General features: G+C 36.8%; 3 protein-coding genes across 13 annotated transcripts; 1 reads left to right on the top strand and 2 right to left on the bottom strand.

Moving 5' to 3' along the window:
* Positions 1-19963: 19963 nt before the first annotated feature.
* Positions 19964-23201, bottom strand: LOC108997000. Of its 9 annotated transcripts, none has more exons than XR_001997125.1 (6): positions 22764-23007; positions 22231-22312; positions 22077-22141; positions 20526-20768; positions 20378-20443; positions 19964-20280 (listed from the first exon to the last, which is right to left on the bottom strand). XR_001997125.1 is itself a non-coding variant. In XM_018973074.1 (4 exons), exons 1-4 carry the CDS (start codon positions 22827-22829, stop codon positions 20583-20585), a joined length of 399 nt encoding a protein of 132 aa, XP_018828619.1. In that variant the 5' UTR covers positions 22830-23007; the 3' UTR covers positions 19964-20582. The 9 variants fall into 9 exon arrangements, 1 of the variants encoding a protein (XP_018828619.1); XR_001997124.1 differs by having other exon boundaries at positions 19964-20298; XR_004798051.1 differs by having other exon boundaries at positions 19964-20443; positions 22531-23201.
* Positions 23202-26953: 3752 nt separating this feature from the next.
* Positions 26954-92472, top strand: LOC108997030 (sodium/hydrogen exchanger 8). Of its 3 annotated transcripts, none has more exons than XM_018973115.2 (23): positions 26954-27321; positions 30680-30730; positions 30871-30962; positions 35871-35948; positions 36015-36172; positions 47516-47617; positions 47688-47805; positions 49779-49831; positions 49908-49973; positions 50708-50752; positions 54932-54984; positions 73489-73673; positions 77004-77051; positions 77207-77314; positions 79830-80064; positions 80485-80787; positions 81746-81843; positions 82015-82146; positions 82254-82472; positions 82558-82764; positions 84035-84296; positions 84951-85252; positions 91938-92472. In XM_018973115.2, exons 1-23 carry the CDS (start codon positions 27114-27116, stop codon positions 92226-92228), a joined length of 3414 nt encoding a protein of 1137 aa, XP_018828660.1. In that variant the 5' UTR covers positions 26954-27113; the 3' UTR covers positions 92229-92472. The 3 variants fall into 3 exon arrangements, with proteins under 3 accessions (XP_018828660.1, XP_018828665.1, XP_018828679.1); XM_018973120.2 differs by having other exon boundaries at positions 79833-80064; XM_018973134.2 differs by lacking the exons at positions 35871-35948; positions 36015-36172; positions 47516-47617; positions 47688-47805.
* On the bottom strand, positions 85309-90830 carry LOC108997059. Its single transcript, XM_035684112.1, has 2 exons — positions 87187-90830; positions 85309-86862 (listed from the first exon to the last, which is right to left on the bottom strand). The coding sequence occupies exon 1, from the start codon at positions 90746-90748 to the stop codon at positions 89675-89677; it is 1074 nt and encodes a 357-aa protein (XP_035540005.1). The 5' UTR covers positions 90749-90830; the 3' UTR covers positions 85309-86862; positions 87187-89674.
* Positions 92473-129277: the final 36805 nt, after the last annotated feature.

Raw genomic sequence — 129277 nt, forward strand, 5'->3', positions numbered from 1 at the left:
AATCTGTCATGAGCATAGTTGCACGATGCTTAAGCCTCAGAGTTGGCTTAGAGCCATGTGTCTTGTATGGATGGGAATGAGGATTTAATGTGGGCTAAGATGCATGAAGGTAGTGACGGATGCATCGTTAGGATTGAGATGTGTGATTCCATCGGTCAGAATCATGCATCGAATGTGGTTGTAAGAAGAGTAAGACGAGTGTCTTAGTGTCTTAATCCTAAGGTGAATAATGGGTTCACTTTAGTGGATGGGCACTCGAGACGAGACTTTGAGTTGGAAGTTGTGGTGACCGTAAGTGGTCCCCGAAGGGTTTAACATAGTGAAGGGCACGTAAGTGCACGGGATAGAAGGAGAGTATTCTAAGTATAGCGTAGTTCTATTTATAGCTTAAGTTACTTATGCATTAGATAGAGAATGATGCTAAGGTTATGTGTATGCATGTAGGTTGCCATCTGACAAGTACATGAATGGACTGAATGACATGCAAGTAGCATGGAGTCCAGGTAAGTGTTACGTTCATACTCTTCTAGAGTCTTCAAAGATACAAGAAACGCTTTTCCTTTAAGATGCTCACGAAAAGACTAAAGACGTTTTAAGAAAGAAAATGCTAAATGTTCAAAAGTATAAGTATGTACGGCCCTTCCTTGGCAGCCCCTTTTTACGCATCCAAAGTATTAATTGTACGCATGTTAATGGATGACTATACGCTGTATCTATTGTATGTATTTTCTAAGAAAAATCCATAAACTGATGAAGATGCATGAAAGGCATGAAAGCGGATGCTTTTGTGAATCCTACGAACCGACGCTCTCATGTGCGCCATGAGGTAACGCTCATGGATGCCATGATTGACGACGTTCAAGGTGACGCTTATGGGATGCCACGAAAGCTAACGCTTAAGCCCATGTATGTTCTTAAACGAAGTTTTCCACGAACGAACTGTTAAAAAGAGGATAGAACTGAAATGAACTGAAAGACGAAAAGACCATTTTCGGGCTTACGCCCCAAACGATATTTTCTCACGAAAAGAAATGTTTTCTCATAAAAAGAAAGGACTGTTAAATGAAAGAATGAACTGAATGAAAGTTTCAACTCTTTCGAGCTGACATGAACAAATGAATGAAAAGCAAGAAAGAAAGAAATGAAAGTATGAATGTATGAAGACACGTAACGGCCACATGACGTGAATGAAAGGTACAAATGAATGGGCACCGATGAATGGGCAGATTGCAATGCCGGGTAAGTAGTGCTGGAAGTGCACCCAGTGCTACCCCCTATGAAAAGGGATTTCCAACCCATGGCCACGGGCGGAATCCAGGTCCAAAGGAAGACAGCTAACCCCAAACACACGGGGCGTAATTGTGTGTACTGGCCTATGAAAGCGATAAGAAAGAATGGATGTATGCACGCATGCACGAACGCACGAATGCACATGTATGCACAAGAGCACAAGAGCACGGACTCTTTAAGAAATGAAGGCACTGACGGGGGAAACGTTTTATGACAAGAAAGTCCTTTTAAAAGTAAAACCCCGTACAGCAGCTCTTGAAGAAATGAAGGCACTGACGGGGGACACGTTTTAAATAAAGGAAAGCCTTTTGAAAGAAAAGCCCCGTCCAGAGGCGTTTTCAAATGAACGCACACAAGACACGTAGGCACGCACGTAATAGTATGTACGAATGATAAATGCATGAATGAAAACCTATGTTATTATATTTTAAATGTATGAAGTAATACTTACGAGTCTTCGACTCATTTTAGTTTTTATGCATGTCCCTCCCCCCACAGGAACTGCATGATCGGGACGGACACGGCTCATGGGGAAGAGCACGGAAGTCTAGGCACGAGTTTTAAACGTACGAGAGGTCTTTTTATTATAAGATTTATGTTTCCCGCTGTAACCCTCTTTTATTATCAAATCACATTTTATTAATAAACGTGGAGTGTCGCACCCTAGGGATGCAAGTGAAAAGTTTTAAATAGGACGGTAATTCCCGTTGTCCTTTTTATAAAAAATATTTTGGAAAAAGTCCCACCACAAGGACGGGCGTTACATCTTATCTCTATGCAAGCTGATTGTTTAACTTACTGAAGTTTCAAAGAATCTCACTGTGGTAGTCCCACTGCCATTCCTCTAGAATGGTAAAAGCTGTGTCTGGACCGATCTCTGATGAACAAGATGGTGATAACTTCACCCCTTAGCTTTAGATGATTGAGAACGAGTCTAACCCCGACCAAAAGATGGAGTTAATAGTGATGTTCTTAAAGATGGTCATGTTCACTATAGAGCGTATTAGAGAGATGTTTTGATCTACCTTTTTATGGAACCTTATTGAAGTTGTCTATAATAAGTTAATTCTATCTCTCACTTTATGTCTAAACTCATGCCCTACTGTTTGGACCTCTTTTAGTAAGGCAGCATTTATTTATGGTTACTTGAATTATTGGGATGTTTAGTTCATTCTGGCATTAAATTTTATAAATCACAATTTTTCATTGCAATTATTGCATATTACTAGTTGCATAATAGGATGCATTGCATATTATATGTCATGAATATGAGTATGTAACCATGTGTTGTATGTCCTGATAATTCAAATCTTCGTTAAATCCCAAACGAAAGTTGTGAGCATCACAACTATGCTCATATGCACGGGGAAGAGAGAGACTGACCAAGGAGGAGTTTTATGGTGGATGGTTGTTGTGCTTATGGCTTGGTGGTTGTACATTCGACTCACGCATTACGGTGTTATGATCGAGATCAAGGTTGTGGCAACCCTAGGGCACAAGAAGGAGGTGTCTTTATATGATGCACAGAGGCTCTAGTGTATTTATATGAAGTCGGGTTTAAGTATTTTACGAAATCAGGCTTGTGTCATGTTCATGGATCGTAAATTTTTTCTAGGCTTTGCCAAGGCCGATGGGCTAATTTATAGGCCCATTGTGGTGTTTTAAGCATAGTTTTAAATTTCGTACCGTACCGGCCGGTATGGTCGAAATTTTTCGTACCGGCCGTCCGGCCGGTACAGGTACTATATATATTTCGTACCGGCCGATATTTCGGCCAGTATTTTTTTTTTTTTTCATTTTTTCAAACTACAAGCTTATTTTTTAACTCAAAATTCAGACTAAACTATTTATAATTTATATATATATGTATTTATATATAATTTATTTATATATCAAGTATTCCGAAATGTTATCCTGAAATGCTATCCCGAAACGGTACCGGTACCGGTACCGAAATATTTCGTTTCAGTGCCTTGACCGGTACAGTATTCAAAACATTGGTTTTAAGGGTATAATTGAACTACTGAGCTTGCTTGGATCAAGGCACTTAGGGATGTTCTGATAATAAGATGAGATAAAAATTATGTTAATAGTAATGAAATAGTTTGGGTTAAAATTTTTATTGGATTTTGAAAAAGTATAGAAAAAATTTGTATAAAAATATTATGAAATTAAAATATTGTTACAATAATATTTTTTAGTATTATTTTTGTTTTGAAATATGAAAAAGTTGTATTATTTGTTATGTTTTGTTTAATTCCTCATAATTTCATTCTCAAATATCACTTAAATATATAACACTTTCAATTTCAAAACTTTCATCTAATCATTATCTAATTATTACACAAATACAAAAATCAATACAACTTTCACAAACTTCAAAACAAAAATAATATTAAAAACTTACATCCAAACAATGTTTTAACTTAATATATTTAGTACTTTCACAAAATTCAATACAATTTTTATTTTAAAATATATTTCTATTCAATATTTTCTTTTTCCTTCTTAAAATCTACTAAACTAATTCACTCAGACCATTTCACTGCTATTCATAAAAGTTTGAAATATTTTAAGCATTCAAACATACCCCAAATCTCCAAATACGATAATTACGTTAAATAAATAGCAAAAATAAACTCTTTTACAAAGTTTGGGGGTGTTAGACCTAGGGTTTATGACTTTAAGATGTAGTTTGACAAGGGTAGAGTCATGGAAGAGTTGTGCTTTGAGTGGGAGTGGATAGTCTGAATGTGACTTGGATTTGGACTATGCAAGTGGGGTCATCTGGGGCTCTAATGGGTTGGGTTTCTTAGACTTCTTGAGGGACTTGGCAAGGAGAAACCTTCGGCTTTCTATCGGGCTACCCAATATTCCTCTTTAAGGGTCTATTTGAATTTAAAGATAAGTTGGGATAGTTTGTAAATAGTAGTAAGATTTTTAGTTGAAATTAGATGAGATGAAATAAAATTAATTTGAGATGGTTTCATCTCACCTCTAAGGGTGATGGTTTCATCTCACCTCTAAGGGTGTAAACTCAAACCGGAAAACTGGAAAACCGGTCCGGACCGGACCGAACCGAACCGATTTTATTGATTTTGAACCGGTCTGGTCCAGAACCGATTTTTAAAATATAAAAATCGGCCGGTTCCGGTTCGGTTCCAGTTCTGAAATTTTTTAGCCCGGACCGGACCGGTTGATTAAAAAAAATAAAAAATAATATTTTTATATATAAGTTTTATACAAAATATTTCATATATATTAAATATTAATATATATAAGTTTTATATATAATATATAATTATAAATTTTTATTTGAAATTTTATATATAATATATATATATATTCATATATGAAATAATTTCTTATTATAATTTATAAATTATTACATAAAATGTTAATACTAAATCAATAAAAGTTTATAACTAATACTAATATATAACTCATAACTATACCAATAGTCTAATATTAATACTATTATATAGTCTAATATATTAATAAAAGTATAAAACAATTTTTTTTAAATCAAAAATTTTTTTTTTATAAACAAATTTTTAATGACAAATTGTGAAACTTACATTTTAAAAAAATCGGAAAACCGGACCGGATCGGAAACCGGTAAAACCGGAAGTACCAGTTTAGGAGGGTAACCAGTGCGTAATCGGTTTTGAAAAATACAAAACCGGTACATACCGGTTCAGTCCTTGATTTTATCTAAAACCGGACCGAACTGGACCGGTTACACCCCTACTCACCTCTGAATCCAAACGGATTCTAAATCTAAAGAGAAGTGCTATAGTCACAAATGAATTATACAAAAGTAATCTTATAAACTGACGTAACTTCATATGATTCATCAGATCTACTTTGCAATAAAGTAACTTTATAATAAAAGTAATTTTATAATCTGACGAACCACGTCAAACCACATCAATTTATAGGATTATTTTTGTGTAATTCCTTTGTAACCAGAGTATTTCTCAAATCTAGATTCATAATTCAAGATCCAATCCTATGTACCCATGAATAAATCCTCATAGCCTATGATCATGACCCCAAGGTATTCATATTGATCATTCCTCTAAAATAATGTCAGTTTACATAATCTCACTCTATTTACTTTTCTTCAACTATTACAAGCACTAATCCCGTCATATCTTAAATCCTCAATAATAGACATGAGTTTAAAATCTAAATTCCACCTCTTACCCTAATGACCTTCCATAAATAAAAACCCTTAAATAAAAAAATGGTGGTGCTAGCAGGCCACCCAATGATTACTATTGGGCATATCGCTACTATAAATTTTTTTATACATTTTTTAACATCCATAATCATTAATAAATAAATAAATATATATAAAAATTCACTAATAGTCATTTACTTAACTATTAAGCAATAAAAATTAAAATTAAAATTAAAATACTCGAATAGTAACTTTAAACGGTAATATTGAAGGGACTAGGTAGCATTTTCCTTTTAAAAAAAAAAAAAAAAAACTTAGCTTAATTTTATAAAATAGTACTTTACAAAATTTGAGGTGCTACTTTTTTCCTGCTCAACTTATATTATATCCTAAATTCTATCGTGGCTCACGTCTCATTTTCTATATGAGACAAACAACAATATTTTAGTCCCACCACTCAAAATTAGAAAGGAAAATGATTTACCTACAACACTTTATACAACACATTGTACAACAATGTGTTGTATAAGGTGTTGTAAGTGTATCAGCACTCAATTAGAAAACCCCAATTAAACCTTGCCTCAGTGTGTGACTGAGAAACCCCATGATGCTTTTTGTACCTATATGCGTATTCTTTTTACTTGTAGAATACTAAAAAAATCTATTTATTACTATTTTATCATCATTCATTTAACATTAATTAATATGGTATCAAATAATTGACTCACAAGTAGAACATAATAAATAATCTCAAATAATTTAATATCAAGTTATGAAATGATTGGAAGATGATATAATAAAATAGATGATGAGTAGCATTGATCAGTACACCATTACCATGTCATACTTAGGATTAAGTGCTAATTTGGGTAGTGTAGCATTTACAAAATATCTTAGAACACCTTACTACCCAAATACAACCTAAATCTTAATACTGCTTTTCGTGAGTTAAGTCACATTGACAAAAGATGTATTTTCATCAACTTATTTGCTCCGCTCTTCTTTTCTTTTACATATATATATATATATATATATATATATATATATATATGTGTGTGTGTGTGTGTGTATCGCATCTATCTAGCTTTTACAACCCATAGAATGACGGTACAGTTTGGATAGTAAGTCTCGTTTGGTTACACAATCCAGATGAAAAGAAATAAAATGAGATATTTTGTTAAAATTTGAATAAAATATTATTATAATATAACCTTTTAATAATATTTTTGCTTTAGAATTTAAAAAAGTTGAATTGTTTGTTATATTTTGTGTGAAAATATACGAAATTTGTAATGATTATATGAGATGAGATGAGATAGTTTGGTTTTGTGTAACCAAACCAGCCATAAGTTGACTTAGTTGAGATGAGATGAGTTGAGATAAAAGTTAAAATTGAATAAAATATTGTTAGAATATTATTATTATTTTGAGATTTGAAAAAGTTGAATTGTTTATTATATTTTGTGTGAAAATTTAAAAAAATTATAGTAATTAGATGAGATGAGTTATAATGATTAATGGCTCGCTTTGAATAATAGAGCTTTTTGACTCTAAAGCTTTTTTTTATTTTTTTTTATAAACAATTAATGCTTAACTGTTTTATTCCTCAGAAAAATTACATCATTGCATCATACCAAATGACCTGGAAAAAATTTTTTGGGAAAGAGTCCCACCAAGTCACTAGATCATCTACATGCCATGAATGTCTTGCCAAACAATGGGCAACTGCATTGGCCATTCGGCCTCCATGTTGAATTGTAACTTTGGAAAATCTTAAGACCATCTTCCTTATCACCTGGATCAAATTTTCCGAAATAGACATAGAATCTTACTCTTTGTTAAGCTCTTGGACTACCAACAGAGAGTTACACTCCACTTGAAGTTCACTAATTCCCAAAGGAAAACAGATTTGGAGACCCCTCAACATAGCCAACAATTCAATTTCCATAGGATCACTAACCTCACGTTCTAGTTTACTGGCAGTGAAGATCACTCTTCCACCCTCATCTCGAAGAACCATGCCTGCACCTGATCTATAATGATTATGGAATATAGCTCCATTTATGTTCATTTTCAGTACACCCGAAGGTGGAGGCTTCCAACCACATTGAGGTTTAAATCCCTTTTGCTGCTCCTCTATTGTAGAAATGAACTCACTGTAACCTGCTAACGCATGATCTAAGGCTTGTTCTTGAGTTAAACTCTTATTCTCATAAAGCATTTGATTTCTTCTATACCACATCCCCCAAGCACATAAAAATAGCTTCTCAATTTCACCTATTTTATTCCTTCTGATCAGTTGAGCCAAAATCTGCAAAAAGTCTACTTGAACTTGATACTCTTGCAAGAAACTAAATTGTGCTAGCAATAAACCTTTGAAGCTTGAACAATTTAGGAGAGCATGATTAATGTCCTTCTCCTCCACCTTACACCATCTGCATTTAGCATCAACCACCACCTTCTTTGCTTGTAGATTTTTCAAAGTTGGTAAACCATTCTTGCACACCCTCCAAGCAAAGATCTTTACTCTATTAGGTACTTTCGTCCTCCATATTTTCCTCCACCATCTCCTCTACTCCTCCTCATATGAGATCTCACCAAGCTGCCTCTCCTTACCAAAGGACATGAACAATCTGTAGGCACTCTTGATAAGAAACTGTCCATTAGGCTCATACTCCCAAACCATGCTATCAGGTCTATTGTTAGAAGGTAGCATCATATTTAGTACCTCATAAGCATCTCTTTGAGGTAAAAGTCTTCTTACCTTCTCCATATCCCACCATCTTGTATGTGCATCAATTAGGTCAGCAACTATCCAGTTCAATTGAGATTGAGTAATAGAAGCTAAAACTGGAATTAATCTATGATTAGGCAACCAATAATCTAACCATATGTTAATGGTCTTTCCATCTCCTACCTTCCATCTGCACCATTTTAACAGCAAACTCTTAACCTTCCAAATACCCTTCCACACATAAAAAGGTGCTGCTCCTAGCTTGGATTCTTTAAAATTAGAAGAGGAAAATTACTTAGCTTTGAAAATCCAAGTCCTCCTCTTTGAGAATTTTCCATCATTGCTTTGCTAAGAATGCCATATTGAAGGTTTTCAAGTCTATAAAACCTATACCTCCATTGGTCTTCGATCCACACAATTTCCTCCAACTAACCCACCTTATCTTATTCTCCTCTTTCTTTTATCACCACCAGAATTTTGCAATCAAACTCTCCAATTCAATGCATAGAGAAGCAGGAAGTTTGAAGCAACTCATTTTATAGGTGGGAATAGACATGGCTACAGGCTTGATGAGCACCTCTTTACCTCCTTGTGATAGAAGTTTTTCCTTCCACTCTTGAATTTTTGTCACACCTTAGTTTTAAGTTGAGAAAAAGTTTGGTATATCCCTCAGCCCACCATGGGAGGAAGTTCGAGATACTTATCATAACTTTGACATTGCAATACTTCCCACAGCTGCATGATCTCTACTTGTTGACTAGGTATGACATTTGTGCTGAACACCATGAAAGTTTTTTCCTTATTCACCTTCTGTCTAGAGGCCTTTTCATAAACATCTAACAGATGCATTATATTCAAGTTGGTTTGTAAAATAGCCTGCAAAACAAGACACTGTCATATGCAAACATTAGGTGATTAACTTTTGGAGCACTTTTACACACACGAATTCCCTCCGCTGCCCCATTTATATCAGCCTGTTGTAGAAGAGAAATAAGTCTTTTAGTACATAAAAGAAATAAGCAAGAAGAAATAGGATCTTCTTACCTTAAACATCTAGTAAGATAGATTGGATCTTTAGGCTCCCTATTTACCAGTATTGCACACTAAAAATATCATTAAAATGCTGCTATGCAGCTATTAAAAATATCATTAAAATGTATTTATGTTTTTTCCAAACTTTACATCAGCGTGAAGAGATTTTCTACGAACTACAGCTACGGTAACCCCGTGCGTACTGCATTGATAGCTTTGGATTAGTTTGATGTACTGAATCTTGTGGGAAAGTTTTTTTTTTTTTTTTATTCGAGGAGGGAGGTTTCAAATTAGGAAAATATTCTAGTTACAAAAAGATTATATAAAAATAATTTTATAAACTGACATGATTTGATGTGGTTCATCAAATTATAAAATTATTTTTATTAAAAAATAGATCTAACGAATTAGATAAAATCACGTCAATTTATAAAATTATTTTTATGTAATTTTTTTATAGATGTAGCAATCCTTTTCAAATTATACATTTCTATTTTCAAAGTTGAAAATTATGCCGACCAGTGTTATCAATAGGTCCGAAATCCGATTGAAAGGATTAAAAAAATCAATCATAATATATAATTAATTAATTAATTTAACTTAAAGACAAATTTTATACTTTGACCATTTGGAGTAAGCGGCCTGTTTACTACATCTTTGAAAGTCATCAACTACCCCATGATTATAATATATATTAATTTTTTGGCCGTTCACACTTCACATCTTTTTATTAGCCACAGATCTTTTCCATTCACATATATAATATCTTGAACTCCATCCGCGTACTCAATGTTAATACAACAAATTTGCTCACATCCTGCAGCTTACAGCAAACGTGACATGGAATTGACGTTTTCTAACGTTTTAATTTTATATTTCTATGAACTTGACTTTAAGAGTCCATTTGAACGTTAAATTGAATTAAATTGAGTTGAGTTGAAATGATAAAATATTATTAAAATATTATTTTAAAATATTATTATTATTTTAAAATTTAAAAAAATTGACTTGTTTATTATATTTTATATTGAATTTGATAAAATTGTAATGATGAATTAAGATAAATTGAGTTTGGTTTAGCTTCCAAACGTATCCTAAATCTATCTCAATTCATCATTATAAGTTTTTCAAATTTTAATACAAATATATTAAATAATTTAACTTTTTTAAATATTAAAATAATAATAATATTAAAAAATAATATTTTATTAACTCAACTCAATTCAATTTAATATTTAAACGTAGTTTAAATATATGTAATAATACAAGTATGACATAAGTATTTGGTGTAGATATTGACTACCAATGTACCCATTTAGACAAAAAAAAAATGGAAAATTTATTCGCACACCCACATACGCTTAATTACTTGTTATATACGACTCCGCCATGTTTGATTGCACAATTTTTTTTTTTAAAATTTGTCAAATTTTTTTAAGCAAATCAAATATTTTTAAATCTCAAAAAAAATTTCTATTTAAGTTTTTTTCGGATCATTATCTAAACATAAAAATAATATAATCTTTATAAATATCAAAAAAAAATTACCCTTAAAAAATTATATTCAACAACTTTCAACTATACGAACCCCAAAAAAAAAAAAAAAAAAAAAAAAACCTATTCAAATTTTTCTCTCTATTTTTCCGAAACTCACTCTAAAAAAAAATGCTCAAAATTTTTCATAACCAAACATGAGCATAATTAATGAAATTAATCATATAAGTCTAGACCTATAATTATAGACCTAGATAATTATGTGGCTAAATAAGATACTCAACCATACAATAATTTATTATTCGCAAAGGCGCTAGGCATGTGCAAGAGTCTAAGAGGTCATTCAAGGCGCAGGGCTTACTTTGAGTTCAAATAGCAACTCAAAGTTTTGATATCTAGAATCTCATTCAATCAAAGTTCTCAAATCGAAAGAAATAGTCCTTTCGTGTGCTTTCAGTGCGTAAATGTTAGTTCAAAATACGAAAGCACACCTCCCTCGCTTCTAAAAGAATTTGATTCCTTAGACATAGATGATTAGGTGGTCAAATCAGGCCTTCAAGCATATAATCATCTACGAATTAATTCGATTATTTGGACACAGATGACTATGAGGTTGAATCATTAATACCAAGCATAACAAATGAGAATATTTAATTTCATATAATAATATCATTTTTGTGTGATTAAATATTATAGATATTTTATTGAGATGAAAGTAGAATAGTTAAGGTTTCTATAAATATCGAATGGAATGATTATTTATAGATATTAGTGAATAAATTAGAAACTTTTCGTATGAATATGAAACATGCATTAGAGGTACTATTGTACAATGAGAACTTTTTTTGTTGTTGGATCAAGTACATAATTACTTCTTCAGTTCTACACCTTCTCCTTTTGTTCATATGATTTTGAATAAAGATTATATAAAAATACGTATGAAAAAATAGTAGTTCTATCCAATACAACACCTAGAGGGAGGTGAATAGGTGCAATTCGATTTTTCTGGTCTAATAAAATATATTGATAAGTAAGCAATCAAAAGATGAAACAAATCATATAAATAATCAACACAGAGATTTGGTCACGAAATGGAAACTCATTGGAAGAGCTTTTTCAAATTCTAAAACCACTTTGGGTGTAAGGCACAATTTAAAATCTACTATAGAAAAAGTTTGTTACAACCAATATAGAGACACTCACAAAATCTTTATAGTTCCTAAACTTGGCTTGCAACACCACGAGTGACCCACTCGATCTCTACACGCATGTAGTGTCGGAACTCTAACCTTTCTATAGCATCCCAAGAGAACCTCTCGATCTCTGCAGCAACGGAAGCTCCGGAAACATTCCGGCCAATGAACATGTCCACTCCAATGGACTTAACGATGTTTTATCTTGCATGTGATATGGTGGAGGAATAATCTCCAAGAGATATTCAACTTTGAATGTGAGGAGAAAGCTCTCTCAAGTGCTCTTGGAAAGAGGTTATGTTTTTGCTCTAATTTCTCCACAACAAAGAAATACCAAAAGGTTTCCTTTTATACAAACAAGGAAAGAGGCATTCAAACCTAAGAGAATTAGGTTTCCAGAATATTGGCTCGAGCGAAGTGTCAAGCGAACTTAAATTCGCTCGAACGAAGTGTTGAGTCGGGTCAAGCGAACTCTCTGACTTGAATATAGCTTGAGCGAAGTGTTGAACCATGTCAAGCGAACTCTCTGACTTGAAGTTCACTCAAGCGAAGTGTCGAGTCAGATCAAGCGAACTCTCTGACTTGAATGTAGCTCGAGCGAAGTATTGAACTATGTCAAGCGAACTCTCTGACTTGAAGTTCGCTCGAGCAAAGTGTCGAGCTGAGTCAAGCGAACTCTCGGACTTCAATGTAGCTTGAGCGAAGTGTCAAGCCATGTCAAGCGAAGTCTCTAACTTGAGTTGGCCCTCCCTTTTTTCACTTCGACACACTTCACACTTGTTACAATACAATTTTATACAGGTTTTCACAAGAATATGCCAATCACCTAATTTTTCCTTCAACAACTTAAATATCATTTGAAAATAAAATAAAATTTGTAATATCTCTATAAATATTTTAAAATATAAAAACAAAATACGGGTGGAAGCCGCCACCTTCAGCCAGACCTAAGCTGCCTAGGTTGGTTGGCCAAACTAGCGAGGCAAAATTTGGGTTACCCCAATCAGAGGGAAACCCAAGTGAGTCTAGGTTCAACCTGCATTATGGATGGAATTTATTCAAATTAACTTTTTTATTTTTTTTTATTTTTAAAAATAAGAAAAAAAAACTAGTTGGATATGTGGCGGGCTCCCAAGATGACATGTGTACCATGAATGAACATAGATGGAATTTATGATGGGGGGACTAATTCCAAATTTATTATATCACAGTCTTATTAATCCTAGAAAAAAAAAATCATAAGAAGATGTTGTCCAAAATTTCCTTTTATTTATGTATTAGGTATAACAATAAAAATACAAGTTATATGTGTGTGTGTATATATATATACACACGTACCTCCAATACTTAAAAAAAAAGGGGGCTCACATTATCAACTCTTCTATGGAGCATTTTTAATAGATATCAAAAGAAAATCACCCTTCTTTCAAAGACTAGAGGAATATATAGTTGGAGCCATTTACCTCTATCCTAAAGTTTCTTACCAACTTGTCATTAAGTAATGATAGAATATTGAATAGTAGTGAATAATAATGAAAAATAGATGATAAGTAATAATAAAATAGTGAATAGTAGTGAGGTATTCTGAGTACCCAACTAGGCCGAGTGGAACTTGATGCCAAACTATGTTGGAGGAACTTTGAGAGTATTTTTAGTTGAATCAATCAGCTTGTTTAATTGGAATTAATATTGTCGGACATGCACTTGATGGATTCTTCGAATATGGTTCTTGAAACTATGTTATGTGAGTATATAATTAATTATCTCATCCATCATATTATTTGTTTATGTTCTTATAAGTGTTCTTTATTCCTTGTAGACAAGTTATTTTGAAACTAAGGCTACAGTACTTAGAGTGTTGTGAGAGGAGAAATGGAAAATAACAGAGTAAAGAATTTGAAAAAAATACTGCTTTGTATTATTTTACGTGAACACTCAGCATTTTACATAACTAATACTGAGGAATGCAACGTCTATTTAAGCATGAAAACGAAACAACAAATTACATGGAAAATGCATAATAGAAGGTATAAAATCTTGAGAGATTGCATAAAATCCGAGATATCCAAGATATGATGTGCTTAACATCAGTTCTGATTTCAAACACCATTGAGAGTCAACTGAATTTAGTTGAGTCCGAGATATGCTCATCCTCATTTGTTGGTGTTTCCATCTTGTTGAACTACCATTTTGGATTGAATTTGTTGCAATTGAGACTCCTTCACCCTTCAATGTCTCTCCATCAATATAACATGATTTGCGGGATTTATCACTCCATTCAATCCCACAAATCATGCCGAGCTGCTGGGTTGTGCTAATACCCTCCCTCAAACTGTGCCAGGGTTGGAGGCAGAGTTTGTTTCGAAAGTTACTGAGTGTGGCCTTTGACATTGGTTTGGTGAAGAGATCTTCTACTTGATTCGTTGTGGAGATGTGTTTAGTGATGAGAAGTCCAAGTGCAACTCGTTACAAAGTGGTAATCCAACTCGATGTGTTTGCTACGAGCATGAAACACTGGATTTATTGTCATATGGAGAGCACTTATGTTGTCGCAGTAGAGAGTCGGAGTAGAAGCTAATGAAATGCGAAGGTCTTTGAGGATGAATGTCATCCACGTGAGTTCAGCTGCTGTGTTTGCCATAGCTCGATACTCCGCTTCGGTGCTGGATCAAGAGATGGTGTGTTGGTTTTTTGCACACCAGGAGATGAGATTTCTTCCAAGAAACATGCAGTATCCTGTGATGGATCGCCTTGTAGTGGGACACCTCACCCAATCTGCATCTGAAAAAGCACAAAGATCAAGTGTTGTATTAGAAGTAAAGTATAAACCTATGTCAATTGTGCCTCTGACATATCTTAAGATACGGCAAACCATTTGTAAATGCACAATAGTGGGAGCATGCATGAATTGTGATACATAATTAACACTATATGAAAGGTTTGGTCGTGTGAGAGTTAGGTACTGTAAAGCACCAACAAGTCCTCTAAAGTAACTTGAATCTTCCAGCAAAGTATCGTTAGATGAGATTTTTGTTTTGGCTTCAAGAGGTGTGCTCATAGGCTTGCAATCGACCATGTTGGCACATTCAAGGATGGTAAGTGCATAATGTGTTTGGGACAGGTGAAGTCCATCTGATGTCAAAGAGATCTCGATGCCAAGGAAATGATGGACTGGTCCCAAGTCCTTCCTTGCAAATTCAGAGCTCAAGAGTTGAATAAATGTTGAAACTAGAGCTGTAGAGGAACTTGTTAAGAGCATGTCATCTAAATAAAGAAGAAGAACTAGCGTGCCAAGGTTAGAATGATAAATGAATAAAGATGGGTCTGCTAAGCTACAAAAAAATCCATATTTGAGAAGGAGATGACTAAACCGATCAAACCAAGCACAAGGTGCTTGTTTGAGTCCATAGAGGGCCTTTTCAAGCTTGCAAACATGTTTTGGATATTGGGGGTCAGCCATTCCTGGAGGTTATTCCATGTATATGTCTTCCAAAATTAAACCATGAAGGAAATCATTTTTTACGTCGAGTTGACGTATGGGCCATTTTTTAACAAGAGCTATAGTGAGGACCATTCGGATGGTTCTAGGTTTGATGACCGAAGAGAAGATCTCGGTGTAGTCCAACCCGTCAACTTGATGATACCACTTTTCCATAACTCGAGCTTTGAGACTATCTAATAAACCATTGGGTTTGAGTTTTGGCTTGAACACCCATTTAGAACCAATAGCATGCATGTCCGAGGTGCGTGGAACAAGTTTCCAAGTCTGATTTTTGTGTAGTGCATCAAGTTTTTCATCCATTGTTGCTTTCTACCCAGAGTGAGCTAGTGCAGATCATATGTTATGAGATTCTCGAGGAATGGTGGCTGAGAGTGTGGAGGAGGTCTAGGCATATTTTGGATTTGGTTTAATTATTCCTTTCTATGATCGAGTGACCATAGAACGTAAGGATGCTTGTGGTGTTTGTATTTGTTGAGTTTGGTGTTGTAAGTATGTTTGATTGTGTTCGGTCTCCAAATGAGGAATGGGTGTGGGTTGGTTATTCATCTCAGATTGCAATGGAAGTAATGTTTGGACAGAGTGTTGCGATTGCTGCACTTCTTGCTCAATTCCAGACCCGAGTTGCTGGTTTCTAGTCATTTCGGTAGAGGAATCTGTAGAAGATTGTGAGACTGAAGGAAGCTTTGGCACTGCAGTTAATGGACTCAAGCACGATGGTGTTGATGTTTGATATTCGATTCCTGCAGCAAGAGTAGAGTTAGTATTGGGCAACAATGAGTCAAAGATGCTTATGACATGTGATGTAGGAGGTGCAATACTTTTGTTCCGAGTGCTTTTATAAGGGAAAAATAATTCATCAAAAACCACATGGTAGGAAACAAAAAGCTTCCTGCTAGAGGATGAAAGCACATGTATCCTTTATGTTTATCACTCTATCCTACAAAGATGCAAAGAACATTTTTTTGATCAAATTTGTGTTGCCGTGTATCCCATGTGTAAGGAAAACATTTGGAACCAAAGACAGTGAAGTGTAATCGGGATGAGTGCCATGCAGTGTAAAATATGGAGTTTCATATTTAAGAGCAGATGAAGGCAAACGATTTATGAGGTAGACAATAGTGGTAAAGGCTTCTACCCATAAAAATAGAGGAGCACCACTATGGAATAGTATGGTCATTCCTAGTTCTCGTATTATCCTATGTTGTCTTTCAACCATACCTGTTTGCTCTGGGGTATATGGGCATGATACCTGATGAATGATTCCAGTGGAAAGAAAGTGAGAGGATAACTTGGAGTTTATGAATTCTCCTCCTCCATCCGAGTGAAAAACCTTATTTTTTTGTTAAATTGTCGATGAACGTACTGTTCAAAGGCTAAATAAGCATTCCCAAAATCATATTTATGTTGCAAGGGAATGATCCAAGTATATTTAGAAAAATCATCTACTAAACATGCTTAATATCTGAATTTTCCAATTGATAAAATAGGAGCAGGTCCCCACAAATCACAATGAATTTTTTCAAAAATACTAGAACTTGAATATTTGGAACAAGAAAATGGTAATTTACTAAGCTTCCCTAGTTGGCAACTATCACAAATGTGTACAGGTTTTACAGTGCCAATAACATCAATTAACCCTTTATTCTTTAAAAGTTGTAAAGCAGAAGGCTGGGGATGTCATAAGCGTTGATGCCAAATATCCGTGGAGCCGGATTTGAATCGATGAGAAAAATAGAGCTCTGGTGAATTAGGAAGAACATAGAGATCACCCTTGCGCGTCCCTGTGATCACAGGCTGTCCAGTTTATCGTTCCTTAACGCAAAAATCAACATTAGTGAGTTCACAATTAACAGGAAACTGATTTGTTAGTTGACTTACCGAAAGTAAGTTTTTTTTCAAGTGAAGAACTAGTAAGACATCATTAAGAGGAATGCTTTTATTTTTCTGCTTAATGCTTGAATCTCCAATACCAAGAATTGGTAGAGAGGATCCATCTCCAATAAGAACTGAATCTGCACCCGAGTAGTTTCTAATATTAGTCAACATACCTGGCTTACCTGTCATGTGGTTTGAGGCTCCTGTGTTTGAGGTCTATTCTGTTTCTGAGAATGTGTTATACAAGGTGAGTGCTATCAGGGCTTGTGGTATGTCTTCATGTTGAGTTGGGTTTTTTGGCACCCACTAACATATTTTTGCAATGTGTCCCACAGTTCCATAATATTGCCATTTTTCTTCACAATAAGAGTTTCTTTCGACAGGTGTCATATGTCGTTCACCAGGTGGTGGAGGGCATCTTTGTTGAGTGCTCGACGTGGGGTTGGAGTAGCCCGGTTTTGGTCCTTTGGTTGTTGTACCTGAAATCCTCTTCCTGTTGAAATAAATTTATGTTTGTTACCTTGATACCCTGAGGAGGATTGCTGAAATTGACGTTCCCCAATCGTTTTGTCATCTTCTTTTCGAAGATATGTCACCTATTGTCTGATTGTGAAGTCACGTTCTTGTGAATCTTCTGCATAGACATTCTTCAGTGCTTCCTAGACCGCATTTGCAGTGTCTAGGCCCACGACGAGGCCGAGTGTTTCTTCAGAGAGGGTACCGATTATCTACCCTCGAAGAAGACGATCAGCTTTTCGCCATGCAATGTATGCTTTAGTTATTCTTGGTGCAGAGGTGTCTGCATTTGTGATATTATTAGAATCTGGTATGGTGTATTTAGGTGGAGCAGGATCTTCATTGGTAAGGTGGCCAAGCAATTCTTGGCTTTCTGCAAGGGCCAAGGCTTGTTCACGCCACAATGGATAATTGGTGGGACTGAGTTTGAGAGTAATAAAATTCCCAACATTGAGGGATAGTGAAGTCATGGTTGCAGAAGGGAGCTACTGGGGTGTGATACCAAGAGGAGAAATGGAAAATAATAGAGTAAAGAGTTTGAAAAAAATACTGCTTTGTATTATTTTATGTGAACACTCGGCATTTTACATAACTAATATTGAGGAATACAACGTTTATTTAAGCATGAAAACGCATAACAGAAGTTATAAAATCTTGAGAGATTGCATAAAATCCAAAATATTCAAGATATGACGTGCTCAGCATTAGTTATGATTTCAAACAAGAGTCAACTGAATTTAGTTGAGTCCGAGATATGCTCATCCTCATTTGTTGGAGTTTCCTTATCTTGTTGAACTACCATTTTTTATTGAATTTGTTGCCATTGAGACTCCTACACCCTTCAATGTCTCTCCATCAATATAACATGATTTGCGGGATTTATCACTCCATTCAATCCCACAAATCATGTCAAGCTGCTGGGTTGTGCTAATACTAAGTTGTATGAATTGGACTCGTTACTCTGGTTTTTAAATCTAGAATTTCACTACTGAATTAAGTTATCCTAGTTTTTGGCTCTAGAATTTTATTATTGAAAGATTGCATGCCTCTATTTACCTTCCAAAAGAAAGAATTAATTTCAATATATTATTTGAGTCAGCTTGATAATTTTACGGTTATTTTGGACATAGCCATGACTAATAAGAAAAATGAAATGTATAATATTTGTTCTAATTCCATCATGAATGGCCTGTATATAGCATAATTTCATCTCTTATACACTGCAAAATATTGTTGAATGATATCAATGTATTGTTACCATTAAAGAGGAAATTAACTCTTTCTCATAATTGATCTGCATATTTTTGGCACTTTTTTTTCTTTTTAATTTGGGGGAGGGGCTTTCGAAGTCCAAACCTCCATTTTGGAAGCTGAGGGTTATGCCAACCAGGCCACAGGCCTTTGGCATATTTTTGGCACTTGAAGGTTGGTCTGTCATATTAATCGTCATTAAAGGATACAAAGGATGATCAAGATTAATGATGAATTAATGTACTCTACAAAAAGTATACTTAATGCGTTAGTGTGTGTGTGTATATGTATATACTAGTAGTGGCTCAACGTGCAAGGCACATTTGCCCGTTTGGAATGAAAAATAAAAAAATTCAGAACATAAAAGTCCTAGAAGCAAATAATAGTACAAATTGATTAAAGTACATATTTATGTTGCAAGGGAATGATCCAAGTATATTTAGAAAAATCATCTACTATTTAAAACATAATACAACATAAATGTATTGGTAGTGAAGCTGCAATAGGTTAGACCATAGCAAATTACTTCATTTAAGTAAACTGTGCAGTTAGATTTCCATGCATATTATGCAACAGTCATCAATTCATCTCCAAGTATGTTTTTACTACAAAAAATAGAAAAAATTCAAAATGAACATAATTGTTTGAATAACAAATAGAGCTCCTCCAAATAGGAAAAGTTCAAAATGAGCACGTCTCCACTTTTTCTTTTGTTGACCATAAAATTGTGAAAGCCAATCCAAATTATTAGATTTAGTATTCACAATGTCACAGAAGGTTTAAACTTTAGGAAGTCCCCTTCTAATGGCTGAACTCCCCAGCAACTTAAAGAATCTGTTAGTATTTTCTTGAACAAATATCCACCCTTGAACATTAGACCATCAAGAACCTTGAAAAGGGTGTCGATCTTATGATCACGTTTAAATTTAATAAAAACTCCGTACAAAGTTTGAATATCTATGTAAGAGAAATTGAGACTTCGAAAAGATGAGTTAAAAAATAAAAGTTTTTACATATTACTCAAGTTCACTTGTGCTTGTCAATCTCAGTGTTGTGATGGAATTTTCCTTGAGCTAACTGTGATTACAAAGACTTCATTGTTGAGGCCTTTCATTTGCTCCGATGTCTCCCATCTTGTGCCCCATTAAAACCCATTTTCTATAAGTTGAATGTTAAGCAGAGTGAACTTTTGATTTCATGAATGCACCTGCAACATCTCATAGAACTCCCACAAAATATTCACACTTTAGTTAGCAGTGACTTTTTTTATAAATGATTCACACTTTAGAGTTAGATACACAAACCTTCTGCTGCAAATATGCAGATTCTAAGTGATGTTATTCTACAAGCTTGGACTCTAACTCTTTGACCTTAAGGAGAAAAATTCAAATTTAGCAATAATAATAAAAAATAAACAGCATAATTATCTACTATAATCAAGTGGAAAGCAACCTTTTTCTAGAGATTCCTGCGAACTTCTTCCCTCCCATTCAATCTCTCAGATAATTCTCAAAGTTGCTTCTCAGACATGTTGTGGATGGATGCCTTCAACTCAATCTGGCCTTCAAGTTCGTTGATCTTCTCATGTAGATTTTTATGACTCTGATCTCTGCCTTTTTCCTTGCTCTCAAGGTTTTGTAAGTTCTCTTCTACCTTCCTCAAAGATTCATCTTTGGATTTGGATTCATGTCTTGCCTTTTCAAGTATTATGCAATAGAAAAAAGTAAGTAAATAAATCCAAGTTTAAATATAACTTAATCATTATTGCTATAAGTTAAGAAAGTGTGAATGGTATAGAAGAAATGCAGGTATTCACCTAGCTAGAGTTATTAGCCCCATGGAAGCTGCTGTTCGGGGAGCTTTAAACAATAAATTATTGTAGAAGATACAAAAAACAGAAGCAACAAAGAAACATTAATTCATCTAGCAACAAACTCAACTACACCACCACCAATATTGATATGGAATATCCGAGGTCTACAGTTGGTTGGTAAGATGAAACCTCAAATTATTGCATTGATGGAGCCTTTTGCATCGTTGGATACAGCTCAGGTTTAGATGAATATTTTACATATGGATCATTTTATGTCAAATGAAGATGAGGGTGGGAAAATCTGGATATTGTGGCAGGATAATATTTGTGTGGATGTGATTTTATGAAGTGAAAAATTCTTGTTACAACGTAAAAGTTGTGGCATTTGGTATCTACAAGAATACTGGGATGAACTACAAAATTTGCTTCTAGATATTTATTACACAGTATCTCATATATATAGGGAAGGGAATGCGCTTGCAGATTGGTTAGTAAGAAAGGGTGCAAGGGGAGGTGATTCGGAATGGTCTCAGATGTCAGAAATTCCTTCTTATCTGCGGGGTTTATTGAGGATTGATAAATGAGGTCTTCCCATGATTAGATGCAGAGGTTCAGGAAGATATGGCGGAAGATAACGTTTCTGTGGTCTGGTTTGGTTTAAAGTTTGTGCTTTTATATATATGGGTACTAACTTTTTGTGCAAGTGCTCGGTCTTTTTGCTCTCCTTGTTGGGTATGGGCTCTGGGATCTTTCTAGGATGGTGCAGAAGATTTCTTGAAGCTATGGTGATCGAAAATGTTTCTGGTGGTCGGTTTTAAATTTTAATTGGATTATTAAAGTTAAGTTTTATTTTTATGTGTTAACAGTTTTTTTGCAGGGCTATTTTGTTTTGATTTTTATTTGGGTATGGTATTTGGGTTAGAATCTGATTGTTGTTTGGGATTTATTAGGACTCTGAGTTTTTAAACTTGGAGTCATTGAATGTAACCACGGTTTTCCTTCACCACATATGAGGGCTATAAATAAAATTGGGGAGGGGCTCCTCGTGGACAAGGGGCTCTAACTCTTTAATAAAATAAAAAAATAAAAAATAAAAAACTACACCACCACCACCACCACTATCGCCACCAGAAACAAAAACAGAGGAATACAATATAAATAATCCATTTTACACTAAATCTAAAACATACCAGGAAGCAGATGAGAGGCCAGAGATATACGAGACCCAATCCAACCCAGCTATGAAAAATCAAAACTGAAAATCAAACAACGGGGAAAAAAATCAAAATTAAACAACCAGTACATATTACATTCACTATTGTGGGAATCGGCATGTAACTTTACACTGAACAAAGAAATTCTCACTGGGCAGAGGCTTCAGCCATGGCTGCCACCTGTTGTGGTCGTCATCAGGGCCTCCAACACCCTATTCAAGAAAAACCAAGAATTAAAACCGAACTCAAAAACAGAAAATCATAGAAGAATCCCGACCAAAAATTGACTGGAACAAATTAACACATAAAAAAAAGGCAATCCTAGATTAAAAAATAAAGAAAAAAGAAACAAAGCTAGCCTAGCTATAATTCTACGGTGGCTAAGCTAGGCTTTTCTAGCCATGGACAGTGGAGAAAGAGAGAGAACTACCGAAACTACAGTTTATAAAGCACGGTGGAGGAGATCGAGAAGAGAAACATCAGATTTGACAGGCTCGGTGTGGCTTGGTACGGTGGAGTTGTTACTATAACACGGAGGGGATGCGATTGGTGGTGGCACTGGAAATCGCAGAGGCTATGGTCGAGATGTTGGAAATAGAGGGAGAGAGAGGTGTTGGGGTTGGGTCTCACAGCTTTGGTGGTTTGGGTTTCAGCAACACGCACCATTTTGAAAGCACCACCCGTAGAATCGGTGGAGGCAGCAAAGACGCATACATGCATACATATCATTAGCAAGAAACACGAGAGGGGATCTGGACCTGAAGTAAAAACGAAAAATTTAGAGAAACTCTAGCAGAAACCCATCTATCATGACATACAAACCAAAAAGAAACCCATATATTTTTTTTACAAACAAAGAAATCAGATCATTTAAAGGAAAATAAAAAATAAAAAATCAAATCTTGGATCATCTACCACGACATGAAAAAAAAAAAAAAAAGCTGCAATCCTCAAACCTAGATCAAAACATGAAAAAAAAACTACAATCCTCAAACCAGTTTCAACGACATGAAAAAAAAAGTCAATGTTGCAGATACGATTCATGAAAACGAAGAGAAAAAGAGAAGATGAAGAGACAAAGAATGAAATGAGTTTGGTTTTGGAGAGAGAAGATGAGAGAGAATATACAAAAAAATGAAGGAGAAGACAGAAAGATAAAAAAAGAAAAGACTAAATTCAGCCGACCCCACAAAAAAAGATAAGGCTGACCATCGGCCGACCCTCTTACGCACCTGCATCAAAATTCCAAAATGTCCTCATTTAAATGGATACAAAAGAACAAAATAGAAGGATAGAAAATACATAACACGCTAAACACGGACTACACACGGATGAACAAAAATCTACTGTAGCGGCTTGATAGCCGCTTATTAAATTGATATATATATATATATATAGTAGCATTGCATGGGTCGATATATATCCACATCACCTAGCGCTCACTGTTTGGTTCACAGCTAAAACTAGTGCTTAATTAGTATCTAATCTTATTCACTTCCTTTAACTTTTCATCTCATAGTGTCAATATTGTGTTAGGCTCTGTTTGGATGTTGAGCTGAGTTGAAATGAGTTGAGTTTTTTATGAATAGTAGTGAATTGAGATGTTGGAGTGATTTTTGTGGGACTCACCTAAGATGAGTTTAGATGTGTATAGATGTTAAAATGTATTTATAGATAGTTGAAAAAGGTTGTGGGTCCCGCGTATAAAGAGATATTGAGTTGAAAAAAGTTGTGGATTCTACGTATAAAAAGGTTTTGAGTTGAGTAATTTGAGAGTTGGATATTTGACTGTTAGACTCAGTTTAAAATTAAATTGAACTGAGATCATTTCAATTTAGTCCAAGTTTCAAACAATAGAATGCTTTTTTCATTGGAATTCTTTCCAACCTCTATCTTTATTGGATTCTAGTTTGACAATTACAACCATTTGTCTAAAGATGACTTTGAGATTTTGATAGCGGACCTGAAAAACAACCTACAAACGCTTTATGTCCAATTATTTTGGATAGTGTTTGCATTTTTAGCATGCCCTTTTGTTGCGTAGTTGCTTTGGCCATCTTTAGGATATGTTTGGGTAATGAGGTAATTTTAGATGATTTATAAATAATAGTAAAAAAATAATAAAATAATAAAAAATAATAGTTAAAAATAGGTTAAAATTAATGATAAAATAATAAATAGTAGTCTAAACACAGGCTAGAGTATGGTGGCCCTCCCCAGTTTTTTTTTTCTTTTTCATTTAGCTTTTGGTTTTTGAATATTTAATTTTTTTAAAATTTTTAAATTTCATTTTGGCAAGCTTATTTTTTGTTATTATCTTTGAGTGATTTGGTTATCATTCATGCCGCATCGAACACATTATTATTTAATTGGATAAGTTCATTTTTTTTTTGAGTAACTCATTTCCATTCAATCAAATCAAAGGGATACAAGGAGAAAGATCCTCCAACGTTATAATGTGATCATAAGTGGAAAGAACATCTTTTGCTAACAAGTGAGCCATAGAGTTGTCATTTCTCCTTACATGAAAAACCTCCCACTTAGTAAAATTTTCTAAAAGTTGTTTTGCTTCATATACAAACATACTTGCACTATTACAACCTTATTTATCCCTTCTAAGATTGTTGATGATTTGTAGGGAATTTCATTCAATAATTACTTGTGTTAGACCAAGCTCCAATCTAAACTATACTGTTTTAAGAGCTCCAAAAGCCTCAGCTAGTAGTGGATTAGGGAAGAGATGTTTCTTAGTCCTCGTGGTTGCAATGATTTTACCTGTACTGTCCCTAACTGCCACTCCCACTCCGATGATATCTTTAGCCTTGTCAACTGCACTGTCCCAGTTCATCTTGAGCCAAGTTGATGGAGGAGCTTGCCAAACCTCAGCTGAACTACATACATTACTAGTACCACACCCTGATTGGATGCCTCCTCATTCAGCACATCCAAGATGCTTCTTACCTCTTGCACAATAACATTCGGGTGAGCAAAAACACATTTGAAAACTAGGTTGTTCCCTCTCCACCATATCTTTTTGGCCACCATCGTAAACTCTTGAATGATCTTGCTTTTCATGGACATGTATGGGAGATGGCATTTCTGTAACCTTCTTAAGCATTGACTCCACACATCCCTGGCTGACTCACACCCCCATATAGCATGAATTGAGTCTTCTTCCTCCAAATTGCATATAGGGCAGAGGGGGTGTCCTACTACTCTTTTCTTGAAGAGATTAGATTGGGTTGGAAGGGCCTTTAAGCAGGATCTCCAAAAGAAAACTTATCTACAGGCTGCACTTTTAACTGCCATAGGTGCTGCCAAAAAGCTTTGAGGGAAGAACTACTTGAGGCTTGATTAGAAATAGGAAGACGTCTTTCAAGTTCCTTTTGGTAGGCACTTCTAATTGAGAATTCACCATCTTTTGTACCTTGCCAAACAAGTCTATCTCTGCTATTGAGGCTGCTTATGAGAGTTTTAATTATGGACTCAGCTTCACTATGATTGAAAATCTGCTGCACCAGTGCATATTTCCACTGCTTAGTGATAAGATCAATTAGAGTTGAAACTGTTGCATTATTCTCCAGCACACTAACAGTGCTATGGACCTTGCTAGGATTAGGGGATGATATCCATTTATCCTTCCAAACCAAAACATGATGACCATTTCCTATCCTCCAATAGGATCCTGCCTCTACTAATGGCCTAGCTGCTAAGAAACTTCTCCAGATGTAAGATGGTTTCAAGCCTAATTTTGCCTCTTGAAAGGTGGAACTTGGATAATACTTAGGCCTTAATCACCTAAGTAGCAAGGGAATCAGAGTGTTGGATTAGTCTCCAACATTGTTTGGTCAACATTGCTTTGTTGAAAACTTCAAGGTCCCTAAAGCCCATGCCCCATTTGGATTTAGCCTTTCTCATATTTTTCCATGATATCCAATGGATCATGTGTTCACTGCCTTGCTGCCCCCACCAGAAGTTGTTGATGATACTGTTGATGTCTCTAAGTAGGGAGTTAGGAAGTTTAAAAACAGACATTGTGTAGGTAGGAAGAGCTTGGATAACAACTTTGATAAATATCTCATTCCTTGCTTGAGACAATATTTTGACTCTATGATTACTTATTTTTGATCTAATGTTATCCAATATTCCTTTAAAAGTCGTGGCTTTATTCCTTCCCACCACTGAGGGCAGTCCCAAGTATTTCTCATATGACATGCCATTCCTCACCCCAGTAATAGATAAGATGTATTGCTGTGTGGCCCTTGCTGTATTCTTGCTGAGTATGATAGAATTTTTCTCCAAATTAAATCTTTGACCCGAGGTTGTGATTCATAGGCTCTTGTACGACAATGAAAATCAAGTAGAAAATAAGTACGATTTTGATTCGTTTGTTCGTTCGCAAAATAGGTGGGTTGCGTATCCGTATAAATTTCAAACTCCACTCTACCGTTCTTTTAAAGAGGGAAAGAACAACCAAATACCCTAGAAGTAATTTCGCACCATTCAATGGTTCAGGTGCTTTACGCCGTGCGTGCTTTCTTAACCCAAAATCCCGACATGACTTATTTACGAGCACACCTCAAGCATTTATTTATTTATTTTTAAAATCGATTCAGAAAATTAAATGAACGAGAAATAATCTGCATAAATCTTAAATATTAAAAATAGATTCTATTTAAAAAAAAAATCTATTCTTTATTAAAGAATCTATTTTTTTTTATAAAATACTTAAAATTTATTACTTCAAGATGTAAGAACATATTCTTGGAGAAATGGACATGCAAGCACACGTAAACCAATAAATAATTGTTAAATTCAGTAGGATGTGACCCATTTTGGTTGAATTCGAAACAATAAGTCAGAGCATACCTCCCGTCTCTCTCTCTCTCTCTCTCTCTCTCTCTCTGTGTTTTTGGTACCACATCCCTCGTGTATAAATTTGATGGAAGACTAGCTGCTGATGCTGTGGTCTAAACCGTCTGTCTGAGCTGTTGTCGTTAAGCGCGGAATTGAATGGCTGGCTTAACCGAAGCACCGCTTCCGTACAGAATCATGGAACAGGATGCTTCCTCTTCATCTTCTCATTCGAGCCCGACGGACGCTGTGTCTTTCTTTGGGCTGTCTTTGGTGCTCGGAATCGCTTGTAGGCACCTCCTGCGTGGGACCAGAGTCCCTTATACAGTGGCCTTGCTCATCCTCGGCATTGGCCTCGGATCCATTGGTATTTGCTTTATTTCTATTTCGAATTTGTTACTCTCTCTCTCTCTCAAAGTGTTATTTTTTTGACCATCGGTTTTAGCTCTGTCTTATCATGGACTCGTCTAAGTATCTTCGATGTTTATTTATAAAAAAAAAAGTATCTTCGAAGTTTCAATAATTGATAGGCTGTTTACAAAGCATAATTCATTGACGTATTATTGACACAAAGCTTTTTAGTTTCTCTTTGTGGGATTATTTACCTATTTATGCTCTCTAGACTCTTTGGTTGAAATTTAAAAGTATTTAGGTCCCGTTTGGATGTTGAAATGAGTTGAAATGAGTTGAAATGAGTGGAGTTCTTTATGAATAGTAGTAAGTTGAGATTGTGGAGTGAGTTTTGTGGAGGCATACTTAAGATGAATTTAAATGTATTTGGATATTAAGATGAGTTTAAATGTATTTATAGGAAGTTGAAAAAGGTTGTAAGTTGCACGTGTAAAGATGTGTTAAGTTGAAAAAGATTGTAGGTCCCACGTGTAAAGAGGTTTTGAGTTAAGATGAGTTTAGTGATTTGAGAGTTGAATTTTTGGATGTTACACTCAGCTTAAAATTAGACTATTCAGTCCAAGTTCCAAATGGAGCCTTAGTTATGTCATTTGGAGACAACACCCAAAGGAGGTTCATGGCCAAGGGTAAAGATGTTACTTGTGTAATCTTGTTCAATCCCTAACTTTGGTGACATCCGGGTATGCAAATGGTATATAATATATACACCTAAACATTAGAAGAAAAAACAAGAGAAATCCTGATATCGAAGATACTGATCGCAAATACAAGGGACCACCACAGGAAGGCCCAGCCATATATGGGCTCATACTCCAAAAGAATTAGTCCATTACAATTGGAGTTCCTTGAAATTGTTAGGGTGAACACAAAAAACACAGAGGAATATTTTCTACCATTTTTTGTGCAAATTAAATTGACACTCTAGTAAAAATAAACTCACAAAAAGAATAAAGAAAATCAAGCAACCCACAAGCAAGAGACCCAAGATTCTTACGTGGAAAACTCTCAAATGTGAAGGGAAAAACTACGGGACCTAGTCTAGTTAAACTTCCACTATCAACAATAATAGGTTTAAAAATTGTCTTCTCTAGAGCAATCTCTAGAGGCTAACAGTACATCAAGAATATCTGTATTCTTGGTTTAACGCATAATCATCTCCATACAAAATGCATATAAACCAGGGCAACAAAAAAGATCTCACCAAATGGGTATTTTCAGTAAACACTCAAAGAGGAATTTCAACGATAAGCACCAATCAAAACAAAGCTCTCACTACCAAGAATAAAATACTGAAATCTCATCAAAATCAAACCACAGATAATCCCTCAAAGCTCTGATGGAAGTGTGAGAAAAAGACAAATTCTCACTCATTGTACATACGACGCCGCAACTCCCTCTCTTTCTTTTCTCCTTTTATTTTCACTCTCTAACACACATGGCACATCACTTATAAAACACAAAACCCTACCTTTAGAAAATTACCCAATTGTCACTAAGCCTTGGTTTGGATTGGAAACTCATATCATCTCATCTTTACAACTTTTTCAAATTCTCACACAAAATATAATAAACGATTTAACTTTTTCAAATCCCAAAATTATAATAATATTAAAAAATAATATTCTAACAATATTTTATTCAACTCATTTAAAACCATCTCAACTCATCTCTGAATCCAAACGGGGCCTAAGTGGCTCACATGGGTTTCCTTCACTTGGCGGGACCTACCCAATAGTAATCATTATAGAAGACTATAAATTTTGTCTTCCAAGTAATGTGGAATGCCATTCACCACCATCTCTAATACTAAAATTGGGAACATGGATTCATGGGAAAAGAAAAGTAAATGTACTTCTCTAAAAAAGTGAAAAATATGCAAGGAGATTAAATTTTTGTTAGTCATTGAGAATATATTTGCTTCTATGATCATCTTGTATACGTATTTTAAGTCTGTACTTTTTTAAATTCATATCTATAAGTACTTATCCTGAAAAAGAAAAAAAGATTTGCATCTAAGTAAGAGAAGTCATGATCATAATAATATCCCATTTCCAAATTCTTTAAACTCCCACAACCATTGGTTGTAGAAATATAAAGAGTCCTGTTGGAATTCAAAATACTATATTCTATTTGCATCCACATCAAATCATGGGCATCACTTTGCCCATTGTTCCATGAGTTGATGAAAATGGTGCTCCTTTCCTAATTTGGTTGATAGTTTGGTACATCTGTGAAGAACTGTGAAAGAAGTAGAGACCACCTAGGAAAACTAAGAAAAGACACCATGTGTATAGCAAATTTGCTCAATTTAACAGTAATGCTATGCCATTAACTTTGTCCTGTTTGTAACAATAGATTTATTGTAGGTAGTATCCTTCCTTCAAGTGATGAAGTAATGGTTACAATGTACTCTATTCTGGCGATCATGATGATGAATATGATTGCATAATAATTCATTTTGTTTCGAATGCTGATGCCACTAGGAGAAATATGAGCTATTTAATCTTGGGTATTTGGAGATTTAATCATGTTGTATGTGGAATTTACTTATGAGTAGGTGTTTTCAAGTATTATGGTTGATATGGAATTTGTAAGCACCATTTATGGTATAGAATTGCTAGAAATTTCATAATGTGAAAATTTTTATTTATTGTGTTTTGGACCATGAACTTGAGGGGTCCTTTTGACTTTGGTGAACTATAAATAAAGCTTGTGGAGATGGTTACCAAATAATTAAAGAATAATTTCCAGTAAACATTGGCATTGAATAGAAGATGAAATTCGACTGTTATTGCATTTTTTTGTAAGCAAGAATAAGTTTAATTTGAATTAGGACTGACCTAATTCTCAGAACAGTGCTGAAGGCACAACTGAAAATTAAATTACTGAAGAAATTCATTGCAGCTATGAAATAGGAAAAAGAAGAAACAAGGATGCCTCCAAAAACATCCAAAAACAAGCATACAGCTATCCAATAATGTTATAAATCTCCTGCTATTTTTCAAGCTAATAAATCTTCTTTTTGTGCCCAACATAGATGCCTTTAATCACTTTCATATCACTTCACATTTTGCTTCTATACTATGGTGGTAGATAGTTTGGTGGGTCTTGAAGTAAATATTGTGATAGGTTGAGCTTGAAAAATCATTTTGGTACCTGAATGTTTCAAACACCTGGCAGATTTATGCTTATTTTGATTTTTTTTGCCTTGAGGTTTCATCTGTAAACTCTGCTCATTTGGTTGATTCCTTAGATGTGTTTGGATTTATATTTTGTTTGAAATTAATGGTAACTTGAGGTTGATTGATGTACAGAATATGGTACTCACCATCGATTAGGAAAGATTGGCGATGGCATTCGACTTTGTAAGTTAATTATATACTTACTACACTACAACACCTAAGATAGGCTTGGCCTGCTACAGTCAGTTTTTGACTCAAGGCGTTTCTCTCTTATTTTTTTCATATATTAGCTACTACAAAGTTTAGATGTTTTTAATATGCAGGGGCAAATATTGATCCTGACCTTCTGTTGGCTGTTTTTCTTCCTGCACTTCTTTTTGAGAGCTCATTTTCCATGGAAGTGCACCAGATAAAGGTTTCAGTTCTCTAACTCTCAGGACGTTTTTGTTAATGGAATTGTTCTTTAACACATTTGATTAGTAGACTTTCGGAATCCCTTTTTTTCACTGTTCCACCCACCCACAAACACTGTAACACCCTGCTCCCCACAGTTAATAATAAAGTCACTTTTAAAAATCATGAGAGTCGGAGTGCTACTACTAACCTTGACTTAAAGATTTAATTTTCTTAAAGAAGTACCAGATACAAAGATTACTTATAATAAATAAAGTCTTTTTGTATTAAAATACTAAAATCATAAATCAGAGTTCACAGAAGCATTTATAAAAAATTTCTCAAACTTTGTATTATAAAAATCATAACATAAAATCTTTGACATGATCTAGGCCACGTCACGCCTCCCTGGACTAAGTCTCGTCCTGTAGCTATACTTTTATAAATATTCTGACCTGGGGTGGTTTAAAAATATAAAAACAAACTAAAATGAGTCGATGACTCAATAAAAAACCCATCATAACGTAAACATACTCAATGTAAGGTTTTTCATAAAATATTTCATGCTGAGAACTTAAACTACGTATGCTTATGACATGCATGACTTATCTTCGCTTATCTAACTTATCTTATTTATCATACTGGCCCACACACTGAATCCTATGTGCGAGATTGTGCACTGGCCTCACATCTCGGGGCCGCAAGGGGAGCCACTAATAGTATTCTAGCATACTATGGTGGACCACGCTTAGCTCCATGGCTTGTACATCCACCCATAAATGGCATTAGTACCATGCATCTGAATGACTATTTTATCAAACTGTTATTATTTTACACTTGATCTTATGAAAACTTATTTGTCTTATGTAATGTGAGATACATAATATATACATAACTATAATATGTAGAAGAAAACATGGTCCATGAAGTGCTTGCAAATATTATGACATGTGTGGTAATAAATACTGGCTTTCAAAGAACTGGCTTTAATAATAATATATATAACTAGCTGACTATGCTAATCCTAATTTATGATCAAGCTACTTATCTCGTCGTACTGCTTCCGAAATTTCACGTCATAACTGGTTACCTATACAAGGTGCTATGCATTACTAAATTTCTAGAAATACATGTTATAATACTCTATTTACTTAAATAGATACTATGAAAATAATTTAATAATTATTATGTTTTATTAATAAATACGTGTAAAGTGACCCAAAATGGCTATAAATAAGAGATATAGACTAAGGAGTAGTATGGTAATTGACCGTCCCATGTTTCTTAAACTTACAAAAAGCTACATGATAATTTACTTGTAAAAGGAGGTAAGGGCCATAATGTAATTTAGTTAAAAAGGAATCTATGCATTGATGAAGGCTACTGGTTCTTTTTCATTTTCAGAGGAATCATTTGAAACCCATATGGTTTCGGTGCCGAGAGAGTGAAGAAAGTGTGAGAGAGAGAGAGAGAGGATGAGACCGTGTGACAGGCTAGGCGCTGGGTTTGGTCGCTGCACTTACGGAGGTTTATGGTTTTTCTAAAAAACACATGGAAGGGAAGATATTTATAGAGATATTTGGGAGAGGGTGCTGACGAGTTCGAGTTGGACTCGGTCGCGAATATTCAATAAGAGAGTTTGAATTTAAAAATATGATCTAATAGTTCATTTAATGTAAGATTGATAGTGATTGAGACTGCGTTGGGTGCTTCAATCAGTGATGATTTTAAATTGAAATAAATTTATAATGGTCGATCTTTAAATTAAAAAAGGAGTCTAACTCGTTCAATAAATAATAAATAGGATTTAACCTAGTTATTGAGCCTATTTAAAACTCCTAATCAACCTCAATAATTTATCGCTCGTGGGCTTATCCAATATGGCCCATTAAATATAATTTAGGCCCAATAAAAATTTTCAATATTCTGTCTTTAGAATTATTGGGCCTGGTTGTTACAAACACTTCCTCCCCACATATTGTGTAACACCCCCTTCTCGTAGGGCTTGGAACTGGGTGTGGGGGCAGTGGCTTGATTTGTTTGTCGGTGGCGGTATGAGGAGCATAAAGTGAAGAAGTTGGACATGGGGCTGGTTTCGTTGGTCTGAGTTATAAGTGAGAAAACAGGCAGAGGGAGAGAGCTTGGGTGCATGATAAAGAGGGGGCTTATGCATGGAATATGTATAAAAGGGAAGAGAAGGGCATCCAGCAAGAGGAGTTTGGGTGGGAGAAAGTGGTATGAGGGAGAAGTACTCTAGGTGCAGTGCATGGAGAGGAGTTTAGAGAGAGAAAAATGTAGTCGTCATGTTGCAATAGGGGTGTAGTGGGTGTGAGGGTCTGGGCATTATCCCATTACCTGAGGGTTGTCGGTTTGGGCTTGTCAATGGGCTAACTCTATAGGCCCATGGGCATATCGAGTGTTTATCCATCCAAAAGTCTCAATTGGGCTCCATATAAAATTTATACGCTAGTGACAATATTATAATACCATTAATAGGGCTGTAAATAAACAATACTACTTGACAAGCTGCTCGAGATCAGCTCAATCAAACTCGAGTTCAGCTCGATTCATTTTTTAAATTAGCCATTTGTGAACACAAAATTATGATCTATTATTAAAAGAAACAACTTGTATAAAGCTGGGTTCGACTTGTATAAGCTTGTATAAACTCGAACAACTTCATATTTATTATTTGTTTATAGTATAATTTTAACTTTATGACGAGAATATCTTAATTATTAAAAGGACGAGGAAATCATGTTGTTACTTGTATACTGTGTGCAAAGATACTCTTTGGTGTACTAAACTTACCATCTAATAGGCCTAGGTCCAAAAGCTTTTGGGATGCTTAAAAGTTCTTTTAAAGTTTTGCACAATATACGTAGTAGAAACTCTCTGAAATCCTTCTTTTTATTCAGACCGTTGGCTGAATTATGGTAAGCATCAATTGCATGATTTCCACCATGTATCTGCTTCTGTTTAAGTGGCTTAAAAGGTCTACTTTGCAAGGGCCACATTAAGCCACTCTATAACTCCCTGGGCAGGTCTGGTCTTGGGCCCAAAAGCAAGATTATGACGTAAAAACTGCCGAGTATGTGTATTCTTGTGGGCTTTGTAACCAGCCATGTGTTTCTGGAGTTTTACTTGCTGTGACTCCAAGGTATGCCTCATACTAAGGAAATGTGAGTCATTGAAAGATGGTCCTTGGAGAAGCATTTGGAGGTCTAAGATGCCTTTAAAGGTGGCATTCTTCATATGGACGTGTTGCTGAGATTCAAAGAAAAAGGTATCGGTGAATCATATGGGTATTGCTAGAATATGGTTTGGACATTTAGATTTATGCTAAAATGGAGCTTTAGGTTTTTTATCGCAGTCAGGATTTAGGTTGGAGAAAAAGTAAAATAGATGATGGTTTTTCGTTTGCTGGTATTGTGGAGAATTAAAACAAGAAGTTTTTTTTTTTTTTTTGCATAGAAAGAAAGGAAAAAAGGGGAAAACAGAATCAGGGGATAGGAATTGCCTTGATAAATAAAAAAAAATTTAAAATAAGAAGAATGCAGAGGCAATGGCAAACAACTGTAAAATGAGCCTAATCATCAAAGAGAAAGGCCAAGAATCTGAAGAAGGCCAGACTTATGATCAGACAAACACAAGGTACCCCAAACATGTAAGATTCGTAAGGTAAACATTCTTCGACACTCATAGATGACCCTCATCATTTCTGAAAGCTTATCTCTGCAGCTCGTTCCAGATAAACCCATTATCAGATGATTCAATGATTACCAATCAATTTATTCTTTGATTATCAGCTTTAGTACACCACCAAATCCAAAAGTTGGAGTTGGCTATTGATAATGGGTTCTTTGAGCTTGAAGCTAAGGTTTTGGAATTAATGGCAGTTGATGGGGCATTGGTGCTGTGCATGGTTGAGAGAAGCCGTGGCTGAATCTGGGATATTTCTTTAGGTCAAATCATTGTGGAATGTCTGGTGGGGGAGGAGGTGGAAGCTTTGGTCCTGTCAGGAGGCATACAAACACACTCTCTCCCGGAAACCATCTCTCCTTAATAAATACAACAAAAAGTCCAAATTCACATGGTCATATGGCATTTCCAGGTCCAATTTCCTTAGAATCCCTAGTTTGATTCAACTATCATGACATTCAGTGATTATCAGAACTGAATCTAATATCTGTTGCCCCTTGATGAAAGCATTTTGAGAGCTGGAAATAGTATTTGCTAATACTATCTTCAATTGATTGGCTAAGACTTTGGAGATAATTTTATAGATGCTTCTACCGAGGCTGCAAAGACTTTTGCTCTTTTTATTCTTCTTATTAGTTGGGTGTTTCCTTTGTGTACTCCATCTGTACTTGGGTTGTGCCCCTTTTGCTTTTAATAAAATGCATTAATTGTGAAAAAATACACCATCAAATTGATCACATGATTTCTGCATCAGCAAAAGACAATGAAATGAGAGAACACAAGCACTTAAAATCTCTGGCAGTTGTAGAAGAAATATAGTGATCAAATCATTAAATATCAGATGCTAATTTCTAACTACTGTGGAATGACCAAGTTTTTGCTTCTACAATGATTAACTGTCAGAAGCTAATTTGAAACTGCTATACACACAACAAAAGCAACTTCAAGAGAGATAATGGCGATCGCTTCCTCATGTTCATGGAATCGTAGCAAGAATAGTCAATCAAATGACTTCATCGTGTCTTGTTCATATCATCATCCTGCAAAATGATATTTTCACCTTAACGAAATAGATATCTTCATAGAATTTTAAGTACCCTATTTAGCTCATTGATATGTATGATTGTTAATGACCTACTCTGTTGGAGCAATTGTAGCTTCAGGCAAGTCATCAGTATTTTTTCAGAATTTAGTTGAACTAGCTGTTTCCCACTCTTTTTATGCGCAGAGGTGTCTTGCACAAATGATATTCCTTGCTGGTCCAGGTGTTTTGATTTCGACCTTCTGTCTTGGTTCTGCTTTGAAGGTATCCTTACCTTGCTGCTTAGACTACTTGTTTGTATCACATAATCACGCCTGTGATATCCTGCAGTTCACTTTCCCGTACAACTGGAGTTGGAAAACATCATTGTTGCTTGGGGGACTTCTGAGTGCCACGGATCCTGTAGCTGTTGTTGCTTTATTAAAAGATCTTGGTGCCAGTAAAAAACTAAGTACAATAATTGAAGGAGAATCCTTGATGAATGATGGGTATTCATTTTCGATGATCTACTACTTTTTTCTTTGTTTCTGGTATTGCCATTTAAATTATATGTTTAGCTTTTGAAATCGACCAGTTCTTGTGTATGTATGTTCCCTCCATCCTAAATTGAGTCTATCTTTTCTTTTTTGGGATGTCCCAAATGAATGCCCCCAATCAAAGAGTCAAACCATTTTCACCTATATTTTAGATTTGCAAGCCCCTTTTTTGATAACGATGAGGACTGAGGAGATAATGATGAGGACTGAGGAGGCATCTCCATGATTTCCCTTCACCTCAGTATCTCAAACCTTACGTCAATCTGGGTGGCATTGTGGCAAGGAGGTTCTTGAAGGCAGCTTGTCAGAGGGAACTGGTACAATTTCAGCATTTGGAGTTGGAATAGGTAGTGAAAAGGCTGATCAGACAAGTGCACGTGGGCTTGGGGGTGGGCTTGGAGCAGGTTCACTCTCAATCTATGGTTTAAGAGTCTGCAGGATTTGCCGGTCCGCAAGATTGATGGGCTTTACTAAAACCAAGTCAAGTGGGCCCAAACCCAAGGCTATGGAGAGGGGTAAAGCAAAAGTTGCGCTGGACTTGCGTTGCAGATCAAGTGTCGAAGAATTTGGTCCCTGTACAAGTTGTAGAGGGTGGCATGATGGACTCAACCTCTGGTGGTGGAGTCTTTGAGCATTTTCTGCAAGGTCCAGTGTTGGTTCCGAGCTTGTGGAGTGGATGTGGAATTGGTGCGGCAGGCAATGCAAGGGGGTGGGGGAGCTTGGGACGACATTGTCCCTCTGTGTTCATTACCCCAAAATTCATCCTCTAATTGGGTATGAAATCTTCGATTTTTCCTCTTTCTCGATCCCTATCTTGTAGGTACAACATTTGAATCAATAGAGAAAAAGAACTAAAGCTGTAATTGAGCCAAGCCGAGTCGAGTCGAGCCGAGCCGGTCTTTGGCTTGCCAAGCTCGGCTCGACTCAAAATACTCGAGCTCGAGATTTTTTTTTATTCTTTGTTCGAGCTCGACTCAATAAGCTAAATTCTCAACTCGAGCTTGAGCTCGTCCCACAAACGAGTTTGAGTTGAGTTGAGTTGAGCCGAGCTCGAGCTCGAATTGTTTATTTTTTAATTTTTTGAATAAGATTTAATAATTAATAAATTAAACAAAGAAAAAAATAAAAGATCTAATATTGAATTTATACAACTAAAAAGTAGAACCTCTATTGAATTATAAAATTTTAAAAAATTTATAGATAATTAATATCTAACTAGTTGATATTTATCTAAAATAACAATATATTATATGCCTACATATATTATTAATACATACACTTAAAATGATAGCATATATCTATTTCATATTTGGTTCTTACATACTAGTATATGAAATTATTAAATTTTATCAACTAATTATTATACAAATTATAAAATATACCTATGAAATATATCCACTATATAGACATAAGTAATTAAATTACATATTATATATTTAATTATAAAAGTGGTATGCTTATATTATTAGCTAATACATATATATATGTATATATACATAAGTGTATGTATATATTTTTTAATATATGAATGAGTTTTAATTGAGTCGAGCTAACGAGTTGACTCGAACATAAACGAGCGGGCCTTAATGAGTTTTAGCCGAATCGAGTCGAGTTTTGTCGGGTATGTGTCGTTTACAAATCGAGTGGGTATCTGTTTTTACGAACGAGTTTTTTTTTCACGAGTCGAGTTCGATTCGAGTTTAATCGAGTGAATACCGAGCTGGCTATCTAACAGACTGATTCATTTACAGCCCTAAAAAGAACTTGCCATTTGTTGGTTATTAGGGGTAGCCTTGACAAAATATCAAGTTGACTCATTTGTCTTTATGTTGATGGTTACATGTGTCAAGATTAGGGTTGAGAGAAAATAAAGGGTAGACCAAAATCATGTCCTACCCAGTATATATATACTATGGAGTACATTTTACATTTTTACCCTCATTGGGTATTATGCATGCCCTTTAACCCTCCCTCTCAAGCTGGAGCATATATGTCATATAAACCCAACTTGGAACAAGTAAGTTTCAACTGAATATGACATAAAGACTTAGTAAATAAATCTACAAGTTGTTCTACATACTTCACAAAAGGTGTAGAAATATCACCACTAAGCATCTTATCAAGAATGAAATGACAATTAATCTCTATATTCAATGAAACACCAGATTGGAGATGTTTTGCAGCTTGATTATCACAAAACAACTGGAGAGGAGTAAGTGCTGGGAAACCAATCTCTTGAAGAAAGTGTTGTAACCATGTCATCTCACTAGTACCTTGAGCTATTGCCTTGTCTTCTGCTTCTGCACTAGAATCAGCTACTACTGTTTGTTTCTTACTTTTCCATGTAACCATATTACCTCCCCAGAAGGTACAATATCTAGTAGTAGATATTTTATTTGAAGAAGATCCTTCCCAATCAACATCTAAAAAGGTTTCCACTCGAAGATGTCCATTTGCCCCGTTTAGGAATCTAAGACCAGGAGCTTGCTTAAGATAGCGAAGAATATGGGTTACACCATTCCAATGTGAGACTTGTGGAGCTTCCAAGAATTGACTCAATGCATTAGAAATCTCAAGTATGGTGATAGTAAGATAACTCAACTTTCCAACAAGTCAATGATATGTACTTGGATGTTCAAACAACTCTTTTTCATCCTTAAAAAGCTTATGATTTGGATTTATGGGAGTATCAATTGGTTGAGCACCCAATACACCCTTTTCTTCTAACAAGTCAAGTACATACTTTCTTTGAGATAGATTGATGCCCTTCTTAGACCTTCCAACTTCAATCTCGAGAAAGTATCCAAGTTTTCTTATATCTCTAATGTGAACTAATCCTGCAAAAACTTACAACCTATCAATCCCCCCTCGGTTGCTTCTAGTAATTACAATATCGTCCACATATTCTACCAACAAAATGTAAACTACATATATGTTTAGGTGAAACATTGAATGGCTAGTTTGACATCTAAGCAGACCAAAGTCTAATGCATTATCAGAAAATTTCCCAAACTTTCTCAAACCATGCTCTTGGAGATTGCTTCAAGCTGTATAATGCCTTCTTTAACTTGCACATGGTACCCTGATACTCCCCCTGAGCAACAAACTCAGGTGGTTGCTCCATGTAAACGTCCTCAACTATATCACCACGTAGAATGGAATTTTTAACATCTAACTGAAATAGTGGCCCATCAAGATTAGCTGCAAGAGATATTAATACCCGTACAGAAGAGATTTTGGCAATTGGGGAGAAGGTCTCTTCATAATCAACACCATTGGTTTGTGTATATTCTTTAGCAACCAAACATGCCTTTAAATGTTCCACCATTAAGATTGGAACTTCACTATGGACACCCATTTACATCCAATATTCTGTTTACTAGGAGGCAATGATCAAGATCTCATATCCCACTATGGTGAAGGGTAGTCATTTCAGCTTCCATAACTTTCCTCCAACCCGAATGAGATATTGCACCCTTAACTGTCTTGGAAACAATAGTACCAATTCGAGATCAAGGATCATATTGCCTAGTATTATGAAGAAGCACTCACTAAACAGTTTGCGTGGGGGCCCAAACTTGATGGATTCGCGCTTGAGACAATTCATCAACCAAGTATTGCTTGGTTGGAGAGCCCGTTTGAAGAGGTTGATGTTCATCACGCGGCGAGAAGGATGGCTAGAGATAGAGCACCGAGTCCATATGGTTTAACCATGGAGTTCTTTCAATCTTGTTGGGAGGTATGGTCAAGGAGGAGCTTTTCTCGTTTGGAAATTTGAAAAAAGCCTCAATTGGATATTTATTGCATTCATCCCCATGAAAGTTGAGGTTTTGGATTGTAGGATTATCACCCTATTAGTCTAGTGAATAGGTTGTATAAGATCGTTTTAGTAGTCCTTGGTAATAGGATGATTGTGGTTATCGAGAAGATCAATTTGAAGTCACAAAATGCGTTTGCTAGAGGCAGATAAATTTTAGACTTGGTGCTCATCACTAATTAATGCATGGATATCATAATTAAGTCAGGGGTTCCAGGTATATTGTGTTAGTTAGATATGGGGAAGGCCTATGATCATTGGGATGTAAGGTATCTTCACTAGCCATAAAGTATCTTGGCCTTCCGTTGGGAATCTATTTCAAGGCCAAGACTATTTTGTATGATGTGTTGGAGAAGATTGAGCGTAAGTTGGTCGGGTGGAAGAGGAAGTATCTTTCAAAATGAGGTTGGACCACCTTAGTTAAGGGGCCTTTGTCAAACCTCCCCCAATATTTCTTATCGTTATTCACTCTTCCCGCTTGTGTGGCATCTCGTATCGAGAAGCTCCACCGTGACTTTTTGTTGAGCAAACTAGGTGGGGAGATCAAGTTCCATCTATTGGTGCATTTGGAGGAGGCAGGCTGGAGGTTCATACTGTAGGAGGCGGGCTGGGGGTTCGTAATCTAAAGGCATTCAACAAGGTTCTCCTAGGTAATTGATCGTGGCACTATAACCACGAGTAGAGGTGTAAATGAGCTGGGTTTGAGTTAGTGGGTGGTCGTCATGTTTGTTTTATTTTTATTCTTATACGAGTCGAGCTCAAGCTTAACATCGACTTAGATTTTTGGTTTTCGAACAACTCAGTTATTATTCGAGTGAGTTTAGCTTGTTCACGAGCTACTTCATTTGAGCAAAATAGATTATTTATATTGTATTTATATAAACTATTACAAACAAACTTTAAGTTTTTGTTAGTATCTTTATAAAATTTATACATACATATATGTATAGTTATAGTCATAAGGATTCAAGTAATATGTATAATATTTAAAACACAATTTCCTTTTATCTCTTTATATATTTAAGATATTCGCAATATAAACAATACTAGTAAAAATAATAAATATTATGTTATTGAAGTTTATACGAGTTTTATAGCGTAATAATTAATCATAAATATATTGTCTGTTTTCTCTCTCCTATTAAAATTTTCTCTTCGTACACATTGCGATTTTCCTTGTTGAAACTGATGATCTTGCTAGTGCAAGTTTAAGTTGGTTATGATGGGATTCTTTAGAGAGGTGGGGATTGAATCGAAATTATTCACTCTTAGCAATGAAGGTGGGTTATTTTATATAATAGAAAGGGGGTGGAGCAGGAAGCAGGAACTACTGGTGGAACATAGAATTGTGCAGTGGTTGGTCAAGGCGTTGGAGGTCTGCTTCAGTGGGGAGAAGGATTTTTACAGCTCCATCAGAGAGGGTTATTGCAGTTATCTTGCACAGAGATGCTCCAATAGCAGAGGTTGTTTTGTGAGGGTGGCAGAATATAGGGAGGGTGGAAGGAGAAACTTCATCATCATTCCGGAAGGGGAGGGGGGGGAGAGGGTGGAAAAGGTTGAAGGAGGCGTTGGGGGAGATGTTGCAGGTGAAGAGAGCAAGGGGTGCTCCTACTGTTGGTACTCAGGTAAGGCACTTGCACCGTATGGGGAGCGAGAAGGGGACTGGAACTCTGACAGACGCATGCCTCGAGCTCCATTAGGTGTACGCTTTGCAGATGGTTTTGCATAAGGAACTTGGGGAGTTAAGGGTAATGGACGGGTGTAATAAGGATAAAGGCAATCACAAGGAGATGAAGAATGAGGGGCCGGGCTTGTCATTGAATTCTCATTAGCCCGGCGTGAAGGGATTGGCCCACTAGAGTAATAAAAACGTGGGTTCTATTTGGAGGAGGGTTGGGTCGAAAGGGAAGATTATGGGCTCACAGCCCTTAGGCCTTTCTCCTGAAGGGTTGGACGGAACTGAGGATGGGCCTCAGCACAGGGTCCAGTTGGCGCGGGAAAGCCCTAAGGCTTCACCCGTCGTTGCGTTTGGTGAGCTGCTAGCAGAGATCGCGGCGTGTCTGCCGCCATCGCAGGAGGAGCCGTCGAGGGGTAAAAAAAAAGTGCCGATGATGATGGTGGCACTCTCCAACAACGATCCGCAGGTTTGGGGGTGCTCGGAATGAAGGCTTGGGTGCCGCGATGGTTGCTGCGACTCGTGGGGGAGGGTTTTCTTCGTTGTTTGAGCAACAGATAGTGCCGATAAAAGAAGGGGAGGGGAGGGGGACATCGGCGAACCACTCTGAGGGTTTTCTTATGGACTCTGAGGTGGACGTGAGGGACGAGGAGCTTTTGGATTCTGAGATGGGTTTGTCCTAATATGATTCTGTTGAAGGGGTGATTTCAGATGAAGAAAATGCACTGGCTTTGAGTGATCGTTTAGGTATGACAGAAACCTCGGTGGTGGAGGAGATCCGAGATTTTCCGGGGGTTAGCAAGGATCCGATCCCTTTGAATTTTCTGTTCCCATACTAGTCGTGAGTCTTGGACTGGGTTTTTGATAAGGTTATATAAATACAGAAAATTGTGGGAGTGGAATATGAAGGATACGAAGATCAATATATGGACTTGCTAACGGCCATCAAAGCGAGGCACCAACAACATCGGAAGAATGCTTTGAAAAAACAGCGGGAGCTTAAAAGGTTGACATGGTCATTGAACACTGAGGGTAGCTCCAGTAGGGGCAAGTCGAAAGGGAAGGGGCTGGCCTTTTCTCAATGAAGCCCAAAATTGTGTCGTGGAATGTCCACAGGTTCAACAAGGCTAATAAATGTCTTCGGATAAGAAACTTGCTTCGTGAGTGGAAGGCGGACATTGTGTGTTTACAAGAGACTAAGTTGAAGTTGATCAATAGGGGAATTGTGAGAATGTGCAATCTTTTGGTGATGTAGGGGCAAACAAGAATGGTAAGTTGAAGGAGATTCAGGAAATTGAGAGGATTCAAGAGGCTAGACCCCTTAACCAAGATGAAGTAGCTCGAAAGTCTTTGTTGGGTGAGGAGCTTGAGAGAATTATCTTGCTAGAAGAGATTTCTTGGCGTAAAAAATTAAGAGCCTTGTGGCTCAGGGAAGGAGACCGAAGCACCAAGTTCTTTCATTGTGTTGCAAATTCTCATAGGAGGAACAATAACATTGAGATGCTGAAGATTGATGGTGTGGAGTGTAGAGAAAAACAAGTTATTCAGAATCACATATTTGGTTTCTAGGAGCAACTCCTAACTGAACCGATGTGTTGGCGGCCGTCCCTTGATGGTTTGGTATTTCACGCCATTGGAACGAGTGATGTATCTCTGTTGGAGAGGGCTTTTGAGGAAGAGGAGGTGGCGGAAGTGGTGCGGAAAATGGCCAAGGACACGGCGTCGGGGCCGGAGCCGGGGCCGGATGGCTTCTCCATGGGCTTTTTCCAAGATTGTTGGGATGTTGTAGAGGAAGATATCATGAAGGTGTTTCAAGATCTCTTTGTGGCTGGAAAATTTGAAAAAAGCTTAAATTCTACTTTCCTTGCATTGATCCCTACGAAGGTGGGGGCAAACAAGATAACGGAGTATCGCCCCATTAGCTTAGTGGGAGCGGTGTATAAGATCATTTCCAAAGTGTTAGCCAACCGACTTAGTGAGGTGGTTGGGAAGATTATCACCAAACCCCAAAATGCCTTTGTTAAAGGTAGGCAAATACTTGATGCGGTTCTTATTGCCAATGAATGTTTGGATAGTAGAATTAAGGCAGGCTCCGCAAGGATTATATGCAAGTTAGATATGGAAAATGCGTACGATCATGTTAACTAGGATTTCTTTCTCTATCTGCTTGGGAGATGTGGGTTTGGAGAGAGGTGGCGGTCATGGATCCGGTGGTGTATCTCAACGGCCAAATTCTCTGTGTTGATTAATGGTAGCCCGACTGGTTTCTTTCATAGTTCGCAAGGCTCAAGACAAGGCGATTCGTTGTCGCCTCTACTGTTTGTTATTGTGATGGAGGGATTGGGTAGGATGATTTCGGCTTTGACCCATCATGGCTTCGTGGAAGGATTTTCGGTTGGAATCCCGAATAGGGACATCATTAACATATATCATTTATTGTTTGCAGATGACACGCTTGTATTTTGTGATCCAGATCGAAATCAGGTGTGGGCTTTAAAGGCATTGCTACTGTGTTTTGAAGTGGTGTCTGGTTTAGAAGTGAATTTTGATAAGTCCGAATTGGTGCAATTAGTGTGGTGTCTAATGCACGGCAATTAGCTCATGCGTTGGGTTGTAAGGTTGCCTCTCTACCTTTGAAGTACTTGGGTCTTCTGTTGGGGGTTGGTGAAAGGACGCCTGCTTTATGGGAGCCAGTGATTGAGAAAATAGAGAAGAGATTAGCGTGCTGGAAGAGATTGTAACTGTCGAAAGGTGGTAGGCTTACTTTGATTAAGAGTACACTCTCTAACTTACCTACTTACTTTCTATCTCTTTTTCCTATACCTGCAAGTGTGGCAGGCCGGATTGAGAAACTCCAATGTGACTTCCTGTGGGGCGGTTTGGGAGAAGAGTTTAAATTTATCTAGTTAAGTAGAAAACGGTACGTCGCCTAATATCCAACGGTGGTCTGGGTATTAGAAATGTGAGGACTTTCAATCGGGCATTACTTGGCAAATGGTTGTGGAGATACAATAAGGAATCGGAAGCCTAATGGAGAGGGGTGATTGGGTGCAAATATGGCAATATATGGGGGGAATGGTGCACTAAAGAAGTTAGAGGAGATGATGGAGTGGGTTTATGGAAACGTATTAGAAGAGGATGGATGGTCATTCTTCGTCATAATCGTCTTCTAATGGGCAATGGATCCAGGATTAAATTCTGGAAAGATATTTGATGTGGAGATACTGCTCTACAAGATGCATTTCCCTCCTTATTCCAAATTGCTAGTGTCAAAGAGACTTCAATAGCGGTGGTTATGGGAATATTGGGGAAGCAACTTCATTGGAATATCAGTTTTAGTAGGGCTGTGCAAGATTGAGAGATGAATAATTTTACTAATTTTTATAGTCTTCTGTACTCCGTGAAACCAAGCAATTTACAAGAAGATGGATTGTGGTGGGTACTCGCCGAGAAAAGTGTTTTTTCAGTTTGCATATTTTATAAGGCGCTTACCCAAAATCCCATCATTCGGTTCCCTTAGAGGAGGATATGTAGACACACAGCGCCTCCCAAAGTAGCTTTCTTCGTGTGGACAACATCATCGGGCAATATTCTCACAACTGATAATTTGAGGAAGCGGAGAATTATTATAGCAGAATGGTGTTGTATGTGTAGGGGAGGGGGCGAGTCGGTGGATCATCTCTTGTTACACTGTGACATAGCACGGGTTTTATGGGATGGGGTGTTGGGTAGAGTAGAGTTGGGTTGGGTTATGCCAAAGACTAGGGTGGTAGCCTTGGCTAGTTGGCCAAGTATTGGAGGGGTACATAAGATTTCAGCAGAAGATGATTTCTATGTGTATCATGTGGTATCTATGGCAGGATCGTAATGCGCGGTCATTTGAGGATAATGAGAGATTGCTAGAGGAACTTATAGCTTTATTTTATACCACATTATATACTTGGTCCTATTCTGTTGATTTCAATGGCATGGCCCTTCATGATTTTCTTGTTTCCCTTGCACCCTCCTAGTCAGGGTTGTTTTTTGTATATACTGGGCTAGGCCTATTCTTGGAGTAATATACCTTGTTTACTTATAAAAAAAAATAATTAATCATAATTTTGTGTTAACGAATAGCTAATTTAATAAATGAATTGAGCTGAATTCGAGTTTGACCAAGCCGATCTCAACCATGAGAGGGAGGCCTGTTTCAAATATGGAGGTGGGTAGTAGGCCGTGTTCCAATGAAATTTGGAAGTGGCACATGGAGTGGGGTTGTGGAAAAAAAAAATCAGTAGAGGCATTTCTAGACACCAGATTGGTGGTGGGTTATGGGTCTAATATTGGTTTTCGGCACAATATATGGTGTGGCGATAGGGTCCTTAAGGATCATATTTTGTAGTCTACCAGATTGTATGTGAGCATGAGGCTTCTGTGGTTGAATTAATGGAAATTTCTAATGGTTCGCAACAGTGGAATGCTAGCTTTATAAGGGTGGCCCGTGATTGGGAAGTTGGTACTTCACAGAATTCCTTAATTTGCTTTATTCATTCGGAATAAGTAATGAAGAGGTGGCCAAGATGTTCTGGATTCCCTATAGGAAAGGGAAATTCTCTGTGTACGTCCTTTCTATGAGGCCATCACTACTTAGGATAGAAATATTTATCCTTAGAGAAGCCTATGAAGGAACAAGGTGCCTCCTAAGACTGCATTGTTTGGATGAACTACTTCCTTAGGAAAGATATTGACCATGTATAATCTAAGGAAACATTAAATCAACGTTATTGATTAGTGCTGCATGTGCCAAAATAGTGGAGAAACTATGGATCATTAACTCCTTCGATGTGAGGTTGCCAGGGCCATATGGAATGATTTTTCGGTAGAGTTGCAATAGCATGACCAATGCTTGGTAAGTGGTTGATCCTCTTGCTAGTTGCACTACCCGACGCCAAGGATTCAGAATGCAAGGAACCAATGATTTGGAATGTCGAGGGCATCGTGTGGGTTGAGAGCCCCACATTGTGCGTGTTAGGTTGAAATGGTCCAAGTGGTTAAATTTTGGGCATCGTGATACTGTTATGTGTTATTGAGTTGTGATATTTATAACCATGAGCATTGTTGATGTCAATTTCGGTTTGCCCATTGCCTTGCTTACCACTTGCAAACAGACTTGACCCTTGGCTATTCAGAGGGAAGCCTTCGATGCCAAAGTTAGTTCCTTTGCCACCTTCTATGGGGGAGGTATATAGAAAAAGGAAAAGGAGATAGTTAGACAGATGATCTTGCCTTTCGGCTTTCCTCCTGCTTGCTATATATTGTTTAGAGTGTAGTGGTTGCCTTTCCTTTCCTTCCCTTGGGAGATCTGACATCTGTCCATGCTTTGAAGCGGAGATCACTGCATTTACTATGATGTCCTCTCCTGAACCCTATGGCGTTCGGGTTCCGACACAAGCATGTCCCTTGAGGGGGCACTTCAACCCATTTAATGTGGTAACCCTCCCTGCATCGCACAAGGGAGGGGTGGGTGATTCCGACTTGCCCTATGCCAATTGAATCCATAGACGTTCTTGGTGGCGCAAGTCTCCTTGTCCACACCCCGCAAGTTCGCCTTAGTGCGGTTTGTTGGGCCATCCTCATACGGGCTGCTCAAGTCCTGCAATTAGGCCCATGGGCCTCCAGCCTGCTTGGTATTGCCCATTTTCCCCTAATAAGAATCATTGATGTTGATGGTATTATTATTGCTTTTTTGCATATTTATAATCACTTTGATTTATTGCATCCTTTGCATATTTGGCCACTGAATATGCTTAGTTTCCTCGTCCAGGACAGCGATTGTGGTTTATCAGTTATTCTATCAAATGGTCCTTGGAAAGAGCTTTAGCTGGACCGCAATAATCAAATTTCTGACCAAAGTCTCACTTGGGGCGTATGTATTACTTATTTTTGTTGCAATCCTAACAAAATTATTCCGGTTATATGACCCTTTCCTTGTCCAGTGTAGGCATTGGTCTTGCTTTTGGAATAATCTCCATTTTGTGGCTTGGGGTTATTTTTAATGACACGGTGATCGAGATTACACTAACACTTGCTGTGAGCTACGTTGCTTACTTCATTGTAGGTTCCTTTCCGAGCTTGGGCAGGCCACCTCCTTTTCTGAGTTCATGTATATTCATTATGTTTGAATCTGTTATTGATGTGTATTAATGGTAATTAATATCTTTGAGAAATTTTCCAAAAAAAAAAAAAAAAGAACCATCTTGCTAAACATGGCGGCCTACTTAATTGCTTTGCTGCCTTTTGAATTCATGATATCCAACACCATCATACAATGATAAATACTTTAGATGGTTCGTTTATTGAAACTTCACTAGACAAAGAAGGTTGGTTGACTACTTCTCTGTGTATCTGTTACGGAACATAGGGTTCTACTTTCTTTGAAGTTTGCTTTTTTGCCATATATATATATATATATTTGATGTGGCATACATTTAGGGAAGTTTGAAAAAACCCCATGCAATAATTACAGTTCACATGGTTTCTTGATTCAGTTTCAAATGCAAAGAAGGTTGGTTGGAGTGCTTGGAGTCTTGCTCTAGAATCATTTTGCTAAATTCAGCATGCTCAGATTAATTGTTCTCTAAGTTATTCATAACCTAATATGTTTATACCTCATATTGCTAGCAGTAATTATTGCATTAAACATAAACAAAAATATTGAACTTCTTTTTTTAGAAGAAGATGGTACTCCAATTTTATTAATAAGCCCTCATTCTTGACAGAGGAATACCGTGGTTATAGACTGACACCTTGGGGAATCATACAATTAAAAAAACAGCCCAGGCCAAGGTGTGAAATAAAGACCACTAAACAAAAATAACTTTGAACACTTAGGATATATATATACTATAAGCCTACCAAAGAAAAAAAAAAAACTGCTGAAGTTTTCACACTACAATCCTTTATTAATAGTGGAAGTCCATCCTCTTCATGTGCCATCCATAAGCCCCCTCCAAGACCTACTCCCTGCGTGACATTTTGAACCCAGTCCAAAACTTTCATCTCCAATGTAGTGAAGGAATACCTGCTCTCTTAGTGGCCTGCAAGCCCTTGCCTCCGGGATGGACTGGTAGTCATGGTACTGTCTAATAGTCCCATTAGTGCCACTTTTAGCCAACCAATCAGCTACTTGGTTGGCTTCAAAATATGTGTGGTTCATAGTCATGATAAGGTTCTGACAAGTCAGCACAGGCTATCCCATTAATCCCTTGTCTATCAATTTGCCCCACCACCTCCATTGAATCAATTTACCACCAGTTGGGAGTCAGACTCCACTTGCATTACACTGACATGGACAAAATTCTTGGTTAAAGATTTGGATTTGGCAAATAAGGGGTGGTGTCATGTGGTTGAAATTCTGACATGGCATGACACGCTTGGTTCAAAATTCTGAGTCCACAATGCTTGGTGGTTATGACTTTGTGGCCTTAATGATCACTTGGGAAGACAAAGGAGGGGCAAGTGAGTAATTATGTAACAAATTTGAGGGCCAAAATTGTCTTTTTGTTTGTAGTCACCTCTCACCTGCACATGTAAATGGATTTTCAGCCAACTTCGCTATCAGGTGAAAGTTTGCGGCGGAAAAATGCACTCAACACTCCCTCCAATTTATTTTTACTGAATAAACTTTTCAATCTGTGAGTTCTTAAATCTTTCCTTCTCGGTTCAGTCCTGGCACTGTTTGGTTTTCGATCGGTCTCCCTTGAATTGTTACTCAGAATTAGCTTCAAGCTTTCTTGTAGTGGTAGTCTGGTTTTGGAACACTTCTGGTGAACAAAGCACTTTCATAGTGTTTGCTTGTTCAATGATGATGTTATAACTTTCAACATACAGAATAATTGAATGCTATTAGTGATTAAATCTTTCAAGTTTTTGAAATTTGAATATATCTCTTAGTTGATCCCTTTTTGAGAGTTCATGTCTTGATTAAGATTTTTTTTAATTGCAACTGCAGATTCTGATATTAATAATCTAGAACTATTTTAAGGGATTCAGAAACTGACTGCCTTTTTTTAATTAATTTTTGATAGGGTCAAGAGGCGGTTGATGTTTCTGGTGTTTTGACAGTGATGACTCTAGGAATGTAAGTCAACTTGTCACAGAAATTTTTATCGCCAATTGGAAAATAGATATCTGTTGACATTACATTTTGTTGACAGGTTCTATGCTGCAGTTGCAAAGACTGCTTTCAAGGGTGATGGCCAACAAAGCTTGCATCACTTTTGGTATGCCTTATGGTTCTGATATGTTTTATTGAAGTATATGTAGATGCATTTGTATGTTTCTAAATAATTAATAAAAAATTAAGAGAGAGAATAAATGGAATACTGGATTTATAGTCAGGGACCAGAAATTATCCTGTAAACTACATTTAAAGTAAAATACCATAGTTGGAAAGTTTGTTTTATTGCCTCAGAGATTTCTTGGAGTATTTCAAAATATTGACAGGTTATTCTCACTTCTAAATTATTGAAACCTGATATATGGTGTTGGGGAGACATACAAGGTGGAGAGAGAAAAGGAAAGTTCATGATTGTAGAGCTAAAAGAATTAGAAGTCTTAAAAACTCAGGCAGGCGCCCCTACACAAACAGTTATAACTTGTGTTTTTTCTTTTGTTATAAGTAGCAAATCATTATGCCTCTAAATCCATCTTGTCCCTAAACCATGATCTATGTGCTCCACTTTAAGTAATGTATATGGTTTCTTCTTGTTCTTTTCAGTAAGTCATAATATTATTTTTTTAATGGAATAAATTGTTAAAGTCATTTTAATGTCCAAGACCCCAAATAAAGAAATATGTCTTCAAACTAATCTGTAAATGCTAGCCATAGACACCATGCCACTAGAATATGTCTTAAAACGGTTGCATCTGTTTCTTGATAGGTATTTGGAATGTTTGATTCATCAGTGAACTGGCACAGTTATCACCTTGACCATGTTCTTCATTTCCTTTTCAGGGAAATGGTTGCTTATATTGCCAATACGTTAATTTTTATCTTAAGGTAAGAGCCCCATTAACCACTCGAAATTTCTTTTTTATAATCTATGTTTTTGTGGGTGGTAAAAGAATAGATATGTGGTGGCATTTTGGTTGAGCAAATGTTGACAAGGTATGTGTTTTTGTCATGCTTGCGTATATGCATCTACTGCACTTGATAAAAGATATTTGTAGATTCTATAGGAACATACGAAATGAAGTCCAGCATGATAGACTTCTTACGTTCTTCAAAATTGCAAATTTAAATGCTTTTTTCTTCCTGAGAACGACAGTTTTCATAGCTGAAAATTATTGGAGTGTGTTTGTGCATGTCTATGTGGGACGTGTCTCTGTGTGAGTGCACAAGCCATCTTGTTAAGAGAGCAAGTGTCTCATGTTACAAATTCTAGTTTAGTCATATCATAGTGGAACACCTCAGAAGTAATAAAAGGTTCCTCATCAACAACATATTATCTGCATATTGATTAATAGAAAACTTGGGGTGGCTCATTGGGGTTAAACCATGGGTCTTAAATTCTTATTACAGCCCTTTGAAATAGTCCAAACAGCAACCCCTTTAAGGTCACAGCGCTGCAGAGTTTTCTGCAAGGGCTAAACTCTTGCCCTTAACCACATATGTTACAATTACGCCACATATAAAATGCATTACTCATAAATTCTATGATAATGTGTATGATGTGATCAAGGAAACCAATTTGTTTCATTTTTGCACTGCATGTATAAGTTTTTCAATAATTGACTTCAACTGCTTTGTTCTTTTATTCTAATCAGTTTTTTGAGTAGAGATTCTCTCCAATTACTTGGTCAAATTGGATGGTTTAATTTTTGGAGGCAGATATACACAGACACATCATGTTGACCACGAAACATTTAATGCCATTCCATCTAGGATTTTTGGGCTGTATAGACTATCCCACTGTAGCATTTAATGTTGTGTCTATCTTTCTTTGAATTGGACTGCACAATTTGGTTAGGCGATTTAGAAAGGATCTCAATTGAGTCATACCAATTTAGAAAACAAATTTTGATATTAACATACATAAAAACACGTGATCAAATTTTTACTCAAAATTGCTGTCAAACAAGTTTAATCTCCTACAAACTGCAGATTTACTCTGGTTTACCAACTGATCTTCTAACGGATCTTCTAGGATAGGGTCTACCTGAACTGTGTGGAAGCTTCTAAAAAAATCCTACTTAGTCTTGATATCCAGAGAGAACAAATTTTGAGAAAAATTTCAGCTTTCCTTTGCTCTACCCTCTGCTCTGGATTTTTCTCTTGGTTTGGATCTCAGCGGCACATTCTCAGTAGAATAAATACTCCAATAGTCCTATGGTCCCATGTATAGAAAGTTCAATTGATAGTAACTTTGTAAAACTTGTATTTGCTGTGGTCCACTTCAATATATCGGATGTATCAACATATTAAATAAGTGTATTCAATTCCTCAATTACGTCAGAGAACGTGACGCCCCCAGCACCCAGTTACTAGGAGATAGGGTAACCGAGGTGTTGGAGATGCGACCCGGATTTGTATGTCCTGACGTTCTATTAAGTTTTATAATTGAACTAGCATGTTAAGAACTCCGCAGTGGAGTTTTTGTTGAATAATGGTGTACCAGAGAATTAAACTACGTCCAAATAAAGAAAGTTGAAAACACCCAATTAAATATTACAATCTCGTCCAAAAAGTTGGGCCACACCAGCGCACTCATAACAAACTTAAAGTAAACATTGTTTTCTGATTTTTTTTGAAATAAAAACAGACATAACTAAGACTAAACTCAACCCCAATCTTAGGGTTGGTAATCTCGTTGGTCGGTTGGATAGATGGTCTGGTCCTCTTCTCCTTCTACAGGCTCTACTTTCTATGCAAAAGTAAAGTATCTGTGATTCCAATGAATGAAACTGCAAGTGGAACTACCACGTGAGATATAATCTCAATAGTACTCTAGGATTGAATGAAGGATTGCATACAGACTTGTACTTCCGAAGTTTTCATAAAACAGAGTGGTTATCCAATTGTCGAAAACAGATATCAAAGGTAACATGCATATAATAGCAAACAATTTAAAACAGTAATAAAAACAGGTAATCTTTAACACTCATGACATCAATCATTATCCAATTGTTTGTATTCATGGTTGAGTTTATAGAACCCCGCTTGCACTTTAGGGCCCTGGATGATCCTTAGTCCAGTTGCAAGGTTTGCCATGTCCACATTTATTCACTGCAGAAGTGGCCAGAGGAGTTCCATTTGGATTCTTCCCTTCCCAGTCAAAGGGTCATGTCTCTTCTCATAATATTCATTCATGACAGTGAATTATAACATAACATAACATTTTGACAGTTCATGCAACGGGTCCATTTAAGAAAAACATCATGGCATGAAAATATACTATATTCAATCGGCTGTATAACATTTAATTTCAAGAGTATCATAAAAACAAATTCCAATCCCGAGTGACAACTTAAATTTCAAGAGTATCGTAGAAGATCGCCTATCTTTATTGTGAGCCTCAGCTTTTCTTCGTTTTTTATGGGGTTTTCAATTAACAAATTAGTATAAAATATGAACTTAAATTTTTACTTATAAACCCCCAATGATTCATTATTTACCGAGTTTGTCCTAGTTCCCTTTTCTAATTTCAGTTTTGACCCTTCAACTTTTATTGTTTTCAATATAACCCCTAAACTTTATACAATTTGCATCTTGATCCCATTTCTATTATTTTTCTCATGCTTCATTTGCTTCTTAATTCTTTCATCTTTTTATGCTTATTGACAATTTTTATTGTTAAAATACCCTAGTGTCCGAATGCTCCTTACTTTAAAATTTCATTTCTACAATTTATCAATTTGTGGTTTTTCTCTGAACACACATGTTTTGTAATGTTGAAGCTTCGAAGACCTAAAGTTAGAGGATATCTAAGTGTGTTGATGTTCTGAGGCCTGGAAAGGGTGTTTGACTTGAGGGGAAGTGTTGAGAAAATGATGGAAAAATCTGGGATTTCCAGACTAAGGACGTTTGGCCAGACTTGAGAGGGAGAAGTACAGAAATTTGATAGAGTTGAGTGTAGAGAGAGGGTGAGTGGATTAACATGAGATTACAAAAATTCAAGAAGCCCTTTTATGCATGAGTTGCGCTGACTCCACATCTTCATAGTAGTCTGCCAGCTACGATGTGGCAGTCAGCTGCCACATGGCAGCTGCCCAATTTTTTAAATACTTCTATGTGTTCTAATTATGCTATTTTCATTATTATTTTTATTTTAAGAAAATTGTATGTGGTGATTAAAAAAAATTTGTAAGTCCTCGGTTTTCTCCTTTGTTTTCGTTTGTGCACGTGTGGGCTTGGGTTACGTATTTATTCTCTGTGATAATATAGAAGAAAAAGAGTAGAATATTAAATGAAAAGGATATGAAAAGAAATGCATTTTTGGACCAATAGAACCACATATAAGAAAGAAATGGAATTTATTCTAATTTGGATTTTAGCTATTTATTAACTTAGAAAAAGGAGAAAAATCAATAAAGGAATGCAAAAGGAAAAACGATGAGGAACTTTATATGGTGCCAACAAAAGAGCTTAAGCTAAAATCCATTAGGACCTTAGACAATATTTCTAAGACAAAAACCCACTATTTAAAACATATAGAAGGAAAGAAACACATACGAAGAAGATCTGCATTTTGAAAGAACTGCATTTTGAGGCAGTAGTCCGCCAATAAGAAAGAAATTTAACTTAAGGAAAATGAAACCAAAACCATTTTATTCTGATCTGGCTATTACCCAAAGATTAAAGAAAGAGAAAATCAATGGGGCAATGGAAAAGAAACAAATGGTGAGGGTTGTACGTGTCTAATAACAGCTCAAACTAAACTCCAGTTAGGGCCCATAGATCTCATTATTTCTGAGACAAAAACCCACCTTTTTTAGAAAAACAGAGCACACCATCAAAGTTTCTTGAGAAAGTGGTTGGGAAAGGTTGGAAAATGAAGGAATACCAGTACTATGAGCTCTGTTTCTTCTGACTTGTTAACTGGAGTGTATATTTCTTCTGTGAAATGATAATATTCTTTTATTTTATTTTTATTTTCCAAGTGTACACATAACATTTAGATCGACATTACTACATATAATGTGTTTCATGAATCTAACTCATTTTCTACTGCTTGTGCAGTGGTGTTATTATAGCTGAAGGCATTCTTGATGGAGATAATAATTTCAAAAATGGTAACCCTCATCTTTCCTTATCTGTGCTACAATATGTTCTGTAGATATGGTTACTTATAAAAAAAAATGTTCTGTAGATATGGTGAAAGCACACGTTGAAAAGTATCTTGTACACAAAAATGGAGATTTTTGCGATTACATGGGGTGAAATATGGTTGAGTTGAAAGCCTGAAAAGAGTGGCAAGATAACAATTGGGCAGTGAAATAGGAGTTTAATTTTAAGAGTAGTACAAAAAATCTTGATGTTTGACTTTGGGGGGGTGCCGGGGGGTGGGGTCGGGGGGCATATGTTCAAAACTGACTGAGGGAATGTATTACTTACTAAAAAAAAGTAAATGGTGTTATTAACAAATCAACTGATGTTTTGCTTATCGGGATTTCCATCATTTGCAAAGCAATCGGGGTGATCATTAAAATAGAGACATCAAATTTGTGGTGATCTTTAGTCTTTGCAATGATGGGCATGCTTGATGTTCAATTTAAGAATTATATGAGATTTTTTAATAGAAAGAATCATATCAGAGTTAATTGATCAAGTTGTATTTCTTTATTTTTATCGTTGTTTGTATTACTAGTTTGTTGTTCAAGTACTTAGGTTCTTTATTCATTTGTTGTATGCTATATAAATTAATCCTTTCCAGTTGGTTTTCTTCTCCCTCTTATGGAAAACTCGTTGGCGAAAAAGAAAAGAAATTTCTAAAAGGAGGTGCCAAACATTGAAACAAATCTCTATCAAAATTAGAGTTTAGGGATGAGGAATAAAAGCCCTAGCAAACAGATGGTTGACACTACGACACTCTAGAATAGCTGATGGTGGCAGAATTCTGACTTTGTTTTGTGGTTTCCCTGGAAATTAAGAACAAAATATGGCTAGTTACACTTATTCACCTATGGTTTCAATCTAATTTCCCGGCAGTTGGCTTTAAAACTGTACTTTACCCTCTTGAGATCAAAGCTCATTTGTATCCTTGAATCCCAATCCTTAACTACTGCCAGGGTGCTTGTGGTGCCCCGTTCCTTATGAAGGTTTAGGCAAGGACCCGTGGTGCCAAGGGTGTCAATTTGGATTGAATACCTCCTTTGTGAGGATTTCCTTTAATAATATAGGCACTGCCGTGCATATTACAAGGTTATAATCAAGCCATTTACAGCAACAAAATCTGTCTAAATAAGGAAGCTATGACTAAATACAGAATCTGTCTAAATAAGGAAGCTAGGACTAATTACAAAATCTGTACAGCTATAAATACATTTCATATAGGTACACCTAAAGAAGGGAAGTCGTATGTTGTCTGGCCAGCACATATCCTGCTGACATCCCCTCTCAAATTGATGCTGGTCGATTAAGAAGATTTAGAGACACGATCTTGTTTCTTACTCTTCCAAGAGATCAAAGAGTCACCAAGAAACATGCACTAACTCGTGACAGATCGTCACGTATCAGGATATCCGGCCCAATCAGCATCACTGTAAGCAACAAGGCAAAGAGGAGTCCCAACGGGGAAGAATAAACCACGGCTAGGGGACCCTTGAAGATATCTAATAATGCGATGAACAATAGTTAAATGTAGATGACGTGAAGCCTGCATGAACTGACTAACCTGCTGGACAGCAAATGAAATATCAGGTCGAGTAATGGTCAAATAGTTCAGGCTACCCACTAACTGTCAAAAATAGTAGGGTCGGAAAGGAGATTACCCCCCTCACGACGATACTTCGTGTTTTCTTCCAGAGGAGTATCCACAGAAGAAGTAACTTGAAGGCCAACCAAGGTAATCAAATCCTGAGTGTATTTATGTTGATTCAGAAAAATGCCAGATGGATCAGTATGAACTTCCAACCTCAAGAAGAGGACCAAGATCCTTCATATGAAACGAGGCCTGAAGATGCTGCTGCAGTCGAGTAATCAAGGCGGAATCCGTCTCAGTAATAACAATAACATCAACATAAACCAGAAGAAGAACAATAACAGTGGATGTCTCACAAAGAAACAGAGAGAAGTCATATTGACTCTGCTTAAAGGAAAGTTGGAGCAAGGTGGATCTGAATTTATCAAACCCTCGGGGAGCTTGTTTCAGTCCATATAATGAGTGTTTCAATTTACAGACATCCAAGGAAGAAGAAGATGGCTAACCAGGTGGAATGGTCATGTAGATACTCTTCTTTGAGGTCACCGTGAAGAAATGCATTTTTGACATCCATTTGATGAAGGGGCCAACCTTGGGAGGCAGCAACAGAAAGGACAGTCCGCACCATAGTCATCTCGGCAACCGGAGCAAAAGTCTCCTTATAATCCACCCCATACTCTTGTCTATTGCCAAGTGCAACCAATCATGCCTTATACCGATCCAAAGTCCCATCAGAACGTAGCTTAATCGAGTATGTCAGATTTTGGTCGAATACCTCTTTGAGGTGCTTCCTTCTCATTATATAAAAATAGTTCCAGAAATAATTACAAAGATAAGATTGAGAATTCAATTTGAATCTCAACAAACTACATCTTTATCTTATCTAAATATGTACAAGTTTAATTTAAATACAAGATAAGATTAGTAAATAAATCATAATCTATTTGAAATTCAGTTCTGCTGTATCCCAGTAAAATGGGAGATTAGTTGCCATGTAACCCTAGCCGCAACCTAGTAAAATAGGAGATTAGCTGCCTAGCTACTGTATCTTAAAGAAAACCCTAGTTTTCCTTTGATACCCTCCCTCAAATTGATGCTAGTGAGTCGACCAGCAGCAATTTGCTAAGTAGGTATTGATGCCATTGTCGAGTCAAAACTTTGGTGAAGATATCAGCTAATTAGTGTTCAGTGGACACATGAGGGAGAATGATAGCTTTAGACTCATAGGCATCTTGGATATAGTGACAATCAACTTCAATGTGCTTCATACGTTCATGAAAAACTGGGTTGGCTACAATTTGAATGGCACTTGTATTATCACCATGAAGAGGTGTGGGATGTGCTTGTGCAAAGCCGAGTTTTGAAAAAATATCATGCAACCACATAATTTCTGAACATGCAGCAAACATTGCCCGATATTCAGCCTCTGTAGATGACTTAGATACACAATTTTGCTTCTTACACTTCCAAGAGATAAGAGAATCCCCAAGGAAGACACACCATCCAGTAGTAGAACGTCGAGAATCCGAACATCTAGCCCAATCTGCATCACTGTAGGCAACTAATTGAAGAGAAGAACCCTTGGGAAAAAACAGTCTACGATTGGGAGTTCCAAGTAGATAGCGAATAATCCGACGAACAACTACAAAATGAAGATGTCTAGGAGAATCCATGAACTTACTAACAGTGTGGACAGCATAGGAAATATTAGGGCGCGTGATGGTGAGATAAATCAAGCTGCCAACCAACTTACGGTGATTCGAGAGAAGTTCGCCTTCGTCTTTCCTATACTTAACATTCACCTCCTGAGGAGTATCAACTGGAGTAGTATCTTCCAATCTCCTTAATTGAATTAGGTCTTGAATATACTTGTGTTGATTGAGAAATAAACCATGTGGCTGAGACCTAACTTCCAACCCTAGAAAGTAGGTAAGATCCCCAAGATCCTTCATGTGAAACACATTATGAAGATGTTGCTGAAGTTTTTGAATCAAAAGTCCATCCGAACCAGAGATGATAATATCATTTACATATACCAATAAAAATACTACTCCAGCATCGCCCTTGTGCAAAAATAAGGAAGCATCGTACTTACTTTGCTTAAAAGAAAACCCTAGCAAAGTATCACGAAATTTTCAAACCAAGCTTGGAGCTTGTTTAAGACCATACAAAGACCTTTTCAATTTACAAACAGCCGTAGGGGAGGAAATAGGCATACCAGATGGAAGTTTCATGTAGATATCTTCCTTTAGATCGCCATGCAAGAAAGCATTCTTGACATCCATCTGACGTAATTGCCAAGATTTAGAAGCTTCAAGAGCAAGGAACAAGCGAACAATAGTCATCTTGGCAACCAGAGCAAAAGTCTCATCATAATCTATGCCATACTCTTGGCGATTCCCCAAAGCAACCAATCTAGCTTTGTATCGTTCCAGTGAGCCATCGGAACGAAGCTTTATGGAGTATACCTATTTACTACCAATTGGTTTGATAGAAGGAGGACATTGTACCACATCTCAAGTTTCATTAGCCGCAAGTGCATCAAGTTCTGTCTGCAATTCTTGTTGCCAGCACTCATGTTCCATAGCTTGTTTGTAACAAGAAGGGATAGCAATGGAAGATAATGTAGCAGTCATAGAAGTGAGGGAAGAAAAACCATACCAATCTGGTGGGTGAGAGACACGGGTAGATTTCCGAGGAATAGAAGCAGCAGGAACTATGGTGGATGTTGGATCAGGTGCTGGAGTAGGAGAATCTTGAGAAGCCATAGGAGACTCGGCTAAAGGGGTGTTATGACGTCAAGTGTAGACAAAACCAAATTTAAACTGAGCCACTAGAGCAGAAGAGGTATCAGGAATGGGCATAGGGAAGGGCTTGGGCTCATCATGAAGAATTGAAAAACTAGGTGAGATAGGATCGACATGAGAGAGAAAATTGCTGATTTTCAAAAAATAACACATTCCTGGAAATTCGAATTCTTCGTGCATTAGGATCATAACAAAGAAATCCTTTTTGAGTGGAACTATATCCAAGAAAAGCACACTTAACAAATTGAGTAGTCAATTTATGTCTTTCATGTGGTGGAAGATGAACGAAACACACACAACCAAAGATATGCAAATCAGAATAATTAGGAGTGTGACCAAACAGTTTGAAATAGGGAGAAACATTATGTAAAACTGGTGTGGGCAATCTATTAATTAAATGGACAGCAGTAGCTAATGCTTCACACCAAAAACGAGATGGAACGGATGAGTCAATAAGAAGAGCCCAAACCATATCAAGTAGATGACGATTCTACGCTCAGCTACCCCATTTTGTTGTGGTGTAGATGCGCAAGAACATTGAGAAAGAATACCTTTTTCTTGAATAAAATTCTGAAATTCATGAGACATATTTTCCCCCCCAGAATCAGATCGTAAGACCTTGATTGAGGAAGCAAATTGTGTCAGAATGAGTGCAAGAAAGGCCTTGAAAACAGAAAATACTTCACTTTTAGTACAGAGAAAATAGATCCAAGTGAATCTACTGCAATCGTCAATAAAAGTAACAAAATACTTGTAGTGAGCATGTGATATAACAGGAGATATACCCCGAACATCGCTATGAATTATATCAAACACCCGAGAAGCATGAGAACCAGATTGTGGGAATGGTAGCACTTTGCGTTTGGCAAGTTTGCAAGAGGTACAATCAAAAGAAATTGTTTCCATTAAAACAGAATTTTTATTGTCAGTAGCACCAGATTTTATTGTCAGTAGCACCAGATTTAAACAAAGTTTGGAGTACATTAGGATTGGGATGTCCTAAACATCGATGCCAATTCTTAGTACTTATTTTGACAGCATTACAAGAAATAAAGGAACTAGACGCAATAGAAGCTGAACTAGGATTTATTGGAAATAGCCGACCCTCCTTAGGACCCTTCGCGATCATCCTCCCGGACCTTCGATCCTGTACAACACAACCAGAAGATGAAAAAGAGACATCTTCTGGTTGTGGAGAGAGTTGGAGAAACCAAAACATTTCGAATGAATGGACATTTCACCCACGGCAGAAATTGGTAATGAACTACCATTTGCCGTGTGGATTTTGAGAGGACCATCATAGGACTGAAGATTGTGCAACAATGTGGAATTATTAGTCATATGATTTGAGGCACCAGAATCTATTAGCCAAGGATTAGGGGAGGACTTTGGTTTACCTGAGATGCCTAAAGCAAAAAAGGCAGAAATTATCATTTATTGTACCATATCGGGAGTAAAGAGTAGTAGAACTAGAACCGGCAGGTGCTGAAGCATGAGTGGCAGCAGTAGGAGCTGAAGAAGAGGATGCACCCAAGACTTCAACAAAGGTGGAATAGGCACTCTCTTGCTTCCGAGGAGGTCGGATTGGGCAGTCCTTGATAATATGTCTAGATTTTTTGCAATAGTTACAAAATTTCTTTGGATAGTGGGTGGCAATGTGACCAAATCCCTTGCAACTATAGCATTGTGTAGTGCTATAGTCTCGGCCCTTGGATTTTCCTTGTGTTGTAAATGCCACTTGAGCAGGAGATGCAAGCTGTTGTTCCATTGTACTCCGAGTAAGTAACCTTTGCTGCTCCTGAAGCAAATCTCCCAAACAATCATCAAGAGAAGGAACTGGATCTCTATTAACTGAGAACGAATAGATTCAAAATCTAAACGTAGTTTCATAAGAAACTGATCCCTCCTACTAGTTTCATGCACACTTTGCACATGAGGGAGACCATCGGTAGGGATAGAAGAATACACAATGTCAGTGTATTCAGCCCACAGATTTGAAAAACCAGAATAGAAGTCCTCCACTAATAAGCCACCCTAAGAAAAATTAGCCATCTCAAATTCCGATTATTCTGAGTGTAGATTCTCTTCAAATACTCCCACATAGCTTTGGAGGTTTTGTAGGGTCGTAGATTGAGGATGATGTGAGGCTCAATAGAACCTAGGATCCAAACATGATCTTGGCATCCTTACTCTCCCATGTAGACAATTCCTTTGCACTATCAGGGGTTGGAATAGTCCCATCAACATGACCCCAGAGTTCTTTACCCTTGACAAGAAGCTGAAAGTGAAATGCACAAGCAGAATAATTTTTTCCATTGAATCGAATGCACAAGGAATCAGATTTTTTCAGATGCCATGAAAACAGACCAAGAGCAAGAAAATAGGGCTTCTGCCGTGAAATAGAGGACCCCTGGAAAATCAAGAAACTAGAAGCAGCCTTTATAAAAAACAGAAAAAAGAAACCCTAAAGATTTTAGGGTTGGCCAAGGAAGTGCACAAAAAAATCAAAAATCATAGTAGCTTTGATACAATGTCAGGTTTTGGTCGAATACCTCTTTGAAGTGCTTCGTTCCATTATATAAAAAATAGTTCCAGAAATAATTACAAAGAGAAGATTGAGAATTCAATTGAATCTCAACAAACTAAATCTTTATCTTATCTAAACTAACCTAACTTTATCCTATTTAAATATGTACAAGTTTAATTTAAATACAAGATAAGATTAGTAAATAAATCCTAATTTATTTGAAATTCAGTTATGCTGTATCCCAGTAAAATAGGAGATTAGTTGCTATGTAACCATAGCCGCAACCCAGTAAAATAGGAGATTAGCTGCCTAGCTGTCGTATCTTAAAGAAAACCCTAGTTTTCCTTTGATAGAGTAAACCCACTTGCAACTGATGGCTTTAACAGTAGCAGGACAAGGAACAATATCCCATGTGTGGTTGTCCTGGAGAGCCCGAAGTTCTTCAGTCATCGCCTCATGCCAACGTTCATGTTTAACAGCCACGGAATAATCTGGCGGATTGGGAATGAAAGACAAAGCAACATGGAGATATGTGAAAAACTATACCGATCAGGGGGACAAGATACTCTGGTTGAATGTCGAGGAACTGTGTGGGAGTCCGGATCACCTGTAGAAGAGAGTCTGAGCAGGGTCAAATGGCAAATCAAGCTTGGGAAGGGGCAAAGTTGGTCGTCGTCTTTCATATACAAGTCCAGGTTTGAAGCGATCAAGGGAAGGAGTCAAGTCATCAAAATGCGGCAAAACATGCATCTTAGGTAAAGACTCGACATGAGTAGAAAAGAACGACTGATTTTCAAGGAAAACAACATGGCGGGAAATACGAAATCTGTTAGAGCATGGATCATAGCAGACATTGCCTTTGTGAGAAACACTATAACCCATAAAGGCGCACTTAACATATTGAGCAGATAATTTATGACGTTCATGGGATGGCAAATGAACAAAACAAACAACCAGAAGTATATCAAGATAACGAGGATGCTGATAATAAAGACGAAAGTAAGGTGTGTCAAAATTCAAGATACTGGAAGGCAATCTATTAATTAAATAAACTGCCATAGACAAGGCTTCGACCCAAAATTTAGGCGAAATAGAAGATTGAAGCAATAACATACGAACAACATCCAACACATGTCTATTTTTACGTTCAGCAACACCATTTTGCTGAGGTGTATAAGGACAAGAGCGCTAAGAAACAATGCCTTTTTGTTGGAGGAAATCATGAAACTCACGAGACATATTCGCCACCTGAATCAGACCAAAGTTTTGATCCCTGAAGAAAATTGAGTCTCAACATAGGCGATGAATTGTTGAAAGACAGAGAAAACCTCAGATTTAGAGCGTAGAAAATAAATCCAAGTATACTTGATATAATCATCAATGAAAGTAACAAAGTATTTATAATTCGCATGTGAAATAACAGGAGAAATTCCCCACACATCACTATGAATCAAATCAAAACATCGTTCAACATGACTACCATTAGAGGGAGATGAAAGGGACTTACTTTTACCTAATTTGCATGTGGAGCAATCAAAGGAAAGGTGAGATGAAAATTGATCTTTAATGCCCAACAAACCAGAGTTTACTAAATGAGATAAAACAACAAAGTTAGGATGACCCAACCATTTGTGCCATACTTCACCCTTATTGTTTATAGTGTTACAAGCTAAAGAAATAACAACAGGAATGGAAAAAGGCAAAGGAAACAATCATCCAACTTTAGGCCCCTTCGTGAGTATCTTCCCCGACACCCGATCCTGCACAAGACAACCATTGCGGGAAAAACAAACACCATAGTTGTTATCAACCAACTGGCCTACTAAATAGGTAACTGACTACCATTAGCAATTTGAATATGCGACGATCCATTATAATTCTAAACATTGCTAAGAGTATTAGATGAACTAGTCATGTGATCAGACGCACCAGAATCAACAAGTCAAGATAAGGATGATAGTGAACCGTTTACCTTGCAGCTCTAAGGCTAAAGATGCTGAAATAATCATCTGTTGGACCATCTCAGGAGTAAGAGTAGATGAATCACCAACAATAGCAGAATTAGCGGAAGTAGAGGGACCCACAGTGGCCTGATAAGCATTAGCCTGACGATTCTGGGGACGAATAAGACATTCTTTGATAATATGCCCCTGCTTCTTATAGTAGTTGCAAGATTTCCTCGCACAATGGGCAGCAATATGTCCGTATTTCTTGCAGCTGAAACATTGAACTTTCCGCATGTCTCGTCCCTTGCCTTTCCCATGAGCCTCATAAGCCACTACATTTGGTATCATTTTGTCTTGTTGGTAAGTTGCCTGGGTGGCAAGATGCTGCTCCTCACGAAGTAACTCCCCAAAACAAACATCCAAAGAAGGCAATGGATCACGGTTCATCAAATTGGAGCGAGTGACCTCAAATTCAGGTCTTAACTTCATTAAAAATTGATATCGCTTTGTTCATGAACTTCCTGCACAACAGAGAGAGATTCTTCCTGTACCTTGGCATAAATCATGTTAGTAAATTCTCCCCAAAGATTATTAAACCCAGAAAAATAATCTTGAATGGAGAGATCGCCCTGAGTGTAACTGGTGATCTCACACCCCAACTGAAAACGCCGGGCAGAATTGTCCTGATTATACACTTTCCTTAAGTACCCCGACATAGATTTAGTAGTCTTGTATGGCCTCAGATTAAGAACAATAGGAGGATTAACAGATCCTAAAATCCATGTCATTGCCCTAGCATGTTTGATCTTCCACTGAGCCAACTTAGGAAGCCCAGTAGGAGCAGGATCACTCCCATCTATATGACCCCATAACTCTTTTCCCATAACAAATAAATGAAATTGAAATTCCTAGACATAATAGTTATTACCTGTGAATTTCACAACAAATGAATCGGAAGACATGATGCCCGTAAGAGAGAAAAAAAACACAAGTCTAGCCAAAAAAACATACCTGCCCAATCACCACTGATTGTGCCAACAGAATCCTAGCACTTGTAAACCAAGCCCAAACTCCAGAGAATGTGCCGACAGAACCACACCCAGCCAAGACAAGAGTGCCGACAGCCAAAAAAACTTCACAGAAATTGCCCACAACCCAAAAAATCTGCAGAGAACTTGCTGACAACCCACAGACACGAGCACTGAGATCCCAGTCTGATCTCCAAGAACTATCGCAGCCCAATAACCACAAAAAAAAGGCCTAGACAATGTCGATAGTATCAAAAACCTGCCACCCACCAAGTAAAGAAAATGTCGTAGCCCCCAAAACTCACTGAAGGTGCTGACAGTATTAAAACTATCACCCACAGACAGAAAAAAAAAATTCTCACTAGAAAGAACCGAAACTATGTCAAAGTGATGGCTCTGAAACCATGTCAAATTGGATTGAATACCTCCTTTGTGAGGATTTCCTTTCATAATATAGGCACTGTCGTGCATATTACAAGGCTATAATCAAGCCATTTACAGCAACAAAATCTGTCTAAATAAGGAAGCTATGACTAAATACAGAATCTATCTAAATAAGGAAGCTAGGACTAATTACAAAATCTATACAACTATAAATACATTCCATATAGGTACACCTAAAGAAGGGAAGTCGTATCTTGTTTGGCTAGCACATATCCTGCTGACAAAGGGTGCCGGCCAATGGTCAAAACCCAAGAGGGAATTGAACTAGGCATGTAATTTTTTAGAGGGAAGTACATGTGAAAGATATTTACTTATGTAATTGCAGCGGAAATTCAAGTAGAATACATTGTGGTGACAACGCTAACTGTTAAGTACCAAAATACTAAACTTCAAAACAAAAGGGGCCTGTCCCCCTTCATTAAATCTTGAGATATTACATCATCCAAATGTACATAAAGTTTGTCGCCTTAAAGTGGCAGACTGATTACAAGTAGTCGCCTGACTTAACATTGTATATTCTAATGGAAGGCATAAGGTAACTATGGCGGCTACTGGTCTCCGTACTCAGGACTCGGGCAGGTTTGACTTTTCTCCCTCGAGCGTCATGCTAGGATCTGGATCTGGATCAAAATCTATGGTCCCAAGAATGAAACCATAGGTAGGTTAGGCGGCTATGACAAGACTGCTAATGAGAGATAATGCTACCGAAAATGTTATGAACACTTTCATGAAAAGATTGTACAGACACGTATATGCGTGGCGAGGAATCACCCTCACTCTTATAGCTGCGTGCATCTTCAAACGTGGCGAGGAATCACCCTCTCAGTTAACACATGTACATACATAGGCATGGTGAGGAATCACCCTCTGGGAACGTTGCCCTTTTCTCTTATGCAAAATACAGAAACACATTAGTATTATATGGCGATGAATAATCCCCGTCTTCAATATAAGTATAAAGCTCGTAAAACTAGTATTCGGCCTATTTCAGCCCCAGTAACATTCTTCTACTGCACAGGTGCTGTTCACATAGCTATTCATTACACAAACTTCTCACATAGAGATACTTGTTGCACCATGGATGCACCAACTAACTCGAAGACAACAACACTTGATACACCGGGGATCCTACATCCCGACTATTAGGTGAGGCCAAATACAACATTGTTCTACCCCAATCCCCAAGAGGTATTTTCCTTCTTGTGTGAAGCATGTGGCAACACCATGCAGGAATGGTCTAGGGAATTCTGTCCCATCTTATAGATTCACGAAATCAACTTCTTACATAGAGATAGACATTTTTCGCACATAGATAGACATTTTGACAGAGATATTGGGTTCCCGCACAGGGATTCAAAGTCATGTATTGAAAACAGTCAACACATTCAAACATTGGAAATCGGTGTGTAAATATAGGCATATACATAATAATTGAAATATTTATTCATGCTTGTAGAATGGGGGAGGGAAGTGACAGAGATAATGCAATGCCTTTTACTTACAACATTCATCCCACATTTCCAAGCACTGTTTGAGAAGCTAACCTACCTTCCTACATCAAAAATCTTTTTGTTGCCGCTCTGCTCCTTACTTTTCGAAACAGTTGACTTTACGAGCTCTTTGGTTAATAAAGTCTCAAAAGTGAGATCTTGTCTCATGTCTAGGTCCTTTAAATAGGTTAGGATTGTCAAATGTCATTTCTGACTCCTTTCTGATTTCGGATCTACGGTAAGGATTTTCTTTAACCCTTCCCTGCCATACTGCAGGATGGTAGAGACAGATTGCCAAGCATGGTCTGCATGCTTGGTCCTCTGACTTTCCTCGAAAGAGGGTCTCAATCGTGGCTTGAGTTGTACTGCTACTTTCAGACGACATAAACCTTCACCTTTCATCGCAGAACCACTCTGGATGTGGCCTTTTGGAAGGAGTTGGGGTTTTGCTTGCAATATTGCCACCTTCCTGAGCACTTGTGTATTTCTAAAAAGCTCCCTCACTTACCTAGTCTCTTCCAGGATGCCGCTCGCCTTGGCAGGTAACTCTGTCTTGTCAGAGTTACTGGCTTCCGCGGCTCCTTGTTCTCACCTTCTCGGTAAGTGGCCTTTTCGTGCTCGCTTTTAGTGAAACGACACACTTATCTCCATCTCGCTTTGCGACGTGTCAACCGAGTGTTTGCAAGGTGCTTGCTCACCCACTTGCTAGATTGGCTGTACTTTGCTGTGTCTGCTGCTAATTCCTTAGACCATTGGAGTATTTTTTATCTTTGCCTTCAACTTAACTCCAAGAATGGTTTGTCCCCTTTCACGCCAGGCAGTTCCTCACGTTGCACAAGTGGGCCAATTCGGACTTGCATGTGTTGCTTCCAAGTATGTTGGATCACTGCTTAGTTGATGCAAAAAGAGGAAAGACAACAGCTTTGGGCCAAGCCTTTTCCTCTATTTGCATGGGCCTTGTTGGCTGGAGACGAGTGTTGGGGTTGCCTTGTTTTGGGGCAACTACTTGGCCTCCATCAGAGTGTCACTTGCACTTGGACCAAAGATTGAGTGGCTGATGGGTTGTGCCACATGGTGGAACTGCCCTGCCTCCCAACAAAGACAATGATTATCTCTTGCTTGCTGATAGAGTGTTGATGCCTTGGTGACAAGAGTTGCCTTGGAGTTTGAAAGGAAGATTGTATAAGGGTGGTGTGTGATTTCAGAAAGGCATAGAGAGTGACAGTGAAGCCTCACTTTTCTAGAGGGGTGTGAGAAAATGCTTGTACAGTCCATTTATTGCCTCTGGTGAGATATTTTGAACAAGGGACCAGTGTGCTCATTGTAATGGCCCAGTCTTTCCTTGTATGTTTGAAGAGTGTGTAAAGGTTAGGAGGTGTTGGCAACTTTCTTTTGCTGAATGCCTCTTCTTGTTCCTTCTCATTCATTAAATAGGAAAAAATAGATTACACAGATAAAAAATTTGAAATCTGACTTCCTATCCTAAAGGGATTCAAATCTTGGATAAGATATGTTTCCCATACTTATCTACCCAATCTAAATATTCAAATTATAAATCCTATAAATCCTATATAACTGTATAAATCTGTCTATACCCGAAATACATAGATAAAACATAGGAATTAATTCAAATAAATATAATCCACTAATCCCCTCTCAAATTGATGTTGGTGTATCTACTCTAACTAGGAATTGATGCCGCTGTCTACTTATCCCTTTTGTAAATATATCAGCTACTTGAAGATCTGTAGAGATATGAGGAAGAATAATAGACATAGCCTCATGGGCTTGATGAATATAGTGACAATCCACTTCAATATGTTTGATACGCTCGTGAAATACTAGATTGGCAGCAATTTGAATGGCACTAGTGTTGTCACCATGAAGAGGAGTTGGCTTGTCTTGCGACAAACCAATCTCTTGAAGAATGCCCCGCAACCACATCATCTCAGAGCAAGCTGCTGACATAGCTCTATATTAACTTCAGTAGAGGATTTAGAAACACACTCTTGCTTCTTGCATTTCCAAGAGATGAGTGAATCTCCAAGAAAGATGCACCAACTAGATGTAGAACACCTAGAATCTGGGCAACTAGCCCAATTAGCATCACTATAAGCCATAAGTTGTAGAGAAGTGCCAGCAGGAAAAAATAACCCACTATTAGGAGTCCCAATCAAATATCTGATAATACGACGAACAACCACTAAATGAACCACTAAATGCAAGTGCCGAGGAGTGTCCATAAATTTACTGACAATATGGACAGCATATGAGATATCCGGACGTGTGATAGTGAGGTAAATTAGACCCCCAACAAGCTTCCTATATAATGTAGGATCAGAAAGTAAATCACCCTCATCCTTCCGATACTTCATGTTGACTTCCATAGGAGTATCAACTGAAGTAGTCTCCCCCAACCAACTGAACAAGGTCCTGGGTGTATTTATGTTGATTAATAAATAACCCATGTGGCTGATTATGAACTTCCAGCCCCAAGAAATAATCAAATCTTTCATATGAAAGACCTTATGTAGATGCATCTGAACCTTTTGAATAAATTCAATATCGGATCCATTAATAATGATATCGTCCACATAGACCAACAAAAAAAAAAAAACCAGAATCACTCTTATGAAGGAACAAAGAAGCATCATACTCACTCTGAGTGAATTGGAACTCAAGTAAGGTATTGCGGAACTTCTCAAACCAAGCTCTGGGAGCTTGTTTTAGACCATACAATGACCTTTTCAGCTTACAAACATCATTAACTGAGGAAAGGGGCATACTAGAAGGAATTTTCATGTAAATGTCTTGTTTTAAATCACCATGAAGGAAAACATTCTTCACATCCATCTAATGCAATCGCCAAGACTGAGAAGCGGCAATAGCAAGAAGGGGACGAACAATCGTCATCTTAGCAACAGCAGCAAATGTCTCGTCATAATCAATCTCATATTCTTGTCTATTTCCCAAAGCTACCAAATGAGCTTTATATCTCTCGAGGGACCCATCTGATCTAAGTTTCACAGAATACACCCACTTACTACCAATAGATGTCACAGAAGAAGGACAAGACACAATATCCCAAGTGTCATTGGCCGCTAATGCATCCATTTCTACTTGCATGGCATTCTTCCAATACTCATGTTCCATAGCCTGCTTATAAGAGGAGGGAATAGCAATAGAAGAAAGTGTAGTAGACATAGAAGAATGAGATGAAAAACCATATCGATTTTGGGGTTTGGAGACTCTAGAAGTATGCCGACGAGATGGTGGATCATAAGATGTGTCAAGGGATTGATCAGGAGGGCATAGGTGGATGCTCAGGAAGGGCAAAAAGAGCGGTCAGATCTGCTGGATGAGATGGTTTATGCCTGGTGTAAACACAACCAGGTTTAAACTGAGCGGAAGCTGGTGTAGAAGTTGTATCCTCATCTGAAAAAATTGGCAAAACACAGAAACTAAGAGGAATAAGGTCTAGATGAGTACGAAAAAATTTTTATTTATCAAAGAACACCACATTGCGAGAAACTTGAATGCGTTTAGCCAGATGATCATAACAAACAAAATCCTTCTGAAAAGAATTATACCCTAAAAAGGCACATTTGATTGATTGAGCAGAAAGTTTGTGTCTTTCGTGAAATGGAAGATGCACAAAACAAACACAACCAAATAAGTGAGAATAGTCTGGGGAGTGCCCAAATAGCAAAGTATAAGGAGAAACATTGTCTGATACTGGAGTAAGTAATCTATTAATTAAATACACAGCAGTAGACAAAGTTTCACACCAAAAATGAGAGGGCACACCCGAATCAATTAGGAGAGCCCGCACCATATCAAGAAGATGATTATTCTTTCTTTCAGTTACTCCATTTTGTTGTGGAGTATACGGACAAGAACATTGAGAAATTATTCCTTGATCTTGAAGGAACATTTGAAACTCAGTAGATATATATTTTCCTCTTGAATCGGAGCAAAGAACCTTAAGAGAGGCAGAGAATTGATTGGTGAGATAAGTCAAGAAACGCTTGAATACCGGAAATACTTCATTCTTAGTGCGAAGAATCCATGTAAAACGAGTATAATCATCAATAAACGTCACAAAATATTTATAATGATCGGGGCAATACCCCACACATCACTATGAATAACATCAAAGGCACGAGTGGCATGAGATCCTTTTGAAGGAAAGGGCAAAACTTTACTTTTAGCTAACTTGCATGTATCACAATCAAAATTTAATTGATCAAGAGAATAGAAATCTTTATTGCCAATTAAACCGAAAGATAACAACATATGAAGTATGTGAGAATTGGGATGGCCCAACAGCCTATGCCAATCCTTCACACTCAAAGTACCAACATTACAAGAAAACGAAGATAGAGACTTTGACTCAACAGATTTTGAATTTAAACATAAAGGAAACAGCTGACCCTCTTTAGGACCCCTTGCGATCATCATCCCGGTCACCTGATCCTGTACAAGACAACCAGAAGAAGTGAATGACACTCTACAATTGCTGTCAACTAATTTTCCAATAGAAATCAGATTGGTATTTAATGAAGGAGACACCAAAACATTATTTAAGGAAGGAGAAATGTCACCTACGGTAGTGATAGGTAGGGAACTACCATCTGCCGTGTGAATTTTAAGTGGACTAGCATACTGTGAGACATTAACAAGAGAGTGAGAGGCACTTGTCATATGGTTGGTGGCACCGGAATCAAAATACCAAGGTTTAGAGGCAGATTTGGTTTTACCTGAAATACCAAAAGCTGAAAGAGCTGAGATGATCATTTGTTGGACCATTTCTGGTGTAATAGAGGTGGGATTTTGAGAAGTGGAAGCTGGAACATGAGAAGAAGTGGCCAAGGTAGAGCTGGCAGCAGCTGAATAGGCAGTTTTTTGGCGACGTGGAGTACGTATCGGGCAATCCTTAATGATATGTCCTTGCTTCTTGCAATAGTTGCAAGTTTTCTTAGAGCAATTTACAGCGAGATGCCCATAACAGTTGCAACTATAGCATTGAGTAGAGCTCAAATCCCTCCCTTTGGTTTTTCCTTGAGCTGCATATGCCACAGGAGCTGGAGTAGCTTGTTCCATGGCTGTTTGGGTCATCAATCTTTGCTCCTCTTGAAATATCTCTCCCAAACACATATCAAGTGGAGGCACAGGATCTCGGTTCATCAGATTAGCACGAATAAATTCAAATTCAGGCATTGTGCCCGCATACTTGCTTCATGAACAGCTTGAATATCGGCCAAATTTGTTGCTGGAATTGAAGTGTATACAATATCTGTATACTCAGCCCACAAGTTACAAAAACCAGAATAAAACTCCTCCACAGAGAGAGCTCCTTGAGAGAAATTAGGCATCTCTAGTTCGAGTTGAAATCTCCTAGCTGCATTATTCTGAGTATACAGCCGCTTGAGATGATTCCACATATCACGAGCATTCTTGAAAGAGCGTAAATTCAAGATAATATGGGGATCAACAGATCCAAGAATCCAAGACATGACTCGGGCATCCTTGCTTTCCCAAGAAGTCCGCTGATCCGGTGCCACACTACTCCCATCAATATGACCCCAAAGTTCCTTTCCTTTCACCAATAGTTGAAACTGAAAAGACCATGCATCATAATTCTTTCCATTGAATCGAACCAGAAGAGAATCTCTAATTTCAAAAGACATGATAGACAAGAAACCCTATCTGCAACCCTTGAGACTTGAGAAAAAAATAACCGCAACTCTGGAAACAGAAAAACCCTAGCCGAGAATCTGGAAACCAGAAAAAACCCTAGCCGAAAATCTGGAAACCAAAAAAAAACCCTAGCCGAAATCTTAGAATCAGAAAAACCTAGAATTCTTGACCTTTCTCTGATACCATAACAATTTTCTTTGGCTGAATGCCTGCTCTTGTTCCTTCTCATTCATTAAATAGATTACACAGATCAGAAATTCGAAATCTGACTTACTATCCTAAAGGGATTCAAATCTTGGATAAGATATGTTTCCCATACTTATCTACCCAATCTAAATATTCAAATTACAAATCCTATACAGCTGTACAAATCTGTCTATACCCGAAATACATAGATAAAACATAGGAATTAATTCAAATAAATAATATCCACTAATAGGTGTTGCTTCTGCAAAATAATTTTTCTCTAGTGGTGTGCTTGGCTGAGACTAGTGCATGGGGCACGTGCTACCGTATTCCTTCGTTAGGAATTTACTTGTTATTTTTTAAGCTTATTACCAATCTGATTTGACCCATGGTGAGAAAAGTGTGACCTTTAAACCACAGTCGGTAACTCAAACTCAATCCAACCCTGCAATTAATGCATAAATAATCAGTTTTTTTTCTGGTAAAAGATATTTTTTTAATCTTATCTGACTTCTTGACGTTCATACTCAGTGTGACTTATTATGATAAAAAAATATTTGATGTGCCTGTTAGCACATGAAATCTATTAGTTAACCACTACTACGTTCTTTTTTGCATATTTGGTGTTGTAGAGGGCATAATTTACAATACTACTGGTTGTTCTCTATCTGTACACATTAAGATTGCTTGCTTTGTTTGAGTGTCGAGGAATATCCATAACTCATACGGCCAAGCTTCTTCTTCTCAGGATATTCATGGGCCTATCTCATTCTCCTCTATGTTTATGTACAAGTTTCTCGGTTCATAGTTGTTGGAGTTTTGTATCCCTTTCTACGGTATTTTGGCTATGGTTTGGATTGGAAAGAAGCTACTATTCTCATATGGTCAGGCTTGCGAGGGGCTGTTGCATTGTCACTTTCGCTTTCAGTTAAGGCAAGTTTTGGATTCAATTAATTATATGTTGTGACATTAATTTTTATATTCTTATTATTACATGCGTAAACTTGGGAATTCTGTAGATTTATTATTTTCTAATTTGCTTTCTGGTATCATTATGCCTTTTCTTTTCTTGGAATCTTATAATGTAAATCTTTACTGCAAAATTCTTGTAGTAAAGATTCTACTAGCAAAGAGGTCATAGTGTTTGGGGTAATTTCATTTTCTGGATTAGCAGACACAGCTCATTCTTGCTGTTTGTATGTGGTAGGGTCTGGTTTTCTGCCAAACCACATCTTTAGCTCACCTATTGTCAATGCCAACACTTTTTAATTAGTGTTGCGATTCCCAAATTGTGAGAAGCTCAATCTCTATCATCTTGTTCAGCTCTTAGCTTTAGAACTCAATCATATATGGATCACGAGATCTTCAATCTGGAATTCTCTTTTTGATATTGCAATTCTTCTTGTTGAGAAACACTGCAGACTATGTAGGGGTATGGGGACATAGCCTCATTTGGATAGCTATCTCAACTCATTTCATCTCATCTTATTTTCTTCCCAAACATCACTCAAACACAAACACTCTTCAATTTCACATCTTTCAATTTTTTCATCTAATCATTACCTAATCATTACAACTTTCCCAAACTTCCAAACAAAACACGAAAAAAAAAAAATCAAAATTTTCAAATCCCCAAAACAAAATAATAGTAAAAACATATAGTCTAACAATATTTTAACTTTTTAATATTTTTATTTGACTTTTTCTCTCTCATTTCCCAAAATCCAAATAAAACTTCTTAAGTTAAACCATTTCACTACTATTCACAGATTTATCATCTCATCTCAACATCCAAACGAGATTAAATGAAGCTTCCATTCAACTATAGTTGAGAGGGATAAGTATCAGCAAGCTGTAAAGGACAGAATCTGATTGATCTGGTGAAAGAAGCAAGCTTGACCGTCCCCAAAAACCCCACCCCACCCCACCACCACCCCCGGTGCGGCGCCTCTCTTGCGTGCACCGCCCAGCTCAAAGGGGATCAGAAAACCTCTTTTTTTCATCTTTTTGTCAGCCCTTGCGTCCTCTGCTAACAAACCCTCTGGCCTCCTTCACACCTCATAAGCCACCAGGTTTGTCTCGAGAACTGAATTATTTTTTAAAGGAGGATGGTGCATCTTGTTAAATTGAAAATATGGTATTAGGTTTTTCTGTTTTTAAGTAAGTTGATTTTGAAATCGGAAACCAACATTGAAACTTTTTCGCATTTTCTCTCACGTTTGCCCTTGCCCCTTCACTTATCTGGAAACATTTAAATGCTTTTTTCGTAGTCCGTGTTCTAGTGAGATTTTGAAAAGGATCACATATCCACATCTTCATAACCCAAGTTGTATAACTCAAAAATAACCCAAAGGAAAACAGTTAGACATTTTGTGTATTGAGCGGTCTCTAACCACACATTGTTTGTCTGTATGCTTTGCAATTGATTTGGTTTCTTCACTATGATCTATATTGAGACAACTTAAAACAGTATTTTCTTGTTCCATGATTCTTATCATTGACAAACATAAAAAAGGATTGTAATAGCCGGAATTTGAACATCTCTCATGGTGAAGAAGGGCTCATTGAGGAGAGGCAGATTTTCTAAATTAAGTGGTTGATTACTCGGATTGGTTCTCATCTCCCTGATATAATATCATAAGATAAGAAAGCTGGTTCATGATTGAATTTATGATACATAAAATATGTAAGGGTCTATGTATGATAAGTACCACAAGATAAGGACAGGCTGCAATGCCAGGGGGGGCACACTGGTGGTGCACCCTGTGATGCCATCCTTATGTAGGGACCATGCGGAATCGAGATCACAAAGATTGCTAACCATACACACGAGGCTCAACAGTGTGTATCAGCCAACAAAAAAGTGGATTAAGTCCATATGCATGTATGTATGTATGACAGTTTTATTGAGCATGTACTTTTTGAAAAGCAAATCCTATGTCATTTGTTGGTTACTGTGCGATGCAGTCACTTGCTGAGTATTCACTCACATTTATTTTCATCTGTAAACATCCAAGTGAAGAAATCTGACAATGGATCTGCAAAACCAGGCATAGCTCATGGGAATGGGAATGAGATAGAGTCTTAGAATTTTATTTATGATCTTTCAAAAATCTTGAATTCATTGTTCATAAATAGTGAGGAATTTTGTGGTAAAACGCGAGACTTGGATCTTAGTAAGTTCTATTTATGACTCTTTTTATTAATACAGTTTTAATTGTTTTGTCGATATGGAATATTGTATTCTTGGCTCACATGTGATTTTTAAGATTATTAGCATTCGTAACACTATATTTCTTCTCTCTTGGGATCTGTATTGGTTTCTGTACCAGGAGTTTGGGACTTTATTCTGCACTTCTTAAGCTTCGTTTCAAAGAACTAATGTTTCTCATTTCTCAAAGACTTATTGTGGAAGTTAAAAAAAAAAGTTCCAAAACTACCAGGACAGTTGCTTTATACACCGAGTCTTCTTACATTCAGTATTTGGAATAGCAGTCTGCAGGAAAAAAAAAAAAAAAAAGTGCTTTTACAGAGTTTGGATCCCAATACATTTAAGAGGAAATCCACTAACTACTAAAAAAAGGCATATCTTTTTTTGTCTTCATATTTATATAAAGTACATCAATCAGTAACTGAAGTCTCTTAAATTTAGGAAAAAGAAAAAAAAAGAGAGGAAAATTAGACTTTTGGGTATATCTAATCTTTGTAAATGTAACACCTCAAAGGGATGTGGCCTAATTATTGAGTTTATTTGTTACTTAGGTACCTTGATCTCTGAAAAGTTTCCTAAGTTATGGCTTCAGTTGTATAGACTTCAGAAAGAAAAAAATATTGTGAAACTTTTATTGGCAGGTACATCACATCTAAGTTTATGGTCGATTGCTTTCCTTATCGCCTTTATGATATCATACCTAAGTAAAGGGCAAGGGTTTCATAATTGAAGACAAAGACAAGTCTTCTCTTTCAAAGTTGTGTATTTTTGTACTGGATTCCGTTATTTGAAAATTAGCCTTTGACTATCTTGAAAAGTATGCTCAAATCTATGCTTTGCAATCTTAAAGCTCAATTGGAAAAGCCCAATGGCCACCAAAAGGTTTGTTGAGAAGCATCCACATGAGGTGTAGCAGATACATTTTTATAGACAGCTAATTAGATCATAGTTTGTCACTTGGTTTCCATTACAAACATTTCATGTCTTCTTTTATGTATTTTTGGTGCCTTAATAATATATTGCTTCTAATTGATATACTCTGGTTGTTTCAGCGTGCTAGTGATAGCTCAACAGTACTCGATTCGAAAACAGGAACTCTGGTAAGTGTTTGAGCAAGCATCTAAATTACATCTTCCATTTGAGAGATAAATGAATAAGATCACTTCATGTATCTTTGCAGCTGAAGAGGAATAAGAAACCAGAAATTACTTTCTTACATATGGAGATATAATTACACACTTTTTCATTTTCACAGTTTGTTTTCTTCACTGGTGGAATCGTACTGTTGACACTTATTGTGAATGGTTCAACAACACAGTTCATTTTAAGCCTTTTACATATGGATAAGCTATCTGCTGCGAAGGTGAGGACTTAAGTGTAATGTTATTTACAAAAGACTAAGATAGATCCTTAATTTCTTAATCATGTAGTTGATTTCTAAATGCTTTGTTCATAGTCTGATATAGACAAGATCTGACACCAAAGTTGGTGTAGGAGAATGGTTGTGTGCAATGTTACTTTTTTACTCAGATGCCACAAGCACTTATTAGTACCACTTATTAGTACCATTTTATTAATACTCTCTATTAACAATCACTTATTAATACTATGTTGTAATATTATTTATTAATAAAGAATATCAATAAAGAATACCCTCAATAATAACATGGTATGACTCTAATATGCCACAAGTACATTATAATAAAGAATCATATCGGTAAAGAAAGACTCCAACTCTTGTTTCCGTTGCTTGTAGATATGTCCTCAATAGTATCTAGGTGGATAAAACATAAAAACAAAATGAGTAGAATTAGTAAATGATTCTATAAAAAATAAAGTTTAGATTAGTGATCAGCATTTCATTAAAATAACATTAAAAACATTTTTACATTAGAAACATTGTAAAGAATCAGGATAAAACATTGCACACATATATATATACTATTTTTATTTAATCTTTTGGGTCTTCTGCACACATTTGTGCCTCACTGCAAGGGTTGATAATCACAAAGATGCCAACTACTATGGTTGTATGAGTGGAGTTGGGTCTAAGATATTACATCCTTGGTAAATGGTGGTGTACTCAAGTGGGCCTCCACAGCATATATTAGCTCCAACACCAGTGCGTGTCCTTTCATTTCATATGACCAAAAATATTTATAAACCTCTCTTGCATTCATACATCATCATCTTTCTTTTCCTTTCATTCTTTCCTTTCTCACAACTTTTGATCGCAAAAACATTCATAACACAAGTATATTCGTAAAGCAAATCTAGAGAAAGCATGCAGATTAAAAGCAGTTGAGAAAATTGTAATTGATAACATATTATTAATACATAAAAAGGTATTCTGAAGAAGTTCTATTTACACTGCATGAACATCTCAAAAATATTATTGAGAAAATCAATTTATTTAGAAGTTAATAAAATAAATATCGTATCCACTTACCTATCTCCTTCACTTCGAGAACTTAATGAACTTCTCCTAGTGTCCACCATTTGGAGCTCCTAAACATCACTTTCCAACAATATGAATAATTTGTCCTTTGTAAAACCAACAGTGAGGTTTTTTTATGCAATGCCTTGTGTGCAATTTTAACCTTACTCAAACTTGGCCTTCCTACAGTTGGATCTTTAAAATATTGCTTCTAAGGCACTTCGAACTCCCTCTAATAGATTTGGTCTTGGTCTACCAAGGGTTTCTTCAGGATCGTACCTAGAGTTTTCTGCACCACACCAAGGCTATATTTGGCACTTGTGCAATTTTTCATTGTACTAGCCATGGACCAACACAGTGCACTTGAATAGTAATAGAGAGAAACAATGTTGAAATAAATCTTAAAATGTTGCTCAAATTTCACCAACCAAAATTTTCCACTCTTGATTACTAAAGATGGTGATCGTTACAGGGAAAATGAAATGATTGATATGGAGAAATTGGGTACAGAGTCTCCAGACCTTTAAATTTCAAAATTTATCAGTTGGAGTCATGTTCGACATGCTCAAAATATCAAAGAACTATACTTAACAAAGGAAGCTCTAATAAGATAGAAGTAAATTTCATGCTTAGATGAAAAAAGATAATCGTTTAGTCTATGGTCCTTACAAGTCTCATGTGCATTGAAAGAAAATTACTAAGATAAATAAGTGGACCTTTAAGCTTCCATTATTTATGAGTTGACAGATGATGATTGACTTAAGACAAATAATAAGAAAAATAAATATGTACAAGTTGAAACTTCACCATTTTGAGTTAGGAGAGGATAATGTGGCTTCATGGAAGTAAAGCTTACTGCTTCAAAAATGATAAATTATGATAGATTGCAAAATAAATGGTAGAATATGGAGTCGTTCGACTTACAAAACCTTCCTACATTTAACAATACAGTGAAGATTGGGGATATATTACCTAGAGATAGAGTCACCTCCTTCATTAATTAAAAAAAAAATATCAAAGATTGTTGGTAAAGGAACTTGGACAAAATCCCTAGTATCAGTGACTTTCATAACACATTCGTGTTGTGTTTTTAGAAAATATTGATCAGGACTAATATTCTTCATATGCTTTTGCTGATTTTGAGTTTTGTCTCATACATGAAACAATGAGGTACTCTGAAAACCATCAAATAAACAAGAACCATACTGATTTTGAGTAATTGAAAGCTCAAGGCCCATAAAGATGTATGTTACAATAGTGGGCAGTAGTCAATATTTATGGTTTTGCGAGTACTCACTATTTCATTCTTAGTGTATCAGCTAGAAGTATAAAATTGAAGATCTTAATCATATCCTTACATGGTTCTTATTTTTCCTCTATTTTTTTTTTTTTTTTTGCTCTTTTCTGTGTTTTGTTTTTATATTTGTGTATCAATTAACAGCAGCGCATACTGGGCTACACGAAGTATGAAATGTTGCACAAAGCATTAGAGGCTTTTGGTGAACTTGGAGATGATGAGGAACTTGGACCTGCTGACTGGCCTACTGTGAAAAGATATATCGAAAGCTTAAACAATTTGGAAGGGGAAAGTGTGCCCCCTTATGGTGCCTCTGAAGATGATGATAATGACCTGAACCCAGCCAATTTGAACGATATACGCATACGCATGTTGAATGGTAAATTAGTTATTATTGGTAGTGCATCTGAAAGAGATTCTCATCCCGACCCTATGAATTTCAAAGATATAGCAGTAGGCCTCCTAAATGGCGGATTTATTGATAAGTTTCATGTCAGTCCCTTTACTTGACATGTTTATTACCATATTTTGTTCATTTCACTCCCACTACTTATTTTTCAATCTAGCTTTGACTAGAACTATAAAAAACAGTTAGTTTCTTAACATTTTTTTGTTTCCTTTTTAATGTATGTTCCTTTAAATGTTGATAGCATTGCTTATTGATTCATTCACATCTCTCTGAAAATATTGTTTGTATATTCATTTCTTCATATCAATTCGATGGTTATTGTGGAATATAATGCTTGCTAAATTGAAGGTAAACTCCTTTTGCTAGTTTAAGAAGCATTTCTTATATCAGGTGTCCAAGCTGCCTACTGGGGTATGCTGGATGAAGGGAGGATTACACAAACTACTGCAAACCTTTTGATGCAGTCAGTGGATGAAGCGCTTGACTTGGTTTCACATGAGCCTCTATGTGATTGGAACGGTTTAAAAACTAACGTTCAATTCCCAAGTTATTACAAGCTGCTTCAAGTGGGCTTTATCCCCCAAAAGTTGGCTTTGTATTTCACCGTGGAAAGGTTGGAATCTGCATGTTATATATGTGCTGCATTTCTTCGTGCCCATAGAATCGCACGATGGCAACTACATGACTTTTTAGGTAACATTAACTTCCTTGGTCATTGTCAACATGCTTTGCCAGTTATCACATCATTATGATCTTGCAACCTATTGGTGTCAATTTAGATAAATATATTTCCTTTTCCAATCACTTCTTGCCCACCCCACAGCCAAAAAAACAAAAAAAGTTATATTTAGTACTGAATCAATTCTGTTATCATGACGATATTGTCAGTAAGATTTCTACCTTGTTGGTTTAGTGGTCCTCCCCTCGTAGCAAGAAAATTTGTTTTTCGATAACAATATTGGAAATTACGGAGTTTGAACCTTTGATTTCTACTTTATCTTATGTAATTAATAATTCATGGCTTAAACTTCTGTGGAAAACCCTAATTTTAGTTATTTATAATTGTCAAACTTTTCAATAATCTGAGAACAATGAAGAATATTCAGATCCTTGTTAGTATTGGTATTTTTATGAGCTTCATATAGACTGTTGGCATGCTTCCTGACAGCTTAAGCTTTTGGGACTGATGGGTTTTTCAACATGATCTTTTCACATGTTTGCTCGAGCTGTAGCTAAATATAAAATTGCTGCAATTGGCATCTTCTATTAACTTGAGATACATTGTTGTCCCTCTTCCTAACCACTTGAGCTTCTGGGACCAATGGTGTCTAACAACAGCAATGCCACATGTAAATATTCTTTCTCAAGTGTAGCATATTATAATCTTCTATTCAGATTCAAGCTCAACAGCTGCTTTACTCAGACAATATGGTGTTGGCACAAAGAATCATTGTTCTGCAATGCTTGAGTCTAGCATTGCTATACAAGAAATGACAATACTCTTTTAGAAAATAAAAATTTGTTTTCAGGCCATGGCCTAAACTGCTATTGCCTCTAATTTAGATTTAGCCTCTGAATATTGTTTATTTCTGGACTGCCCAAGTTACGCTGAAATTTTTTCTTCTTTTTTAAAACTCCGTCTATTCTTTAGGTGAAAGTGATGTGGCTTCTATAGTCATCAATGAAAGCGAGGCAGAAGGACAAGAAGCAAGAAAGTTCTTGGAAGATGTTCGTGTAGCTTTTCCTCAGGTTTGTAATTTGAACTCCCCTGTGGATGTCTTATGATGATCAGATGTGCTAGATCCTAGTTGGAGTTCATTAGCTAAAGCCCTTTCAGATTTTGTGTGGAATTAAGGGACCAATATTGCATCAATACATAGTTTGTGTAATTTACAGGTTATAGTTGTGTTTAATTTTCAGGTTTTACGGGTTGTGAAGACAAGACAAGTAACATATTCAGTGCTGAATCATTTAATAGATTATATCCAAAATTGTGAGAAGATTGGGTTATTGGAAGAGAAAGAGATGCTACATCTTCATGATGCTGTCCAGGTTCATTCAGTGATGATGTGTTGTTCACTTTCTATCTTCTTTAGATTTTGCATCAATTCTCTCTTAATTTTTTCTTTACCAGAAATTTTGCTTCAATTCACATGCAGACTGACTTGAAAAAGCTTCTAAGGAACCCTCCTTTAGTTAAGATACCAAAAATAAGTGATTTGATTAGTGTGCATCCTTTATTTGGGGCTCTCCCTTCTTCGGTCAGTGCCCCACTCCAAGGTTCTACCAAAGAAACAGTAAAGTTATGTGGTGTGACACTTTACAAGGAAGGTTTCAAGCCAAATGGTATTTGGCTTATTTCCAATGGGGTGGTCAAGGTAACTAAAAGACTTGACTTGAATTTCCAGTTCAAGATATACCACTTTCTTATATATGACAGAAATGAGAAATATTGTTTTGCAGTGGACAAGTAAGAGCATAAAAAACAAGCACTCACTGCATCCGGCTTTTACACATGGGAGTACTTTGGGCCTATATGAAGTGCTAAGTGGGAAGTCTAACATTTGTGACATGATGACAGATTCTGTGGTTCTCTGTTTTTTTGTTGAAAGTGAGAAGATACTTTCAGTCCTGAGTTTGGATCCGTCATTAGAAGATTTTCTTTGGCAGGTATGGCTCTACTATCTTTGCAAAAAGAAATGAAGATATGACTACTATTTGAGTTCTTCTACTCAGCTGCCCTAGACCACACTTGCTGAGGGAAAAAAATAAAAAGATAAAAAATAAAAGCAGGTGTGTGTGGTGTAGGGCTGCTGAATAGAATTTTTAATTTCATAATCATTTGTATAGCATGAATAGCCAAATTCATTGGCAACCAACTTGTAAAAAATTGCAAATATAACGAAGTTCTTTAATATGGGGCATACATTATTTCTACTTATCATCAGATATGCACAATTAAGGCTATGCTTGTTTCTACGTAAAATATTTTCCCAGCGAAAATGATTTCGAAGAAAATCACTGGTTTTATATCGTTTGGTTGAGACCCTCAAAAAGATTCTGAAGACATTTCCAGATGTTTAGTGGGTATTGGAATATTTATGCTTACCTCTTAAAACAACCATAAACCAGAAAATGATTGGGAACCAACTTCAAACTGTTGGAAAGTTCAGTTCCCAAGGCTAAGAAGTCTAAAAAGGTTAAAATAAATATAAAAATCAAACAGTTCTGCACATAGGAATAACCTCCCAAACTTTCACCCAAAATTCAGACAACTTGCATTCCAACAACACCTGGACAGCCATAAACGCCATATCACCGCCCTGCCAATCCACCCAAATCCCCACATGCTATCATGCTACAATCAACAATTGAAATAAACTACTGAGCCATGTAACCAAAACAAAAACAATCCAACAAAGAAAAACCAATATGTTGCACCAGGTACAACCTGAATTCTGGATTTCAATGAAACCCCAAATACCGCATGCCATTTATGTCATCATGAAGAATTCGCCTGCTGAGTTTGGTATCACCTATCTCTACACACTAATGGGACCACCTACATACGGCTAGGGGATGGGTACCAACTGGAGACTTTCGGCAGATGGTACCCCCCTGCGATAAGGCTGCAGACACCTGTTCCACTCCATTTTTGGTGACAACACAAACACTGTGCTGAGCTCAATTTTGGTAGATAAGTAGGCAGAAATTGGAGGTGTTTCGTGAGGTGTGGTGGCTTAATTCCAGGCCGCAGATAGTTTTTTTCAGCAAAGATTGGGAAAGGAGATGGACTGGCGGGGGGACAAGCATCAAGTGCGCACATGGTGGGAGTGGGTTTAGTGTGAGAAGCATAAACGCTAGTATGGTAGTGTAAACATTATAACATAACTGGCTTCGTTAGCGCGTGAGTACTGATCTTTCATTCAATTTTTTGCAGGAAAGTGCTATTGTTCTTGTTAAACTCTTGCTTCCTCAGATATTTGAAAAAATGGCACTGCAAGATTTGAGGGCTCTTGTTTCAGAACGATCAATAATGAAGTTATACATAAGGGGAGAAACTATAGAAGTTCCTCAGCATTCTATTGGTTTCTTATTAGAAGGATTTATAAAAATACAAGGGGCTGAAGAACTTGTTGCATCACCTGCGGCTCTGTTGCCTTCACAAGGGAGTCTAATTTTCGAAAGCCTCAAATTGTCAGGTATGAAGGAGGAGGAACATCTCCAACCTGTTTATAAGTTCTTGTCCCTTGTTATGTAGCGGTAGAGTAGGGCAGGTAATTAAAGACCATCTTCAATCCTAAATAAAATATAAAAAAAAAAAATGATCATCTTCAATGCCTCAAGCAGGTTTAACTAGTGTTAGTCAACCTCCAGGTAGCAACATTTGACTTTCCTATCAGAGGTTTTCAATTTCATTATCTCCAGTAAAGGAAGTCAGCAACACCTCTCTCTTTTCCTACGACAATCACGCCTAACAGTTCTTTATGAATTTTTTTTTTTTTTTCTTCTATTTGAACTCTTGCCTTATTACAGTTATTTAGCTCTTTTTCACCTTTGATTTTGGTTTGTCCTTATCCTTGGGCTTATGGCTGCTTCAGCTCAATAATGGCCCTTAAAAAATCTTTACACCAAGAGCGTCGTCACCTTGCATAGTGCTCAAAACATTTGATGACATATGTTTCTGGCTCAAATTAATTATCTTTAGGCATGGTTCTCTTTCAAGGAAAATCAGCTTATTGTTCCACTAATGCAAGGCATGTTGTACATGGTATTCCATAACCATTAGTCTTTTTACTGATCCTGTTATGACCAATATTTAAATTGAGGTTCCTGTTTCTTATTTATGATAACAGGTATCACGGGAGCCAGTTTTTCTCATCAAGGATCCTGCTATCAAGTAGAAACAAGAGCAAGAGTGATAATTTTTGACATGGCAGCATTTGAAGCAGACAATACTCTCCAAAGAAGGTCATCCTGGATATCTCCTTCTGCTGATCGCCCCCATAGATCCCTTGGCAGGGAACATCGTGGTCTAATGAGTTGGCCAGAAAACCTCTATAATCCAAGGCAACATAACCAGATCCCTGAAGGAATTGACCGACAAGCTAACAGCTTGTCTGCGAGGGCAATGCAGCTTAGCATCTATGGCAGTATGGTATGATTGGATTGATATGTTTTTTAGTGTCTGGAAGTTTTTTTTTTTTTTTTAAATAAACCATTCCTCATTCATTCATATAAACTGTTTGATCAATACAATGATTATCAATCTGTAAACTACTTAAAACAAACATTGGAGCTTCTTCTATCCACACTTTCTCCTCTTCAGAATGTAAAGCAGCTTTTGCTAGCTTGTGAGCTACTGCATTCGTATCTCTATGTGAGTATTGGACTTTCCATCCTTGCCAACTTTTGATCACCATCTTCATTTCTTCAATAATACTGTCAATGAAAGACAGGTCTTCATCTGGATCATTTACAGCATTTATTACCACCTGTGCATCCCCCTCAAAGGTTACTTTGTCAAAATTAAGATCCCTACACAATTCCATTGCTTTTCTCAGGGCATAACACTCTGCTGAAGCTGGTATCCCAATTAGCCTTTACCACGTTCTGTTCTGGTGGAATCCATTTTTTTTCCCCTCCCACTGCACTTATACTACCCCCTTGTCCCTCTGGCAAAGCCTGAACTTGTTGAAACTCATTCAAAGCATCTTTTGCTGATCTGATTACACAGCTTGGGCTAGTGAACTTCTTTTCAAAAATGAAAACATTTCTTCTGATCCATAGACTCCTCATTATGGCAGCTATCACTTCCATTTCAGTATTATTGAGCTTTTGTGACAACCTCTACCATAAACTCAGTAAATCTACTTCATGTATCTTCCATTTCTGCACTGTCTTTAAGAATCCAGCCCATACATCATTAGCAGCAGGGCAATGCCAGAGAACATGCATTACAGATTCATCATCTTGGAAGCATATTGGGCATTTTGAATCTTCACTAATTTCCCTGGCAAATAAACTCTTTGTAGCCAACAAATCATTACCTGCCCTCCACATGAACATCTTAATTTTCCTAGGAGTATTCATCTTCCAAATTTGTTTCCATCGACCATCTGAATCAGCCCCTCCAGAATACTCCCCTTGTGCCATTTTTTATCTTTCTTGTTCCAAATAATATGCACTTTCCACACTGAACAAGCCTTTGCTAGTAGGTCCCCAAAACAACTTGTCTTCCACCTCATTTCTGCTCAAGGGTATGCAACAGATCTGATCAGCTTCTTCTTTCATGAAAATAGGTCTAACCAAGGTCTCATTCCATTCCTTCTTTCCTTCTTTCCTTCTACCATGAGTTCACAAACTTTTGCATCTCCATTCAAAATAGTAGGTGGAGACTGTACACAGAAGGAAGATGGAGTTGACAACCATCTACTTCCCCAAATCTGAATCCTCTTACCATTACCCACCCTCCATCTTAAACCCTCTTTTAATAAACCCAAAGAACTCCAAACACTCCTCCATATTAGTGAAGCTGAGTAACCCAGTTTTGCCACCAACAGATTGGAATGTCTAAAATATTTCTCCTTATAAATCTTAGCAGTTAGAGAAAGAGTGTTGTGCAATAATCTCCAGCCTTGTTTTGCCAACAAAGCTGTATTAAAATTCTCTAAATCTCTGAAGCCCAGCCCTCCCTTTCCTTTTGATTGCCCCATTTTCTTCCAACTTCTCCAATGTATGCACCTTTCTCTTTGCTGGTTGCCCCACCTTTCTCCATGAGTTTTTTTAGATTGCCAAACAAGCTCTGCTCAGAACTGAATGGTTTGCTAGCTCCAAACACTCCTCCATATTAGTGAAGCTGAGTAACCCAGTTTTGCCACCAACAGATTGGAATGTCTAAAATATTTCTCCTTATAAATCTTAGCAGTTAGAGAAAGAGTGTTGTGCAATAATCTCCAGCCTTGTTTTGCCAACAAAGCTGTATTAAAATTCTCTAAATCTCTGAAGCCCAGCCCTCCCTTTCCTTTTGATTGCCCCATTTTCTTCCAACTTCTCCAATGTATGCACCTTTCTCTTTGCTGGTTGCCCCACCAAAACTTAGCTAGCAAACCATTCAGTTCTGAGCAGAGCTTCTTTGGCAATCTAAAAAAACTCATGGTATAGGAAGGGACAGCTTGCAACACAGCCTTTATCTTTCCCTGTACTCGAGAGAAAGGAGTTCTTCCAACTGTTAATTTTCTGCCAAATTCTTTCTTTTAAGCACCTGAAGGTGTTATACTTTGAATTGCCCACCAGAGTAGGAAGTCCCAAGTATTTTTCATAACTCCCTTTCACCATATCCCCCCCTTCCCGCAGAATTTTACTTCTAGTCTCTGAGTCAGTGTTAGAACTAAAGAAAATTGTTGTCTTGTCCTTATTAAGAAACTGACCCGAGGCTCTCTCATATGTGCTAAGGATCCCTTTCATTTTTCTCCATTCTTCCACGTTGGCCCTACCAAATAGAACACAATCATCTGCAAAAAGCAGATGATTGATCCTCAGGCCCCCTTCACAACTGAAACTCCTTTAGTATCACCATGCTGATCAAATTTATTAAGTAAGGCACTAAGCCCTTCTGCACACATTATAAACAGGTAAGGGGATAAAGGATCCCCTTACCTTAATCCCCTTGATGGATAGATTATATCTCCTGGTTCTCCATTGACCAAGACTGAATAAGTAACAGAAGAGACACACTTCATGACTAGTTGTGTCCACTCACTATAAAAACCCAGTTTTTTCATTATAGCTTCCAAAAGGACCCACTCAATTCTGTCATAGGCTTTTGACGTATCGAGTTTAATGGCCATACTACCCTTCTTGCTTTTCTTCCTCACCTTCATAGTGTGTAGAACTTCATATGCGACCATTATATTATCAGTAATAATCCTTCCAGGAATGAAAGCACTCTGGTTGGGTGAGATTATACTTGATAAAACTCCTTTCAGCCTGTTTCCAATAACTTTTGAAACAATTTTATAGATGACATTACAAAGACTGATTGGCCTGTACTCAGTTACAAGGGGCTCTTTGTTTTGGGGATTAGAGCTATATAAGTAAAATTAAAAGAAGAGATCAGAGAATTACCATTAAGAAAACTTAACACTGCATTGCATACCTCCTCCCCTATTGTGTCCCAATGGTTTTGGTAGAAACAAGCACCAAAACCATCAGGGCCAGGTGATTTCAAGGGACCCATTTGTTTGATAGTAGCCTCTATTTCCAATCTGCAAAAAGGCCTAACCAGTCTGCCATTCATCTCACTTGTGACTCGAGCCTCCACCTGCTGCACACATTTTGCATGTCTTCTGGGCTTGGCCTTGTTGAGGTAAACAACTCATTAAAAAAGTTATTAAAAGCCCCTTCAATGTCTTCTTGATTGTTGAACATTTGTTTATGCTCATCCATGACTTTTTTAATAACATTTTTCCTTCTTCTTTGTGATGCACAAGCATGAAAGAATTTGGTATTTCTATCTCCCATTGCATACCAGTTTCTTTTGGCCCTTTGTTACCATTTTAGATCTTCCTTCTCAAGCAGTACCCCTAACTCCTTCTGAACCCTTTTAATATCTTCAACATTATATCTACTCTCTGCATCTTGAAGTTTTTTGAGTAAATCAGATTTCTCCTTTATTTCTTTTGTTCTATTTGAATTGGTCTGTCTAGTCCACCTTTGAAGGGCTGTCTTGCATGACCCTAATTTTGCCTGAATCTTCTGAGTCTGGACATCCCTTTGCATTGTATGCCAAGCCCCTTTGATAACTTCATCACAACCCTCCTCCATGGCCCAGCTGGCCTCATATCTAAACATTTTTCTCTTCCTCCAGACCTTTTCACCTCTCTTCTTCATAGTCAAAAAAATTGGCCTATGATCTGAGCTTCTACCTGTCAGCACTTCCACCCAGTGATCATTGAACATATGTGACCATTTTGAGTTGGCCACTGCCCTATCTAACCTTTCTTTTGTAAATGTCACATCTTCATGCTTGTTGCTCCATGTAAATTTATTCCCTCTCCACCCAAGATCAAATAAGTTCCCCTCTTCTAATGCAGCTCTGAACCCCTCCATTTGTCTCTCTGATCTTGGCCTTCCTCCCATCTTCTCATCATTTGAAACAATTTCATTAAAATCTCCTAATACGCGCCACCCTTGATTAGACCTTGGCTTTAAAAATTTTACAATTTCCAAGCTTCATCTCTTCTGTTAGTATCAGGCTGGCCATAAAAGCCAGTCATCAGCCACCTTTCCCCTACACCTTCTTCTGAAATCCGGGCATTAATATGCCTTTGTGAAAAGTTTTGTATCTCTACCTCAACTCTACTCTTCCACCATAGAGTTAAACCTCCCTTTTTTCCCAATGGTTCCACAACAAAACATCCCTCACAGCTTAGTCTCTTATTCAATCTCACACACTGCTCACTTTTCAGCTTAGTCTCCATAAGGAATATTACATCTGGGTCCTTTTCCTTTGCCATAAGGCAAAGGTCTTGAACTATCCGAGGGTTCCCAAGCCCTCGACAGTTCCAACTAAGGATTTTCATTGAGAAAGGTGGGGCTGTTGAACAGCCACCACCATGCTTTTTAAGGTATTGTTTTCCTCCCCATCACCACTCTTAATGGGCTTTTTACCCTTCAGCCTCTTTGTTTCTCCTCCCTCCTCACCTTCATACCTTCTTTTTTTAGCTAAGTATTCACCAATGTTTATTACATTTTTCCCTTTTTCTCTTGCCCTTCTCTTCCATTCACCCTTCTTGATAATTAGTTCTTGTATTTTTTCATTCAGATCTTCCTTCTGCTCCTCTACCACAGTTATAAACTCCACTTCATTCCCTATCCCTTCCCTCACTGATTCCTCTCCATTTGTTATTATCATTACTTCTTCTGCTTGCTTATTGCTAATCACTACCCCATTTAACCTACCCTCCTTCTCTTTTTCCCTTACACATTTTCCTTCAGTCTCAACCTCGCTGAGTCCCTCTTCCATCACAGTAGTTTCTCCCCCATTTGACCCCTTTTTTCCTTTATCTATATTTCCTGCATCATCTTCCTCCACTTGAGTATGCCAAACCTTCTCTCCATTATTCTTCTTTTGATTGACAGATTCCCCTTCTCTTTTTATTTTTTCTCTTTTCATATCTGCTCTTAACCATACCCCATATTGTTCAGCCCCCTCACTTTTGTTTACACAGCCTCCCTTCCCATGAATTAAACAACCACAAGAGAAACAAAATCTAGGCAACTTTTCATACCTTACGGGAATCCAGAGCTTCTCTCCTCTCACATTGATGGTTCTGCCTCTAGCTAATGGTTTTTGAAGATCTATTACAATCATGACCCTCAGATATCTTCCCCATCCACTACCATCCTCTTTCACATCCACCTCCTCCACCACCCCAATGGTATTACCCAGTTGCCTCCCTCTATCCTCATTCATACAAGACAGTGGCAGATTATGGAACTGAATCCAGAAACGCTCCTGCATGAACTTCAACTTCTGTGGTGGTGCATCCTCATCAAATAGTTTCAACGCAAACAGATGGTAGTCGAAAGACCATGGTCTTCCACTACTTCTAGAAACTTTGCAGGTTTGCTTATTTTCCACTCTCTTCATCGTGTTCTCCACCACCTCTTTGCTAATATTTCTGTCTACACACACTTTACCCACTAAGCTGCACTCTCCTTTGTAGGTATCTCCTCTCCAACAGCTTCATCGAAGACTATGGCAGCTTCTTCATCTTCCAGCAGATGCAGTTTGTTCCATTGCTCCTCTAAATCCTCCATTCTTTCGGCCTGTTCTTTCAAGAGTTTTCTGTATTTTCCGACCTTTTCCTGGCTGCAGGCACCCTCAGCACCTTCCTCCACCATAATCCTCCATACTCCTTTCACTCTGTCACTTTTTCACTCACGCACCACCACCTAAATTCTGTTAGAATCTAGTGGACGCCACTACTTCACCTCAGGCTCCCATTCCATGGGAGAGAGAAGACCCAAAAAAATTAGTGTCTGGAAGTTGCTTCGTGAAATAAAGGTCAAATGAATTTATTTGCTTAGACTAAATTTTTGCCCTTCAGAATTTTCTATTTTTCTCTATCTTTTTTTTTTTTTTTTTTGGCTATTAAATATTAGGGAAATTTAATAAAGTCCCTAGGTTTCACTAAATAACATGGTTTCTGAACTACAGAAGAATGAAAAATGGAAAAAACAAAAGTCCCTGGGATTAGCAACTTCTGAAAACAGGGCTGTTCCCACGACTCATCAGCAAGGTAGGCAGAACATCTCCTACTTCATATGTGCTTTTGGGGGGAGGAGAAATAAAATCCCTCTCACCCCCCACGTGGTGGGAGGGGTTACCTCATTTCCATCCTGTTAAGGGCTTGGTTGGGGGAGGGTGCCAAATCTGCAGGATTGAGGGAAGTATGGGCATGGGAGTGGAAGGGTCCCAACCCCTTCCCCTCCCGAACCTGCACAGGTGTCAGGGTGGGCAGTGCAGGCATGTGACCCTTCCCCTCCGACACCCTTTTGCAGTGGGATTGGGGAACCCTCCCTCCAGCTGCGCGAGGTGAGGGGAAAAGGTTCCACCCTCCACCCACATGGGTAGAGCAGTTCCCCCGTCGGGGGTGTAGGTGCGAGGAAACCACTATCCCCTGGGTGATTGATTGCAAGGCAATGATGATTATATCTTATACCATCAACCTAAAAAAAAAGTTGATTGATTGCATGCCATGAGTCACATGCCACATCAACATTTCCGTCAGGATTTTGTTTGAAACTCTGACATATTGCATTGTTTATTTTGCAAGGTGAATACCAAATGGTGTACTAGAAGTTCTTGGAGGCGTGGTCTCATTAAGCCATCACACAGCTTGTCTTATCCAACAGTTCCTTCATATAAAGATCGCCACCTTCGTTCTGTCAAGTCAAAAGGAGGTATTACTGCAAGAAAGAACCTTGGTGAGAACAAGTTTACAGGTAATCTACAAGTTAAATATCCAAGAGGCAGTCATGCAGTAGATGATTTTAGTGACGAGTCCGGACCTGAGGATGAGGTCGTAGTGAGCATTGATTCCCCAAGTAGGCTTTCTTTCCGCTAGGTTTCGTGAAAGTCAACATCTTCAGAGTGATGGTGGTGATTCATTTGTTCTAGTTGTTGCATTCTGCTCGATGGTTCTATGTAAATAAGAAAAAGGTCAAATATGATAGCCTAAAGGCCTTCCGCAAGGTAAAACTCGATGATGTGATATGTTTTATGTTATCTTACTAAATTTTGTATGGTTTATGCACCGATTACCAAATACAATGAAATCTTTTTGAGTAAGAGATGAAACCACAGGTGCATGCATATATTTTGTGTAGAGAAATTTGTCCGACTGAAAAGTGAACATGAAAAGTTGGGGCTCTTCTACTAATGTATAACGTGTAATACCCTAGTGCAAATACATAAGGTCCCTGAATTATTATTGTCATTATTATTATTATTATTATTATTATAAATAAACTTCATTGAATCAAAACTTTACATACTTTTGTCTATCCGGACAACTTGTGAGATAAAAGTTGGGATTGAATGCCACCACATAATAATGTTATCAACATTTCAAGCATATTGTGCTAATCTATCCTGCTATTCTAAATCTGTGCATCATAGCTTTAGGCCCGGTTTAGATACACAAAGTGTTTCGTTTCATTTCATCTCATCATTACAACGTATTCAAACTCCTATGCAAAATATAATAAACAATTCAACTTTCTTAAATTCTAAAACAATAATAATATTTAAAAATAATATTCTAATAATATTTTATTCAACTTTTAACTCATCTCATCTCAACTCACTATCCAAATGACATCTTAATCACCTTAATAATATTACTCAACAATGACATAGGTTCCTCTTCAGCTTGAATTTCCTTTACCATCAACAAAAAATCACTTTCTAGGATAAGATTTGTAATTTCCATATGAACACATATCTGTAGGTCCCCGAGCATTGCCAGCAGTTCAATCTCCTCAAAAGCTTTAAGTTCATGTTCATTTTTTCTAGCTGCCATTAACAATCCCCCTTTAGCATCTGTAAGTATGGCTCCAATCCTTGTTTTGTTCTGGTCATTAAAACATGGCCCCATCTACATTTAGTTTCAGCATTCCCAATGGAAGATGTTCCCAGCAACATTGAGTACGAACCAAATTTTGTGGTTTTGACTTATACTTGTTATGAGCCTTTTGCAAAGCTAAAGCATGATCAATCACTTGCCATGGATCCATCCAGTTGTTCTGAAGCACCATTTTCTTCCTTTTGAACCATATATCCCATGTGATTAGAAAGCCTTGTTCCAGCTCATCCTTGCTACCACCATCTCTTACCTGCCGAGCAATATCATCAAATGCCGTAGTACTACCTGAAACTTGTATAGATGGTAGATGTTTCTCCCAGCATTGTTTTAGAGTAGGACAACAATAAAGGGCATGAGTTGTATCCTCCACTCCCTCATTCCAAAATTGGCATCCTTCATCTGTGAAGACTTTCCTTTTCTTTAAATTGTGATTTTTCGGAGCAATTTTTGCAAACTCTCCATGCGAAAACTTTGACTTTGTTTGGGATTTTCATATTCCATAGACGCCTCTTCATCTCTGCATTGGAGCACTCTCCTTCATGTCCATGCTTTCGTGTTGCTCTGAGCAATCTATATGCACTTTTCACACTATATTTCCCATCTTTTTCTAGTGCCTACATCAGTTTGTCTTCTTGCTCTCCTGGGCTAAGCATAATCTTCAGAATTTCCGCTGCGACGTGGGCTCTAACCCTTCTATATCTTCTTGTCAATAATGCTTTCCACTCTTTCCCCTTTATCCATTCCATATATTCCTTGGTGTAAGTTCCTGTGTCCAGGTATCCAACTATCTTCCTAGATCTCATTAAATTTCCCATTTCCTTGCCCTTGTTTTGCATCCCAAATACCTCGCCATACACATTGGAGAGGCTCTTTCCCAACAATGAGTAAAAAAAAAAAAAACGCACATTTGAAAAATATTTTGCTTTAAAGATTCTGTATAGCAAAGTAGTTTCATCTTGCATGATTCTCCAACCTTCTTTAGCTAAAAGTGTCATATTGAAAGTTTTGAGGTCTTAAAACCCATGCATCTTGCATGTTTTGACTCACACATCCTGTCAGAACATATCTAGCACCGTGTCTTTTGTTCATTCTGCTTTTTCCCCGGTATAATCTGACATCATGGTTTCTAGATCATTGCAGAGGTTTCCCGGTAACTTGAAGCAACTCATTGAGTAGGTAGCGATTGATAGAGCAACTATTTTGATAGGTACTTCTCTTCCCCCATGCGGCAACAGTTTCTCCTTCTAGTTTTGAAGCTACAACCACGCCTTATGTTTTATATCAAAAAATGCGTTGTTTTTTGCCCTGCCAACCACATGAGATAATCCTAAATATTTCTCATACTGTTGAAAGCTCTGGACCCCAAAGAAAGACAAGATTTTCTTTTTTAGCTATGCGCTAACATTTGTATAGAAAACTATAGAAGTTTTCTCTCAATTGATCTTTTGACCTGAAGCCTTTTCATACTTTTCTAGTAGTTGTTGCACCTTTATATTTTCTTGCAAGTTAGCTTTAGAGAAAAGAACATTGTCATCCGCAAATAACATATGGTTAATTCGCGGGCAGGAGCGGAACTAGGATTTGGTGCTTGGGGGGGGGGGCGATTAGTAAAGTGTGTCGTATATAGGGATGAACAGTAACCGACATTTAAGATAGCAAAGTGTGTCACCGACATTTAACATTAACCATATGAGATTGTTATCTAGAGACAAACTAAATTATTAAAATCATCCATCTAAACCTCTCACTTGAGCTCCATCGAACTCAAGTGAAAGATAAAAAAATTAAGATAGAAATAGTCATGTAAGATTTTTTGAAACAAATGATAAAAATTAAGTAAACAAAGATAAACTTTTTTGTTGAATGTAAGATTGAATATTATAAAGTTTCTATAATATAGATAGAAATAGCTATGTGAGATTTGTTGCATTCACTCCTAATTGTTAACTCAATGGTAGTTATATATATAAAATATGTACTTATTAACAAAACTAATCCAAACAAGCTAGCTAGTGGAAGACTTAAAAGGAAAAGTGTAAATAAATAGGAAAAATGAGGTTATAAATTTACCAAATAGTTTATGAAAAGAGACCAATATATTTTATTACCACTTATGACATGTAAAAAAAGAAATGAGAATGTGATCAGATTTTATTAATGACAAAATATAGGTGTAATTATGAAAAAATTATTAAAAAAACTAAAAGAAACCTAGACAACTAAGTACTAAATGAGATTTTTGAAAATGTTTTGGGGGGGCAAATTATCTTTATATTAGGATATCTTTGAAAAAACCATATACTAAACCATATTTTTGAAAAATTTTGGGGGCGCTAGGTCCGCCCCTATTCGTGGGGCCCCCTACATACTTTGACACCACTAATTTGTTTGTCAGCCTTAGCTTTTTGTAGAATTGCTATCAATCCTTCAGTACACAATAAGAACAAGTATGGAGACAATGGATCATCCTACCTTAATCCTCTAGTTGGTATCTTTGGAACCTTTGGTTCCCCATGTATAAGAATAAAAAAATGAGACAGACTTCATACACAACATAATAATCTCAATCTACTTTGCCCCAAATCCCATTTTTGTATTATTAGTTCCAAAAATTCACATTCAAAATGTCATAACCCTTGCTCATATCAAGCTTCTAAGACATGTAACTAGCCTTTTCGACCCTTTTCTGTTTAAAAATGTATTATTTCATAAGCCACAAGAATATTGTGAATTATTAGCCTTCTTGAAACAATAAGTACTTTGGGATCCAGAAATAACTGACGGGGGAGAATCTTCTTCAGTCTGTTTGCCAGCACCTTTGAGATCATCTTGTATACAAAATTACAGAGACTAATAGGCCTATAATCTACCGCTCTCTTGGGTTTTTATTTTATGGGATCATAGTAATAAAAGTGATATTAAGAGAGCTAAGGAACTTACCAAAATTAAGAGCTTGTAATACGACTGAAGAGACTGACTCACTATATGACAACATTTTTGTAAGAATAAAGGCACCATTCCATCTAGTCTTGGTGCTTTTGTAGGACATTTGGTGCAGTGCCACTTTGACCTCTTGTTCTGTGAGCTCTTTTGTAAGCTCTTTGTTCATGTCTTATGTTATCCTCCCTGATATATCTTCCAGAAATTCCAGATCCCCTCTCTGACCTAATGATGTGAAGAGGGATTGAAAATACTCAACGACCACCTCATCTCTTTCCTCACTTTCTTGCCATCCTCCTTGATCATCATTCACACCATTTATTAGATTTTTCCTTCTCCTTTGGGAAGCCTTTGTATGAAAATACTCCGTGTTTTGATCCCTTTCCTAAAGCCACAAAACTTTCGATCGTTGTCTCAACATAATTTCCTCCCTTTCCAGCCAGCTTTGTAGCTCATTTCGAGAAATTGTTATTCTTCAATGTTTAGGCTTTGAGGGCCTCTATCTCGAATTTGTTAGAGTCGCTTCCTATGTCTTTGTATTTGCTGCTAACTTTCAACCCACATTGCTTCAAAACAAAATAATCCCTTCCCCCTCTTTGATGTTTGTCACCACTCAAATTTAAGATGATTGGTACAAGATCTAAGTATATTGCTACACAATGTAAAAGATCGAAAACAAATTACACCACATTGTGTCAGCAAAAAATCTATCAAGACACTAATGCTTTCATGCATGCCTCTTCTACTACACAAAGTATATTTGACCTCCCTAAAACCCATATCTTGCAGTTTACAATCATCCAAAAATGATAAAAATTCAGCAATTTGTCTTTCTAATCTTGTCATTCCTTCCTTCTTCTCATTCCTACCCAAAATCTCGTTAAAATCACCAAACACTAGTCGTGCCTGATCATGCTCCTTTTAACAATCTTATGAGCTTCCAAGTTATATGCATGCTTACCAACTAGATGGAGTACCAACTTCTTTAAACATCAAAGATGGATTAACAACATCAAAACCATTACTGCTCAAAGCACCATCACCAACACAATTTTCATGCCAAAAATCTAAATGCCATTCTCTAACTTTCCACTGGCTTCCTTAATGTAACTAGGGAGAAAATTGCATAATCATGAACCTTTGGAATAACTGTTTCCAAGGATGAGACATTCCGAAGATATCTTTGATGAATATAAATAGACCAAAAGAAACTAGAGTTAATAATCTGCCAATCTAACTAACATTGCATTGCCTGCAAAGTATCATAAACATTTCGAATACCAACCCTCTCCTTCATTTGTTGGTCTACAAATGTTTCTCCATGAAATCCATTTCTTCTTTTCTTTCCCTTCAAAAGCTCCCCAAAAAATATGCAAAAACTTAATGACTTTTTTGGGAGGAGATAGAACTGACAATACATAAATTGGAATAGAAGTTAGCACAGATTTCAATAATGTTAACTTCCCTCCTGTTGAAAGGAGATTACTTTTCTAGCTTGCAACTTTCTTTTTTACTTTAGAAATAACGGGCTTACAATATGAAAAAGATAATCGTCCATAAGTAAGGGGAGGACCAAGATAATGAGAAACCAGTTACAGCTGTTACTAATTGTTTTTGACTTCTTGAAGCTGATTTATGCGTTAAGGAGATTTTATTAGAGTTCATTTTTTGACCTGATACAGCATCATAGGTAGAGATGAAACCCATTAATGTAGTCAAACCTCATCTGAACTCATTGGCAAAAATGAGCAAGTCATCTTCGTAGCAAATGTAAGAAATGGGTGTGCATCCACGAGGCACTGAATAGGGAGTGACTAAAGTATGTTGAGAGAGGTAAGCAAATCCCTTCTTATTGGTTCTTCACTAATAATAAATAATATATATATATATAGAGAGAGAGAGAGATAGAGAGAGAGAGAGAGAGAGAGAGAGAGAGAGAGAGAGGATGTCATTGCCTTAAACCACGACTTGAAAAGAAGAATCCAAAAAGTGAATCATTTAAAGAAAGATAAAATTGGCTCCATACTATTGAAATAAGACTAAAACTGCTTCATTAAATCTGCAGAAAGAAAACTCCAATTTACTATGTCAAGCGTCTTTGCCATATTTGCTTTTAAAATGACATTACCACTTCCCACATTCTAAGCTAAAGATTGAGTCAATGCAAGAGCAATTGCTATGCTCTATGTAATTAGAATGCCTTCAACAAAGGCACCCTGATGAGGGGAAATCAATCGAGCCATAATTGAACCCAATCTATTAGCTAACGCTTTAGACACACTTTTATAGGAACCAAAGTGATAACTGAGTGTTTATAACTGTCTTATAGAATACCCGCACCGAACAAATCCAAAATAGCCCTATATAAATCACAAGATATGTCCCAACAGTTCAGATAAAACGAAGAAGAAAAACCATCAGCACCTGGCGCGGTCTAAAGGACTGTTGTCACAATACAACACGGAATTTTTCAAATCATACTTAATACTTTTAACAGTATATTAGTAGTTTAATACAGCACCCAAAGCACCAATAAACTTAGTAGTTTAAGGGTTTGTTTGGAAAGTGAGATGATGTCATCTCATCTCAACACTTACGGCAATCTCCGTAACATCCCACCAAGAACCACAAAGATCAAGATAATATAATTGTCAAATATCGAAAATTTGAAAATAATAAACCCCTGAATTTGGCTGAGTGGAAGTTATGATCCTCAAAAGAATTGAGCTTTTGGATTAATGGAATCATTTAGGACCATAATTTAGCTAAATAACTTCCACCATTTCTTTAATTAGGATTTTAGAGATTTCTAAAACAACGAATTTTTTTGTGAAAAAAAGTTGCTAAAAGGCCAATAGAAGGATGACAAGTCGCATGAAGAAACTTTGCAACCTTGGCCGACACTTGGAAATTGGTTCATAGCAAGTCATGGAGGTTGGATGGACATGAAGAAGGCCCAAAAGTTGGTTAAAATGAGGGTCCAAGCTTGATAAGAAAAAGGGCCAAAGAAAGGTTCAAGACAAGGCCCAATGTAAGGCCCAAAGCTAAGGCCCAACTTAGTAAGCTATTGAGGCCCAAGGAGTGGCCCAACAAAAATTGAACATAAGGCCCATTTCGAGGCCCACATTAAGGTCTAACTCATATAAATTTAGTGCCCAATGGGATTACAACACTTCAAGAATAAGCCTAGGATTCTCATCACTATGCAAATAGTAAATACCACCATCTAGTAAATAGTTTTCTTTCTTTTGCAAACCTCCCACATGCCCCTAGGGTTTGTTTCTCAACCAATGTCAGCCCTCCATCATGAGTTCAAGTTTACATTTCCAAAACCCCTCATCATGCCATGGAATAGTCATTGCGTAGTAATTTTGACAATCCATCAAACACTATGCATGCCAATTGCTCTTAGCTCTTTTCTCCATCAATTTTTTTTTTTCTGAAATTTTTGTCTTTTCTTCTTGAATTGGAATCTTTGATAGCCCTATAATAGTTAATCAAGTGCAGCTCATGTCATGTAGAGGAAATGCATGCCAATGCCTTGTGATCCCACCAATTGTCTTTTAGTTGATGCACTCCAAGAACAAGCCAACAAAATCTTGTTCTTTCAACAACCTCCTCAATTGATTTTCTGCACTTGATTAACCCCCTCTCATGCTACCTAACATTGAAAATTTCAGGCCTAAGATGAAGCCAAGTACAGCTCCCATAGTCACTCCAAGAATCAAACTATTTCACCTTGGAAATGAAACATGGTTAGCCGAACTGCACCATTGTTTTCTAAATTTTTTTGCAGTAATCTCAAACCTCTCATACACCTCTAGCTTTTTCTTTTAGTTTAGAATTAGGGTTCCAAATTACTCAATTGCATGCTTGGCCAATCACTCACCATTTGACAGCAATACTGATTGAATTGATGAAGGAAGTTGGTGGAGAGCATGTGCTCCTCTCAGTTGAACCCATCTTTCAAACACTTTTCTTTTGCTGCACTTTTATGCCAAGTGTTTCACATTCATACCTTCTTGATGCAAATGGGAAGATGGTCATAGTAGCACCTGCAAAGCACTTATATTTTTTGATCTAAAATAGTTAGAAACCAAAAGGGTTAATGGTTTCACTTGGATGAAAAACCAGCAACATGTCTGGTTTCTTTTTGAACTCAAACCACGTCTAAAAAATCTAAAACTTCTGCACCTATTACACTCATTTGGTCCTTGTCCTTAGGTTAATGATGGAGCATATTCAACTATACACTAGATTATAATATGAAACACAATCAAATAGCACTCCCATTCTTCACAACCTCCCACGTCATTCTCAAGCATTTCCTTAGCTTCTTTGAGAGCAAAACACCCATAGTGTTAAGCAGAGTGAAACCCAGAGGTGAGAGTGAAGTCTTTGGAGTGATTTTGATCTTAAGAGCTCTATAAGCCACGGATTGGTGAGTAACTCTACCATATCTCTTTATTTGAAGTTATAATCACATGTTAGTCTTTGATCTATGGTATGAGAATGATATTTTGATTGAGTTATATGAGTTTAATCTTTGGGAAGCATGTTTCGGTTCAAATTTGGAGTTCTCCATGAATAAGTTGTTTTGATGTGAAATATTAGACATGACATGTCTTGATATGATTTCATAAGCTTATCTAATTGTTTAATTGATTGAAGGTTTATTTGAGAACAAACAACATGTCATGATAGGTTTATAAATCAATATCTTGGGTTGTTCATCTAGCATGTTCAGTTTTCACTTGTTTGGAGGTTATCTTGTGATATCATGATTAAGTTTTTCAAAGCATGTGTTATAAGCATCTAGAAGCATATTATCATCATGTTAAGAATTAGAATGCATGATTCTTTAGAGCTATAAGAGTTCATATGTTAAAGAGAAGTTAGATACATCATGCTAGGTACTCGGTTTTGGGAAATTGAATGACGTCTTGATATTGTTCATTACATGGATGTTGTTATGATTCCATATGGGTTAAATCTAAGTTATTAGTATGTTAAAAAGTTCAAATCCAATGTTTTATTTTTGTATTAACTTTTGGTTATAAAGAGTTCATAGAGATTATGGGCTTAAAATCACATATGGTGTAAATTAGCCATAAATGAATTCCTCATAGTGGATGTTTGATTCATAAAATTCTAAAGTCGTATATGGAATTAGGATAAGGAATATATGAAGTTTGTGCAATTTGGTGAAATTGGGGGGTCAAAATGCAAATCGTGAAAGTTTAGGGGAGAAATGGAAATTTCGAGAAATATTAGGGGCAGCTTAATAAATATTGTTTAAAGCCCTCTTGAATCTGGAAATTTCCCATAATTATATGATTCGTAACTTAGAATATCTCTTATTTCAGCTGCATCGGTAGCTAAAAATATAAGAAGTTTGTAAATTAGCTTCTAACTTACACTTGGATAATTTATCTAAAATTCTTGTATAAACACCACATTCAAATTATAAATATTATTTTGATGATGAAATGTCATATGATATATTATTTATTTATTTTTTTTGATAAAACAATGCATGCTATTTTATTCATCAACCAAAAAGAGATTACATCAAGGCATCATGCCATATGATTTGTGAGACATCTTCAAGAAAAGAGTCACACCAAACCACTAGCTCATCAATACACCATGACTGTCTTGCCAAACAATGGGCAACTGCATTGGCCATACGGCCTTTATGTTGAACTATTACTTTAGGAAATCTTTGTAACATCCGCTTGATCTCAGAAACCAAGTTTCCCCAAATAGACATTGACTCTTGTTCTTTGTTAAGTTCTTGGACCACCAGCAATGAATCACTCTCCACTTCTAACTCACTGATTCCCAAAGGAAAACAAATTTGGAGGCCTCTCAGAACTGCCAAGAACTCTATCTCGATTGGATCACTTACATCATGTTCTGGTTTGCTAGCTGTTAAGAGCACCTTCCCCCTCTCATCTCGAAGGACCATGCCTACGCCCGATCTGCATTGCTCATGGAATGTAGCACCATCGATGTTAAGCTTCAAAACTCCTGCAGGTGGAGGCTGCCAGCGGCATTGAGGCATCAATCCTCTCTTTTGCTCATATGTTGCAAATAAGTGTTCTTGGTACAATGAAAGGGCATGGTCTATGGCCTGTTCTGGGGATAATTTCTTGTTCTCAAACATGAGTTTATTTCTTCTGTTCCATAAACCCCAAGCACAAAGGACCAAAGACTCCATTTCTCCAGACTTATTTCTTGTTACCAATTCTTCCATAACTTGGACAAAATCTCGTGGAAAGCTACTGCCCTGCAGGAAGTTGAGCTGAAGCTGCAAAGGCTCTTTGAAACTTGAACAATTGAGAATGGCATGATTTGTGTCCTCAATCTCCACTTGACACCACTTGCACTTAGCATCTGTCACAACCTTCTTAGCTTGGAGATTTTTCAATGATGGTAACCCATTTTTGCACACCCTCCAAGCAAAAATTTTTACTCTATTAGGAACCTGCAGCTTCCAAATTTTTTTCCACATTCTGCATTGCCCCACTCTAACTGACCCTTCACCCGACTGCCTCTCCTCATCAAAAGATGCAAACAATCTGTATGCACTCTTGACACTAAACAGTCCATTTTGCTCATGTTCCCAAACAATACAATCGGGTCTTTGATCAAGAGTAAGCATCATATTCAGCACTTCATAAGCTTCCCTTGGTGGTAAGAATCTCCTCACCTTCTCTACATCCCACATGTTGGTATTATCATCTATCAATTCAGACACCTTCCAATTCAGCTGAGTCTGAGTAATTGAGTCTAGTGCAGGTACCAGTTTATGATTAGGCAGCCAATAGTCAGTCCAAATGTTAATAGCCTTCCCATCTCCTACTCTCCATCTGCACCCTTTTAATAAAAAAGACTTTGCTTCCCAAATACCCCTCCACACATAAGAAGGTTCATAACCTAACTTAGCCTCCATGAAGCTAGAAGAAGAAAAATACCTAGCCTTATAGATCTTATGAAGCAGTGAGTCTTCCTCTTTAAGGATTCGCCAACCCTGCTTAGCTAATAGTGCCATATTAAAGCACCTCAAGTCCTTGAACCCCATCCCCCCATGTGCCTTTGATTCACACAGCTTTCTCCAACTGATCCACCTTATTCTGTTTTCATCCTTCTTTTGTCCCCACCAAAACTTTGCAATTAGACTCTCCAGCTCAGAGCACAAAGAGAAAGGCAATTTAAAACAACTCATGATATAAGTAGGGATAGAGAGAGCCACGGCTTTGATAAGCACCTCTCTGCCCCCTTGAGATATAAAAGCTTCTCCTTCCACCCTTGTAATTTTTGCCACACCTTGCTCTTCAACACTGAAAAAGCTTGATATTTTCCTCTTCCCACCATGGGAGGAAGTCCCAAATATTTATCATAAGATTGGTGCTGCTGAACTCCCCAGAACCTCATGATTTCTTCTTGTTGTCTAGAGGAAACATTTTTGCTAAATAACATAGAAGTCTTCTCTCTATTCACCATTTGGCCCGAGGCTTTTTCATAAACTTCCAGCAGATGAAGCATGTTTCTATTTGTCTGTAGTGTAGCCCTACAAAATAAAACACTGTCATCTGCAAACATAAGGTAGTTTACTTTTGGCATTTGGCTACTTGCATACATTATGTTACTTTTGCACAAAGCATGAAAGAATATTGTTTTAGCATGATACATGAAAATATGTCTTTTTAAGCTTAAAATATACTGCATGTTGAGAAATGAACGTATGTCATGAAATATTTTGTCATAAAGCATAGCATGAAAATATTTTATCATGACTTGTCATACTGAAGTCCCACATTATTTAAGTATCAATATGGTTGGCCTATGAGACCAAGGCAATAAAAAATATAACTCTAATGAGTTGATATTTTTTTTAAATGTATAAATTTCAATTTATAATTTAAATTAAATTATAATTTGGGTCTAAAAAAATTTTAAACCAAAAAAAATTTTTAGACGATGGGTTGAACGGGGTGCGGGGAGGGTGCAGTTTCAACCCCACCCCTGGTAGCAGAACGGGGGCTGGGGTATGAAACCCTCCCACCCCCGCATGGTGCGGGGCGGGGAGGGGGTAGCACCCTTACCATTTAGTTTCCTAGTTGCATAGTTTCTCAATTGGAAACAAACTCTCAACTCCAAACTCTATCCAACCTCCTATGATCCACGATACCTCCCTTCCACAGCCTATAAAACTGTCCCGAGACCCTCCAGTAATAAAAACAATACAAAAATCCGCAGAGAATGAAAACTCACACTCACAGCAAGCCCCACGTTGAAAACAGAAACCCCGTAGCAATTTCTCTCCATACCAAACCACCACCTTGCCAGAATCCACCACAGAGTACGCCAAGCACTGCCCAAGCCCCACCGCGAGCCACCCTATACTGCGAACAACTCGAATCCCGCTGCCCAGCCATCATCCACGTCCAAACTCTGGCCCAGTTGCACCGGAGCCTCTGCCTAGCACCATCGTAGTCCCATGCCACACCAGCACCGCCCAACACCAACCCGCAAGCCTCCATGCACGACCTACACCTCAACACTCCTCCTCTGTTTCTCTCACAAAAAGTAGAGTGTGCATTCCACACCGTGAGACACAAACCAGCCACCCCAAGCCGCCAGCCTCCTCCACGCCATTGCCACTTGCCCAAAGATCACAGTCGGGCACCTTCACGCCACCCCCAAGCTGCCGTTTTCTTCTCAGTAAGCCCACGGTCTCCTCTCCAATCTCTCTCATCACTCGGTCTCTCTCTCTCTCTCTCTCTCTCTCAAGCTTTCGATTTCTCTCTATCTCTCCAGCCTTGAGCCATCGACGAACCACCAAGCTCTGCCGTGAAGCACCACCAAGCTCGAAAGCCATGGCCATTGTCTCGTGTAAGGCTCCTCTGAATACATGAATAGTATGAAATATTAAGTGTACGTGGCATTTAAATTACAAAAATACCCTTACCTTTTTAGGATTAACAGTTGAGAATAATTTAGTGTTAGGAAGATTTTAGATTTAGGAAATATAGGTTATTTTAGCAGTTTAGATTTTAAATAAAATCACAAGTTTAATTAGAAATTTATTTAAATTACGTGTTTATTTTTATAGGAGACCGATTACGTGCCAAAAATAATGGATTAGCACTGCAAGGTAAGTAGCATGATCATACCCTTACACGTATGTATGGTAAACAACATGAATTTTATAAAAATATTATGCATGTATACCCTCCATTGGAAACCACTTTTTACTTACCCAAGTCATGATAAAATTATGAAAAATCTATGATTTTACGTTAAGAATTATGCATTAAATTATTTATGAAAAATCAGGATTTTATGAAAGGAGTTATGCATCAAAGATTTATGAAAAACCATGATTTTACGTCAGAGTTATGCATTAAAATAATTTATAAAAAGTCATGCATGATTTTAGGTGAAAATTTATGCATTAAAATATTTATGAAAGTCATGGTTTTATGTGAAGATTTATGTATTAAAATATTTATAAAATGTTATGATTATATGTGAGAGTTATGCATTAAAATATTTATGAAAAGCCATGCATGCTTTTATGTGAAGATTTGTGCATCAAAATATTTATGAAAAATCGTGATTTTATGTGAGGAAACATGTATCAAGGAAATTTATGAAAGAATGTGATTTAATTTGAAATCTATGATATGATATGACAAAATATGACATGTATGCATGTGATTTCTTTTGAAATCTATGATATAACAAATATGCAAGTATGATTATGATGAAGTATTAATGATAAGATATGTAACGGCCTATATTATGATATGAAGATAGTACCTATGTTATGGGCATATTGCATTGTCAGGTCGTACATACTGGTAATGCACCCAATATGTATTTCTTATGTATGGATTCCATGACTCATGGCCACGAGCGGAATCAAAATCTACTTAGATTCACTAATCCTAACTGACGGGGGTCAATAGTGGGTATCAACCTATTATAAGTGAAAGATAAGTTGATGTTTATGTTCATGCTATTTACGCATGTATTTATGAGTATGCATATTTTTCAAGAAAGCTTATGTTTATTATGTTTACTATATGATGTGTAACTTATTGAGTATTTGACTCATTTTTATATGTTTTTATATTTTTAAACCACTCCAGGTGATGACATATATGAGGATGGGATTGCAGGATAGAACTTGACCCTGAGAGGAGAGGCAGAGGCCTAGATAGATTATGTTATTATTAGTTTTATGATTTAAGATTTAAATAAATTATTTTGATAAGCACATGAGACTTCAACATTTTTTTAAAATAAGTGCTTCCGCAGACTCTATTTTGAATTTTAAGTATTTAATAAAGTTATTTTATTTATGGAATCTTTCTCATCTGGTGCTTCTTTAAGAAGAAAAAGTTTTTAAGTTCAAGTTTAGTAGCACACCCATTTCCTGAAAATTCTAAAAATGTCTTTATTGGAGAATAGGTGTTACATAACCTTATGTTATATGTCGCAACACTTCAAAGTTCGTCCAATCCCAATCGGAATTTGGAGACATCACACAAAGTTTTTGAACCTTGGGTGTAACACTCCAATGGAAGGCACAAACCACATGATCTATACTCCAAAAGGACTAGTCAATTATACAATTGGAGCCTCATTGGAACCTTATAAAGAGCAAGAACTTCTCCTTCCCAAGCAATGTGGGATCCCAGACACCACCTACCCTTATCCATATCATATGGGGTATCACAATCTACTTCCCTTAAATTCTCAACGTCATCGTCGGGCCTATTCATTGTAAGTGGCACGTCTCAAGTCCCACATTTCTGGTTGGAATAAGCTCTGATACCATTTCTAACGCTTCAATGGAAGGCCCAAACCACATGGTCTATACTTCAAAATGACTAGTCAATGATACAATTAGAGCCTCATTAGAACCTTATAAAGAGTAAGAACTTCTCATTTCTAAGCAATGTGGGATCTCATACACCACCTACCCTTATCCATATCATATGGGGTATCACATTGGGAGAGTACCTTAGAGAAAGAAAGTGGTTGCCACCTCAGCAGCATCATGGGAGGCAACAATGCTCACCACTCTGAAAAAATGGTCCATACCTGAATTGATCTGAACCCATGGCAGCATCCAACCAGTTGTTAATTGTGAATGATGGATTCTTTTACACACACTGCAGTTTCAACTTGAGACTAACCTTTTGTCAGATGCATCAGGAATCAGGTCAGTTTATTACAAATTTCTATTCTCAAACTAATAATCTTTGGGAACAGTTGTTTCCTGCATATCCCCAACTCAAATATTCTAAGGATATTGAGTTGTTTGCAATCTATCATGAGGATTCTAAATCTACTCGGGCATCTCTTTTGCATTGCACGCCCCTTCCCTCTCTTGAGGTTGCTATTGCTGAACTCATCTCAGAAGAGAATCATCGTTCAGCCATGAAGATGCAAACTCTAGATCTTTCATGGGACATTCTCCTTCTTAATCCTCAAAGAATGTCTTCTGCAAATGCTTTGTCTTGGTCATTCTGTTACGGAATGTCGTAAATTGCAACACAAATGTCAATCACGGGCCCCCTTGTCTCAAGCCGCCGTAGTGGCTCTAACTGCTCTTTTTGCTTTCGAGTCCGTTGTTGAGCTCTTTATAGGCTCAAACAAGCTGCTTGGACTTGGTTCGACAAATTTTGATCAATGCTTTCTCAGCAAGGCTTTTATTTTTAGCCCATATGGTTCTGCCCTATTTCTTCATACTACTGGTGCAAGTACTATCCTTCTTCTTCTCTATATGGATGATATGATTATTATTGGTAATATTATTACTGTTATTTGAGATTTTCAGATTTTTCTTAGTCAGAATTTTGAGATGAAGGATTTGGAACACCTTAACTACTTTCTCAGTCTTAAAGTTACTTCGAGTGAGGACGATTATTATCTCACTCAAGTCAAATATGCTTCTGATTTACTTTCCAAAGGTGGGTTGACAAATAGCAAGATAGCCACTAGTCCATTTGAGTATAATACCAAACTCTTCACCATTGATGGTTCCCCACTTTCAGATGCAACACTTTACTGACAGTTAGTTGGCAGTCTCATTTATCTCACTGTAAACAGGCCTAACATTTCATATGTTGTTCATCTAGTCAGTCAATTCATGAGCGAGACTCAATCAACCCATTTTGTTGTTATTCTTCAAATTCTACGCTATATTAAGGGTACTCTGTTTCATGGTATGCACTTATTCTCACACTCCCTCTTGAGCTACAAGCCTATTTTGATGTAGATTGGGATAGTGATCCCATTGATCGTCACTCCACCGCTAGTTACTATTTCTTATTTGGTACTTCTTTGATTTCATGATGTAGTAAGAAACAATCCGTTGTTACCCGTTCTAACACTGAGGCTAAGTATCATGCCCTTATTAATACGATATCTAAACTTTTGTGGTTACACTGGCTTTTGACAGATATGGGTGTTCCTCATGCAACCAATTTTCATATTCACTGTGACAATTGTAGTGCCATCTAGATTGTACACAATGATGTGTTCCATGAGTGTACCAAACATATTGAGATTGATTGTAACTTCATACGTCATCATCTTTAGCACAATGTCCTACAATTATACTCAGTACCCTCTAAAGACAATCTTGCTGGCATTTTTACGAAATCACATCTACATGGTTGCCTTAGTGATCTTGTTTCAAAACTCCAATTGAATTCGCCACTAAGAGTTTGAGGGGGATGTGTGTGTGTGTGTGTGTGTGTCTTAGATTATACCTAATATTCTTAGTTTCCTATCATTACTCTAGGTTAGAATATTTATTTCTTCACTGTATTTCCTTATTTACTTTGGTCACATTCAACTATATATAAGCCTACTTTGTACAATTTTATACACATAGAAAGTACACAAATTATTCTCCAAAACTCTCTATTTTTCAACACCCCTAACCCCTCAAATTTTCCCCTATTTAAACTTATTTGATCTAAGATTTGATTCTCTATCGTGTCTCGCACACCCTAGCCCGTTTTGCTTTCAGTCTCCTTCACCACCTATGACAATTAAGAGAAAACATAAACGAAATTTGGTTAATCAATCTCAAATCGTAAGAGAAATCAGGAAAGACAGCAACTTTCAAAAAAATTTTACAAACACTTATGAATCAAATTCAACAAAATAAAAATAAATTAGTCTCAATTAGAATATTTAGAATTTATTCAAAAATTAAAAAACAATAATAAGTGTCACATGGCAACCTTTGGGCATGCCACATGTCAACCATTTAGCTGAAATTGCTCCACATTTAGAACCCAATATGAAGACATGAGCCACTCATGTAAAGGCCTCTCTTTTTTTCTCTCTTTCTCCTCCATCCAATTGCCCTCGTTTCCTTTTCTATTTTCTCTTATTCCCCTTTTGTTTCCAAATCCGATTTTGATGCCCCCAATGCCACATCGCTTCATCACTTGCAATTTTCACAATCTTCTCACCATTTAACGCCTGCTCTTAGAACTTGTAGGCATCGTACACCAAGTATTAACACTACAAAAGGATCTTTTGAGCTTGAAAAAGGAAAATCAAGTAAGTATTCTATGACTTGAGATTCATGCAAAATATAAGTTTTGTAGTGTTAGTCTTTGATTATAAATGAATATCTGTGAAGTTTGATTAAGGAACTTAAGAGAGAAATGGTATAGGGTTTCGATTTGGGCTATAGTTGGGGTTGATATAATTGAAAGTTTTAAGTGTATGTAGTTGGTTTGATGAAAGTTTGAATTGAAGATTTTGTAACAAACTACTAACCCAGTTTTATTAGGGATGAAATAAGGATAATGTTAATAGGCCCAAGTTAGGTTTAATGTGTCATGTTGTATAAGCCCATAAGTTACAAATTTATCGAGATTGGCTAAGAATTCTTATTAGACTTGAAGGTTAAAAAGATTATTTTAAGGTCAGGTGGTGCTTACGGGATGATTTTGGATGGTATTAAAAGATCAATATTTTTGAAAAATCCCATTGAGACATTTCAAATAAAACCTATTATGGTACGTTAATAATTTATTGTGCTCAATAATTAGTTTAAAACCTATTTAATATCTATGGAACAAGTGAGCCCTTATTTAACGAGTTATAGGCCCAACAAATTATCTAGAAGCCCATTAGTATTTAGTAAACGAATTGGACTCATTTGAACTCAAGACCCGACCCATTAGAATTTATTAAATGGCCTAAGCCACAAGCCACAAGCCACAAGCCCCAAGGAATTGCTAAAAGTCCAGAAAACCCGAGGAAACCCTAGGACCCATGGGTCAAGCCAAATGGACCCAACCCATGTGTGTGAAGACAAACCCTTGTAGCCATGATCCGACCCGCAAACCACCTATACCCAAACCTTGAGCTCCATGCAACATCCACCTTCATTCTTCTTCAACCTAAAGTTGCCGCTCAACATCTCTCCCTCTCTCCCATACCTCTCAATTTCCCATGGTTATCACAAGTCACTGCCAATCACCACCTTGAACAGTCCCTTCCACGCCTCACTAGCACCCACTAGTCTAGCACTCAGCCATGATGCAATGCCAAGCCGCAGCACCTTCACAGTTTACCCTCAGCCATCAAGCCACCGCATGCTCCTAGCTATAGGCGTGGATATCCACGTCTATAGCTGTTTTGAGATTTAGTGTCATGGGACGTGTTCGAGTAATACGACTATGGTGTTTGCTAGGGATGTAATTGGTCTAGTTTGGTTCAGTTTTGGATAAAATTGGAGACCGAACCAGTGTGCACCGGTTTTACATTTTCAAAAATTGATTCCGCACTAGTTATCCCCTTAAACCGGTACTTCCGGTTTTACCAATTCCAGTCCGATTCGGTCCGGTTTTTCGATTCTAATATACTATATTATATATTATATAATATATATTATAGTATATAATACTATAGTCATAATATATTGTAGTATATTATAATATATAGTGATATAGTATTAGTATAATTATTAAGACAATAGCCTATAGTGATATAAGATTTTAAAATTTAATATTATATTAATTAGTAATTTATTATATAATACAAAACTATTTTATATATAATTATATATTATATATAAAAATTAAATAGAATATAAAAAATTATAATATATATATATATATATGAACCGGTTTGGTTCGGTCTAGTTTTAGAAAAACTAGAACCAGACCAAACCCACCGGTTCGATCCGGTCTGGTCATCGGTGTTTTTTTTTTTTTACACCCCTTGTTTGCAAATTGATGATCACATGGAGGCGATAGGTTCTTTAGTCCTACAAGAAGAGCATAAATATAGATAAAAACATATATTTACGTGTATATATATATGTATTTATGTGTATATATATATATATATATATACACACACAATCCATGGTAGGAAGTAGTTGATTTAATGCACAAGTTAGTTCGCATGTATTATGCAACTTTGCAAGGGTCGCAAGAGTCTCCATGGGCCATAAGGTCACCAATTGGCAAAGTTAATGTGATTTTTGGGTAGGGATGTAACCGGTCCGGTCCGGTCTGGTTTTAGACAAAATTTAAGACCGAACCGATATGTACTAATTTTACATTTTTCAAAACCGATTACGCACCGGTTACCCTCTTAAACCAGTATCTCCGATTTTACCGATTTCCTATACGGTCCGGTTTTTCGATTTTTTAAAATGTAAGTTTGTCATTAAAAAATAAAAATCTGTTAATAAAAAATTAAAAAAAAAAAACTGCTTCAAAAAATCTATTCTAAAAATCTGTTCCTATTACAAAACCTGCGCTACTAAAATCTGTAATACAAAATCTGTAATACAAAATCTGGAATACATTTAATAGACTATATTGATTTAGTTATAGTGATGAGTATTAGCTATATATTAGTATAACTATAACTATAGTGTACATTAGGCTATTAGTATTAATTATAAACTTATATATTAGTACATCTATATAATATACTAGACTATATATGATATAATTTAATATATATATTTTATGTTTAAAGCATATGATCAATTAAACTTTCATCTTTAAGATTAAACTTTCATTTTATAAATTATAATATGAAATAATTTCATATATGATATATAATTATATATATTATATATAAAAATTTCACATATAATTATATATTATATATAAACTTATATATATAATATTTTGTATAATATTAATTTTGTATAAAACTTATATATAAAATATTAATTTTTATATATTTTTTTCTCCAACCGATCCCGAAATCGTAGAACCGGAACCGGACTAGTTCTGGCCGGTTTGCATAATTAAAGAACTGGTCCCTAACCAAACAGGTTTAAAACCGGTCCAATCGGTTCGGTCCAGACCGATTTTTCAGTTTCCCGATTTAAATTTACATCCCTATTTTTGGGCATGTATGATGGGTTATTGTGTCACGTGCGGGACCAAAGATGGTTTTACGATCAAAGACATGATCTTAAGGTTTAACGACATTAATTAGGATGAATCCTTTGGATAGTAACTGTTAAGGACGTGTTTCACACCACCAATTGCACGAATGATACTTGCTACAATGAAGGGACGGTGCTGGTCGCCCTGTGTAAACTCCAATGCTTAAGTCACTATAGCAATATGAAAGTAAGTGTATACAAAATGAAGATAAAAATGATGTTACTTCTACCGAGTTATTTATAGCAGAATGCGGCGTGATAGCAATCAACTCTAATCACTAGTTCTGTGTGCTTATCCTTTGTAATCACTTATTTAAATAGAGAGGATATCTCCTATTTTGTAGGATTTATCTCACGCAAGATGTTAATATCCAGTCTTGGGCCTCTTCCCCAATTTCTCGAGGTTATCTCCCCCGTCATTATAGTTACAAGTCCTCTATCTGTAAGGCTTTTAGTCTTAAGCCATCTACAAGTCTTCCTGGACTTGCGGATGAGCTTGGCCTTAGGGATGGGTTTGGCCATAGAGATGGGCTTAGCCTGATCTAAATGTCCCCTCTAGTAACAATTATGAGTATTTAGTTATTTTGCTATAATGATATTTTGGACGTATATGGATATTAATCTTAAAAATATAAATTATTATGAGGTTTTAAGGGCTAGTTTGTTTAAATGTATGGGTCCAAATAATGATTACGTACAGATCGAATAGTTGTGATTACAGGTTGAAAATAGGTTATTATGGAACTTGTTTGATGCTAATTTGTTATGACGAGTGATGGAGTTGAATTAAGAATTTTATTTATGCATGATAAAGGGTAATGATAAATTTGAAAAAGAATAATTATTTTGGGTCATAGTGATGAGTTTTTAGTAAATTATGGGCTAAAATGCTTGGAGTATATGATTAGAATGTTACGTCACCGTTTGAGATTACTATCATGTGTTACATGTCAATTTTACGAGCTTTAATATTGAAAGAAAAGTGGTCACGATTATTTTATGTTATGAGTTGATGTTTAATTATTTATGGGTATTCTAGTCTTAGGGTTGGTTATAAAGGAAAAGGCATGACATGGGGTCGCCGGTCAAATATTTTAATATTTTATTATGAAGTCAAGTGAAAAGTACTTATTTAAGAACGTGTTACGACTGTAAGGTCACGGGTAGCATTATTAGTGGTGTGACTAAGAAGAAAATTGATGTGACACTACATTAAATATAGAGGTGTCAATTGACGTGAATGTGATTTGATTACATAAAACGTGTTTTATGCAGAGGTAATTTTTGCGAAAGTATGTTGATACCCTTCTCACTGTTTTATGTAATGATAATTATAGGTTTATTATTTTTTATTATTTATTTATTATTATTATTATTTACTTAATGATTACAAATGTTAAAAAAAATATTTAAAAAAAATCATAAAAAAATAAAAATTTTAGACATACTGTAAAAGTAGTAAAATGATGGTAGAATGATAGTAAAGCTATCATTATCAATCATGAAAACATATACATATAACATAACTCGCAGAAATGATATTTACGTTTACATATAAAGGATAATGATAGGCTTACTACCCTTCTACCACAATTTTACTATTTTATAGTGTATTTGAAATTTTTACTTTTTTATTATTTTTTTTTTAAGTATTTTTTTTAACATCCTTAATCACTAAGAAAAAATTTAAAAAATATACAACTTTACTAATAGTCACACTCTTAACCATTAAGTAATAAATAAATAAAAATAGTAGTAAATGAGTGGTAGGAAGTAGTAAGCCTATCATTATCCTATCATTGGCCGTTTTTTTACAGTCTAGGTCTACGGTCGGGCAATGAAACTTGTTTTTTTTTTTTTTTAAGATATAGGGTCTCAAGTTGTAACTTGTTCCTTGTAACTCTGTAGCTTTATGATGTAGCTTGGCTCTTGTAGCTCTACGGCTTTATGATATAACTTGTCCCTTGTAGCTCTACGGCTTTATGATGTAACTTGTTTCTTATAACTTTCAGTGATTAATAAAATTACCTTTCGTTGACTATATTCGGCTATGCTTTTTCCACATTCTTTCCACTTTTATTCTCGCTTTTTCCTTCTCTTTTTGTTTTTTAGGGCTGCCTGGTTAGAGCTTGGTTGCGAGTGGTTGTCGCACAACGCCTCTTATGATCCACCCCGCCTACTGGCGGTCTTCATGAGTTTGCTTGAGGTGTGGGCATCTTCCATATCTTCCTTATTCTAGCTTCACTCTTCGAGTAGACGTGAGGTTGATCCCATTCTCTACCGCGGGGGGTCAAGACGGCCTTAAGCCTGACCTGCCTCCTCGGTCCACAGGAAGGTAAAATAGTCTGGGTAGTTTGCCACTTTGCATGTCTTCCATAACAGCATCCTTCCTATTCGGGAAATGAAAATATTATCATTACTTTGTTTTTTTGTCACATAAGTCAATGCCGCAAACTTGGGTTCTTTGGTCTATGCCGCATGATGCTTGTTGATAATGCTCGTGCTGCCGTTGTTCGTGTTGATGATGTGCGCATCTTTTGCTCCATTATTCGGGTAGTCCATGGACTTGGCCCGCTCTCCACTAGGGAGAGGTCAGAATGCCTCACGCCAAACCACATCTTTCTCTCCCGGGGAGGTAATTCGAATAGGGACATCGCTGGTTTGATCATTCGCCACGATGGGGGTTAGGGTAAGTATTTAGGCAGCCTCAGGGTTGAACCTGTTCTCCACTGCAGGAAGGATAAGGCAATCTTTAGACCTACCTCCCCCTATGTTATCTCGTAGGGTGGTAAGTCATTCGGGCAGTTTGTTACTAGACTTGCTCCTGCCTGTTAATACCGTAAGGAAAGGTAGTTTTGGGTTAGGCTAGCGCTGATCTCACACTTCGTCGTAGCGGTGTTCGGGATAAGTTATTCGGGTAGCCCCGACGATGATCCCGCTCTCCACTGTGGGAGGGACAAAGCAACATTTAGGCCTATATTTCCTTATGGTATCCCGCAGGGAGGTAAGTTTGGACAGTTTGTTACTGAATCCGCTCCTGCCCATTGACACTCCTGAGGAAGGTAAAGGTTTTTTCCTTCAGGTAGCTGAGGACTACCCGCACTCCGCCGCAGGAAGGATAAGGCAAACTTTAGGCTAACATTTCCCTCTGTTGCCCCGAGAGGAGCTAATTCAAACAACGATGTCACCTTGGCTTCGAGCTTCTGGCTTCAGACGTCATTTTGTTGCTAATTGTCACCTTGGCTTCTGGTTGATCTGGGTGAAGATTAACAAGCTCCAACAATCCGATTGGTTTCGCTTTCCAAGAGTTCCTGCTCACCTCAGACTTTGCTTATGACCTCTGCGTGATCTGGAGTTGGCGGCAAGGTGCTGGCATCCTCTTTTGGATGCGTCGCTCTACCATCATGCGTATGGCTTCCCCCATTGCAACCTTCTCACTCCCCTGTGTTCGGTTCTCTGTCTGGTTTACTTCCATGCCTCTGGTAGTTTCAGCAAGCTTCTGAGTTGCCTGGATTGGGTTATCTCAAGCATGCGAAGTACACTCAAGATCTATAACGATCTCACAGACGGCGCCATTGTTAATGTCGTGTTCCACACACCTTAGGGTCAAGCTCTGACAATTCAGGTCTTCGGAAATGGGCCTGCAAAAGATGAAGAGTAGTGCAATTAGGAGAGGGCGGTCTCGGGGCCAGGAACCTCTAATGCCAAAGTTAGTAAATGTCCTTGAGAATTTGTAAATAAGTAAAGGAGTCTAAGAATCCGAGAGCTCCTTCGTACCTGGAGATGGCTATTTATACAGTGCGTTGGGGTGTGCAAATCGTCTTTGTCTCCACAAAGTCCATGCCTTCCTTTCTGTTTCTATTGCTATACCTTCTTTAATGTGGCATAGCTCTACGATAGCTCCATAAATGTAACACCCCGTATTTTAGTTATTTTAATGAAGGAATTATTTTTATTGATTCAGAATTTATTCTCTTGTTTTAAAATTATTGGATTTTTAATTAGGCTATTTTTATGATTTTTAGTTTACGAAAATTATTTTTTTGAAGTGCTTTCTTTAAATTAATTATTGTTATGAGTTTAAATTTCTTCTCGAATTAAATTAACTTCTTGTTGGGTTTAATTATTTATTTTCATTTTAATCACTGGGTTTGAATTATTTTATTTCACTTGCTGTTTTAAAATCGTTTCCGTTGGATCATTTTTGTGACCCAAGTTATGAGGATTGGATCTCATTTCTTTTCCTATATTTTCTCTTTTCTCTTTTCTTTTTCCTTCCGTTTTCTTTTCTTCCTTTCTTTTCTTTCTTCTTCTTCTTTCCCCTCCCGCGCAACCCAGCCCCTCCCTCTACCCTGTGCATTTTTTTTCGTCCGCCCAGCCCATCGCCACCGTTCCACCGTGACTTGCACCGCCCAGCCCAGCCTAGCAGCTCCCCCACCCACCGGCGACCTTCCCCCTTCGATCTCATCCTCCCCAGCGCCGACGTTAGCCTCCACGCGCCACACGAAGCTGCGGCCTTCTCTTCACTCCAGCGCAATCGTCGCACCACCGTTGGCTATCATTTCTTCACCACTTCATCCTCGACCTCCAAGCAACCCTTTGGACCCAACCCCACCTCCGATCCGTCACCGGTGAAGCACATCCAACTCCATTTCCGTTTTGGGTATTTTTGGCCTTAAACCACCCTTTGCGCCGCCACCCAAGGCCAACCATCACCACCACTAGCTTCACCGACATCGCTAGGCCCTACCCTATCAATTTCGGATCTTCGTTTGCACCCGTTGAAAAGTGGGTATCTGTGACCCACGGCCACAGTGTATTTTGCACTGTTCCGTAGCTGTTTTTCCACTTCTTGCACCTCTGTGATCCTCCAGAAATTATTATATAGCATTGTAAGTATTTTTCAAAGAATTCTTGTGAATTTAATGTATTTTTGCACTAGCACATTACACTGTATTTAATTGCTGATTGGTTTTACCGTACTGAGTCCGAGGAGTAACGGGGTTGATTGGATTGGGTGATGGAGTTGTTAGTATGATTGGTTTAGACTATGAGATTTGCTGGCGGTTCGGGTTTAAATATTGGTGTTTTGTGTATGACGTGGGTTGTGGGTTGTGGCGGATATTGGTGATTTTAGAAAGTGATGATATATTTTGGGATTATGAAGGTTTTAAGTTTTGAGAAATTTAAAATAGGTTATTTAAGAAGTTTAGGTTTAAATATCGAAATACATGATTGATTGGAAACTTACGGAAATTATGTGATTATCTTTATAGGTGACGATTTATAGTCGACTCGACATATTTGAGGAAAATTCTGGAAAAGTTAAGTCGTCCGGTAAGCGGGGTTTCTATGCTAGATTTGCATAAAAAGAAATGAACTGAGGTTGGTTTGTAAAAATGTGCATGTTGTTTTAAAAAGAAAAAGTGAAAAACAACCTCAGTATATGTTTTGCATTCCCTCATGAGATACGTATGAAAGAGAAAATAAATGTTTTTGACATGAAATGTGTAGACATGAGCAATATTTGACATAATTATGAAATATGCAAAAGAGCGAATATGATATCATTGAGATTTTTATGCATGTGATATTGGATCTGTTTTTGATCAAATAGAAATGATATGAATATGTTTCGCACGTGTTTTGATATGATATGGATATGATAAAACTTTGGCATACTTATCTGTTCTGAATATGGTTATGATATGATGATACTGTTCACGTGATATGGTTGGTACCACCATGATATGATATGAGTGCACCCACTTTGGAAACAAAGTGGTCTTTTTACGTGTTCTTTCCTGTGTGCATACTCGGGGCTCCGAGATTGAAAAAGGGGAAGTTCACCACATGATACTGCCTGGTTTGGCCACCGGGGATAGCACAACCCTACCACGGGGGTTAAACATGGTATATGATATGATATGATATGATAAGATGAAGATGTTCAGTTATGTTATGCCAAAGCATTTTTGAATATGAAATGGATTCTTAAATATGAATTGTTGATTTTGAGTATGAAAAGATTGATAAGTCGCTCTGATTTTCTGATAACACGTTTTTATGATATCTGCATATGAAAATAAAATATTTTTGTTTCTGCATACTGAACTTTCTGAAAAGGCTCATGTTTACATACTAGTATATGTTCTCTGCTTACTGAGTTGTTGATAACTCCCCCTTATCTTCACCATCTTTTTCAGATGATTTGAATATTTCAGTTGAGGATCAAGGATATGGAGCATGGGTGAGAAGAGTTAAGAATGATGGTTTAAGCATAGAAGGTTTATATGGGTATTGAAAATTTTTATTCAGTAAGCTTGTTGTGTTCTGATGATGTGTTTGTTTGGGAGAATGATGTTTATATTAAGACTTTGTATTGTCTTAGAATGGTTATTCTGGAGTAAGTGATGTAAATATATGGGTATTTTGTGTAATTAGAGAAAAATTAGAGTATGTACTACGTGGAAGAAAAATGATTTTTAAGTGACATGAGTTAACTCTCCGGACCCCGGGGTCGGGGCGTTACAATAAATGTGGCACATAACTCAGCAGTGATACCATTAATGCTGCGTGGTTTCCTGACTTCAAGTCTAGTCTATATGAGTCGTATATGGTCTAATGCCAATGAATCGAGGGCCCTCTGTATTTCTCGCTGCTCTTTGTGCAAGTCCCTGAGTTCTGAAAGCGGCCGCAGATTGTCAAGCTCATCTGTCTTGTCGACTATTCGGCGCCCCTCCCTGGTAGATGTTCCGCCCCTTGCGCGGGCTTGGGGGCCCTAGGGCCAGGCATGGGGTCGAGGCCCAATGGGCTTCGAGAAGTGGGGAAAACCCCCTTACAACGTAATTTCCTTTCTAGAGATTCTTTTAACTTCGGGTAGCCGAAAGACTAAACCCGCACTCCATTAGGGAGAGGTCGGGATGCCTCAAGTCAGCCTGCCCCTTTTGGTTCCCCAAGGAGGTAACTTCTTCAGATGGCTGCAGGGCCAGTCCGCTCTTTTGCTGTGATTGGAGTCAAGGTAAATATTCGGGCCGCCCCAAAGGCTAAACCTGTTCTCCTCCATGGGAGGGATAAGGCAATCTTTAGGCTTACCTTTTCATATAGTATTCCGCGAGGAGGTAAGTCATTCGGGTAGTCTATTATTGAACCCGCTCCCGCTCGTTGACATCACAGGGAAATGTAACATTTTGAGCCAAGCTAGCGTTGGACCCACTCTTCATTCGCAGTGGAGGTCGGGGTAAGTATTCGAGTCGCCGTCAGGGCTAAACCCGCTCTCCTCCGCGGGAGGGATAAGACAACATTTAGGCCTACCTTTCCCCATAGTATCTCGCAGGGAAGTAAGTCATTCTGGCAGTCTATTACTATACCCGTCCTGCCTGTTGATGCTTACAAGGAAGATAAAGTCATTTGGGCAGTCTGTTACTAAACCCGCTCCTGCCTGTTGACGCCTTCAAATATTGGCGTTGTATGACGACAGAGTCTTTACTACCAGGAAGTCTGCCAAGACAGGGGTTGTCCAGGGGCTGCTACCAACAAGGACTGACAACATAATGGTTCCGACAGGTTGAACCACACTTTCGGAGAAGCCTTTCAAAGGCATGGGGGCAAATTGTAGCCGAGCAGCATCTATGCCCATTTTGGTGAAGGCCCCCCAAAATAGGATCTTTGCGGAACTCCCGTTATCAATGAGGATTCTGCAGGTGGTGAAGTTGGCGACAAGCATAAGGACTGCTAACGCGTCATCTTGTGGTTACAGAACCCCTTCCACGTCGTCCTCCGTAAAGGAGGTGGCAGGGGTAGGGTCACCTCTCCAATGCTTAACGGGATGGTACTCGGCCAAGTACACCTCGTGATACTAGGCCTGCCTGGCGTGTACTTTCCCAAGTGGAGGCCCTTGCCATGACGGGGAACGAAGGCGATCTTGTTGTGGTTCCCGTGCTGGTGGTTGCTGTTGAGGACTATCTGCCCTCCTATGCCGATTGCCTCAATCCCGGCTCCTCTCTCTCGACTTCCCCTTCTTTCCTGCTCCAGTCTCAAGGCTAGAGGCGGCATTGTCTCTCCTGGTCTTCATACTCTATCCTCCCTTGCTGGGAGAAGCAATCCTCAGTATTGTGCGAGGTGGACTGGTGGTATGTGCAGTAGCGGCGCGCTATTCTCAGGTCGTCTTCCCTTTGGATGATAGGGGTATCAACCTCGAGAATGGTGAATGTGGCCAGTCATACCATGGTCCTAGTCCCCTTGCTGGAACTTCCTCCAGTCGCTTTTCTTGGAAGCTTTTTTCTGATTTTTCGTGGGACTTAGCCTTGGCTGGGGCCTTCGTCTTTTTCTTTGCCCACTCCAACTCCTTTCTTCATGGCTTCGTCAACGCTCGAAGAGTGTCTTCTGTATTGATGAAGTTGTCGGCCTAGTCCATGAACTCTCGCAACGTCACGGAGGTCCTCCTTGCCAGCTCGGCCATAAATTGGGATCATGGCCAAACCCCTCCCAGAAGCTCCACCAAGGTTATCTTTTCATCTTGGTCATCGGTGGTCATGCACACCTTGTTGAACCGGGATAATTAGGACTTCAGACTTTCGTTCTCTGTTTGTTTGATGGTGAGGAGGTACGCCGTTGGACACTCCCTCTGTCAACTAGACATGAATTGGGTCAAGAACAGTCTAGCCAGCTCGCCAAAACTGTCCATCGATCTAGGTGTCAACGACCCGAACCATACACGTGTCGGCCCCTTCAAGGTTAGTGGAAACGCTCTACATGCTACTTCTCCTGGGAAGCCATGCAACGTCACGTAAGCACTGAAAGTTTCCAGGTGCTCAAGAGGGTCCCTTCCTCCGTCATATATCTCCATAGCAGGAACCCTAAACTTTGATGGTAAGGGCACTGCTATCACTTCCTCTGTATAGGGTAGACCAGTGCTTGTGAGCAATTGGTCCACCATTGACGATGTACCCACTTTCCTTGATATCTCCTCATACTTTCCTTTAAGTTTGCAGAGCTCATCCTATATGTTCTTCTGCTCATCTTCCTTACTTAGTCCAACTTGTGTGTTCCGGGACCCTGCATGTTCACTGTCGCTGGACCTTGCTCTGCCGTCCTGCTCTTACCAAGGTTTTCCGAGTTCCTAGTTTTCCTTGCAAAGTGTTTGCATTTCACCAGTTAACTTTGTTACCCACTCCTCTATAGTTTTCAACCTTACTTCCATGGCGTCTCTCATGTTTCTCCTAAGTTGCTCGGAACGGGTTGTCGTAGGCATGAGAAAGACACGCAAGATCTATAACGATCCCACAGACGACACAACTATTAACGTCATGTTACGCACACCTTTGGGCCAAGATCTGACAACTCATGTCTTCAGAAATGGGCCTAAAAAAGATGAAGAGTAGTGCAACTAGGAGAGGGCGGTCTCGGGGCCGGGGAACTTCCGATGTCAAAGTTAGTAAATATTCTTTGAAGTTTGTAAATAAGTAAATGAGTCTAGGGATCAGAGAGATGTATTCTCGTACCTGAGATCTGCTATTTATATTATAAGTCTGGGAGGACAGATCGTGCCTACCCCCATGAAGTTCTCGTTTTTCGTACTGTTCCATGTGTCAGAGTCTTTTAATGCGACGTGTAGCACAGGTAGTGGAGCCATTAATGCGGCGTAGTTCTCCGACCTCCTTCTCCCAAACTATCTTCTTAATAGTCCATTGATGTATATCCTGTCAGTAGATCAAGGGTTCCCTGTATATTACACCTACTATGCAGGCGAGTACTTAAGGGCTGGACATTATTCAATGGGCCTTCAAATCAACGAGTCTCATCCCTGTAGCACCATCTATCATGCAGGTTGCGTCCAGAGGACTTTTCACATGGGCTAGGTTGAAGACTATTTACTTTGGGCTGGGCCTTTGGTCTAAATCCCCATTCATTCACAGGCTTCCTGGTTTTAGTGAGGAGGAAAATCCCCTTACACTAATAGTCTAAAATAGTTATACTAAATCACTATAATATAACTTATACTAATATAGTTATACTAAATCACTATAACTAAAGTAATATATAGCTATACTAATACTAATTCTATTATAGAGTTATACTAAATTACTATAACTAATACTAATATATAGCTATACTAATACTAATACTATTATATAGTTATACTAATCACTATAACTATATATAATATTAATATCACTATTAATAAAGTATATAGTATTAGTAATAATTTAGTATCAATGTATTATTATATTCCATAATGTATAACATATAATATTAGTATCATTATAGCATTCTAATATATATATCAGTAGCATATATGTTACCACTATAGTATTAATAAATACTATATTATCACTAACATATAGTATTAGTATGGTATTATCATTTATCAATAGTATTACTATATACTAATAGTATTACTAATATTTATATATCTGTCTCTATTAAATAAGCGTGAATGATGGATTAACAGTGTTTTCATCCAATATTTTCTTTCCAATTTTACCCTCTATTTTCTCACGAAATTCCTATCATTTTGTATTTTCTCTTCCTCTCACCGACTATTTTGCCCATGCCTTTCTCAACAAAATAGATCATACGTATATACATGAGACAAAATAAAACCCAAACAAAATTTGTTCCAATTTCTACAACTTCACTAACAAAATCATTCCTATATACATGAAACTTTAACTAAATCTAAACACAATCTGCAATAAATGTCTACATGTAAAAAACAATTCTTTAGATTTGCAAACCACCCAAATTCGGTCATGAGACCCACCAGATCTGCAAACCAGATCTACAACGACAAACCACCAGATTTGCAAACCATCAAACCACTAGATTTGCCCAGATCTACAATGACAGCCACCAAAACAACCCAAATCTGCTCATGAGACCCACCATGCACAGAGGATTTTCACCCAAAGCCATGAATATGTTGGCTCTTTGATTCTCGCACCAACATATTCACGACTTCAAACAAATCTTCACAGATCTTGTGGAGGACGACGACGACTGTGGGTACAATATTGACAGAACAAAGAGGAGGGAAGGCAAGGGCTACCGTGGGATACTGGAAATGGCGGCGACTGAGATAGATGGAGAGAGAAAAATAGAGGGTTGCCGGCTGGTGGAGAGAGAGAGAGACAGAGACAGAGACAGAGACAGATATGAGAGAGACAGAGAGGTGGGAAAAAGAAATGGTGTTGAGAAAAATGAAAAAAGTATCAGTTCAGAAGGGAATAAGGGGATGAAGAGAGAGATGGAAAAAAGAGAGGAAAATAATTAGTTAAGTATAATAATAAAAAAAATCATTCCATAACAACAATATTCATTAAATAATATGCATTCATAAGAACAGTACAACTTATGAATGAATTATTATTTTCATCAAAAGAAAATATATTTAAATTTATAATAAAATACACAATTCAAAGAAACTACAAAATATATATTTAATATTTGAACTATACTATATAAAGTATCTAAACACTTAAAAAAACAACAAAAATGTAAAATTAAAAAATCTTTATATTCATATATTTATCTTCTCATTATTTCATACAAGATCATCTACTATATGCTCAAAATATTGCAATCAAAGTTCTAGAAAAGGAATGGACAATCTATCTTGGCGTAGAAATAAATCAACTTGGACAATTGCGTCAAAAGAAACTAAACATTCTCTCCATCTGCCCTATCGCTGAAACAACGGCATAAAGTTTCTAAATATCTTGTTATCAAACTTTTTAGTGTTGTAATTATATCTCTAAACAAAACATTAACTTCTATAAATCTATAACTTATGTTAACTTCTTATTAGATTTACTTTAATTTCTATAAATCGATTACATCTTTTAAGTTTTTTTGAATTTTTTTACTCAGCTTCTAATTTCTCATTTATTATTTATTATTTTTTTATATTTTTTCAACTGGACACACGTGTAGTGCACGTTGCGCCCTTCCTAGTATTAATATATATATATATATATATATATATATCAAGTATAAATATCATAGTATAATATACTATATATAGTTGATATTTATATATTATAGTATACTATATGTATATAACATGTTAAATGTATGTATATATTTAGTATGTATAAATTCCAGCTTCAATCAAAGGTTTAATTAGACTTGACATAGGAAGTGTTCCTTATATTCATGTTTGTTTATAATTATTCTTGTAATTTGTTTCATTGGTTGTCACTTGTCATTGTGTATTTTAGGGGTAAATAAGTTTTCCGCTGGGTTGATGTGGTTTTTTATTTGTTAGTCCAAGCATTAATGAACTGTGTATATGGTATTCCTTAACTACAAGTAAGGACTTATTAATAAACTTAGGCGGGGATCACTCATGGACATGTGATCACTCTCTCTTAAAAAAAAATGTATAAATTTTAGTATGTGTATGGTGTGTATATATATATATATATATATATGTACTTGTAATTTGGACTTATGTGGTAGCTTCTAATATGGACTTGTAAATTTTAAATTTGTAATATGGACTTTTGGACTTGTTTTATTTTATAACTGATTTTTTATAGCTGATTTTATTTTATAGCAGATTTTATTTTATTGCAGATTTTTATTTAAAAACAGCAGAAATTTATCTAAAATTAAACCAAATTGGATCGGTTACACTCTACTGTGTAGCTTATGGGCGCACATCTTATTCGAGGAAATGAGGGATCTAGCAACCAGTTAGCATCCCGGACATCGCTATTCCTCGCCAGGGAACTACCGAAGTCCAAATATGCCACGGTTTGCGTCTGTAGCAGTTTTCTATGCACAAACACTGATTCAATTTGTTTTCACCTACATTTTTTTATAACAAGAAGGCACTACCCAGGTGCTGGCCTGTAGCATGTGGGATTCTACCTTGTGACTGTATGGCGTAGGCACGTGACTATGCCATGCTAATGCCTAGCATGGGCGGGTTGAAAAGCTTTTTCAAGACCAAAATAAATAATATAAAATAAACATAAATATAATTTTAATAATGCGTAAATAAGGTTGATTTAAAAAATAATAATAATTAATGAGATCCATTTTCATATGGACAACAAAACGGACATCATGACTCACTAGAATAATAAATATCTCTCAACAAAATATAGTATAGAGTCTATAGACTCACTTCAACCCTTGTTTGAGGAAAAATAAACATATAAGAGTACTTTTATTGAATTAGTTAAAGTTAAAGGATAATTTTGATAAATATAAGAGAAATTTAACTTTTGACTATTTCATTTACATAAATCTTCATATTAGAATAGTTATTTTTTCATTATATAATAATAAAATAATATAAGATAGATTTAGTTTTAGTTATTCACATTAAATCTCTACATTAGATTATACATTTATTCATTATATGGTAATGAATAACTAATAATTTCAAAAATATTTAATTTTTTTAATTATTAATTTATTTAATTTTATCATATTTTACAATTTTACTTATTATATGTTAATTAATAATCATATTTTTATTAAATTAATATTTCACTAAATCAAATTAATATATTAATTTTGATAAAATATATGATAGAAAGAAAGAGAGAGAAATAATTAATAAAATATATATTTGATGTATGTACAGTAATCTTTAAATTTAAAAATTTTTTTTAAAATTACTATAGCTAAATTTTAAATATTTAAAATTTGATTAATTCAATGTGAATATATTTTATTTTTTAATAGTTAAATATTTATTAGATTTAATTTTTAATTAAACTAATAAGAGTGCTTTCTAAGTGGTTTGATAAGTGATTATTGCTATAGGTGCCACACTCGATGTGGTGTACTACACGTAATTCCATAGCTGAGCTAGTCGCTAGTTACAATTTTTCTTTTCTGCTAACCTAGGCTAGAATCTCATGTCAAAGGTCTAACCACGATCAATCACAAAGGGTACGAATAGGGTTGTAAGACTATTTGTCCGGATCAAAAAAAAATCAATCCAATTGAATGATTCCAATTGAATGATTCGGTTTGGATTGGTAGTCTTATTAATTTGTCGGCTTTCAGATATAGTTTTTTGAGTCGGGCTACTCCGCTCAAGTTGATCGACTGTATTTTTTAGTTTTTATTTTATTTTTAATATTTTTAAATATTTTTAAAAAAAATTAAAAAGAATTTCAATGCACTTAAAATTATTTTTTTAATCACTAAATGAAAAAAAAAATTCTGCCTAGCAGTTAAATGAAACTGTACATTAGGGAGGTAAAGTAATTTTTTCCTTTTTTTTTTTTTTTGGATTAGATCGAATTGTATGTGTATATATATATTAAATATATATAATATATTATTTTATATAATAATTATATAAGTTAATTATTAAAATTTTATTTAAGGGATTATTGTTAACTATATATATAATGAAATTATTTAATATTCATTAACTATATATAAAATATTAAAAAGATCATTTAATTTTAATTTTACTAATTTAATTAATTTTTTATATTAAAAATAAAATGAGAAAATACAAAATCATTATAGCAGGTTTGGGAGTGGGATGAGATATAAAATTCTCATTTCATCTCATTATTATAACTTTTTTAAATCTCAATTCATTTTTTTCAAATCTCAAAATAAATATAATATTAAAATATAATATTTTAAACTCTTAAAAAAAATATAAAATTTTCGTCACACTCTCCAAACCATTCATATTTTGAGATTTTTTCTCTTTCTCTAGGACATGTTCTCAATCTCTTTGGTTTCATTTTTTTTTTTTTTTTAAATAATGACTGACGTGACCGTCACGTGGCAAGACCACGTCATGGAAGCAAATGCAGGGCACCGTAGCAACGTCCTTTGCATAATAGAATGTACATAATCTTCTTTTGTCTGAAGAAATAATTCACAAACAAAGAGTAACATCTTTTTGATTGAGAAAATTAAGGTTGTTACCGGCCAGAATAAACATAATTTTATTCATGATTTCAGTTGCTAATCAAATGGTTGTGCAGAAATTGAATTTAAATCAACTAATAAAGCTAGGAGAGCATACTTACCCTTACTTACAGCAGCTAAACTCCAACCAATAGAAAAGTCTCGTATATCTTTTATGCCTTATTTATTTAAAATTTAAATTATATAAATTAAATTATGTCATGACGCGTGATGTAAAAACTTTATAATATATCAATAAATTGAATTACAAATAGATATATTATAGGTCCTATACCACTACTAGGCGACAACTCTAATAATAGAAGTCACAGCTGTAATTTACTGACTTGAGTTTCCACTACAATTTTTCAAAAACAAAACCCCACACAAAAGAAATTTCGAATTTTGATCGTTTTCAGCACCGATCCCACCACTAAAGTGGTGTGTTAAATGTTAATTACTATAGGCTTGGAAAATGTTGAGAAGCGCCAAATTCATGAATCAAATTCATGCGTAAAGTCAGTGATCGCTCAAGCAAGCAGTCACGAAATATTATTTCTTGTCTCTTATTGAAACTGACCAAACTTTTAAAAACGAAAACATGTTTTTACGTCGAACGTGGTCTATATTTATGCTTCCTCATATAATAATAATAATAATAATAATAATAATAAAATCTGAATTGAAGTGTGTCAGAAATGGTAGCGTGTCATCATGTGCTCCTACCTACCATGTGCGCCTACCTTAGTTTATTTCCTTTTAGGAGACATTTAGATTCGTAACTCATCTCAGCTTATTTTAACTCATCTCAACTCATCTTACTACTATTTATTACTATTCAACAACTTTAACTTACAAATCTCACTACTATTCATAACTCATCTTATTACTATTAACAATCTATCTCAACTCATCTCAAATTATTTTCGAATCCAAACGTCTCCATAATAATCTTATCTGTGGCTAAATGTGTTTTTATCGAGGTTTTCTATCATCTTTAGAATGATAAAACTCTAAACTTCGAAAAATAAAGAATGATTGGCCTCGTTTGTTTAGATAGATAAAATGAAATGAAATTAATTGATATTAAAATTAAAAATTGAATAAATTATTATTATAATATATTTTTTAATATTATTTTTATTTTTTATATTTGAAAAAGTTTAAATTATTTATTTTATTTTGTATAAAAATTTAAAAAAATTATAATAATTAAATAAAAATAAATTATAAAAATTGAGATGAGTTATAAAAATAAACGGGATTGTGATTGGAATGTTTTCCATGTTATCTGAACGAGTCGAGCTACACCACCACTACTGTAGGATGAAGATGGGTCTCGATAGGATTAAATATTTTTATTTATTTTATATTCTTAAATATTTTTAAAAAATTATAATATTATTAAAAAATATTTATTTAATCACAAAATTTAAATAAAAAATAAAAAATAAAGAGGAGGAGGAGGAGGAGGAGGAGGAGGTCGTCTCGGGACCCAAATGGGACCAGCATTTCTCTATGAGAATTCATAACGAAAGACGTAGCCATGCAACTCAAAAGAGACAACTGAAAGTCGTGCATGTGCGCGACTAGGAAAACAAATGGCGATATCGTCAGTTTGGTGGGAACCCAGCCGACGACCCACTTGTTCCAAAGTATATCCCTTCCGCATTGAACTGAATCCTCCAAAACTCCATGCGGTCTTTAAAAAGTTCTGGACAAA

Source organism: Juglans regia, chromosome 13, assembly GCF_001411555.2.
Source record: "Juglans regia cultivar Chandler chromosome 13, Walnut 2.0, whole genome shotgun sequence".
NCBI classification, from domain to species: domain Eukaryota; kingdom Viridiplantae; phylum Streptophyta; class Magnoliopsida; order Fagales; family Juglandaceae; genus Juglans; species Juglans regia.

Bases quoted from the DNA above. Each gene is read 5' to 3' on its own strand.
- LOC108997059 (XM_035684112.1), bottom strand. From the start codon at position 90,748: ATGAAGAGAGTGGAAAATAAGCAAACCTGCAAAGTTTCTAGAAGTAGT.
- LOC108997030 (XM_018973115.2), top strand. From the start codon at position 27,114: ATGGCTGGCTTAACCGAAGCACCGCTTCCGTACAGAATCATGGAACAG. The intron at 47,618-47,687 runs GTATGTATTACT...TTCCTTGTCCAG, and splicing joins ACCAAAGTCTCACTTGGGGC to TGTAGGCATTGGTCTTGCTT. The intron at 73,674-77,003 runs GCAAGTTTTGGA...TGGTTGTTTCAG, and splicing joins CACTTTCGCTTTCAGTTAAG to CGTGCTAGTGATAGCTCAAC.
- LOC108997000 (XM_018973074.1), bottom strand. From the start codon at position 22,829: ATGATATGTATGCATGTATGCGTCTTTGCTGCCTCCACCGATTCTACG. The intron at 22,313-22,763 runs GTGCGTGTTGCT...TTTCTTGAATAG, and splicing joins CGGGTGGTGCTTTCAAAATG to GGTGTTGGAGGCCCTGATGA. The intron at 20,769-22,076 runs GTATGTTTTAGA...ATACTTGAAAAG, and splicing joins GGCCTCTCATCTGCTTCCTG to GCAAGACATGAATCCAAATC.